The 130,204-nt window shown below is 37.5% G+C and overlaps 20 protein-coding genes, 5 non-coding genes and 1 pseudogene across 33 annotated transcripts; 18 read left to right on the plus strand and 8 right to left on the minus strand.

Annotated features, from left to right (window-relative positions):
* Positions 1-1,498: 1,498 nt before the first annotated feature.
* LOC126802883 (polygalacturonase-like) lies at positions 1,499-3,020 on the plus strand. The gene is made up of 4 exons (XM_050530591.1): positions 1,499-1,945; positions 2,067-2,356; positions 2,451-2,679; positions 2,796-3,020. Exons 1-4 carry the CDS (start codon positions 1,499-1,501, stop codon positions 3,018-3,020), a joined length of 1,191 nt encoding a protein of 396 aa, XP_050386548.1.
* A 9,821-nt stretch (positions 3,021-12,841) lies between these two features.
* On the plus strand, positions 12,842-16,107 carry LOC126802244 (uncharacterized). Its single transcript, XM_050529841.1, has 8 exons — positions 12,842-13,190; positions 13,424-13,563; positions 13,654-13,753; positions 13,869-13,967; positions 14,079-14,423; positions 14,920-15,012; positions 15,091-15,297; positions 15,611-16,107. The coding sequence occupies exons 1-8, from the start codon at positions 12,870-12,872 to the stop codon at positions 15,872-15,874; spliced, it is 1,569 nt and encodes a 522-aa protein (XP_050385798.1). The 5' UTR covers positions 12,842-12,869; the 3' UTR covers positions 15,875-16,107.
* A 52-nt stretch (positions 16,108-16,159) lies between these two features.
* On the plus strand, positions 16,160-19,573 carry LOC126802245 (ankyrin repeat-containing protein At2g01680-like). The gene is made up of 2 exons (XM_050529842.1): positions 16,160-17,020; positions 17,206-19,573. Exons 1-2 carry the CDS (start codon positions 16,427-16,429, stop codon positions 18,094-18,096), a joined length of 1,485 nt encoding a protein of 494 aa, XP_050385799.1. The 5' UTR covers positions 16,160-16,426; the 3' UTR covers positions 18,097-19,573.
* Positions 19,574-20,192: 619 nt separating this feature from the next.
* On the plus strand, positions 20,193-22,699 carry LOC126803167 (ankyrin repeat-containing protein BDA1-like). Its single transcript, XM_050530930.1, has 3 exons — positions 20,193-20,768; positions 21,600-21,797; positions 22,119-22,699. The coding sequence occupies exons 1-3, from the start codon at positions 20,193-20,195 to the stop codon at positions 22,668-22,670; spliced, it is 1,326 nt and encodes a 441-aa protein (XP_050386887.1). The 3' UTR covers positions 22,671-22,699.
* Positions 22,700-31,746: 9,047 nt separating this feature from the next.
* On the plus strand, positions 31,747-33,940 carry LOC126802842 (ankyrin repeat-containing protein BDA1-like). Its single transcript, XM_050530553.1, has 2 exons — positions 31,747-32,325; positions 32,861-33,940. The coding sequence occupies exons 1-2, from the start codon at positions 31,747-31,749 to the stop codon at positions 33,692-33,694; spliced, it is 1,413 nt and encodes a 470-aa protein (XP_050386510.1). The 3' UTR covers positions 33,695-33,940.
* Positions 33,941-34,199: 259 nt separating this feature from the next.
* On the plus strand, positions 34,200-35,753 carry LOC126803791 (ankyrin repeat-containing protein BDA1-like). Its single transcript, XM_050531529.1, has 2 exons — positions 34,200-34,855; positions 34,980-35,753. The coding sequence occupies exons 1-2, from the start codon at positions 34,283-34,285 to the stop codon at positions 35,751-35,753; spliced, it is 1,347 nt and encodes a 448-aa protein (XP_050387486.1). The 5' UTR covers positions 34,200-34,282.
* Positions 35,629-44,205, minus strand: LOC126802029 (ATP-dependent DNA helicase SRS2-like protein At4g25120). 5 transcript variants are annotated; one of them, XM_050529553.1, is made up of 29 exons: positions 44,033-44,205; positions 43,401-43,953; positions 43,144-43,307; positions 42,858-43,056; positions 42,572-42,628; positions 42,389-42,494; positions 42,179-42,312; positions 41,952-42,026; positions 41,665-41,790; positions 41,418-41,549; positions 41,245-41,328; positions 40,910-41,023; positions 40,695-40,795; positions 40,455-40,521; positions 39,798-39,848; positions 39,558-39,635; positions 39,074-39,283; positions 38,903-38,941; positions 38,621-38,692; positions 38,455-38,541; positions 38,308-38,364; positions 37,597-37,802; positions 37,418-37,511; positions 37,052-37,102; positions 36,708-36,770; positions 36,411-36,470; positions 36,222-36,284; positions 35,916-36,006; positions 35,629-35,744 (listed from the first exon to the last, which is right to left on the minus strand). In XM_050529553.1, the coding sequence occupies exons 1-28, from the start codon at positions 44,188-44,190 to the stop codon at positions 35,917-35,919; spliced, it is 3,291 nt and encodes a 1,096-aa protein (XP_050385510.1). In that variant the 5' UTR covers positions 44,191-44,205; the 3' UTR covers positions 35,629-35,744; position 35,916. The 5 variants fall into 5 exon arrangements, with proteins under 5 accessions (XP_050385510.1, XP_050385511.1, XP_050385513.1 ...); XM_050529554.1 differs by lacking the exon at positions 35,629-35,744 and having other exon boundaries at positions 35,822-36,006; positions 39,074-39,274; XM_050529556.1 differs by lacking the exon at positions 35,629-35,744 and having other exon boundaries at positions 35,822-36,006; positions 37,597-37,775.
* Positions 44,206-44,374: 169 nt separating this feature from the next.
* On the plus strand, positions 44,375-46,266 carry LOC126801605 (uncharacterized). Its single transcript, XM_050529018.1, has 6 exons — positions 44,375-44,525; positions 44,610-44,699; positions 44,780-45,029; positions 45,129-45,225; positions 45,823-45,888; positions 45,977-46,266. The coding sequence occupies exons 1-6, from the start codon at positions 44,375-44,377 to the stop codon at positions 46,172-46,174; spliced, it is 852 nt and encodes a 283-aa protein (XP_050384975.1). The 3' UTR covers positions 46,175-46,266.
* Positions 46,267-49,368, minus strand: LOC126801604 (protein ORANGE-GREEN, chloroplastic). Its single transcript, XM_050529017.1, has 8 exons — positions 48,899-49,368; positions 48,568-48,682; positions 48,338-48,454; positions 48,131-48,217; positions 47,884-47,960; positions 47,453-47,580; positions 46,793-46,929; positions 46,267-46,606 (listed from the first exon to the last, which is right to left on the minus strand). The coding sequence occupies exons 1-8, from the start codon at positions 49,093-49,095 to the stop codon at positions 46,529-46,531; spliced, it is 936 nt and encodes a 311-aa protein (XP_050384974.1). The 5' UTR covers positions 49,096-49,368; the 3' UTR covers positions 46,267-46,528.
* A 2,944-nt stretch (positions 49,369-52,312) lies between these two features.
* Positions 52,313-52,410, plus strand: LOC126804179 (small nucleolar RNA SNORD34). The gene has a single exon (XR_007673139.1). It is a non-coding gene; the product is annotated as a small nucleolar RNA SNORD34 (small nucleolar RNA).
* Positions 52,411-53,832: 1,422 nt separating this feature from the next.
* Positions 53,833-53,941, plus strand: LOC126804186 (small nucleolar RNA Z107/R87). Its single transcript, XR_007673146.1, has one exon. It is a non-coding gene; the product is annotated as a small nucleolar RNA Z107/R87 (small nucleolar RNA).
* Positions 53,942-54,018: 77 nt separating this feature from the next.
* On the plus strand, positions 54,019-54,116 carry LOC126804267 (small nucleolar RNA R30/Z108). The gene has a single exon (XR_007673222.1). It is a non-coding gene; the product is annotated as a small nucleolar RNA R30/Z108 (small nucleolar RNA).
* Positions 54,117-54,216: 100 nt separating this feature from the next.
* On the plus strand, positions 54,217-54,309 carry LOC126804190 (small nucleolar RNA snoR31). Its single transcript, XR_007673149.1, has one exon. It is a non-coding gene; the product is annotated as a small nucleolar RNA snoR31 (small nucleolar RNA).
* A 39-nt stretch (positions 54,310-54,348) lies between these two features.
* LOC126804185 (small nucleolar RNA snoR31/Z110/Z27) lies at positions 54,349-54,445 on the plus strand. The gene has a single exon (XR_007673145.1). It is a non-coding gene; the product is annotated as a small nucleolar RNA snoR31/Z110/Z27 (small nucleolar RNA).
* Positions 54,446-57,561: 3,116 nt separating this feature from the next.
* Positions 57,562-58,256, plus strand: LOC126803070 (putative glycine-rich cell wall structural protein 1). The gene has a single exon (XM_050530818.1). The coding sequence runs from the start codon at positions 57,591-57,593 to the stop codon at positions 57,999-58,001; it is 411 nt and encodes a 136-aa protein (XP_050386775.1). The 5' UTR covers positions 57,562-57,590; the 3' UTR covers positions 58,002-58,256.
* A 3,387-nt stretch (positions 58,257-61,643) lies between these two features.
* Positions 61,644-63,211, minus strand: LOC126802906 (cyclin-U4-1-like). The gene is made up of 2 exons (XM_050530621.1): positions 62,817-63,211; positions 61,644-62,022 (listed from the first exon to the last, which is right to left on the minus strand). Exons 1-2 carry the CDS (start codon positions 63,152-63,154, stop codon positions 61,746-61,748), a joined length of 615 nt encoding a protein of 204 aa, XP_050386578.1. The 5' UTR covers positions 63,155-63,211; the 3' UTR covers positions 61,644-61,745.
* A 2,891-nt stretch (positions 63,212-66,102) lies between these two features.
* On the minus strand, positions 66,103-68,360 carry LOC126802027 (peptide methionine sulfoxide reductase A1-like). Its single transcript, XM_050529550.1, has 2 exons — positions 67,753-68,360; positions 66,103-66,610 (listed from the first exon to the last, which is right to left on the minus strand). Exons 1-2 carry the CDS (start codon positions 68,287-68,289, stop codon positions 66,359-66,361), a joined length of 789 nt encoding a protein of 262 aa, XP_050385507.1. The 5' UTR covers positions 68,290-68,360; the 3' UTR covers positions 66,103-66,358.
* Positions 68,361-69,105: 745 nt separating this feature from the next.
* On the minus strand, positions 69,106-69,906 carry LOC126802028 (mavicyanin). The gene is made up of 2 exons (XM_050529551.1): positions 69,736-69,906; positions 69,106-69,616 (listed from the first exon to the last, which is right to left on the minus strand). Exons 1-2 carry the CDS (start codon positions 69,896-69,898, stop codon positions 69,225-69,227), a joined length of 555 nt encoding a protein of 184 aa, XP_050385508.1. The 5' UTR covers positions 69,899-69,906; the 3' UTR covers positions 69,106-69,224.
* A 3,513-nt stretch (positions 69,907-73,419) lies between these two features.
* Positions 73,420-75,279, plus strand: LOC126803792 (flavanone 3-dioxygenase 3). Its single transcript, XM_050531530.1, has 3 exons — positions 73,420-73,662; positions 73,792-74,039; positions 74,709-75,279. The coding sequence occupies exons 1-3, from the start codon at positions 73,420-73,422 to the stop codon at positions 75,277-75,279; spliced, it is 1,062 nt and encodes a 353-aa protein (XP_050387487.1).
* A 1,439-nt stretch (positions 75,280-76,718) lies between these two features.
* On the plus strand, positions 76,719-77,419 carry LOC126803793 (uncharacterized). The gene is made up of 2 exons (XM_050531531.1): positions 76,719-76,968; positions 77,253-77,419. Exons 1-2 carry the CDS (start codon positions 76,719-76,721, stop codon positions 77,417-77,419), a joined length of 417 nt encoding a protein of 138 aa, XP_050387488.1.
* A 6,120-nt stretch (positions 77,420-83,539) lies between these two features.
* LOC126803382 (GTP-binding protein YPTM2-like) lies at positions 83,540-86,136 on the plus strand. The gene is made up of 8 exons (XM_050531191.1): positions 83,540-83,703; positions 84,104-84,176; positions 84,510-84,557; positions 84,635-84,682; positions 84,975-85,046; positions 85,157-85,312; positions 85,420-85,523; positions 85,749-86,136. Exons 1-8 carry the CDS (start codon positions 83,690-83,692, stop codon positions 85,840-85,842), a joined length of 609 nt encoding a protein of 202 aa, XP_050387148.1. The 5' UTR covers positions 83,540-83,689; the 3' UTR covers positions 85,843-86,136.
* Positions 86,137-88,328: 2,192 nt separating this feature from the next.
* Positions 88,329-90,188, minus strand: LOC126803156 (probable transcription factor At5g61620). Its single transcript, XM_050530918.1, has 4 exons — positions 89,882-90,188; positions 89,129-89,343; positions 88,787-89,041; positions 88,329-88,625 (listed from the first exon to the last, which is right to left on the minus strand). The coding sequence occupies exons 1-4, from the start codon at positions 90,186-90,188 to the stop codon at positions 88,329-88,331; spliced, it is 1,074 nt and encodes a 357-aa protein (XP_050386875.1).
* Positions 90,189-103,894: 13,706 nt separating this feature from the next.
* Positions 103,895-104,626, plus strand: LOC126803794 (zinc finger CCCH domain-containing protein 54). Its single transcript, XM_050531532.1, has one exon. The coding sequence runs from the start codon at positions 103,895-103,897 to the stop codon at positions 104,624-104,626; it is 732 nt and encodes a 243-aa protein (XP_050387489.1).
* Positions 104,627-105,060: 434 nt separating this feature from the next.
* Positions 105,061-107,405, minus strand: LOC126802820 (uncharacterized). Of its 5 annotated transcripts, none has more exons than XR_007673012.1 (3): positions 106,825-107,405; positions 105,371-105,725; positions 105,061-105,281 (listed from the first exon to the last, which is right to left on the minus strand). XR_007673012.1 is itself a non-coding variant. In XM_050530528.1 (3 exons), the coding sequence occupies exons 1-3, from the start codon at positions 106,987-106,989 to the stop codon at positions 105,209-105,211; spliced, it is 306 nt and encodes a 101-aa protein (XP_050386485.1). In that variant the 5' UTR covers positions 106,990-107,405; the 3' UTR covers positions 105,061-105,208. The 5 variants fall into 5 exon arrangements, 3 of the variants coding, with proteins under 3 accessions (XP_050386485.1, XP_050386484.1, XP_050386486.1); XR_007673011.1 differs by having other exon boundaries at positions 105,371-105,734; XM_050530528.1 differs by having other exon boundaries at positions 105,658-105,725.
* Positions 107,406-110,871: 3,466 nt separating this feature from the next.
* LOC126803795 (cyclic nucleotide-gated ion channel 2-like) lies at positions 110,872-116,992 on the plus strand (annotated as a pseudogene).
* Positions 116,993-118,687: 1,695 nt separating this feature from the next.
* Positions 118,688-119,155, minus strand: LOC126803055 (oleosin 1-like). The gene has a single exon (XM_050530804.1). It carries the CDS (start codon positions 119,153-119,155, stop codon positions 118,688-118,690), a length of 468 nt encoding a protein of 155 aa, XP_050386761.1.
* Between the last annotated feature and the right edge of the window lie 11,049 nt (positions 119,156-130,204).

A 130,204-nucleotide genomic window follows, 5' to 3' on the forward strand; every position in this document is an offset into this window, starting at 1 on the left:
CTTATTATTTGGCAATACAAGTTACATGGTTTTGAACATTAACAATGGTAAATTTCATTGACACATGGCAATTTTTAATTAGGTAACTTGTTAACTAATCAAATAGGTTTCTATTTTATTAACTTATTAAAATAAAAAATAATAAAAAGTGAAGTACATGACACATCTCAGTACCATAGACGCCCCGACGTTATATTACAATCATATACATAGCATTAAATCTCTGAATCAATTTTTACGATCCAACAATTTAGCTCAGCTAGCTAGATGTTTCTTAATATTCACTGTTTTTCTCTACTAAAATTCCCTATGGTAAGGTAAGCCTGCAGTAACATGATGTCCTTGTTGATGTGAAATACAGCATTGTAGTTCCAGACCTCCAGATAGCTCGTTCAATCATTGGTTTTATCTTTAAAAAGATGGATCGGATCGAACCAACAAGTGGAGTCTTAATTATATAAGACTAACAAGAGGGATCGAATGTGTGAGATATTGGTTAATGGAGTAGATTAATGATGAAAGAGAACAGGCCTTACGTACGTACAGATCAAAATGTAGATGAATGGATGTATATGCTGTATAGACGTATAGTCATATAGTTCTGAACTCGGCTCAATGATTTGGATCGGTGATGGATCAGAGCAATGGAAATGTCAGTTAATTCTAGTTGGTCGGAGTTCATGCATGGCGGCCCTACTGTACATGTTGGTTCCGCGACTCCTCCGCCTGATACTCCTCCGGGGTTCCCTCCTCCACGTAGCACATGCATATGCGAATGGCACAAGAATGAATGGAATAATAATATTGGAGCATCGTATACGTACTAAACTACTACGCATTTGCTTGATCGATCAGGAAACCGTCAAGATTTCACTTGTTAATTAGGTCATTCCCTACGTAAGCTCCATCGATCATCTGCGTTTTCTATATCTTTAGTAGTGTACTTACCACCGATATAATCGATAATATATAGTTCCAACGGACACTAAGTACTGCACCCATCCTTATTTCTTCCTAACTAATTAACGATATAGAACATGCCCGCCGTCTTCCTCTCTCTGTATGAATTAACAATCTAGTGTGTACGTATATATGTAAATTAAGCTATCACATGCATTCAGATAATACGTCCGTACGTTACGGTACGTACATCTCAAAACGGAGAGAACATGTACTGAGCCAACGACGACGTGCGACGTTTAAAATAACACTATCTCACCGTATATTGACTTTGTCTCTTTCATATGATATAATGATAAGCAGCTCCTTTAAAAAAAATGATAAGCAGCTAGCCTTACATCGTTTTCAAATGTACTCTTAATTAAAAATTGGTGGAGAATATATATGTGTAATGTATTACTAGCTAGCCTGGAATAACATGCAAATATTGATCGAATGAAGCTCTATAAATTTCTCCAAAATGCCTCGTTGATTCATATCCAAATCCAGTTCATTCTTAATCTTACATCTACAATTGATCCATCGACCAGCTAGAAATATGGCTACCATCAATCACAGCTCATGGCTACTACTTATATCTCTCTTCTTGGTAATATCATTGTTTGGGTTATCGGATGCAACAGCAACTTATCATGTGGTGAAATATGGTGCAAAAGCAGATGGGAAAACAGACTCAACCCAAGCATTTCTGAAGACATGGGAAGCCGCATGCAGCTCTACTCAGACAGCCATCATATACGTCCCCAAAGGAAGGTTCTTGCTCAAAGCTGCAGAGTTCAGAGGCCCTTGCAAGAGTAGAATCATCGTTCAGATATACGGAACCCTCATTGCCCCTACTGACTATTGGGCTTTGGGAAACTCCGGCTACTGGATCTTATTCATTCAGGTCAATAATCTTGGAGTTTTCGGTGCCAGACTCGACGCCAAGGGAGCTGGCTTTTGGGCTTGCCGGAAATCCGGAAAGAGCTGCCCTGTTGGAGCTAGGGTATGATCGATATCGAATCACTAAGGACTTACATGCATGATTATATATATACAGATATACTTGCTTATAATTATTAATTAATAGCAGCAAACTAACTCTACATCTTATCATATATGTGCAGTCCATAACGTTCAACTGGGTAAACAATGTGGTGATAAGTGATACGTTGTCCATCAACAGTCAGTTAACTCATCTTGTGATCAACAGTTGCAAAAATGTGGTGGTCCGAAACGTTAAACTGTACGCTCCGGATGACAGCCCCAACACCGATGGGATTCATGTGCGGGGCTCAACTGGGGTTACTATCACCCGTGCGACGTTAATGACCGGAGACGATTGTGTATCAATTGGCCCCGGCACCAAGAACCTCAAAATGAATAACATCAACTGCGGCCCAGGACATGGCATAAGGTGCATTTTACAGTTATATATTAATATGACAATTAGTACTTTACTAGTGATCATTTTGACGGAGTGCTCTAACTAATGTTCATGATCGATGCAGCATCGGTAGTCTAGCTAGGAATGCGATCGAAGCTGGGGTGGAAGATGTGACGTTGACGAATGCAGTTTTCACTGGATCGGATAATGGACTACGAATAAAGACATGGGCGAGACCCAGCACTGGCTATGTGGCTAACATTCTCTTCCAGAACATCGTGATGAAGAATGTTAAGAACCCCATCATCATTGATCAGAACTACTGTCCACGTGATGAAAACTGCCCTAACCAGGTACTTCGTAGTGAATAGTTAATGACCTACGTACTCACTTACCATTAACTGGATGTTCTTATGAATAGAATGACATTAATCTTTAACTAATCTATGTAACATGCTTGAACGTACAGACTTCCGGTGTGAAGATTAGTCAAGTGAGATATAAGAATATACAAGGGACGTCGGCAACGGCTGAGGCAGTGACATTTGATTGCAGCCCAAGTAATCCCTGCAAGGGGATAGCATTGCAGGACATCAAGCTTACATACCTGGATAAGGTAGCTACATCTTCATGCAACAACATTGACGTAACCAGTACTGGAGTACTCATGCCCCAGAGTTGCGCGGCGACTTGATCGATCGATTACTTGTTCTTGATTCCGAGCTGTAATATTAATTAATCTTGTTTAATACATTGTTACGAGTAGGATATAGTGGCGATGGGTAGGAGTGCACACAAAATGGATATGCAGTTATTATCAAAGATTCCATGGTTGTGTGTTGCATGCAGTTAATCCCATATTAATTGCCTTTGGATGTATCGATATGTATGGATTAGTTTTATCAAGTTTGATGATGTTTTGGTAATTTTGTCACGTAGTGTTGTGAAAATTTAATTAAAACTCGCAAGCGCACGAATTGTCGTTAGTATAGTGCACAAGTACGAGGTCGTTCTAATTATAGATTGAAAATCGGTCTAAATTCTAACTTAATTAATCTAATCTAAAAACACAAAAACAATCAAGATATGATTTTAAGATTTTCATATAACAAATGATACGAGTGTTAAAGAAATAAATAAACAAGATAGAACCTATGGTATCAGAATCAACCATCAACAATCATATTTATGTATTAATGCAACTAATAGATTCTTTCGTCTCTCTAGATGACAATTCATGTATCGATGTCCTTCTCAGTTATGAGCATACCATAGTTTTCCTTAAGTGTATGATGTTCTCACTCTCGGGTAAAGATCGTATATTCTAGCTAAGCAGTTTATCATTCTCAAATATAAATTTAACATGCATGACTCATTATGTTCTAGAAAATAAGGAAATCAAGTAAATCATCATTCTCTCTCGAGTAACAATATAATTCACCACAATTAATCACAAGAAGCTTCATAAATTATATTGCATCTCTGCTTCAAATTTATCTTCGAATTACTATATGCAAAGCCTTAAGGTGATCAATCAGATAACTTAAACATAAAGCATACAATTCAAATAGTGATCAAGCATTCATCATAAAGAAATTATAAATCCATCAATAAAACATTAAACTACATAAACAATCATAAAATGACATCATCTTAATCCTAGAAAAAGGTTTAACAAACTATAACTAAGGAAAACGTAATAAAAACAATAAAAGAATGGAATGGTGAAGATTGATGGATGGTCTCATTTGACATCTACATTGTGCTCCAGAGACATCCTCTCATATGAAATTCGTGCTCCCTTATGTAGGGAACATTTTTACTCATCTTTGATTTTAGTTTCCTTATAAACTTAGGTTTCAGATTCCTAACTTGATATGGAATGAGAAAACCTTAAACTATCTCAAGTAAAAGTAGGAATCCATATACTCCTTGCATCTTCATCTAAGTCATTGACTTTGATGTATTGGAATTGAATGCACTTAGCAATGCAACTTGAGTTCTCCATGAATGTTTACAAACACAAGCAAATTTCAGCTCTAACATCTCGTCACTTAAATGATCATAACTTCCTCTCAGAGTATCAAAATCAAGATCTGTAAAATCCTACAGAAAATAGAGTTATGCTCTTTCCAATGATATAAGACTCATAATCTGAATCGATCTGTAATTCTCACAGTAACTTGGCAAATTCCTCTCAGAGTATCGAAATCAAGATATGTAAAATCCTACATAAAATAGACTTATGCTCTTTCCAATGATATAAGACTCATAATCTGAATCGATCTGCAACTCTCACAGTAACTTGGCAAAGTTGGATGTTCTGCACTAACAGATTCTGACAATGAAGAATATAATCGTCATTTAATCTTTGGTAACTCATTTTAACTTCTTCTCTTCTCTCTTTAACACAAACCTATAAACACACTAAAATAACATAAATTAGATAACTAAGCATATAAACTAAGAATATGATGTATTGAAATATAGGATAATACGAGCGCATCATGTAGCTTTGTTTTTCCAGGATTCTCTATTAGCATTGTGCTTTTAACATTAGCGTTTAGAGTTTTGGTAAACTTGTCATGTAGCTCTGTTTGATGGTGTTGTTTTCCCATTTGAATTTGCTTATGGTTCGATCCTCCAAAGGACATAGCTAATATGTTTTGGTGACAAAAGGGTGAGAAGTAGAATACGATAACATTCTCTGATTGGTAACAATCATTGACCTTTCAGCTAACGCTATATATGGAGAGATCCCGTAGGAACTGACAAGTCTCATCGGTTTGCAGAACCTAAAATTGCGGATGTCCGCTCTCGATCCTATATATATATATTAATCGTCTGACTGGTAGAATACCTACAAAGATTGGATATATGGGAGGACTAGAATCTCAAGACTTGTCAAAGAACAAACGTTCTGGTGAAATTTCAGCAAGCATGACAAGAATGACATTTCTGAGTCAATTGAACTTGTCCTACGTATACAACAATCTGACTGGACCGATTCCAGAAAGCACTCAGCTTCAGAGCCGCGATAAGTCTGGCTTTGTTGGCAATGAACTCTACGGATCTCCACTTGTCAAGAACTGTAGTGAAACCAAGGTGACACCCACAATACTTGTAATAACCATAGTTTTCAAAACAATATTAATTTGATTTGAAATTCTATAAAGTTGTGAAAATTTAATTAAAATGAAATTGATCGTTTGCAACTTTACGAAACGGAAATGGAAACGTTCCGAGAACGTTTAATAAGAAAAACGTTACGTTTCCGAACGAATTTATCGACTTTTATTCCGTCGCTCGGTTGCGAAAACTTTCTTCACGAAAGTCGTAGAGCTCGTCGATACGAGTACGTGGACATGTGACACGTCCGAAATGGACGTCGGAGGTGAAAGTTATGAACGTCGGAAGTTAGTTTCCGATTTTAGAAACGAGTATAAAAAGGACTTTTTTCTGATTAGGGTTTCCATTTGTGGAAATCCCTCTCTCTCTCCTCTCTCCGCCTCCCTCTCGTCTCTCACCCCGAGTTCGTTCTCTCCCTCCCCGAAAGACCCACGCCGGCGATCTGCACCTCCGCCCGGACGTGGTCCACACCGCCAGGCTCAAGACCATCGCGCGGCCCACCTCAGCTACCCTGGAGCTCGCTGCGCCGTGCCTCGCCGCCATGACGACACCCGAGCCTCGCGTGATCGCCTCCACAGTTCAAGCAGTGCCTCCGACGACGCAAGCACTCGGCTCTCACCTCTCTCTACCTTTCGACACCGCAGGTGAGCAATGACGAAGCTACACGAGCCGTGACAAACTCTCCTCGAAGGATCGAGCACCGCCGACGATCCATTCCATCCGACGAGGTTTCAACGGCTCCACCGTACGATCTAGGTAAGAGTTGAGGTGATTATTGTTGTGTGTGATTGTGTGATTGAGGATAGTTGAATTTGGGTTGATTTTTGGTGGAGATCGGAGGAAGAGGAGGAGGGTGGATCACCGCCGCCTTAGGCGGCGCGTGTGAGCGTATGGGGTGGCTTAAAGGCGGTGTGAGGCCGTGGGGAGGCCGGAGGAGGGAAGGGGGAGAGATTTGAGGTAGCGGTGGCGTGATACGCGCCGTGGTTAGCCTCGGCGCGTGTGGCACACGCGCCGCCACGTGCGGCGGTGTGAACGGTTTTGACAGAAGGGTATTTTGGTAATTTACTGTATACGGTAAATGTAAATGTAATTTTTACTTACTACGGTAAATGTAATTAAATTTTACCTTCGGTAAATGTAATTATAAATTACTTTCGGTAAATGTAAAAAGTAATTTGTAAAAGGTAATTAGTAATTTTTTTTTACTGAGATTGTATTTACATTTAAATAGTACGTATACGTACAAAAATACGTATTAATATTTATACGTACAGAAATACGTATATAATATTTATACGTACAAAAATACATATATAATATTTATACGTACAAAAATACGTATATAATATTTATACGTACAGAAATACGTATATGATATTTATACGTACAGAAATATGTATTAATATTTATACGTACAGGAATACGTATATAATATTTATACGTACAGAAATACGTATTAATCGTATATTTGTACAATAACCATGAATAGTAACAGTAAACAGTAACACTGAACAATAATTTCGTAAAACCGAAAATTGCTGAACAGTAACCGATTATTACTGTTTCGGTATTTAAAGGTTTACGAAACGATTCTAAAATTCTTTTCTTATCTTTTCAAGGTGATCGTTAAATCGAGGAAAGGAATTATCATCGGGAATTGTGGAATTACGCTCGAGTCGATAAGGTGAGTAAAATCTCACTTATTTACGAATCTACCCTTGCGGTGATTCCAAGATTTTTGCAAGAGTTTTTAATATTGAATTACGACACGTATACAATATAGTGGATTACGTATATATCGTATAAATGGTAATAAGTACATATATATATAGTTTGCTATATTATATACTGTTATGAATTCATTGGAATTGGTCATTTCGAATGACGAGAATTAAATGTTGAGCATGTGATGTGATTTTTTGTACAATATGAGGTGTGATTATTGTGCGTGGTTTTAACATGAGTTTGTTAAAATGTTTTGTCTTCGGACGAGTTTTTGTCTTCGGACGTGTTTATGAAATATGACATGTATACGATATAATGGATTATATATATATTGTATAAATGGTAAATATGTACATATATATATATATATATAGTTTGCTATATAATATACTGTTATGATTTTATCGTGATTTATGTCATTTCGATGACGAGATTTAAATATCGAGCATGTGATTTTGATTTGTACAATATGATGTGAGATTATTGTACGTGATTTTAACATTGAGTTTGTTAAAATGTTGATTTGTCTTCGGACATGATTTTTGGTACAATATGATGTGAGATTATTGTACGTGATTTTAACATTGAGATTGTTAAAATGTTGATTTGTCTTCGGACATGATTTTTGGTACAATATGATGTGAGATTATTGTACGTGATTTTTAACATTGAGATTGTTAAAATGTTGATTTGTCTTCGGACGTGATTGGTACAATATGATGTGAGATTATTGTACGTGTTTGGCAAGTCGGAACCTAGCCTTTGGCCGGGCGAAATTTACGATACAGTTAGAGCTCTAGTCTGTCTGCCGTAGTACTGCATGTGAGGTAACGGGTGGTTATCTGCTTATGGGTACTCAGATTTTTTTGGATGTTGGGTAGCGGGTGGCTATCCAATATCGGCGGTGTATTACGAGAGGGGTAACAGATGTGTACCAGCGTTCTTGGTACCCGTATTATAAATGCATTTGGGTAACCAGAAGGGTTACTTAATTTCTCATGAGCGCTTCTTTTTCTTTGGGACAACCAGATGGGCCGTCCACTGACTCATGAGTGCATTTATATTTGTTTGTTTTGTGGATTTTCGTATATATTGATATGCGAGTTATATGTTTTCATTTTACTCATACGAGCTGTAAAGCTTACCGGGTTTGTGTTTACAATCCCGGTGCACCAATTCGATGGTGTAGTGGATGACTCCGCAGGTGTAGATTAGCGGGAATTGACGGACCGCTCAGAGGACTTGAAGTGATTTACCTCCAGCTTGTGTGACTATTTTGTGAGAGATTGTGAGGATTATTACATTCCAACTTACGTAATGTAAATTATAAATTTGGGTTGTAATAATTGGTTTTCTGAGTTGTATTGATAACTCAGTGATGATCCGCTGTGCACTTAAATGATTTCGATTTTATTGAGATTATTTTGTGTTTAACGACTTTAGAATTTTGAGTTTTTAAGTTCGAAATTTTGGGGTCGTTACAATACTTGATCAACAAGAAAGAGGATATGATTTACTTAAGGACAAGTGGTTCTACGTGAGCTTGGGATTGGGATTCATGGTTGGTTTTTGGAGTATACTTGGTTCATTATTGGTGAACTTGCTTTGGAGCTTTGTTTTTCCAGGGTTCCTCAATGGCATTGTGCATAAACTTCTTGTTGTTATAAATTGTTGAATAGGTTTGGAACTGTGTTTCTGGTAAAATGAACTGGTGTATTTCTTAGTTACTTTCTTTCAAACTTCATCTGCAATGTACTCTTGCTAATTGTAACATTTCGTTCTATGATTTTGTTGCAAATGTAACTCTGTGTTTGTTGTACCTTTTGTTCTCAAACACTTGAAATCATTAGCCTTGTGTTGCAATCTTGAATCCACTTATAGGAGTACAAAGTGTGACGTTCTTAATGATTATATGCTCTGTTGTTACTCTTTGTTACTTCTTATTTAGTGTGTTTTAGTTCATTTTGTATGAATAAATGTTTAGGAAGAGCTTAACTCGAATATGTGTAATTTGAGGATGAAAACATGCTAAGTGTTTAAAATCCATATTGAGATTGGTTTCCTTACTCGACTAAGACTATACTTTCCTATCTTTTCTATTTCTAGCTTGTCGATTCTTTTCAGGAAAGACAAATCTTAGATGGACAAGGAGAGAAGAGACAGTGTGATCAAGTCCTAGATGGATTAGGAGAAGTTCTACATGTGTGCATTCAAGAGAAGGATTCCTATTCGAAGTTGGACTCTTGTATAGAGTTGGAGAAGTATTTCCAAGATGTAATTGAAGATAATTTCCTGCACAATAAATCAGAATTTGGAAGAGGAAGAATATATGCAATTATGTCAAATCCTTATCAGAATTAGAAATTTGTTAGTGCACATCATCCAACTTCTACGGGCTTATCAAGATAGCTAACAATGAATCTAAATACGTGCCATACATGGATAGAAAGATGTGTGAGTCTAGTTTTCGTAGGATTTGGAATCATATCGATATCTATTTTATAGAGGAAGTTATGACAAAATCATTGCATAAAGGTTAGTTTTGCCGATTTCAAAAATCCTAAATGAAAGAGTCTTTGTGTGCAATACAAGTTCCTTGAGATATTTTTTGGTTTATATCTTCGAAATATGCATAAAAAGGAAGGAAAATAAGGGGGAGAATGATCAGAATCGAATCCTAATAAAGAGGAGATGTTTGGAGATTGCAAAGAGGTCTAGGTGCATTCAGGGTTTTGAAAACTTGTTCTCCACACCAAGGGAAGCTTTCTCATTGGTTGGAGGTATTCTTGGACTTCCAAATCATACCCTATGCAGTCCAATTCATGCTCTATATATAGGAGAGATTTGTGCATTTAGAAAATCATCAATCTTTGCGCCACATATAGCCAAAGCTCTGCCATAAACACCATTCGACATCTTCAAGCCAAGCAAGCCATAGACACTATAAATCCTTCATTCCATTCAATCCAAAGCGCAAAGCCTAGGGTTGTCATTCAAGTAAAAGCCTTGCTACCTTGTCTTAATACCTCAGAGGAGATTGGCAAAGTGTAACTTGTCACTTCTATTGCTATGTTCATGGTTTGGTTGTTTTGTTTGTTTTTGTGTGTTTGTTTTTGGTTAGTTCCATATTAGTAAAAGATCATATGTATTTTACAAATTTCCAAGATGTTATGACGTGATTTTCGTTTTCTTATTCAATGATGCATTATGTTTATGCCGTGACTTTACCTTGTTATAGCTTAATGATTCTCAATTATGGATCAATGCTATGTGTGATTCAAGGCGCGAAGTGAATTTTGTATATAGAATTGGCCTAAGTGTTTGTTTAACGTGTTAAGGAGGTGACATACCTAATAGGTTGAGTAGTCACTAAAGCGACAAGCGTAATTGATTTGTTAAGTAGGTGACATACCTACTTGTTTAACGTGTTAAGGAGGTGACATACCTAATAAGTTGAGTAATCACTAAAGCGACAAGCGTAATTGATTTGTTAAGTATGTGACATGCTTAATAGATTGATAAGTGGTATGATTGAGAATGACATAGTAATTGTTGTTTCGATGCGTGAAGTAAGGAATTACATTTTCATGTTTTGGATTAGAGATGCGCAAAGTAATCTAATTCAATATTAAGTTATAACTTGTGAATTCTACTTGTCCACTAAGGCTCGACATATGCATGTGTTAAGAATAGAGATTTGTTGATTTGCTTTGTACGTTTAGTTGGTGATTGCTTGTGCGTGTGTTTGATTGATTATATGTATATATTAGTTTTGGTATTAAATCCGAAACTTATTAACCTTTTAAACTTTTTGTGAATTCGTTGTTTTGTAGTTATGTGATTCATCACTGGCTTTGGATCCCTGACTTGTAACGATACATTCTTGCTATATACTACTAACGATTGTATATAGGGTTAATATCGACGAGAAATTCCAACGCTTCCGTCAAATGGTGTCATTGCCGAGGATCCCCAATCATAGAATTTGGAACTTTATGCGGTAAACCATTTTTTGATATGTTAAACTAATTTAGTCTATTCTCACTTATAATTAGATCAAACCAAGAACTAAAATTTCGGCGAGAACAGAAATATTGAGGATCTGAAAATTAGAAATTTCGATTTTAAAAAATATTAAGTAAATTGATGGAAATTTATATAGAAACATGGAAATTTTGAATGAAACTTTGAAAAATGTTTATTTGATCAATTATCTACTATATGTCATAAGAAATTATTATATAACTATTAGTTTGTAATGAGTTATAGTAATTTGAGATGAAATAATCGTCGAACATTATATATAGATATACATGTATATTTACCCAAAAGGAGACTAGGTCATCACGCCTTATTTACATATATTACATCAAACATGAAATTACACGAGTGATTACATAAAAGATCTATAAGGTACAAAATTTTCACTATCTTCATTATGTTCTTGAGTAAAATCATGAGTATATTGTGAATAATAGTCATTAAATGATATATCCTCTTTATAATTTTGCATATATTAACTTATATGTCAACCATATGGGTATTGAGTGATTGACTGTAGGTTGTGGTACTGGTAGTTCCTGTTCAGATCAAGTATTTTTCGACTTTGACCATAACCATAGCTTTGTGAAGATTGTGTATCAGATTGTGTCCATATGTTTTCACTTGATTGCATCTCATTAGAGAATAAATATGGTGGATAAAGCATGTTGATCCCCCCATAAGGGTAAGGTCCATCATTTCTTCCTTCTAGACCAAAGAGGTTTGATTCCCCTCACAACTAGTTCAGTTTTATTTTAATTTTAGGTGAATGTTGAGACATGAAATGCAATATATAATAAAAAGAGTCATATATAACAATAAGTTGGTGTGGTAGAGTTGATTATAACTCTGTGCTTGCAAAATGATGGATCAGAGATTCGATTCTCCTAACCAGTGATTTTTTATTTTATTTGAAGTTGGTCTAACACGTGGCGATATTATGAAAATATCAGGAAATTTTAAAAGTTTCCGGATATAACGAGAAATTTTGAAAATTTCTATCGAAAAATGCTTGGTATGTAACAGATATATCCATATGCCGAAAAATGGACTTTCGCATAAATATCGAAAAAATTATGAATATTTTAGTCCATAAATCAAACAATTACCGAGTAGGGGATCATGTTTTGTCCTAGGAATCTACCATTTTGTGTCCCTAGAATAACTAAAACGTGACTCATGTTTAATTCAAATTTAACGAAATAACTTCCGTGTGAAACAAGTACTATATGTGAAACTATATATAGCCGATTAGCTGAATGCAAATGATGATAGGCGAAGTTTCAACTAAATTATGAGTCGGAACCAAACAAATTTCGGCAACTATAAAAATAAAAAAATAAAAAATAAAAAAGATAGAAATTTCACCATTTAGTTTTAGTGTTCTGAACATATATGAACTCCCTCACCCACTTGTGATAAGTGATTCAGTGGTGACACTATAAAATGAGACCAATGTCAGCACAGCACATCAAAATATCAAAGAGAGAGAGAGAGATTGACCAATAACAGCACCCGTCACATCCAAACAGATAAAACATAGCTTTCCTTTCCATCTTCTTCTTCCTCCCAAATTCCAATTCCCAATGGTGCTGTCATAATCACACCCCCCCCCCCCCCAAATTCCCGCTGCTCATGCCAAGCCCCAATGCCGTCGCCGTCGTCTCTCCCCAAACCCTCATCCTCCCCGACGCTTCTAGACCCCTCCGACCCTCTCCGCGAGGCCGAGGACCGCCTCCGCGATGCCATTGAGGAGCTCCAGCGCCGCCAGCGCTCCGCCGCCGCCGCCCGCCACCACCACCACCCTCCCTGCGACCACGCCAGCGACGAGTCCTGCGTCGCCCACGCCATCGGAAACCTCTGCCAGAGCTTCCTCCTCTCCTACGGCGTCCGCGTCGGGATTGGGATTCTGCTTCGCGCGTTTAAGCTCGCTCGCAGACAGTCCTACTCTTCCTTGCTTGATCTCAAGGTAGGAGACAGTGGCAGTTTACGTAATTATGCTCGCATTTCGTGCCTGATTTCGTTTTGTTAGTAGGATTTCGTATCAAAATTAAGTTTCGTATGATCACGCCTGTAAATTGCTAGAAGAATTGAACTTGTTTAGCTGAGAATCGAAATTAGTGGCGAAATGTTTATTTTGAGGACCTTTGAATCGAGCTATGAAGGAAGTGCGATGGTTCTGTTGTTGTTGTTGTTTTGCAGCAACTTGTTTCGGAGAAGGATTTGATTGTGAGGGAGGAAGCGTGCCGAATCGGCTTGTTTTTCGGTGGATTTAGTGGTTCTTACCATGCTCTTAGATGCTGTTTGAGGAAGTACAGAAAGAAAGAGACGCCATTGAATGCGTGAGTATTCGTCTCTGTGTCTTTGTTTGTATGTTTCGACTTATTTTGATGCTGTTATATATGACATTGTTTAAGGGGATGATGGAGCAGAATCTTAGCAGGTTCAATTGCCGGTTTGTCTATTTTAGCATTAGATGATTCAAGCCGAAGGCGGACACTGTCTCTGTACTTATTGGCAAGGGTAGCACAGGTAAATTGGTGCATATTGTATCTCTGGATCTCATAGTAGTTGCCAACCAGTAATATGATGGGATCTTTACTGGTATTTTTAATTTCTGAATTGAAGACCTCTCTTTTGCTTCCAGTCGGCTTATAATTCTGCGAAGTCGAAGAACAAGTTTCACTTTTGGGGAAGCCACTGGAGGCATGGGGATTCTCTGCTATTTTCTCTTGCATGTGCACAGGTATCACTTGTTTATTTGTTCAGCTTGCAATTTTTCATGTTTTCCTAACTCTCCTTTTGTTTTGCTCCCCCACTATTCCATCTTTTATGTAGTAAATACATTCTGTTGCAGGTTATGTACGCCTTTGTAATGCGTCCTGAGAGCTTGCCTAAATCTTATCTGGAATTCATCCAAAAGACTGGTCCTGTTGCTCAGCCTGTATATAAGGCCGTGAGGGAGTGTTGTAGAGGATACCCGGTGGATATGGCCTCACTAGCTGATTACTTGACTGACAAAGGGAGAAGCGATATAAAGTTGGAAGAGTTTCCATCCATTCTTCCTTGTTCTGTTATTCATCCCCACACAAATTCATGTTTAGTGCAGAATGCATTTGCAACATCAGCTACATTTAGAAAAACATTTCCCCTTTACTTCTCTTTGACGTTTGTACCATTTGTTGTTCTCCGCCTACAGAAGGTAATTTCCTTTAAAGTTGTTTTCTTTCTTTTACATTGATTCTGGTTCGTGAGTTTTTGCATTATTCAGTTCCGGTAAGCAGCATAGTGGATTGTAGCAATTTATTTTGGGGCCAACTTGCCCCGACCTTACTATTATATAACATATGTCCCTTATACCTAGGAAGTTTTGATTTCTAGGGTAGTCCTCCTATATCTTATTACTCATCTGCCTTTTACATAGAAAACTAGGCGTTTCTAGGGTGATGTTGTTACTATGGATGCAGATGTTACACCAATCTGACTTTCCAGTCTGTTTTAGCTACTTTTCATTTGCCACTTTAATACCCATTTCAAGTAATAGAATGAATTTGTTGTTTTTATTCTCAAGAGATGTTATAGTTGCTAGCAAATCTCAAGAGGATAGTTAAGGGGGGCTGAATGTATATTGTCTCGTTTGTCACTTCTTACACTTTTTTTGTTAATTGTGATGTTGATTTTAATTTAACGTCATCCAGTTCCTGTCGGCCCCTGCGCGCACCTTTTTGTTTGCTCTTAAAGATTCTGTTCGTTCAACAGCATTTTTGTCTGCTTTTGTCGGAATCTTTCAGGTAACTTTTTTTCCCTAGCTTTTTTGGTTTACGGTGATTTGAATGGTTATAGTCCTAAGGTTTCTTTGGTGGTGCTAGGGTGTGATATGTTTGCACAGAAAAGTTGCATCAAAAGACAACAAGCTTGTATATTGGATTGCTGGTGGCCTATCTGCTCTTTCAGTTTTACTGGAGAAAAAGGCAAGGCGTGGTGAACTTGCTCTATATGTTCTTCCGCGATCAGGAGAATCTTTGTGGTATATCTTAGTAAACCGTCACCTGCTTCCAGATATTAAGAATGCTGAGGTATGGCTTTATTACCTCGCCACTTAACCCTTTGACTTTGATCGTTATCACCATTGAGAAGGAAACATTGTGTTCAACCAATTTTGAATGAGAAATCTTTGCTATTCGAATATTGTCTTTTTGTTGATCTAGCACTCCGGTGACCATTTTGTTATTTAATTTTGAATTGAGAGAGTTGTTCTGACAATTTTCTGATCCGGGTCTTGTAACAACCGTGGGTCATGTGTTCTTAAGTTGAGTGATACAGTTAGTTTTTTCTGCAATAACGCCTCATATATTAGGTGGTATTGAATGCCCTTTTTTATTTTTACAGGTGTTTTTGTTCTGTTTGTGTATGGGAGGAATCATGTACTACTTGGAACATGAGCCAGACACTATGGCTCCATTCCTGAGGGGTCTGATTCGGCGCTTTCTTGCTAGTAGAATTAGTACTTCAATCAGTTCGTCTAATAGGAATGCTTCCTACTCATATTTGCAAACTCTTGATGCTATGAAGAAGCCGAAACTTTTAGAGAATGATGGTTCTGACCCACCTTCTGAGAAGAAGTACAATCTTGAATCAATACCAGGGCTGTGAGGGGTTGAGCTCTAAACTCCCCAACTCCCAAATTTTTGGAACATTTTCTTCGGATTTTGAATAAACATTGTATCGACTATCGAGGAATCAGTGACGGTTTAGGTTTATATTTTATAACGAACACGTTCAATATTTTGCATCCTTTTCAAATGATTTGTTGTATAAATATCAAACCTCTGCGATTTCACTTGATTTTGAAAGAAAATAATTATCAATGGAATGATTGATCCAACTCTTGACCTGTTGGTTGTTTCACATGGTTCATGCTCATTTATTTTATGCCAACTCTTGACCTGTCTGAAGTATTATAGTTAGAGCGTCAATATGTTAATAACTTTACGAGGATAGATTCTGATTTTAATTACGTGTTTTAGGACTTCTAAGAATAAAGATCGGCACATGGTGTCATTTGTTGTTATCTGGTGAAGACCTTTTTTTTATCACCTGGAATTTTCTGCTGCAAGAACTTGTATCTAGTGAAGAACTGATTCACCAGAACAGAAATATATAGCCCGATGTAGAAAATACAGATGAGATAGAATATATATCTGAATGGAGCTGTTTGACTCGGACCAATCACAAAGGCTGTTTGAGGCTTCTCAAACTGGAAATGTCCAGTTTCTGCATCAATTGCTGGCAGAAAATCAACTTCTTCTGCATAGTGTTTCACTGGTTTCCAGAGAAAGCCTCTTGCACGTTGCTTCGGTTGCTGGCCATGTTGATTTTGTCAAGGAAGTTGTAAGGTTGAAACCATCTTTTGCCAAGGAATTGAACCAGGATGGATTAAGCCCCATGCATATTGCAGCAGCTAATGGCTTTCTAGAAATTGTAAGGGAGCTGCTTACAGTTGACCCGAAACTCTCACAGCTTAAGGGAAGAGATCAATGGACTCCACTGCATTATGCTGCTGTGAAAGGGAGGGCAGATATTATCCGAGAAATGATTTTGGCTTGTCCAGAAAGTGTTGAACATGCGACCGTACAAGGGGAGACTATGTTTCACCTGGCTGTTAAGAACTGCCAATTTGAAGCTGTTGCAGTTCTTTTGAAATTAGTGCGAGAATTAGGCAGGCTGAAGGTCCTCAACATGAAAGATAATCTTGGAAATTCAGTTCTTCATCTTGCAACTTGGAAAAAGCAACATCAGGTATGTGTAATTTTATTACTCTCATTTCAATGCTAACTATATTCGGATGGGAAGGTATATAACTATATATATGTAACTCAGAATGAATTTATTGGAAAGTGATCAAGAAACATTGTAGTCAATCCTGATCGAGCACAAAAATTTATAATCTTGAAAGCTAATTATCCGAGTACACATGTTCACAGGTCGTGGATTGGTTAGCTCACAGTGAAACTGGTGCTTTAGAAGTAAACAATGTAAATCAGAGTGGACTCACAGCTCTGGATCTGCTACTAATTTTCCCTAGTGAAGCTGGTGATAGAGAAATGGAGGGAATCCTTCGTGGTGCTGGAGCTTTAAGGGCACGAGACATAGTCCATCCTAGTTCTGATGTTCCTTGCTCGAGTCAGAATCATAATCCGACGGCATTGGAGACCCATCAAGACCAGCCAAGTAAAGTAGCTTTGAGGGCAATGGATATAGTCCATTCTACTTCTGATCAATTTGTTCCAAATGGCTCTCCCGAGAACCATTCTCAAATGACATCAGAGACTCATCAAGAGCAGCCGGACAGTTTGCTGGAGTACTTCAAGTTCAGAATGGGAAGAGACTCTCCTAGTGATGCACGTACGGCACTATTAGTTGTAGCTGTGTTAGTTGCCATAGCAACCTTTCAGGTTCCACTCAACCCTCCAGGAGGTCTATGGCAGGACACAGACTTGAACAAGAATGGGACTGAGCCACCACACCTTGCAGGGACGTCCAATATGGCTTCTTATTATCCAGCTTACTCAATCCTTTTTGCAGTTTTCAACTCCATTGGATTTTCGCTTTCTCTTCACATGATCAATATCCTCACAACCAATTTCCCTTTGCGGTTGGAGCTTCAAGTTTGTGGCATTGCAATGTACTTTACCTACATCAATGGATTGATTACAATTTCTCCAGGCGAAACTGCAGGTTGGTACTCGCTGTTTGCACTTACGCCAGCTTTGCCTGCGGTGGTTCTATTTGCTGCCAGAAGGGTTCAGAAACTTATCATAAAGCTCAGACAACTTCTGCTAAACCAGATGCCGGTATTGAGTAGATTCATATAATTTGATAGGTTATGAGTCATGACAACCATCTCAGTGTTGAGGGCTGTATCAGTTCATAGAAAAAGTAGCATATTTCCTGGTTTCCATGATTTGATGTACACAATGTTTTAAAAAACTTAAGACTACTTATATAACGCCTCTAGACAAAAGCAGTGAGGCTTAAAAAACTTGCTCATCGCACATCTATAGCTACGTTTTTCATGTCTTTTACTACACATTTGAAAATAATTTTTTGGTATTTTTTTTTATATTTATATATATAATGTGTTTAAATGAATGAAAACTATCTAAAAAGTTTCGATTATAATTTTTGTTAGGAATGACAAAAATTATATTGAGCAAAAAGAGAAATACATGGAGCAATGCAAAAGCATCGAAATGAAAAAGTAACAAACAACAAAAAGCACAAGTGTTTTTGTAAAAGCAATAAAAGATAACAACATATGAATGCCTGAAACTAATTGTAATCAAAGGACTAAATGTCTCCTGACTACTGCATAAGTCAAAACAGTGAAAATATTGGGAAGTAACCAGAACCGTAACTGTAACCGTAGCAGAGCCGGTCTATATGATTTGAAATGCACACGAGAGGCGGCCCGAGAGACACGAAGGCGACCAAGGGCGTACTCCCCTCGAGATACGTACTTGTAACCGTACAACCTCAAGAAGTTCCCTCGTGACATTAGCAATCGAACTCTCTGAAACCATAACCAAAGGAAAGGGTGTTCAAACAATGACACCCCGAAGTGCCAGCCTCCAGGATCCCAAATCCGGACCAAACAATGGCTGGCCGCAACATCCATGCACCAAACAAGCCCAAGCAAGGAAGTCTCAAGTCTGAGGGTTCCCAAGAAGAGCAAGCCCACCTAAAGAAGGCCCAATGGGAAATGCTCTGGCCACCCAAACCAAAGCCCACACAAACACCTCCCTCCTCAGCCCTCCTACCTGTCGCTGGCGTCAGGTCGTTCTCCACCGATCGTCAGAATCCATTGAGGGAAATCGCCGCCGGAACAAAGCCCATTTGGCCACCGCCCGAAACCAACACGACTCGCCTCTTATAGATCTGAACCCACCTCGTCCCGGATCCCAAATCCATATTAGAGTACCCCAGCTCGGAAAACTGGCAACCCAAGACGGCAAAGACACCAACTCGAACCTGTCGCCAAACCAGATTTGATCGCCCAAATCTGCCATCACCAGACGTGTACCATTGCGCAGCCGTGCTTCATTGACCACCATCCTTCGCCAAAACCCCTCCGCCGCAGCACACTTCGACTCAGGTTCACCAGCAATACGATGCCATAATTGCCAACAAAGATGAAGCAAAAGAAACCCAATACTCTTTGGAGGAGTAGAGGGAGAGAACGACCTCGAGAGGCCGACTGATAGACATCACGATGAAGATCAGACGTCTGATGTCGCGTCAAGCACAACCCCGAGGTTAGAGTTAGTTGTCGCCTTACGAGAGAGAGAACCATTTTTTACATCTTCTAAGAATGATAAGTTAATATAAAAGCAATGTATTTTATTATATCTAAATGTAATATATTAATAAATTTTAATGTATATTTGTACTTTTTATATGTATAAAATTACACATTTACATATTTTATTATTAATTATTTATAACATAAGACTTGTGCGCCTTAAATTTTAATGCTTAAAACTTTTAAGATAACGTTTTTTAAAACATTGGACGTACACAATTGAACCAATGGAATTGCTGTAGCAAAGAACTATAAATCGAAGGGTTGTTTCTTAGTTTCTAACGTGACCCTGTTGGCTATTGCTCATGGTCCCGGTGAGATTATTTTATTGTCATAATTGAGGTAAATGTTTTGCTCTTGCCGTCTATGTGATCAGTGAAGAGTGTCGATGGTTTAATCGAGGTAAATGTTGTTAGTTATTTAATAAATTAATGACTACGAGAATGGATACTGATGATTACTATATGTAATTATGTATCTGATACAAGGATTTGTAATGGAATCTTGAGCCGGTTTTCTGTAATTTAGTGAAGGACCTTTTCACCTGACGAGTATATATAGTACTGCTCCTTCAGGGTACAGATGAAGTGCTCAACACAACCCATCTTAATGGATATGAAGCAGCTGCTTAAGGCTTCTCAAACTGGAGATGTCCCGCTTTTGCGTCAATTGCTGACAGATAATCAACAGCTTCTGGAATATGCTCCACTAGCTTCCGCTGAGAATCCCTTGTCTCTTGCTACAGCTGCTGGTCATGTGGACTTTGTCGAGGAGATTCTAAAGTCGAAACGATCTCTTGCGAAAGAATTGAACAAGGATGGCTTTAGCCCCATGCATGTGGCATCTGCTAATGGCTATCTGGAGATTGTAAGGGCTCTGCTGAGAGCTGAACCTGAATGCCTCCAGGTTAAAGGAAAAGATGAATGGACTCCACTGCATTGTGCTGCTAGGAGAGGCAGGGCAGATATAATCCAAGAAATAGTTTCGGCTTGTCCAGAGAGTGTGGAACATGTGACAATTCTAAGGGAGTCTGCATTACACCTTGCTGTTAAGAATAGCCAATTTGAAGCAATAAGAGTCCTGTTGGAATTGGTGCGAGAAATGGAGAAGCCGCATGTCCTGAATATGAAGGATAACCTTGGCAACTCAGTTCTTCATCTAGCAACTTGGAAAAAGCAACACCAGGCAAGTGCTTTTTGATCACTCCTGTTTAAATCCAAACTAAATTAGCAAATGCGAACATATAGTGTGTAGTAGGGTGTGCATTTCTTACCAAAAATGCGGTACCGCACCGTAATGCACCGGTTTAAACCGGATAACGGACAACACCGTTTTATATTGATTGAATTATGATTGTGAAAATACCAAACTGCTTATGAATAGATTGGATTAGGATTAGACATCTCAAATCGAATAAAACCAAACCGTATTGGTTTAAAATAAATAATTATTTTTATTATCTATTTAACAATAACATAATGATATAGTAATACACCAAATACCCTAATAGTAAAAAACTTTATCTCTAAGGTTTTAAGCCACAAGATTGCCAAGATCTATTTTAAATTGACTAAATTATATTTCTTTTTACCACTTGTCTTTCTTTCTCTCTTTGGTTTTTATCTTATAGTATATTTCAAAGAGACATTATTATGTAGTATTATTCAAAAATTTGTACCTTCAAAACGTGGTTAGTATTTAGTTTGTAATATTATTAAGAGACTTGATGACTTTATTTATTTCAATTTGATATGTGGAAATAAATGATTTATCCAAAACCACACCGAAACCGTATCGGAAATGTGGTTTGACAGATAAACAGTTTGACTAAACTGAATATTGGATCTAGTTTGTAAAATAATCAAACCGTTTAAAGTGGGTTGGATTAGATTTAACCTCCAACCCGCACCCCACGGTGCACACCCCTAATAGTGTGTACTTTTGCAGATAAGGATCAAGAAACTATGCAGTTGATAATGTTGAACTATTTAATTACTTGAGTACATATGTTCACAGGTGGTGGAATGGTTAGTTGGCATCGGAACTGCTCCAGCAGGTGTGTTGGAGGTAGACAGTGTAAATCAGAGAGGTCTCACTGCTCTTGATTTGCTACTAGCTTTCCAAAGTGAAGCCGGTGATAGGGAAATAGAGCAGATTCTTCGTGGTGCTGGAGCTGATTTGAGAGCACGAGAGGGAGTCCGGTCTCATTCTGATGTAACTTCATCGGGTCAAAACCATAACCAAATGGCATCAGAGACTCAGCAGCAGCAGCCAAATAATGTGGCTTCTACAGCACTAGATATAGTCCATCCTCTTTCTGATGTACCTTCACTTGGTCAGAATCATAACCAAACGGCACCACTGGCCAATCAAGAGCCTTCAACAGCTATAGATATAATCCCTCTTAGTTCTAATGCACCTTCACTTGGCCAGAATCATAACCAAATGGCAACACAGACCAATCAAGAGCAGCCAAATAATTTGACTTCGACAACACTAGCTCTTGTCCATCCTGTTTCTGCTGAAATAATTGAGAACCACACTCAAATGTCATCACAGACTCATCAAGAGGAGCTAGACGATATGGAGTACTTCAAGTTCCAAAAGGGCATAGACTCTGTTGATAATGCACGTACAGCGCTGTTAGTTGTAGCTGTATTAGTGGCTACAGCGAGCTATGAAATTGCACTCAACCCTCCTGGTGGTCTTTGGTCTGACACAAACTTGAACCCAAATGGAACTGAGCCACCACACCTTGCAGCCACTGCCAACATAGCTTCTTTTTTTCCTATTTACTCCATCTTTGGAGCCATTCTGAACTGCATTGGGTTTTCAGTTTCTCTTCACATGATCTATGTCCTCACAACCAATTTCCCTTTGCGGTTGGAGCTAATAGTCTGTGGCCTTGCAATGTACGTAACCTACATCAATGGATTGATTACTATTTCTCCAGGTGAAACAGCAGGTTGGTACTCACTGTTTGCTCTTACACCAGCTTTGCCTCCGGTGGTACTGTTTGCTGCCAGAAGGGTTAGGACACTTTTGAACAAGCTAAAAGCACTTCTGCGCAATCGGATGCCAACTTGAGTAGATTCATATGATTTAAACTAGCAAGGTGCCCGCGCTCCGCCGCGGGGTACTCATCAGGGGAGGATTTGGTCGAGATTTGTTTGTTCAGTTGAAGTAGCCAAAGTCATACATGGGACTATATCGGGTGAACATATAAAACTTTAAAAGATATAATAAACACGCAACCCGTTATATTGATTATATATACATTCACAAAAGCAATGCAAAAAGCCCTGCATCCTACTTACAGAAGAAGGGGATTCTACATCCCTATTACAATAACTGCTTTTAAGCAAAAATGCCGTTAATGTTGATGTATTTGATGTAAAGGGATTCACTTTCTTTGCTTGTTTGGGTTGTGCGGAAGCGTAACAAACAGCAGTATTGGAAATAATGGAACAACCAAGCAACGATAAGAAAAACAAACACACGAACACAAGATTTATAGTGGTTCACCCAATCAATGTGATTGAGCTATGTCCACTTTCGGAGCCGGCGAGAACTTCCACTATAATCAATCGGAGAGAATACAATAGAGGTTTATACTAAAACCCTCTAACTCAAAACCCAACTTGGCAGCTACTGCCTTTGCTCTTAGGTTGATTATAAATTCCCTCTCACACAAATATGTTGACGGCACAACATATATATATATATATACCCTAGCATATATATCCTAATTAACCTAGCTAGGCATGCATTCCCCACGTGATCAGAGTGGGCTAATCCACAAGTTGGGTTTTATCCAACATTCAATTAAAGCCAATTCCAATAATCTCCACCTTGGCTTTACTTGAAACAAATTCTCCAAAGTAGAACTTCAACACCAATCGCCGCTCCGACATCCCCTTAGGGATTTCAAATTCTGCCAACACCAATCAAGTCCAAGCAATGCTTGAACTTGCTCAATGGAACCGACTTTGTCAACATATCAGCAGGATTATCTTCAGTTCCAACTTTCAGGAGTTGTATGTCACCATCCTCCACCAATTGACGAATCTTGTGAAATCTGACATGAATATGCTTAGTACGATTATGAGTAACCTGGTTCTCTGCTAAATGAATAACACTCTGACTATCACAATAAACATCCACATAGTCTTGAATTACACCCAAGTCCTCAAGCAAACCACGAAGCCAAAGAGCTTCTTTTGCACCCTCTGTTACAGCCATATACTCAGCTTCTGTAGTCGACAAAGCAATAGTATGTTGCAAATTCGACTTCCAACTCACTGCTCCACTAGCAAGAGTAAATACATAAGCTGTAGTTGATCTGCACTTGTCCAAATCACCTGCGTAATCAGAGTCCACATATCCAACTGCACAATGATTCATCTTATCCTGTTGAAAAACTAATCCAACATCCACAGTACCAAGAATATACCGTAGAATCCACTTCATAGCTTGCCAATGGCCTTTACCTGGATTATGCATATATCTGCACACTACACTTAAGGCCTGTGAAATATCTGGTCTAGTACACACCATGCAATACATCAAGCTACCAACAGCACTAGCATATGGAACTTTAGCCATATATTTTCTCTCATCATCTGTACTAGGAGACATAGAAGATTTAAGCTTGAAATGAGAGGCAAGAGGTGTACTTACAGGTTTAGTTTTATTATCAATGCCAAACCGTTGTAGTACCTTCTTCAAATATTGTTTATGTGATAAACAAACCTTGCCTTTAGATCTGTCTCTTTCAATTTCCATGCCCAAAATCTTCTTTGCTTCTCCCAAATCCTTCATCTCAAATTCACAACTCAACTGTGACTTCAATTTATCTATCTCCACATTGCTCTTAGATGCAATCAACATATCATCAACATATAAGAGCAAATAAATGAAGGTTCCATCCTGTAGCTTGCGAAAATAAACACATGGATCATAAAGACTTCTTGTATACTTCTGACCAAACATAAACTTATCAAATCGTTTGTACCACTGCCTAGGAGATTGCTTCAACCCATATAGAGATTTATGCAGTTTACAAACCAATTTTTCCTTACCGACAACTTTGAAACCATCCGGCTGGGTCATATAAATCTCCTCTTTCAATTCACCATGTAAGAAAGCAGTTTTAACATCAAGCTGTGCTAACTCAAGATCAAACTGTGCAACCAAGGCTAAAAGAATACGAATAGATGAATGTTTCACAACTGGAGAAAATACCTCATTGTAGGCTACTCCTTCTTTCTGTGCATAGCCCTTTGCTACCAATCTAGCCTTGTACCTTGATCCTTCCTTTTTAGCAAATACCCACTTGCAGCCAATTGCTCTCTTCCCATGTGGTAACTGAACCAACTCCCAAGTCTTGTTCTTGTAAAGAGACTTCATCTCCTCACCCATAGCCTTTTCCCACTCCACCTGATCTGAATGTATCACAGCTTCTTCATAGGTAGTAGGAACTTCTTCTTCAGCCATTGGAAGTGCATAAGTCACCATATCATTAAGCCATGCAGGCTTTGGAGCATCTCTTTTTCCATTTCTAACTACAATAGGTTCATCCTTTTGTGGAGACTCCTGAGCTTGAGCCTCTACTTCAATACTACTATCCTCATTGGTTGATTCATCTGGAGCTTGATCATCTTTTTCCTTAGGCTCCACCTGCTCCAAACTCTCTACAACCACCTTCTGCTTCTGAGAAATATTCTGCTCACTCTGATTAAACATAACAGACTCATCAAATGTAACATCCCTGCTCACAATAGTTTTTCTCGTATCCGGACACCATAGCCTGAATCCCTTCACACCATCACTAAAACCCATAAAAATAGCTTTCTTTGCTCTTGGATCAAGCTTGCATTCCCTGACATGATAATAAGCAGGACAACCAAAAATATGTAAGTAATGATAATCAGTAGCAGGTTTTCCAGACCATACCTCCATAGGAGTTTTCCCATCATTTGCAACTGTAGGCAGCCTGTTAATAAGATGGCCTGCATATGTAACTGCCTCTGCCCAGAACTTTTTGTCTAATCCAGCATTAGACAACATACATCGAACCTTCTCTAACAAAGTTCGATTCATGCGTTCTGCTACCCCATTTTGCTGCGGTGTTCCACTAACTGTGAAGTGCCTCACAATGCTCTCATCTTGACATAATTTCAAGAACGGATCAGACTTGTACTCACCACCATTATATGATCTGAGCCTCTTAATTTTTCGACCGGTCTGAGTTTCAATCATCTTCTTCCACTTCACAAATATATCTAAGACTTCATCTCTATGCTTCATGGTGTACACCCATACTCTTCTAGAGAAGTCATCAACAAAAGTAACATAATACCGCTTACCTCCCATAGATGTAGTCTTTGTAGGTCCCCATACATTTGTGTGAACATAATCTAAAACTCCCTTAGTTTGGTGAATCGCTGTACCAAACTTCACTCTAGTCTGCTTTCCCAAAACACAATGTTCACAGAACTCCAATTTGCAAGTCTTTGCACCTTTCAACAAGCCTTGCTTCACCAATCCTTGCATTGCTTTCTCACCAGCATGTCCAAGACGCATGTGCCATAATCTGGTAGTGTCTGCATCATCTGTAGTCTCAGAAACTGCTGTTTCACTTGTAACTGCACCCCCTTGTAGAAAATACAAGTTTCTTTCTCTAGTACCCTTCATAATCACAAGTGAACCAGAAACAACTTTAGCAACACCATTTTCCAATATAATTTTGTGCCCCTTTGACTCCAAAGTTCCCAAAGAAATCAGATTTTTCTTCAAGTTCGGAACATACCGAACGTTTGTCAATTCTCTAACACTCCCATCATGCATCTTCAGACGAACTGTACCAAGCCCTTTAGTTCTGCAAGGACTATCATTACCCATGAGAACAAGTCCACCATCCAATTCCCTCAAAGTAGAGAACCATTCCCTGTTAGGACACATGTGGTGGGTACAACCAGAATCCATTATCCATCTGTCAGAATAATCAAGTGCCAATAAACTTGCCAAAGCAAAATCAATCTCAATGTCTTCAAAGTAATCTGCACTCAAAGCAAAATCAAAGTCATCATCATCTTCAATTTTTGCCACATTCACTTCTGAACCTTTCTTGTCTCTATTCTTCAACTTGGGACAATCTTTCTTCCAGTGCCCCTTTAGACGACAAAAGGCACACTCATCTTTTGCAGGAAATTTACTTCTTGACTTGGAACGAGATTTACCTCTATTTCCACCAGACTTTCTGTCATCAGATCTTCCTCTGACTACAAGTGCTTCACCTGACACCCTGCTTTGCAATTGTTTCTCCTTCTTTCGACACTCATTATTAATCAAAGAATTGCACACATCATCAAATTTCACTTCATTCTTTCCATGCAACAATGTTGTAATCAAATGTTCATAATCATCAGAAAGAGAATTTAGCAAACATAAAGTTTTATCCTCATCATCAATTTGGACATCCAAATTAACCAAATCTGCAATTATCTTATTGAAATCACTGATGTGCTCAGGCATAGAAATACCTTGTCTGTAGTCGAAACGGAAAAGTCTCCTCTTCAGGTGAAACCGATTTTCAGCACTCTTCACCATGTACTGGTCTTCTAATTTCTTCCACAGCTCCTTTGCCGAAGTCTCCTTCATAATAAAGAACTTCTGATCCTTAGCAAGGCACATTCTGATAGAACCACAAGCCCATTTATTAATCTGTTTCCATTCTGCATCGTCCATATCTTTCGGTTTGTCTTCAAGAGCAATATCCAATTCTTGTTGACCCAAGAGATCCATCATCTCACACTGCCACATGCCAAAATTATTTGTTCCATCGAACTTCTCAACTTCAAATTTGGCACTACCAATTGATGGTCTAGCTCGTGAAGAACCCTAAGACGACGAGCCATCTTTCTTCTTCTTATCATCACCGTCACCCATGATTTCCAATCAATAATCAACTCCCAGTTCAGAACAAGTGCTCTGATACCAGTTTGTTGTGCGGAAGCGTAACAAACAGCAGTATTGGAAATAATGGAACAACCAAGCAACGATAAGAAAAACAAACACACGAACACAAGATTTATAGTGGTTCACCCAATCAATGTGATTGAGCTACGTCCACTTTCGGAGCCGGCGAGAACTTCCACTATAATCAATTGGAGAGAATACAATAGAGGTTTATACTAAAACCCTCTAACTCAAAACCCAACTTGGCAGCTACTGCCTTTGCTCTTAGGTTGATTACAAATTCCCTCTCACACAAATATGTTGACGGCACAACATATATATATATATACCCTAGCATATATATCCTAATTAACCTAGCTAGGCATGCATTCCCCACGTGATCAGAGTGGGCTGGCTAATCCACAAGTTGGGTTTTATCCAACATTCAATTAAAGCCAATTCCAATAGTTTGAACCACTGAAAATATGAAACAGAGATAATATCAGAATTGAAGCTTCTATAGATAAAAAAGTTATATGAAATACATTGTACCTGTTTGTTTTGCTGGCAGTAATTCTTTGTTTGATTTCAGCTATTGGTTCCACTTTTGTTAGTACATCAGTAATCCTTCATATTTTATAATAAAAGGAGCAAGAGGTTAAGGTTTCTTTAACTCTAAAAGACAAACCATATAAAATTTGAAAATCAGATTAATAATTATATATACTTACATTGGTTTCCATTTTGTTATCACTATGATACACACATGAGTAAGATTGTCTGGTTACAACCTTAACTGTGCAGATGTGGCAATCATAATAGTGCTATGACTGATGAGTAACAATTTAACTCTATAAAAGAAGTTGGTGTCCTGCATAGAAATATAAGTGGTTATTTTGTTGATACAATGCATTATGTAAGCTATAATTGACCTCAACTGAAATTGACCTGTCTTTTGTATAACTGCAGTCATTCAAAGTTTCTAGTTGATCGATATCTTTCATTTGATGTTTGATTTGGCAGATAGAGCAGGTTGCATATATAACTGGAGCATATGTATGATGCATCCATGAAGCTGCATAGATAGAAATTTAAGTCGGTTTTGCTACCTTAAAAAAAATTGATAGTGAATGCATGATTGAATATTTATAAAATCTTATACCTTGCTCTAAATTCAGCTGTCTAAGGAGTTGATGGATCAACACATATAGAGGTACCCATCTAGAGTTTAAAATATTGAATCTACGTATAAGAAGTTAAGAACAAATAAAAACTAAATAAAAGTCAATTACTTGGTGAATATAAAAAATGACATTATATCATAGTTGAAGGCTTGAAGCTTCTATAAATAAATAGTTATAAGCAATGCATTTTACCTGTATGTTCTGCTGGCAGCAATTCTTTGTTTGATTTCAGCTATTGGTTCCACTTTTGCTAGTACATCAGTAATCCTTCATGATTTATAATAATAATAAAAAGACGAATTGGTTAAGGTTTATATAACCATGGAAAACAAACCATATAAGATTTGAAAATCAGATTAAAAATTACATTTACTTACCTTGGTTTCTATGACACTTGAAGAGTGATATTGTCTGGTTACAACCTTAATTGTTTCGTGCAGATGTGGCAAGCATAGTACCATGATTGCTAAGTAACAATGTTTGATATTTTAGCTCTACAAAAGAAGATGGTGTTCTGCATAGAAATAAAAATGGTTATTTTGTTAGCACAATGCATTACGTAAGGTATGATTAACCTCAATTGAAATTGACCTGCCTGTTGTATAGCTGCAGCCATTTAAAGTTTCTAAGTCGATCGATATCTTCTCTTTGATAATCAGACGGAGCAGATTGCATAACTGGAGCATTTGTAGGATGCATCAATGAAGCTACACAGATAGAATTTTAAGTCGGCTTCAATAACTAAATGAAAATTTGATAGTGAATGATTAAATATTTATGAATACTCATACCTTGCTCTAAACTCAACTATCCTAGAGTTGATGGATCAACAAATACAAAGGTACTCATCTAGAGTTCAGGATACTGTCATCTGCGTATAAGAATGAATAGAAACTATAAAAAAGTCAATCACTTGGGGAATACAAAAAATGATATAGGATGTCTCACTTTGATGCACTTTGATTTTTGTGGCAGCAAATGTAATCACAATTGGAGGGGGTAAATTGTTAACACCAACAACACCAAAATGGTTTGCAAATGATCCCCATAACGTGACTCTCAAGTTCTAACCTCATCAGGACATTAAATAACAACTCTTTATACAATTAAGTTAAAATAAAAGTGGAGGTAAAGGATAATTAACTGGATATTGTGGAGAGAAAGCGCTTTAGGTTTTGTATCTCTATGTTGTGCTTTATTGTATCCTTCCATCAATATTTACTTGTTCAGCTGGATAAAAGTCAGTGTCGCTGACGATATCTTTGTAAACAAATATAAACAGTCAGGAATCATGTCATATGTTGTAAACTGGCATATAGTTATTGATAAATAACGATTACCTATGACAACTGTATTATCATTCATAGGTATTCAAGATTAGCAAAATTGAAAGACTGAAACCGGTGAAAAGGTAAAAAAAAAAAACGGACTAAATTTCAAAAATATATGAACACATATGCACACATGATGTAAAGAACAGAAATTGAACACTATTTACACCGATTGTAAAATTTTTGCCAGTACATCTTTGTACACAATGTTTTTTGTTTGATCATTTGACATTGTTTCATTGTCAACTATTATCTTTATTCCTTCTCTCGATGTAACTCGAGATATGCCACATACAATTGACCATGAGTGAAAACATATTGTGGTAAATATAAACCAATTTGCGCAAAAGATTGTCCTTGACTTTTATTTTTTGTTATTCCATAACATGGTCTTAGTGGAAATTGATATCTTCTTAAAGTAAACGGCCAACGATGGTCTGACGATTACAAAACAATACGGGGTAAAAAGAACTTATGATTTATGTGGGAGCCAGTCAACACCCAAACTTCAATAATTTTATCAAAAACAATCTATAATTATTAGTCTAGTCCCATTGCAAAGACCATTTATAATAACCCGATTTTTCGGAAACGATGTTTGATTTGATTTAATTTCTATAAGTTGTGAAATTTATCTAAATGAAATTTGGTTGTTTGCGACATTACGAAATAAGAATGGAAACGTTCTCGAAACGTTTATTTAGAAAAACGTTACGTTTCCGCGACGTGAATGTCGACTATTATTCCGTCGCTCGTTTGCGAAAACTTCTTTCATGGAAGTTGTAGAGCTCATCGATACGAGTTTGAGGACACATCACGCGTTCGAATCAGACGTCGAATGTGAACAGTACTAAATCCCTATTGAAATTATATAAAAAAAATTAGGTTATGAGTCATGAAAATCATCTCAAGTTAATAAAGTAAAACTGTTACCGGTATCCATCCTTTCAGAACTTTGATTGCTACCAGTGATCTTGGTCGTTTGGTGTGACACAGAGCAGTTGATATTTCTTTTAGAAGATATCAAGATATAAACATTGTTTCTTATTGAAAAACGTTGACCCTGTTGCAGATGTTGCACAATACATGTCACGAAAGTGCTTATCATACGTAGGGTGGCAATGGTATAGAAAACCATTCCAACCTATTCGTATACCAACCGTATCAAATATGTTGGTATACCAAATACTTGGTACATGGTATATGGTACAGTATACCGTACCAATATTAAAAATACGGTAGGTAAGTGGTATAGATTTTCCATATACCATAGTATATCGTACCTACCAACTTATATTATATTAAATTATTTAATTAATATATATATATATATCTTTAAATTTCAATTGTAGATTTATTGAAAAATAAATCTAAACCATATATATTTACTAACCTTAATCTAAACTGTTGTAGCTAACTAAAAATAAATGATTCATACGCAACTATAAATTTTAACTGAGATTTATTCTCTGGTCAATCTGAACTGTTGTAGTTTTCTGGCCAGTTAATGATTTGTTATAGTTTGTCAGTAATATACTAATGATATTAATCATATTACGCTAGAGTTCTGACATTTGTACTGCTACGTGTTTAGACTTCTCTTTACATATATAATGAAGAACCCATTTCCCCGGAAAACACATATAATCAAAATCATTCTGAATAAGGAAGCTTAACAAAACCTGCAGAATGGATCAAAGGCTTTTTGAGGCTTCTCTAAGTGGAAACATCCAACTTCTGCACCAGAGATGCTTGCATAGAATCCACTCCTACTCCATATATACTCTTGCTCTAGATGCTACAGAGAACCCCCTACATGTTGCTTCACTTGCTGGCCATGTTGGCTTTGTTAAGGAGATTGTAAGGTTAAAACCAGCTTTGGCCAAAGAAATGAACCAGGATGGCTTTAGCTCTATGCATATCGCATCTGCCAACGGATATCTGGAGATTGTAGAGGAGCTTCTTAAAGTTGATCTAAGACTATGCCGGCTAAAGGGAAGAGATCAATGGACTCCTCTTCATCATGCTGCAAGGAGAGGAAGGCTAGATATTGTCAGAGAGATAGTCTTGACTTGTCCAGAAAGTATTGAAGATGTGACAGTACAAGGGGAAACTGCTTTGCATCTTGCTGTTAAGAACAGTCTGTTTGGAGCTGTTGAAGTTCTGATGGAACTGGTCACAAAAATGAGGAACGTGGACATCCTGAATGCCAAGGATAAGCATGGCAATACAGCTCTGCACTTAGCAACATGGATAAAACAACACCAGGTATTCTCAATCTGATAACCTAGTTTTTCATTTTGCTTTTCCATCAAGATCGACACTGAAGGTAAACGGATGTTGTGTTTCGTAGCCTTTGTCACCCTCAAGGTTAGTGTTGACTTCCTTGTTTTACTAATTTGACAGTCCAACTAACTGTCTTGTTGAATAAATCTGGTAATCTCATCCTTTATTTTTATTTGCTTTAAATTATCAGTTCTGCCACAAATTATCCTGTCAGTTCTTTTGTTTTTCTGATGATAAAATACCGATTTAACTGGACAACTGTCCTGTTCTTCAAGTAAACAATGTATAGTAAGTCTAGAAAATTTTGAAGCTAATTATCCTTCTACTCCTTTGATGGAGCAACTTTGAGGAACTCTACTTAAGTACAATGTTCAAAGGTGTTGGTCAAGAACTCCAGATATATTAAAGAGTTCTAGACTTTTTAAGGAAGTAAACAATATAGTTTGAATCATATATAGTTATTTGAAGGTCATAATGTTAAGATAATCTAATTAATGATGTACAAATATATTAACAGGTGGTGGAATGGTTAATTAGAACCGGAACTAGTACCACAAGTTCATTGGAAGTAAACATTGTAAACCAGACTGGTCTCACTGCTCTTGATTTGCTATTAATTTTCCCAAGTGAAGCTGGTGATCGAGAAATCAACGACACTCTTCGTAATGCTGGAGCTTTGAGAGCACAAAACCTAGTCCATTCTGCTATACCGTTAGTTGAGTCTGATAACCAAACCCTCTTGAATTGCCCTGTGGAAACGGGGACATGTCACTTGCAGCATCCAAATGACATCACTGAATACTTCAAGTTCAAAAAGGGTAGAGATTCTCCTAGTGATGCCCGCACCGCGCTGTTAGTTGTAGCTGTATTGGTGGCTACAGCGACATTTCAAGTAGGACTAAACCCTCCAACCGGTATATGGCAGGACACTGAGCTGAAAGGGAATGGGACTAGCAGTGAAACAGCACACATTGCAGGAACATCCATTTTGGGGTCTTATAGCGCACCTTCATTTGTGGCTATTGTGACTTTCAACTCCATTGGTTTTTCAGTTTCACTTTACATGATCAACCTCCTCACATCCAATTTCCCTATGCAGTTGGAGCTTCAGATCTGTATGGTTGCCATGTACTGTACATATAATACGGCTATGATTAACATTGCACCAAAGAACACAAGAAGCTTTGTTGTTGTATTTACTTCTGTTTTGCCTACTGCTGTATCACTTGCTGCCCCATCGCTTAGGCAACTTTTTATCAGGCTTGTACTACCTCTGGTGAATTCAGCACGGAGATTCATTCGTTCCAATTACCAAAACTTTTGCATTTCTGGACATTTGCCTCCGACATGAGTGCAACCTCATTGTAATACAAAATAAAACTTCAATAGCTTTTGGTAATGGCTTGTAATCTGATATTTATGTTCAATAGTGTTGTTATAGTACACACATACTGTTTTGCACAAAAACTTTCCATGTTGAGGATCAATTGTTCTTCTCCTGCATGACATGGGGAATGAAGAGTGCAGACCGGAAAACCTTTGTTTATAAATAAATGTCCTTTGTATTCTCAGATTGTAAACTGTTGAATTTCTGTTGGTGCCTACGTGTTATTCTATTTCCAGGGCAGTTGGGTGGCAAGCAGCTAGGTTGTTCTTGTTGATATCAATTTGCTGTAAGCCTGTAACGGCCGGAGTATCAATTTTCAGTATTTTCCAGAAGCAAATAAATAAATGACAACCAGAGGTTGTAGAAGCCTTTTGCATTAATGTACCTTGAAATTTCAGTCTAGGAAACCAAACAAATGAAAGCAAACAATCGCAGGATATTGTACGACTGAAATTAATAATTCAACATGGAAGACATCCACGCAATAAAAAGTTTCTCCCATCAACACATCCTTATCGAAAAATTAAACCAATCCAAATCAGGAGAGTTAGAATGGACGGAAGGCTTATTGAGGCTTCTCAAAGCGGAAATGTCCAACTTTTGCATCAGTTGCTGGCTGAGAATCCAGTCATACTCCATAATATTGCGCTGGCTTCAGACGAGAACCCTTTACACATTGCTTGCTTGGCTGGCCATGTTGAGTTTGTTAAGGAAATTCTAAGGCTGAAGCCAGGTTTTGCTAAAGATATCAACCAGGATCGGTTTAGCCCCATGCATATTGCGTCTGCCAACGGGTACCTAGAGATTGTGAAAGAGCTGCTTCAGATTGATCCGAGACTCTCCCAACTTAAAGGAAAAGACCAATGGACAGCTCTTCACTATGCAGCTAGCAAAGGGAGGATAGACATTATCAAAGAAATGGTTTCAGCTTGTTCGGAATGTATCGAAGATGTGACCGAGCAAGGGGAGACTGCTTTTCACCTTGCTGTTAAGAACAACCAGTTTGAAGCTCTTGAAGCTATAGTGGCATTGATCCGTGAAAGGAACAAACTTGACATCCTCAACATGAAAGATAATAATGGCAACTCGGTTCTTCACCTAGCAACCTGGAAGAAGCAACATCAGGCAAGTGCAATTTGATCCAGCATAATTTCATTATTACCTTTATAAGTTCTCATTATTTGTTCAGGTTTGTTGGTAGAGTAGTTAAACTTTTGCCTTCAACCATTTTCTTCCTTGATGCTCACAGGTGGTGCAATGTTTACTTGCCATTAACGGAACTAGTTCTCCGGCCACATTGGACGTAAACAATGTGAACCAGAGTGGTCTAACAGCTCTTGATCTGCTACTAATCTTCCCAAGTGGAGCTGGTGACCTGGAGATCGACGGCATCCTTCGTAGTGCAGGAGCTTTGAGAGCACGAGACATAGTCCACACCAATCACAACCATACCGTATTAAGTGTCACGACAGTATCAGAAAGCCACGATCGTTTGCATTTGGACCCCAAAAATTTGGTCGAGTACTTCAAGTTCAGGAGGGGCAGAGACTCTCCTGACGATGCACGAACTGCCCTGTTAGTCGTGGCGGTACTGGTGGCCACTGCAACCTATGAAGCAGCAATAAACCCTCCAGGTGGTCTTTGGCAGGACACAAACTTGAGCAAGAATGGCACTGAACCACCACACCTTGTAGGGACTGCAAATATTGCCTCATATAACACAGCTTACTATGTCGTTGGAGCAGTTTTCAACTCCATAGGGTTTTCTGTTTCTCTTCAAATGATCAATATCCTCACAACCAATTTCCCATTGCGATTGGAGCTTCAAGTGTGTGGTGTTGCAATGTACTTTACGTACGTGACTGCATTGATTACTATATCTCCTGGCTTGACCTCAGGGTGGTACACATTTTTTGTGCTAGTGCCATTTCTGCCTGTTGTGTTACTACCTGCCGTCAGGCTTATCATCAGGCTTACAGAACCTCTGCAAAATCGGCTGCGGACCTTGGGATTACTGTCCTAATTCGATATGTATATGCATGTCAGTAAAATTGATTGCAGGAAAGGCGATAACATAGTTGAGGTGTCTCTTTTTTATAAACGTAACTATCCAATAAAATGATATTTACAGTGATCACGAGTTTGTCAATTTCATAAGCCGTTAAAAGATCACACTTGTACATACATCAAAGTGACTTGTACTGCTCAATCAAATGAGAAGCGTGGAGACGCGACGTAGGAGCCACAGTACAGCCCAAACTTTGCAGATAAGAAATCTGATGATCAACACAAGAAAAGGATTAATTTGGTGTATTCATTGTCATGGAAATTAGCATTATATGGCACCAGATTTTAAGTCTTACAAATTTATTGATGCAACAGTGATGCAAAATCTCGAAAATAATGAATGAGCTTTTAAGTCTGTTATTCATTTATTCAACAGATCATTGTGTCCACATAAGGAAAATGTCAACAGCTGAATCTTAGCTACCTGTTTTGGTGTTGGTGCAGATGAACCCATTGAGTTCTCAATCCTTAACTTCTGGAAATGCTCCTGAAAATATATGAACATGAGAAGGAAAAGTTTATACACGCACAGTAGTCCATAGCAATCATTTAATTGAAAGCTATGCTGCCCATATGACAACACTTCATCACCTACGCTGAAACCGAAACTAACCTGCTTTTCCCGCATCATATGAGCGCGTTGATCAGCAGGAATTTTCTGCCATCTCAAAACCTATTGAGAAATTATCAATAATGACCAACTTTGGTTGCTCAAATAAAATAATATCAACTAAAATACACCATAAATCATTTCAACTAAAATAATCTTTGTTGCGTACTATGACATATGAACAGAGGTTAATGAAATAGCAATCTCCCTCAAAAAAAAAAGTTATATCATGGATTTCCTGTAATTTCTACGAGAGTAAGCTTCCACAAATTGTTAGAAAGACACAAATGTAATACTTACATATTCCGCATATTGAAATGCATCATCACCTTTCAAATAAGACTTCAGCAAGCGTAACACATCCTGAGTTCCACAGAAGTTAAGTTGTAGTTGTGAATAAAAGCCGTAGATGCATCACATGGGCATAAAATAAAAGCTGTTAAAGATGAGATGCTAAGTTCAAACAGGCATATGCACAACCAATTGGGAAATCATATCCATGCATTTAAAACCCGAACATAGGTTAAAAGAAACTCAGCCGTTTATTAGCAACTTGGAGATACATTAGAAAATATAACGACTGACATCAATTGTGAAACAGAAGTAGATAATAATTGCATTGAATGGAAGGGCTAAATTTAAACCTTGTGTTTGTAGTTCTTGACTCGCAGACGTTCATCTATTACAAAACCCACCTGTAAAAGGTAAAGTAGAAAACAATCATCAGAATTACCCTTTGCTTGGTCCAATTTAGTTTCAAATGTAACACAGGTAATATAGAAATTCTCATGTATTTCAAGAATTTCAAACTATTCCTAACTCGGTAATAATACACAAATTGCAAAATACTAAGCCCTATACCGTATTACCGTATGACGTGCATGATGAAACTGTAAATGCTTTATCTCAAGAGTATGTCACAACTAAACATCATCAAATGAATGAGTTTAACTGCCTGACATTTAGTATTCCATAGACTATGTGCAGTAGTATAAGTAAAACCAATTCACCTTGTCAAGCAACCTTTTTGGATGTTGAAATGCTTGCTTTTTAGCCCACTCATTAAATAAATGTGAGATAATTGATCTCTCGTCCACACAGAATCTATTTAACAGTGACAAAAGGATAAAGTTAGATAAAACAAAATTGAGAGCAATATTAGTTTACCCCTCACAATTGGAAACAGAACCTTTTTAAGAAACCAATTCCAAAGTTTGTATCCACATATTCTGTCAACTCTGTAGAAGCTTCATCATGTTTGCTAGGGTGAAAATCATTCTGCACCACATCTTCTTCCAAGGGTTGGATGTCTGGTTGTAGATCTGCCGCCAACTCAGTAGTTCCTTTTGAAATGGACTGATGCTTTGACTGTAGATTTTGTGTTTCTGTGTCAGCCTGGATACATAATCCCCATCCATCAGCAAAAGGACAAGACTTTATACATTTCAGCAATGACAGTTTGAACAGTTAGAAATGAAGAATCTTAAATGGGTGTATTAAAGTTAACTATAGGATTCTTCATCGTCATTCCAAAGTTAAAGCATGTTCAACTTTTACAACAGATCATGTGAAATAGTGAAAAACATGCATAGAGATCCTTGTGGAACTAAATCTACAAAATATCAATTTTATGGTTCATTCTCCAAAGTCAAAAGCAAAATGGTAACCCTATTAACTACCAGCACCAAGGGTGTACAATATTCCGCATGCAAAGGCATTACACCAGCATTACAACTGATACATCAGCCTTGTCAAATACATTGGCAACTAAACATCCATTTCAATTCTCACTCTGGGAAAGCAGCACACAACAGACGTAATTGCAAACATTTGAAACACTTAACTGTAGTTATTTATACTTGTAAACACAGCAGTTAAAACAATGAATTTGTATACGCACCTGTTCTTCCCGAAGATGATTTGGAATTTCTCTGAGAAAGCGTGAAGGTTGAAGCATCTGGACAAATGACTTTGTTAGTTGGAGAAATAATGAAAAAAAGAATATAAAGAAAATATAAGTACGATAAAGTTTAAAGCTAAAACAGACCTGCCAATTAGAATCCGCCAAAACATAAAGAATGAAGAGTTTTGTTCGAGCACGAGTCATTGCAACATAAAATAAGCGTCTTTCCTCCTACGAATTGAATGAGACAGGTTGAGCTACAAATATCATATGTGAAAATAAATGTTGAGGTTACTACATACGGACATACCTCAATGGACGTCCCATTCTCTTTGGTACTACCATTGAATTCATGCAGCAATGGTATTTCACACTCATTAACCTGTGTGATTGATACGAGCTTTAAACATGAGCTATAAAAAAACTTCAAAGGACAACTCAGTCAAAGCAAACAGATTTGTTTTAAAGAAAAAAAAAACATCAGTACCAGTAGCATGTCTAATTCAGAGTCTACAGAGAAAAAGGCGAATCAATTCTACAAATAAACACCAACAAAAAATATTGATTCCAGTCAATTATTTAAGGCAAGTACCTTAATAATGAAAACAATGTCCCATTCTAAACCTTTTGACTGCATGAAAAGGAAACAGAAAAAACAGTGAGTTGATACAAGAATGTTTGCAGAATCCAGAGGGAAACCAGAAAAAATTAACCAGCATATATTAAGAATTTAGGGAGTTTTGAGTGAAAGATTTAACAAAACCTGATGGATGGTAGTCAAGGTAACAGAAGTTTGGTTATCATGTCTTCGAGAGCGAAAGTTTTCACTCTCCCGCTCAGATATGTAGTCAATGAAAGCTTTGAGTAAATTAAGACAGCCTTTCTGTCCTTCTACAACTTCTCTCTCCCCTTCTGCCGCAGCAAAATGAGCAGACAAAAAATCAGATACGTCATCCAGTAGGTACTGAAGAACCTGCAATAGAAACCAAAAAATTACAGTTTTACCACTTGGTTGACCAAAGACTAATGGGAGAATCAAGGTTGACTCAACTTCACATATAATGAGCAATAGTCAACCTAATGAAGTAGTAAATTGCAGCAGTTGTAAAGTTCAAATAGCTAAGACATATCCAAGAGAACGATCACCAATCAAAACCAATGAGCGAGGAGAATAATAAATGCAAAATAAAATCACTGATATAGCAAATCTTTCAGACAATATCATCAACATGAGACTCCAAACTCACAGATCTCATGTCATCGTCTTCATTTAGCAACTTCCCACCATCAACATTGACGACAGCACGCTGCTCCAGAAGGTATTTCTGTAAATTGAAGTGGAAGGAGAGAAATGGTTGATGAAACATGGAATGAATGCAGGAAACAATGAAGATCATACCAATCCTCATAACCTCGTTCCTCAGAGTATAAAATACAGTTTAGAAAGAAAAAAAACCATGTCAATAGCGCATAACTGAGATTCGAACCTGTGGTACCATGCTCGCCACTGAGGTCAAGACAGCTGATATTGATTGTTCCTGTATGCACGAATAAGTGAAACTACTGACCAAACTCAGAACTGAAGTAAATGACACAATTATCTCAGCATGTGAAGACAGATAATGCAAATGACAAACTTCACCTGTTTAGAAAAATGTGGGTCTAATCTAATAGAAACTACTCATTATGGAACATATAGTGACAAAATAAAGAAAAATGCATTAAAGCAAAGAGGTTTCTTAAATCTTGATGACAAGGATGTATGGAATCTATACAGAGCCACTTTAGACAATTCAAACCCGATGGAAAACAACCTCTTAAATTTACCAGACCGACTTCACCTGTTTAGAAATATGTGGGTCTAGTCTAACAGATACTACTCATTACGGAATATATAGTGACAAAATAAAGAAAAATGCATGACAGCAAAGAGTTTTCTTATATCTTGATGGCAAGGATGCATGGAATCTATACAGAGCCACTTTAGACAATTCAAATATAAAGCAACTAGATAGTTCATCGTTCATTTATCAGACCGAGAAGATAAACTCTATGTCCTTATAATCCACTAGAATCAAAAGCTACTACCAATACCTCATGCCAAAAAGAACCCGGAGAGGCCACAATTTACTAAATATATTTACCCTGTGAACGAGATTTGAAATCATCTCTAGTGTCAACAGCACCTTGCGTCCTTGAGTAAGCTGAGGCCTGTTATAAAACCAGGACCCTTAATTAGTACAGAACAAATACTCTCAAGTCTCAACGCTTCTCAAAAAGAAAAGGTAGGAAAACTGAGTAGAGGTACAATAACTTTGCAGAAATATAATTAAAAATGAGTAGAGCTGGCCATAAAAAAGCTTTAAAATTCTTGTTATACAGACCTCTTCAAGTTCCCAGAAACTTTTGCGCTAAAAATCTCACCAGCAGCTGATATGAAGCTGAATTTTCTCGCAGTAGAAATTTTGTCAATGTAATCAATCACCTGAGAGGGAGAGAGACTCAGATACGTAAGCAGAAGCATAACACAAGAAAAATAGCAAATACAACTGTAGCACTGAAAGGAATTTTATAATGATATGGTTACATGAACATGTACCTTCTTCTTTTCTTCTTTCTCAAAAGGAAGTAAAGCCTTAAAAACTCGGCGATATGATCCATCATCACAACCAGACAAAGTTGTTCTAAGCATAGCAATAATGGCTCTAACTACCTACAATAAGACAAGTACTTAATCAACAACGAACAACTATTATCCACTGTATCCAGAGAGCATCAATGAATAAATTTTTTAAATCAATTGCATAATCCATAACACCAATATCTTACAAGTATATCAGGCTAACATGTTAGGTAACAACATTATACTTGCAGCCGCCTTAGCAGAATTTTACCGAAACACATACAGAAAACAGAGAACAAAATTCTGAATACCTTCTTCCGATAAACTGCTACTCCATGAACATTAAAAGGTATTTTTCTTTCACGAAAGGCTGTCTGAAAGACCTTTCCTGATACCTGTAGTATGATATACATATGAAAATTCTATCAACAAATACCAAATATTTTCCCCCATTCACGTTAAACCTAGGGATCGTAAACTTGACCTGCCTCCGGTAAAGAATTGCGATGTTTCCAAATGAGCACTTCACATTTGACTGATTAGATGTGGCCTCCAAGATCTTGTCAACAACAAAGGCACATTGTGCATCCTCATTGTGGCATTCCTTGATCACTATCTATATTTTGTCAGCAAAAACATTCAAAATTGTGAAACTACTGACTAGCAAAAAGAATGGAAAATGACATCAAACATTAATATAATACCTCCTACAGCATGGGAAAATGATATACCTTAGATCCAGAAGAGTTGTCGGTATCAACATTCTTTAGCTGACATCTCTTCTTATTGTTTTTTATGACACACAATGCAGCTTCCACAATGTAGCGTGTAGAACGATAGTTTTTATTGAGTCTAATCTGAATTTTAAAGATGCCAAATTCCAGATAATGCTTAGTAGGTGAAGATTCTTTCTAGAAAGTGTACAAGATATGAATATGATCGATATAGAATAGTACTTTTATATAAAATAAAGAAGAAATTGGGAATGTTACTGAATTACTAAATTGCAAAAACAAACCTCTTTGTAATTGGGGAAATCCGTACGGAAGGAATGAAATCCAGAAATGTCTGCTCCATTGAAACTGAAAATGGACTGCAGCAGGAGATGTGAAACAGAATTTACAACCTCTAAAGAGCTTGATGAGAATGAACTGTGTGTGTGTTTGTGAGAGAGAGAGAGAGAGAGAGAGAGAGCAATAGCTTTGCCTTGCTTGATGTAAAAAAAATCAATAATAAACAGCATACTTGATCATCATCTCCAACGATGGTTATGTGGTTATGAGATGCAAGAATCCGCAGAAGATTATATTGCATAGCACTTGTGTCTTGAAACTCGTCTATGACAATGGCTTTCCATGAATCCTGGCTTTCCTTTAGCACTTAGTAATGGAGCAAACAATAGTCAGGATATAAGAAACTACAACATGCAAGTTAATTTATCCAGATATTACTGACCTTCAGGAAAATCTGTTAGCAGCTTCACTGAGCAGCTAATCAAGTCATGGTAGTCCAAAGCATTGCAAGATTTTAAGATATCATTATAGTTTCCAAGAATCTCTGCCTGATTCAAACGCATAGGAAAGAATCAAGAGCAGTAGTACTGGAAAACATGTCGGAAACATCTAGTAATCAGCTTACCCCTATCTCATTGCCCATTTTACTGTATTCTTCAGGAGTCTTTCCAGAAGCTTTTGCCTGAAGTAAAACAAAAGTCATTGATGTCCTTGATGATACCAAAGATGAAGTCAAAAATTTAATACACACATACTAAGAACTCCAGGACTCTGACAGACAAGCAGTTGCTCATACTGTAAATAAAAAGACAATTGATATTCCATCATTCCTATTATACATTGACATTTCAGCATGGTTTTTATTCATCTCAATCCATTACAGAAGAGAATAATTGATATTCAACACTAACCTGAGTGACAAACTTCAGCCATTTCTTTGACGCATCCTTAAAATGATGAGGAGAGGTTACACTACTAGACTCTTCACTGGCTACACTGACACCATGTTTTGGTCTACTCTTTCCATTTTCTGATAACCGAACAGCTTCAATAATTGCTCTTCTCTGTTGCCCATGTCCATATATTAAGAATTCCGGTGTGCGCTCAATTCTAGAACACAAGCAACCAAACATATCAGATCAAAATTCACTAAAATATGCATCTTATACTAAAACGAAGTATAGAAATACAGCATACTTCTCTGCATGTAACCGACAAAGCTGCAACGAAAACGAATGAAAGGTGCTGATTGTGAGTTCCTTTGCCGCTTCTTTCCCAGCCACCTTCGCAATGCGCTCTCTCATCTCGGAAGCTGCTGCTATAGTGAAAGTCATTGCTAAAATGTTGGATGCACTAATCCCCTGTATACACAAACAAAACCAAAAGAGTATAATATCATAAACCTGCACAAACACTACGAAATGACTCATAATTAGATGTAAAATCGGCAGTACCTCATTAAGCAGCATTAGCACACGCCCCACCATAGTTGAGGTCTTTCCACTTCCAGGTCCTGCAGCAATCATCAATGGTGTTGCAATGTCACTACAAGCCGCCTCGCGTTGTCGGTCATTGAGAGACTTCAGATACTTAGAGTACTCCTCCGGCATGCTAGGTAATCCATGGTCAGCAGAATCAGCTTCACCACCACTAATCACAGGCGGCGCCACCGCTGAGCCTTTCACATCAGGATGAACTTGTCGCGATTTCTGCTCGATCAAAGCGTCAATCTCCTGCAGAACGCTCTCATCGAAATCGCTGTCGTCGTCCAGAATTCCGGTCGCCGCCGAGAGAGAAACAACCGGAGTAGAAAATTGCGGTTGCCTGATCGGAGTAGTGAGCGAATCGTCGATTCTAGTAACGACTGAGCTTGAGCTCTCACAATACGAACCGGAGCTGAACTCAGAAACCGCCGAGTTGCAGCGGTCCACGGAAAACGGAGACGGAGTATTCAACGGCAGCTCAGCAAACGGAGTTCGCCGATTGAGCTGCGGCGGAGTTCGGAATCTGAAATGAAACCGCCGATTTAATCAATCACTATAACAAAACAAACTCAGGAGCTTAACGGCGAGAGTGGAGGACTTACTTGCAGTGAGGAAAGTGTGAATCAGGCGAAACGGCGTCGTTGCGGGAGCGCTTCCGGTCGATTAGAGCCTTGGCGGCTCTGAAATTCCGAGAAATCCGGTTGCTTTTCTCCTCCGTGATTCCACCTCCGCCGTGGAATCGACTGTTTTCTTTGGACATTGCGACGGTGGTGAAGACCAGTCAGCCCTAAAATGAGTACCAAATGTCTGATCTCATTTCGGTTTTCCCTCCTATATGCGGTGGTTCGAAATAAATGGGCCTATTGGTCCTTTCGACCCGGCCCAATTAGCTGCACAGGTGAACCTGAGTATAAATACCGTGTCTTTGATTTTCGGAGCCAAATATGGAGGCACTGATATCGTCCTATGGAGAAGCCTCGTCGGACTCGGATTCCGAGTCGCCGGCGCCACCGCCGGAGAAGAAAATATGTCGAGAATCAAGCCTTGTTCTTCCTCCGCCGCCTCTGTCGCTTCTCGACTCCCCGAATTCATTAGGTAAGCCTCTAATTTCGATCAATCTCTTCTCTTTTTCTTTCGGGATTAGCTGCAGACCAACTGTTCGACGTTTTGTCTGTGAAGGATTTCTGGACTACTCGGCGAGCCAGCCGAGCAGAGTCAGGAACTTTCCTCATGTAGAAGGCAACTATGCTCTACATGTGTACATTCCAGGTACTCTACTTCTCTATTTGTCAATTGCATTGGTAATTTGGGATTAGGATTAGGCTTAGGCATTTTGTGTGTGGTCTCAGTTTGTATACCGACAGCGCCGAGGAAGGAGATGGCCGTGTTTATGAGGAGGCTGACATCTTCTGTGCCTGGGCTCCATGCTGTGGAGGTTGATGTGCCTCTTGAGGCTTTGTGTAAAGAAGGACAGAAGTTTGAGCAGGTTGCGTTAGGGAGGGAGTTTCATATCAGTCTAGGGAGGACTGTGCCAATTCGGGTGCACCAGATTGACTCATTGGTGGCAATGCTGAAGCAGAAGCTTCAGACTCAGAGGCGGTATGGTTGCGTTTGCCTGATTTTATATGGTGTTATGGATTTTACATATTCTAAATCTGATTGTTGGATTTTAACGCTTTGATGTTTTCTGTTAAACAGGTATTGGATTGATTTTAGCAAGTGGGAGGTGTTTGTTAATGATGATCGCACGCGCACCTTTGTGTCAGTTGAAGTCATCACTGCTGGGTTAGCTGAGGTATGCTTGAGAGCTCTCCCTCTCTTTATAACAATCGTTAATGTCTCGAGTTTGATGTACATGTTAAAGTTACCAAGCAAACTGCTGATAATGATTACATTGGAACTCTGACCCATTGACTTCATACCTGCATATGTGTTTGTGTGTGTAATGTAAACTTGATGATACTTTTACTTCCGAGATAATGATGAAACAGAAGAATGAAAATATAATGTAACTGGGGTTTAATGCTTGCTCATGCTTGAATATTATACACAACTGTGCTGCAGAGATAGAAATATATGGAGACATATCGAAAATCTAGAAGGAGGCTTAGATGAGTTAAATCAAGCAGATATAGACATATATGAAACATATTGGAAATCTGAGAAGCTAGGATTAAATCATGCTCCTATTGTGCAAGATTCATCGTATGCTATAGACCTCTGAAACATACTAATGTTTAAACCAATGACATTTTAAGGATTCTGGTTCCACTTTGTAGATTCTATAGGGAGTAGACACATGCTTGTTTTGTGTATCCGGATGCATGCTAGACTGCTAGAGTTAGCTTACATTACTACAACTCTGATTTAATTCTGCTTCATTTGATTTCAGATAACTAAGCAGATTCAAGCTGCCAATGAAGTGTATAAGCTTCATAATCTCCCCGAGTTTTACAAGGTTAATTTTAATACCTCCATAAAAGCTTATGAATGATTGAGCATGATTACATGAACATTACTCATTGCTTTTTCGGTGTTGATAACAGGATCCGCGCCCTCATATATCAGTGGCTTGGGCATTAGGCGACACCAAGGAATCCCTAAAGAAAGTAGTCGAAGATGAAAGAAGAAAATCTACAGTTGGGGGTTCATTACAGAAATGTATTTTTACCAGCAGATTCAGTGGCATCGAGTGTAAGATTGGCAACAAAACATATAAAATATGTAAATATTCTGACGAATAATGTGTAATCAAATTCTTTGTCTTGTATTTCACTGAGATTCACTCAGGTTGTGTACTGGGTAAGTTTGATAATAGATGTAAAGTTAATGATCATCAGGGAACTAATTGACCATATAACTCACAGTACTTGTTGCCTTGCTAGCTCAGGAGTAGGTGAAATATGATACAAATTTTACCACCATAAATAAGTTTCTCAAATGAACCCTTCACTTGCATGGTCATATTACTGAACCGTTTGTGTATACAACTATACATGTCCATTGCAGGTTTCTAGCACAAGGGCATAGGATTGACACCGAGAGAAAGGCTGTAACTTGCAACTTGTAAAAGGGACAATAGATGCGGCGGTATAATCTTAATCAAAGGGATCGATTCTTGGGTCATGCTCGCTAGCCATGGCCATCCCTGTGCAAAGGCATGTAGGGCACATAACCTGCCAAATTACAGACATGGAAATCATATAAACTTATTATTTGCATTATCATGTTGCTCAACATAACAAATCAAATCAGAAGCGGCTATCCTCAATCCATATGATGAGCCAAATGCATTGATATGGCAAGCAGGAAGAGTTGATAAACAAGCAATAACCAGTAATGAACATTTTTAAATATTCAACCTTTCCGGCTCCTGAGCAGTTTGAACATCTTTCAGTTTTAGGAAGGGATAAAGGCTGATCCGCACCATCAACGGTTGATACTGCTTCAGCAAGCACAAGGGTTCCTGTGCTTGAACACCGAGCACAAGCAAGATATCCTGCATAGATATATAGTACGTTAGCATCACCTATGCAAAATTATATACATACCCAGTAAATACCAAGAAGGGTGTGGACAACGTACTGAACTGAATAAGTGCATGCATGCGAGTGTGGGGTTACGGTTTAGGTGTGTGTAGGTATGAATGAATATTGAAGTATTGAACTGAATCCTAGACCAACTAATTGAAACCAACTATCCATAGGCAACTAGCCCTAAAGCATTTCAAGGAAAGATTCAAGTCCTGTAAGAATCTGATCATACATACATACTTCTGGCACTTGAAAGGTACTATGGCATACAGAAGGGGAGAAAATTTGAATTCATAGGTGATGCCTTCTAAGACAATCTCATCAAAATGTTTGTAAAAAAGCTTCTAATGGAGCACACAGGACAACTGGGACTCTACCTTAAGATGCTGCTATAGATTAAGCTAGAGATATGCGAAGTAATATAAACATCTCACTTATAGACATCAAAAAGCTACAGAAAAACCTCCAACAAGAACTTAAAGGTCATACCAGTTCCAAGACAATATTTGCATCTCTTATGTTCCTGCAGTTTTACGTTGTTTATTTCTACTACCATCAGCGCGGAGATCACTCCAACTGCTCCTCCCGAGAAAGATGCTACTATGGGATCAACCTCGCTGCAATCCAATGAAAAAATGTAAGTGAATGAAACTGGGGAAGAAAAATCAAAACATTTGCAATAGAGCATCATTAGCTTCATGTCCTCATATATTACCATAGTAAGTTTCAAATGTGTGAATCCTAAGGAACTCATCAGTTTAGATAAATTGGTTCCCTAAGTAACAATTGGTACCCTTTCCTGCCAGATTTAGTCTAAAAATGAAACATTGATATGTATATCATTGAAGATTCATATCAAGAAAGGTAATCTGAATTTCTCGATCCCAAAATAAATCGATTGTATATCAGGCTACACATACCTCAACTGCATAGGCAGATGCATACTCCTTATGAAGTCTTCATATGATGTGCCTCCTATTCCTAGCCTTAACTCTAACTGATATATGCAAGGACATGTGAGAAAGGAAGTTTAGACACATTCAATCCTCGTTATCAAACTTCCAAAAAGAACACTCATTTTTTTTCACATATTTGTCAGAAAATGTAAAATTTATAAATCACTTTTAGAATCTGTGTACGATATAAGTCAATGAATAAATAACTTACAGCTGGTGCTAGGAGACCCCCGAAAAGGATGATTCCTGTGATAAGAGAAAAACATACAGCATAATACTGCTTAAGGTTTGCTGAAGTCTGCAACACATGAATTTACTATGTAATTAGCACTTTGCAGAAAACTTTTCATCCTTAACTAGCAAGTTACCCGAACCTTTAGAACTCATAGTAACACTACTGTTCAGAGAGGACACTTACCAAGGGAGGCAAGAATGGAATGAATGATGGAAAATTTGGAAGTTCATTTTCTGGCTCTTCACTTGACATTCCGAGCTCTGCATTTTTAATCCTCTGCTGTATCCTCAGCCTGCGAACCTACACATAATGAAGTTCATTTAGTCGAAAACCAAAACTGAAATGGAGCCTAACGGTAAATGTACACATAGTGATGATATGTTAAAACTCAGATTGTGGTACAACTTGCCCACCTCTTCCATGTGCAAGAAGATTTTGTTGCGACGACTCCGAATATTATCCTGAATCTCTTGCAGTTCCATTTTGGCAAAGTCTTGCACTGTTTCAGGGCCTTCTATAATACAGAATCTGCATATATTCATATAAAATATTCCAACTATAAGACGCAAATTTACACCAACAACCAACCATTCATCCATTAACAACAAAGTAATCACAAAACAAATGGCAAGAAACATTGTACTGAACAAAGATTGGAAAATTTTGATATCACAAGTCAAACAAGCACAAAACTTCAACTGATAACTAATCAAAGGACATAAATTTAAGTGAAAGAGGGGGTACCCAGAGGGATTGGTTTCCGCTGAATCAGAGTCGACGGATTGAGCAAAAGAAGAAGGGTCAGCGTCAGAGGCCAAGGATCGCAACCTGAAGCTTGATTTATGGTTGAATCTGGAAGTCGGACTCTGAAAGCTATACGATCCATATCTATTTATAGTGGGTGAAACCGCAACCAATCGACCCAAAGAGAGCGAGAGCATGACTCTAGCTCTATATGAAGAACACCCAAAACAGCATAATCCACTTTGTCTCTGTTTCTAGAAAGAACAGCAGAGTAGCTAACTCAGCAATAGCTCACTGAGTTGAGTTGAGTTGAGTTGAGTTGAGGTTTGGTAATGAAATAGTGACAGAATAAAATAGAAGACCCACTGAATGTGAGGAGGACTTGTCAGCTAGCTAAACAGAAGCTTCAGTATCTCTGAAACTGAGTTGGTGAATGATGCTCAGAAAATTGAATTCACATAATAATTTATATTTATATAAAAAAAATCTGGATGGTAATGAATGGAGGGGAAAATTGGGAATTTTGCAGACCATGATATGGGAAAATCGTTTTCATTTCTAAGAAGGAAAAAACAGAGTTTTGAGTGGTCCGGAAATTGGGTCTGTCCCTCTCTGTTTGGTGTGTGTGTGTTAGACTTTGAACCAGAAAACAATGATCAATCTGTTTCATTATCCAATTCTATTGGTGTCTTTTTTACTTGTGCTTATTGATTTTTATCTGGTTTTTGGTGCTTTTTGTGTTTACTGGCTAAAATAAAAATGGGTTAAAAAATTATGGTGAATATTTTGTGTGAATGTGATTGTTGGTTTGTATGATTCATGCCAATGAAAATGATAAGGTTATTTTTTTTATGCGTGACGTACGATTGCACCATGTAATTTTAAGCATTTATGTGTTGGGAACATTGTGTCCGTATTCAGATTCTAGATCTTAATCAACAACATGGATACGTATTTAAACCATAATTCACAAATTCTTAAACTTTTTCATGAAGATTGTGCATGTTGAAACTCCAACAAGGCCTCAAATAGGGTTGCCTACTTACACTAGGACTTGGTGCTTTTACTTGTAACAAAAAAGCAATTCTTAGACTTTGTCATGAAGATTGTACATGTTGAAAGATCCAACAAGCTAGGCCTCAAATAGGGTTGTCTACTTACACTAGGACTTGGTGCTTTTACTTGTAACAAAGAAGCAATTCTTAGACTTTGTCATGAAGATTGTACATGGTGAAAGATCCAACAAGGCCTCAAATAGGGCTGCCTACTTGCACTAGACATCCTTAGACTTTGTCATGAAGACAATGCATGTTGACAAAGCTTCCAAGGCCTCAAATAGGTTTGCCTATTTACACTAGGACTTGGTGCTTTGTAACAGAGAAGCAAACTGTTGTTGCTTTATGATGGAGGGTTCGATCATATTATCAATTGTGAATTAGTTTCGAAAGTATAGATAAGTAGGAGATTTACGATTGACTATGAGTACTAGATTTGTATATGTATATAGCATGTGATAGTATGTTACAGTAAACTGCATATACATGTTAGGCAATGATACAATTTTGTAAAGATGAGAATGAAACTCTCACCTAGGGTGGTACTTATAGAGTTCGTTGTTGGTGAGAAGGGCATGATATTTGTAAAATTTGTAATATTTCTTTAAACATGTCATAGATTAATATGTTACTTGGGTTATATTTAGGGTTATGATATTAAAAATTTACCTCTAAAATAAGCTTTATGATTGGCACTTATCCTAGGAAGCATGAAAGCGCTCACTCACTCACGATTCGTGCTTCCGAAGCGGAAGCGAAGCAAAATCGTTATAGAATCGCCAAGAAGCATGCAGAATCGCATTCCCGTGAAAATGAGTTTTCGAATCGCAGTGAAAGCGCTCGATTCCAAATCAAAAGCTTGACGACGGCGGTTATGGAGGAAGCGTGGGCATATTTGCCTTAAAAAAAGCACAACCACTAAATCATCTTGATCACGAATCCACTCTTGATTACTAATCCTTGATTGCGATTCCAATTATTCTTAACTCTCCATGACATCAAAACATATGTTATTACCTTCTTACTCTCCATGCAGCCTAGCTATTATCATGGAGGGGGTGTATGAATATCAATTTGCGGTGTGTTAATAGCATAACCCTATATTTATAATGTCATGTCCTAAACCCAATCTCATTGGCACAAAACAAAAACGGAGGTTTTAGGATTTAAGTTTTTTTCTAATTAAAAATTAATTAAATTGAATAAGAACGCATTAAGCCATCTTTTATTTAATCAGAAATATGTCAGTTATTTACCCAGGTCACGCACCCCTAACTTTGTACCATATGTCAAATGTCTGATAACGAGCCTACACATGCCCAGAAAAATATATATGATAATGCATTTATTAAAAAAATGTCGAGTTATTTTTTTACCTTTTCTACTAAAAGTTCAAAATGAGGAAAACTCTCTTTGAGCTTTCTAATTAAATAAACCATGCCCACTGATTTACTTTTTTTCTATTTTATAAATAGTTAAATTGAATTATAATGACACCCGATGACATAGCTGCTTATAACCGGGGTGATATATGTCTTTATCATTTGTGTTTCTAGTGTCACTTTTCTAAGATTATTAGAGATTAGGCAATAATGCAACTCGTTTTAGGGCTTGAAATTTCTATTTAGGTAGTGAATTCAATCATTTCAATGTGTTAAGGTAGAAAAGGAAATCTTCGCTATCTTATTGAAGAATTGAAAAAAAAAATTGTGTCTATTCAATTATATTTGTCGTATCTTCTAACTTCATAATCGCAATTGTCTAATTCATAATCTTACATCTTATGCAATGAAATATACAATGTGAATCGAATAGAGTTGTTAATGATCTCATATTTCTTCATTGTTTGGCCTCTCGTACACTCATAACATCCTTGATTCCTTAATATTTCACAATGGAATTCTCTTCTACTTGCTTCTAAAACCAGACTACATGAAAGAATTTCATATTCAAAACTCATAACTCATAAGATAATAATATTTAACCCATAATAATGCTCATTTTATGTACTGGGCTCAAAGGCAGATCTGAACAATCTGAATTGGAGTGGGCTTTAGTTAATTGAAGCTAAAGCCTGGCTTAAACCCTAGCAAAGTTCCCTTATAAAACGAACGCCTCACTACTCGGTTGTGTCATCAGTATCACAGTCGCCAAGAGCTCTTCAATTCAAGCAGTTTATCAGCTCTGTATTTCCTCCTCCCATCCCAGATTATCAGTTGATAATTCACTGAGATTCAAAGCTCCCCAGACTCGATTTCATACTCTGCTTCAAAATTCTCTTCTTTGTCTTTCTTATTTCAGACAACAAATAGTATTTTCATGCCGTTTCTTGTTTGTTTGAAGCTTTCGGATTCTTAGTTGAGGCCAGTGATGATTGAAACATTTTGTATTGCCTACATTGCTTGATTATCTGGATCACCCAGATAGTGATAAATGAAGATATAATCTGAGGCCTCGCTAGGAATCCATTTCAATTTATCAACTGAAAGATGCTTTGTATAAATATAGATCTTGAGTTATGTTAAATTAATTTCTAATGAACTTCAAAACAAGAATCTCCTACCTACAAGAGGATTAAAGACAAGGGACAGACACTGTTCAGTCAGTTTAAGAATTAAGATGGAGAAAACGAAAGATGATTGGACCGGCCTAAAAGACCAGGCAATATAATTGAAGAACAATGAATTTCTTAGATAATATTCTCCCCAATTCGTGACATATTGTAAACAATATAGTTTAGTGATTAGTGGAATTGTGGCATGCACAATTCTTAAGAAATCTATGCCTCAGCATAAATTGACACTTCGGAAAGTGCTACATGCCAATCTCATATTTACACTTCTTTGCTGCTGAAGACTGAAGTACGTGCCTAGACTAATCATGCCTTTCATATATATCCACACTACAGTTGAGAATAACAACTTTGAGATGAAGTCAATCAGAAACAGATACTACACTCAAAATAGGGATGAACAAGTTCTTTGACCAAAGGAAGAGAGAACCGAATTAGCCAAGAGTATTTAGGCTAACAAAGTAAGAAAGACATAGAATGCTATTATATAGTCCAAATATTCGATCACTGATTCACATTTGAACAACACACACATAATACATTTTTTTTCTCAACATTATGAATTAGGGATCATACCTGGAATCATCAAACTTGTTAAAGCCCATAACCACTGGAGCTAAACACCACCTAAAAACTAGAATCATAGTATCATACAATGATAAAATGACATATCTTCCAAGATTATGAAGCTTTGATCAATATCGTGCATTAATCAACAACAACTTAGAAAACACAGAGAACGTGAGAACGTTCTCCTCAAAGAAACCGAACACTGATCCATATAAGGGCAAACCCGTAACTTCACAACAGGTTGTTTTTTCGAAAAGTCAGAATTTTGCAGTTATTGAAGCATATTCAAGATAATAAACAGTTTATAAACTTTAATACTACTCGGATACGCCCGGAAACGCACCGTCAATTCTAAAATATGAACTGCAAACGTCACAAAACGTCAGTTGAAGTTACGAAAAGACATTTGTACTCTTATTTAGATGTGGTTGGGTCTTGGGTCGAGTCGATTGCTATTAATACATTCAAAGCCCAATGAATTCACAAGCCATAAGCCCCAGCTACAAACCCGGCGGCCCATTTCAAAACCCTAGCGCTCTCTTCCTCCTATATAAACCACACCCAAAAACACAATCTTCCGCAGTCACATTCTCATCTCCTCTTCTCAGGTTGCAGAACCAAACTAGGACTTCTGGGTTGCTCTGCTTTGTTTATTGAAGGTCTTTCATTCTTGTTTTATCGTTGTTCATTTGTGTTTCTTGTTTTGCAAAATCTTTTGTGAATGGAAATAGAGAATAGATGGCGGTGATGACCCAATAAATTCAAGCTCAACAGACCGGATTGTAGGCTTCTCTAATATTTCTTAGAGATGTTTGCATGTCGACAACCCCGCTGAACTGAGCCATCTCTATCAATTTTCCCTACTTCATTTTTTTTAAATTTTCTTGAATGATTTTGTGGTTTTTTGAGAATGTGGGAAAGGTAGGGTTTGCTATGAGGATAACAAGCTCCCTCTTCTGAGTATGGTTGAGGAAAATAGTTGGCAGAATCGAACCAATATACAATCGCCACCACTGAGTCAATCTACCCATTCCCTGTTTTTTCTTTTCTTAAAGATTTGTTCTTTTTTATTTGTGCTGTGTTTGTTCTGTGCTTCTGAATCTGATTTGGGGTGTTTTGGTTGGATTGGGATGAAGCAAATATCAAATAATCCAACACTTGATCTGAGATATTCGTTATCGAGTGAAGCTAACTGATATCACTTCTGAATCTAATCTCGTTCTTGTGTTTTTTTTTGCAATTATTAATGTTTTTACATCAAGTGATGAAAATGGAATAATCTTAGGACACCTTCCTACACAGTAATAATGTCTGCTGTGGATGAGAACAACTTTCCATTCTGATGATGATTATCAAATAGTTATTATCTCAAGTTATGTTCTTTACCACTTTAAATTATGAGTTTTCAACAGAAATGCATGGGGCTACTTTTAGATCGTTAGCTAGAATACATCTTTGATTGTTTGAATTTTGCAGCCTCTGATTTGGACGATTTGGTTCCTTGATATGGAAGTTCTTGGAGGCAACAAAGTCCTACGGTCACGGGCCTACTACTTTTTGATATCTCCTATCTTGACCTCGGACTTCTTAGACTTGGATCTGCACCATACGCATACATTGTATTACCTGGGATCCTTTTGAAGAAAAGTGATGCCGGTTGTTTGATTCAATTGAACTAATTAATTTGAATACAAATGATTGAAAACAATTTGAAGCACAACTGTAATTACGCACAACTTGTAGGGAACTGAAAGGCTTGTCTAACCCGGAATTAGTTGCTTATTTCAATGGAGTTGTATGACTAGAATTTTAATGGACATCTAATTTCAGTACATGAAATTCTGCTGTTGATTGTTAAGACTGCAAAAACTGTGGTCTGGTCAAAAGGAAAGCCGGGAATGAAAATCTAGACATAAGAGAAATTGATGCTTAATTGCTTATGTACCTGGTATTGTGCGTTTTACTTTACAAGAACTTTCTTTGGTTGTAAGAGGTGGGAGTGTTGTGGGCAAGAAACAAAAGTAAACGGCATCTGTTTTCTTCCTGTCTTTCTCTGATGCACTCAGTCACTCAGGATTAGATACTTTTCTGTTATCACTGTCCATAATGGATCATGTAGTGGATCCCATTGCGGATGGAAAAATTCGAGCCCCATTCTTGAACCAGTTGCCTTTGCCGTGTGTATGATGTGAAACCATTTTTCTTTAGATTCCAGACAATTCATTAGACTAATGTAACTATCCCATTCCTGCGACTCCCTCTAAACTCTATACCCCCAGCTCAACATTCCCCAAATTTCCAGGACGTGGAAATGTGGTCCATTTCTACATGTAAAATGTTGAACTGATAACCCATAACCTCAGTTTGGCACCATGCCAGCTCTAACGTAATAATTCGAAATAGAGTCCAGTCACCAGGATGCCTAGCCTCTGTTTTCTATTTATGCTTGTGCACTCGGATTGAATTCTCTGTTAACAAAACTGAAACAACATTGAGCTTTGTTTACTTCTCATGGTATCCAATACATTCAAATGATCATGTAGTGGATCACAGTAAGATGCACCACAGTAACTGACCCCATATAACATGCGAAAATTCAAGCCCCATATTTGAACCAATTGCCATTTCCATGTGCAGTATGTTATGCTTCACACTAGTATTGCTCTCTTGATTCCAGACAAATACCAGACTAATCAAACTTTCCATTTCTGCAGCGCCCCCTAAACCCCAGCTCAACATTCCTCAAATTTCCAGGAAGTGAAAGTGTGGTCCATTTCTACCTGCGCATGTTGAAGTAGATATTTTCCCATGAACTGATAACCCCAGTTGCCCACCCGCACTAAGGTCTCACAGGTCACACTGTGTCAAACTATCGAGACTCTACGTGCACTCTCACATTCCTATCCAGATTTCCCAAGTTTCATATAAAATTGATCCGACGCACACGCGTTGGATCGTAGTCGCTTCCTTGAAGGATTAGGATTTAAAGAAAGAATGTGGTAGTCACAGTTGAAGGAGTCACTACCGCATGGTGGCACAATTTGCTTTTACCTCCACAATAGCACAACATGGTTAAAAAGGAAATTGCAGAGCAACTAGAGCTGCTTACTCTGGTTGCTTACGTCTGCCTTGCTACTTCTCCTAGGTGGGAACCAACTCTCTTATGCACCATGCTTCTGTTTCTCCCGATTTAGGGCTTCCATCATATCTCTAGCTTTAGCTCTAATTCGTATTTAATATTAGAATAAAATATTAGTAGATAATTGACATCCATTTTAGATAAAATGACAAAAAAAATGAAATATAGGGAATGATCAGTTGAAATTGAAAACGAAGAGAGTAAATTGTCGTTATCCTCAAATTATAAAAATTGACCGGTATTTTCTTCTTAATATTAAGAGCTCCTATCATTCATTTTGTGAAGGCAGTTGTGGTGCAATTAATGATTGCAAATTGACTTTCTTTTCATTCAAAAATGTCAATCGCATTCTTATGACTATGATTATGAGTCTATAAGTGTATGTATTCACGTCGGTTATGCCGTTAAAGCTAAGAACAGAATCAGAGAACGGGGATTGACTCTAGCTAATGGATTTATGTATGTAGAATAGTATGAACAGGATAACTACTTTGGTTCTCGACCTCTCAAGTTCTCATAAGCAATTACGCAAGTGGATCTCACATCAAAAGGAATACATTTTCACCAAAATGGTTTGTGTTGACACTAGTTACATTTCATCATCGTACAATTTCTATAACCTTATGCTGGAATCACGGAAAATAATCCGACATGTTCATCGCATAAATTATGTTTCAATTTGATCCAAATTATTGTGGACATGTTTAATTATTTCAGATCAGTTATTTTCAAGTGAAAATAATAATAACATAATAACTTCTTTGGTTATGATTTAATATTGGACGCTATCTCATGCTCATTATTCACCTCTTGTTTCCTCACTTTCGATTATTCATGTGTAATCTTATGATATTTACATTGTAACTCTAAACTTTAGTTAATCAAAATTGTAAATATGATCTCATGCTCATAACTTCTTTGGTTATGATTTAATATTGGACGCTATCTCATGCTCATTATTCACCTCTTGTTTCCTCACTTTCGATTATTCATGTGTAATCTTATGATATTTACATTGTAACTCTAAACTTTAGTTAATCAAAATTGTAAATATGATCTCATGCTCATAATTAAGTCGCCTCTTGTTTACTCATTTTAGTTTTTTCATACGTACTCTTGTGATATTTATCATAATGCTCCAAAATACAAATGACAATGACCCTAGTTGTAATCAGGTCGGTTTGGTGCGAATTATTCTATAACGTGTGCGCTATTTAGGTTCTTACATTATTAATTATAAGGTCTCGGCCGGTTGTGGATATCCACATCAAACCGCATTATAAATACAGCACTACCAAGCATGCACAACTTACAAACTCACATGCAAAGCTTCCCAGCACAACCTGAGAATTGAAAATGCAGCTCAATACATTTCAGTTCTCCTTCTTCCTCTTCCTCTTCATCACCTCCGCTTGGGGTTCGAGTGGCGGTAACGGTGGTGCTGCGAGCAGAAAGGTCGGGTCCCGAGAAGTGTGGGAGACAGGGCAGCCAATAAGTAGTGGCAGTGGCTCTGGCCACGGACCCAACTGGCAGTATAGTTGGGGGTGGTGGAGTACTAGCCCCGGTGGTGGTTGGGGTTCTGGTTCTGGATCACCTGGAAGCAGGTATGCTAATGGGTGGGGTAGGGGTTCGGGTTATGGATATGGCTCCGGGTCTGGTGGGGGAGGTGGAGGCGGTGGTGGCGGCGGCGGTGGTGGAGTACATGGTGGCGCAGGTGGAGGCGGTGGTAGTGGTGGGGGAGGAGGAGGGAAAAACAACCATGGCTGAAGTACTGGATGCAAGTTCATGATCGAGTGATATGGTTGTATAAGCCTTCTATATATATTTCTGTGTTGCAGTGTGTAGCATATATAATACTAATAATAGCTTTCTCAATTCTTATCATAAAGAAAAGCTCAAGTCTTTGTCTAATTAAGAAGATAACAGTGTCGATGTAAGTGTGGTGTTTAACCCTTTTCTCTTACTAGTCTTACATGAAAATTGTAGCTTGATATATTATATATACCTCTCCCTTGCTCATTATCTTACACGTACTGTGCTTAACTCCGACAATGGTACAGGCAAATACTGAAACGTTTCAAAAGAATATATAGGACCATATATGTGTAGACATATTAGAAATAATAATGGAAATCTGTCACACAAAAAATAAAACAGAGCAGGAAATTGTTATTATCCAACATGCATGGTTTGGTTAAAAGAGAACAATTAATACACCTATGTGATATAGTTTTTCTTACTGTTGGTACTATATGCACCAGTCGGTAAGTTTACTTCGAAATTCACTAGAAAGACCAAGTTGCATTCTAAATGAGTTACAAGTTGGAAAGGGTCTAATACAACTACTAAATTGTTTGCTTTACTCTACTGGTGATGTAATGCATGGGATAAAACAAGGCCTGGAGTCTGGTCTGCTTGTTGAGAAATGTGTTGAGTGGCAATCTGAATTTGCAGGCGTGGTTTTGGGTAGGAAGAGATAGACTGGTAGTGCCGCCCGGGCAGTTACTTATATAAGTGAAGAAGGGGGAGGCAGATTTGTAGAAGAGACACTACATCATCATCGAAGAAAGATGAAGACATTGTAACCAAAAACGAAAGAAAGAAGAAGATATGACGGTTTACTTCAATTGGCTCACACTATGACATTTGCCTCATCATCAAAGAAAGGAGGGGATATAGCCAAAGAGATCTGCCTAACACTATAAGCATGTTTTTGACGATCAATTCTTTTTGTTTGTTACATGTCTTCTATCATGCAGTTATTGACAGATCCAATAATCGTGCAGAAGGGGATGAGAATCGAAACTATCAAACTAATATGGCTAACACTAATGGGGCTAAGAATTTCTGAGGTGATATTTCGAGGATCAGGACTTCGCTGAAGCACCAATCTCCCTGTAATGTTCCGTTTCCTGGAATTAAAGTAGAGTCTCGGTAAAACCTTCCATTGCTCTTCTTTTCCGTCTTTGTGTGCGAAGATAAAGTATGACGCAAGTGTGCTTTGGATCATTTCTCTTACAATGACAGTATTTATGTAGGAAGATAGTAGAAGCTTAGTACCTCTCCCTTCTTAAGTGCTTATAAATAGGAATATAATAGAAGCCTAACACCTCCCCCCTGCATCTTATAAACAAGAACTTGACACAATGCTCAGACAATAATACACAATTTCAGAAGTACTAACATATAACCATTCATGTGTAGAATAGAACGATGTAAAGATGAAAACTTGCATCATGAAAATCTGTTCAAATAAACAGAGCAGGAAATTGAATTTAACCAACTTGTATGTTCATAAATCACAAGAGAGGAAGACTGAGCAACAAACCCCTAGCATACTGTTGTTCATACTATATAACCTCCGCTTGATACTAGCTATGCTACTAGCTTTAAACATTCATCCTCGTCTATAAGTTAGTCCTCCACTTCAAAATTCACTAAAAAGAGACGACTTGGATTCTAAATAAGCTATCACAACAACTTGTGCGCGTACTACTTCTACTAACTAAGGTAAAACATCCCCGCTACACATTATCTGAAACAACAATCAGTTCTCGTCTTGGCATCACCATCTCAACTGTTACAAAGTGTGAGTTTTGGTTGATCTGGAATCCTCCTCAATGAAAATTCAAACACAAGTTTACCAAATTCCCCTCTTTTTCGCCAATACTCATCCACAGTGTACAGACCAACAAAGAAATAACCTGTTTCCTCGCGGAATTTGTAGCTCCTGATCACCCTCACAGGAGTTCTCGCTGACTTTCTATGCATTAGGGCAAGATTTCCACCAGTGGCCTTTTGGTCTTTCGGTTTCCCTTTCATAACTGTTGGATTTCCTCCTTGACCTGTGTAGATCAAGACATCAAGAGATTCTTGCTTGTTTGCATAACGGCCAGAATCAACAATACTTGTGGCAATCATCTTCCCATCCTTTGTCATATAATCAATACCACATTGAAAGGGACTATGAAGGCCAACAATCGATAATTCAGGTCTATATCGAAACTTGTCACCAACATGAACGCCTGGAATGAGTCCTATTCGTTTCTCCTTGTTTACCCTTTTCTGTTTCAGATACACGCTGCTTCAGTGTACAATTTCCAACCCTTTAGTTTCTCCTAATTAGCATCACATTCCTCACCCATCTCAGTCAATGCCACTTGATAAGCAGCCAAAGCTCGCTTCACCTTGTTACGTGCTCTATCAACCACGGCAATTGCAGCACTTAACTTGTGACTAACAACACAATGCTCGCCTTCTTTACCCTTGATGAATGGAACAAAACTCTTCTCTCCAGCATCTTTCAATGATTGAACTACCATTGTTCCGCATCCTTTAGGAAAATCTCGAACAACATCCACTAGGGTCTTTCTTGGTAATGTCTTCACATTCTTCACATCAACGTAACAATCTCTACTTTCACTTGGCCGCACTTGACCACAACCATCAGGGAAATCTCGAACTGCAAAAACCCCTAGGCCTCTTATTGGGACGAATGCCATTTTCTTTTCCAGGAGGTCTCATAATCACCATAATGTCTTCCAGCAATTTCTTCTTGAATTACAGAAACACATGTGCAATAAAGAGTTGGTCATTTTGCTAGAATACTAATTATATCAAGTAAATCACTAAAAAAAAAACTGGTAGCATGCAAACATATTTTCACAATCATCAGTATCAAATATAGGAGATGAGTAGATCAAAAGAATATGATATGATAATAACATACCCTAAACTCTTTACTGATTGATGAGCCTAAAATAACAGCGGAAAGATTAAAACGAACAGTTCTGCAACCAAAGCATCAATCAATAAACATAAAACGAAGTTGGCGCAATACAATGGAGAACGGAGTAAGAGGATTTCGTGAACGGTGAACCCACATTTGGTGTTGCCTGATGATTTTCCCGTGTTCCCCAGTTTTGGGTGTGTCTCTCTTATATGCTAGTTGACATCAAGAAACGTGGGAAAACCATTTTGCCCTGGTCGTCACGATGTCCGAACTTCTAGGCTTCTTGGCAGTTCATGGCGGCTCGTGTCTCCGGCAGTAAGTTTGTGGGCGACTGTTAGTTACTCGTTTGCCCTTTGCTTATCGTATTTAGTTGTTGCGCACATATATAAATCATGGGCAATACGGGGACTTCAAAATTTAAACCAAAGGCAGTTCCTTAAGACTAATCTGCTTAAATCCATGTTTAGAATCACGATTTATAATTCTAAGTCCATATGGCAGATGGAGTTATGGACAAACTATATAAACCAAAAAATCAAAATTTCCCGAGAATTATAAACACGATCAAAATTAGAAGAGGAAGTGTACATGAGCATATAGCCAATTGAGAGAGCCTTTGATCGACTTCTTGTTTTGGTACCCTACAATGGAAGTTCATATAACCATACCCCAATAGCCTACTGAAAGTAAGAACTAACAACAAAGAACAATAGTCAACACAAACCCACATTTACATCTTCAAACCTTTTCTAGTTTCTAATTTCCACCAAAATTGATGCCTAAACTGCAGCAAGATGCTTTTGATGGGTGGATTCGTCTTCATTGAAGGAACAGTGGAGCTTCAGACGGCTCGCCAAATTCAGAGTAGATTCTGCTACATGTAGAGGTGGAGATTGCAGCAACATTTTTCTTTGTAGGTACGAACAGTAGGCGAAAAAGTTTTCTGGTGTCACGTTTAATTCGAAGCCTAATCCGAACAGGAAATCCATCTCGAGAAGGTTCATCTCTTTCGTGCTGATTCCTCCCACTCTTGCAAAGTAGGCATTGTTGTAAGAACTGAAAGTTGAGAACCAATATCAGAAAAAATGATCAAACAAAAGAAAACAGGCAAACCATTTATACATCAAAGGTAGTCATTTTTACTTTCATTATTAATAGACCACCATATTAGGACAAAAAATTCCATATAGTTCAAACTATTTCCATGATTGAGGATCTGAGGATTATGCGCAATTCCAACCAAATTATTAGACAAAATCATTTGCACATGGGATTGGTTAAAATGTCATATACCGTTCATTAAGGAAATTCCTTCTGTCATTGTTGGAATTTTGTCAAAAATTGTCATAAAAATTCAGAAAGAATAACACGATATTAGGTAAGGTGTCTACTACTTCATCACATGGCAAATCCCTCGTTTTAGCGGTGGTTGCTCCCAAATAGGGGATGAACTGGAATTTCTCTATTTTTTCCCGAACTCCACTAGAAATATCAAGTTGGGTTTTGATCTATATGCATTTCCTATAACCAAATTAGTTATCAAGAATTGGTTTAATATACAACACTCCAATTTTCAAAGTAAAAATTATAAAAGTTTGATATAAGAATGTGGACATGATCAAAAGGTCAATGTCCCACTAAACCCAATGTGATGATCAGAGTCATCAGACAATACGAATACTAAATCGAAAATGTCTGTATAGATTGGCACCCAATTCTAGAATCATTGATACATCCAAGTTTAAAACCTTAAACTAGACCAAACCCAGAGAAAGTCACCAACATATCAAACATTCTAGACTGTAAGAGCACAAAACCCAAAATCCAAAGAGAAATGAATCAATGCTTACATGTCATCCATGAACTTTGCAGAGACCATGACACTGGTGATGAGCAATCGATGAACATTGTACGAGTTGATAGGCAAAGCCTTCTGTCTCTGTGTAAACCGGTCCAGATAAACATAGGCCACCACAAAACAAGAGGGGCTACAATCCGCGTACTTGAAAATCCTCTCCAAATAGCTCTGGACTGAGATGGTGGGTTTTGTGAGGGAGTGAAATACCGAGAGCTTTTGTGAGTCTTGCCGCCGGTTCAGGTCGTTGGACTGGGCCACCTGGTCCAGCACGGCGGAGAGGAAGGCTATCACTCTCGGCATCGTTTCTGGGATCTCCAGCTCATCAGACATTGTTGAAATGAAGACTGAAAAGGCTGTGAACTCTGTTGAGGCTTTTCTCTGTGTTGGCAAGGCTCAGGCTTGGCTAGTTGTTATTTGTTAATAACTTAATATATATATATATATATATATATATATAGGAGAGGAATGCGCGTAGTGTTTAATATGATGGATTAGTTACTAAAGTGAGAATAATTAACTAGCTATCATTGCGTTTTTGTTTTGCTTTGATGGATACTAATTATGATTGGTAAGTATCAAAGTTACTACTAGGTTGTTGGTATTCTTCGTAAGTTGGCAAACTTGATCAATTGGTGATCACAGCTACTAACTTGGATATCAAGTAAATAATTTTGGTGATTTAGTAGATTTTTTCGTTTGCTCTATTTTTGCTGTAACGAAGCATGTCACATAACCCGACTGTGTAGATATAAGCCGCCGAGAGTGTAGATGATTGAATCTTGTGTTTTTATTGTAGTTGATACACAATATTTTGTTACTCACTACGTACATCTTCTACATTTACGAGTTCTTATTGCGTTAGATTGCGTTAGATGATTGAGTTAAGTATTTTTATTATAAATTGATAGATTATACATGGTTTTTACTTGCTATGATTTCTATGAGTGGGTATATTTTACATTTACAAGTGCCCATACTCTTATGATTTTGCATTAAGTGCATTACTAGTGTCCTTCAAGAAATAATTTTACATTTACAAGTGTTCAAACTCTTTTGGTTTTGCATTAAGCGCATTACTACTTTCAGTACTTTCCTAGCTAGTTTCATTTAAGAAATAAATCACACAGTGAGGGTAGGTTTTCCCATCCCAATTCCATTTAAGTCAATAACTTTTCATGATTTATGGTTCATGATTAGTTCAATTTTAGGCAAGAAACTGTCATAAGAGTTAAATATCCCCTAAAGTAATGTGCGTCCAGGCTAGGCAGTCTAGCTGTGAATTGGGGCATATTAGTAAAGCAGGCTAATGACTTGACCTGATAAAGAGTAGATGTGACTGCTCATATGAAATAATACGGTGAAGTTTGCATGCAAGCTGGCAAAATCACGCACAAAAGCTAAATGTACTGCATATATATACGCACAGTATCACATGATTTGATGCAATTTGGATCTACTGCCGGCCCTGGGGGCAAGGCAGAGTAGGTACCAGTCGGGAGCCTCAATTTTTAGGAGGGCCTCAACATTTTTTTTTGTATGCATCCATTTAAAAAATAATAATTAAGAAGAAAATTAAGAAGTATAAGTTATGCAATAGTCATTAATTTTGTATGTAGTCATTAATTCTAACTATTTCTTATTGCAATTTTTTTCTTTAATCATTTTGAGACATAAAAATATTTTCAATTCATGGTTTTTTTTTTATCAATCCAAGAAATAAAATGTAAGATTTTTGAAGTTCTTTATTTTGTGTTTTCTAGATTTTTTATATTTTTTTATATTTTAGTTGAGACAATATTTCATTATCGTAATTAGTTGAAAATGTAGGACTTCAGAGCCATTTATATGCGTAGAATAATGAATTTGTTTTGCCGTTGTTGTTTGTATGAATTTTACAATTATTCATGTTTCAACTTTCAATAATGAAACTATGAACAATTAAGATTTTTTTTTCGAGTATTTATTTTGAGGCCTCAAGTTTTTTCGTCTTGAGCCTCTATGCATACAGGGCCGGCCCTGTTTGGATCTGGATCTGTTGGATATTACATTAAATCACTGTACATATACAAAATCCAGATTTGTAGAGAAGCAAATACGGTGAAGATTATGGCCTGGCTATATATGCCAATTTGCAAGGAATTCCCAGCTGCAATAACCTTGGAATATGACTACTGCCTACTGGCAACGGCTCTTCTACTACATTGCCAGCTTTCCTTGCCAAGCAAACCAGAATTAAGAATTATATAACCTAGGAAGCTTTTGGTTTGTATAATCTGATATGTCCCCCATTATATGAAGTGTGATTGCAGTAATTCGTAATTTCGTATGTGCCTTCATCTTTCAGCTACGCAACAGCACACTATGGGTCGTCTTGCTCCCTTCCCTTTTTCCATGCCAGGATTGCCAGCTGGTTTCTTGCAAGACTTGCTTATCTTTCTTCTTTTGAGTTCAAGAACTAAAACTAGTAGCTAAGCATTCGTTGGCAAAATGCACAATGTTGGCAACTTGGATCGTTCTTTGTTACGTTGGAGGGGATCAAGAAAAGGTCATTTGTAATAGCCATATTGAGCTGATTAGCTAATTAAGGGATGACAAAGGTTGTTTTAATTAAGTACTAGGATTATCGATTCGATTGGCTGACGACAACGACGATCCATCAAAGTTAACAGATCAGTGTTGGCTTTGTTGTGGACGCACGGCCAACTATGGAATGGGTACATGACCAACACACGATCGATCATGATGGTAATAATACGATATCAAATTGCTAGTGTTTTGGAATTAAATTAATGAGGGTTAGATAAACTGATAAAGGATATCTTACAGTTACAGCAAAAGGTCGAGCTGTTCGTGCTGGCATCACAATAATCTCTGCAATGACAGTGCCGTCACGTTTGATTATTGAAAACAAATTATAGAGTAGGATCCATATCTATTCTTATTAGTCATAGTTATGAACTTATGATTAAAAAAACATATCCAGATAAGCTGGATCGATCCATATCTTTTCTTATTAGTTATAGTTAGGATGAATGAATCACTTAATTCTGGACTCTTGCATCAGGGAGTGAACACAATAGTGTGGAAAATTGAAAGGATACCTAAACATATGAGCCATCCAATTCCAGACATAGAAGTTTCTTAACGTCGTACCTTTCACCATGTGTTCAGTGCTTACCGAGCTCTCAGAAAGTCAGACTCGTGAGGAAAGCACCTAATTGCGTAGCTAATTAGCAATGGATCAGAACAACCAAACATGGTTCGTAACTTTGCATGGGTTATAAGAAAGATCGTGGCTTCAAATTGTGTACAAACAAATCAGAAGTTGCAAATTTCTGATAGTAGATTATAAGAGCTAGGAGACTCCAGTCTTGGCTTATTAATCCACGCTCACACCATGGATACAATCCACAAGCACACTTACTACACACAGTAAGTAAACGCTAGTTACATGCAAAATATATGGGGCGAGCACAAAATCTATGAACAATCTCAAGGGACGATCTGCCTTTCTAGGTGGTGATGGCATATAGATTAGCCGTAACATCGGATTGGATCATTGCATCCTTTCTCAGTAGATTGCCCAAAACCAAAGCGGCCTCCTTTGGCAAGGTACTGCTGGTGGTACTCCTCTGCCCTGTAGAACTTCTTAGCAGGAAGTATTTCTGTCACGATTGGCCGGTTCACGGTTTTCTGGTGTTTCTCCAGAGATTCCTTTGCCGCCTGCTCTTGCTCAGGTGTGTAGAAGTAGATTCCAGATCTGTATTGTGTTCCCACATCACCACCCTGCACATTACAGATGAGGAACAACTTTAAATCACTCTCTAATTAAGTCAATCAAATATTTTCTCCGAACGATGTCTGAAAAATATGAATATATAACATCAATCTCAAATTCTTGAGTATCACCAAGAAGCCAAATATACTGTTCTGAGAGCCATATGGCTGAAAAAGTTGGAACATGTCCATCCAATCCCAGAGGCCAGAGGTTATGCAAATCTTTCTTCTCAAGAAAAAGAAAAAAAAAAAGGAGGTTATGCAAATATTTGACTAATAGTCTGATAACGTCTGAAGGTAGAACCCTAAAGAGATGTTTAGCAAACAATTGGGCTATGTAGAAACCCCATTATGCACTCTCTCGTATAGTGCCTCTCATTTCCTTAAAAACATATGCATGCCTTGATATATATGGGAGCTCAGCTTAGAAAAGCTTAACAATCCAAAAATATCTACATTTATCTTTGGTTTGAGATGTACCTATTGAAACCTACTTTTATTTTCTAGGTTTCAACCTCAAACATAGGCTGCACAATTAACACCAGACTATACATGAATCCTAAGCAAAACCCCAGCAACTAAACAGAAAAACAAACTATACCAAAAACCAATCAAAGCGATTTATTCTTCATTTTAAAGCATACACTTCATTTGCTATCACACAAAACATTCTCATGGTGATTCTCACTCCTAGTTCACAAAGGAAAAGCCTCAAATATAGAGTTATACTAAGAGCGTATATCTACACATGGCTTGTCAAACATGAATGGCAGGACAAGATACACAAAACCAATAGCTTTCCCAAATCCCAACATACAAGAAGCAAACTGTTCCCGTACAAGTAGTCATTTGCTCATTTTACAATCTCCTTTTGTTTGTGTCAGTGCATATACCTACATCCTATACTCATGTAAAGTACAAAGCCAAGGAAACCCCATATATCACTAAACACTATATCCACAGAGGCAAAATGCTGAACTGAACTGAAACAAACAACAACAACTTCACTTAACACATCACTTTCCTTACAATCCAAGCAAAACCCACAATCCATCAACCAAAACCCAACATACATCACCAACCAAAAAACCCAAAAAAGCAAATAAATTTCATCAAAACTAACCAAAAACAACAAATCAAACCCAACTCACCTGACGATTGAGCGTGGTGGGATCATGCCTTGACCAAAACACATCAAGCAGGCCCTCAAAGCTACAGTCTTTAGGGTCATACTGAACCCTCACGACCTCATTGTGGCTCGTCGTCCCAGTACACACGTCCTCATAGCTCGGACTATGCAGCAACCCCTGAGAGTACCCAACTTCCGTTTTGGTGACCCCGGGAACTCTCTGAAATGCCAATTCTACCCCCCAGAAGCACCCGGCTCCGAACTGGGCGAACTGCTGGCCCGGCGCCGGGACGTCGTCGTCGGGGCCCTGCGCGATGGCGGCGGACTCGGAGTTCGGGTCGGGGGTCTTGGGGCCGAAGCCGAGGCGGTTGAGGATGTTCATGGTGGGGCGGAAGAGGGAGATGGGGCGGAGGGTTTGGGGGAAAGGGGAGGTGGGTTTGGGGTGGAATTTGAGGAGGAAGGGGGAGGAGAGAGAGAGGTGCTTTGCGGTGGCGGTGGCGGTGGCGGTGGAGAGGAGTGGTGGTGAAGTGGTGGAGATGGTGGCTAAGGTTTTGAGCATTTTGGGTGGTGACGTGGCCACTATTTGGGCCCTTTTTTTATTGTGTTTTGGGTGAACTACTATTTTGGGTGGTGCTTCGTGTCGAGAAGTAGCTACGTCCTTCGACTCCTTCCCCATTTATTATTTCTTCATTTTCTATTAAATCCTAGAAATTACTAGATTCGTTCAAAATAGATATTATTCAGTAGAAAACTAGAGACGTTTCATACTTTTACATTCAAGTTCTTGAGGAAAATGTTTCTCTCGGGGGCTCGGTGACGGCTTCTTTTGATTAAGTGAATCAGATTTGTAAGTCTACGGTGTTTGAACTGTTAACATATACGTAATGTGGACGGTTTAATTTGATAAATAGATGTAAAAATAGTATAAAATACGCATTATTAATTTATTTTCATGAAATTAACGCTATGTCCTTAAAACGAACAAGAGATTTTCTTCATTTACGTTTGTTTTATCTTTAGGCTATATGTTAAAAAAAAATCTCTAGTCTTTTATTTGTAATGTAAGCTAGTGAAATTGGTAGTAGTATTCCAAGCAATAGAGTCGGGCAGGTCTTCTTTTCTTAGTTTCCAAGTAATATTCTTAATCTTTCGATTATTTAGGAGACGAAGAACAAAAGTCAAGAGCTTTTATCTGCTTAGCAAGTCGTTTACGCAAAATTACGTGTTGGCGGTGGTAATTAATCTTGTTATAGATTTATAGGCACACATTAGACGAGTGTGTATTCAACTGCATGTTCTGTAAAAATATCCCGTTTCTTCGGTCCAAATGAAAGTTGATATATTCACATTGACATACATTCAGCGAATCAGCGACTTAGAAAAATTTGGTGACAAACTTTATTTACCTTGATTTTAAAGAAGAGTAATGAAGCTGCTCCCGAATAATCATTAATCATGATTCATATTCATTGATACAAACCCTCAAACTGAACTTCACATCCATAGCATGGCAGCTAAAGTACCTAAAACAGCTAAGACAGGAACATTATCAAAGCCAACATGGAGACTCAGCCCAGCTGAAGTGGGGATGTTGCTCTTAGAAGAAGGGTTCGGAAGAGAGTTAGGCCCTTGGTCTGAACCGGTTGACGACTGCGGAGCACTGGCCGGCGCATAAGATAGTCGGTTACCTACGACGGGTACTTGAAGCTTCATCCCTCCTAAGCAATAGAGCTTGTTCCCACTCACAAAATACCAGTCACCAGGTCTTGTCAATGTGACCGTCGCGTTCCCTCCTGTATATGACTTCACTACGTTGGTTGTGTTGCAGCCCTCAAAGTTTTCTCTGGTCACTTGATTGACACTGTTTGATGATGAAAACTGGAACCCTGCATAAACGAAGATAAAGGTATATTATTGAACCTGTGTATATCTTGTTAAAACTATGGAGTTCCAAAATACTCATTGTAGCAAATTACTGGCTAACAAGCTAGCTAAGTTCACGTACATAAAGCATCGCCCACGGCGAACTTCTTATCGGAGGCCCATGCAGGGAGATCAGTGCTTATGTCCCAGCCGGAATTACCACCCACCACGTAGGTTGTCGCCGCATAGCATGTAAATACAAATCCAAGAGCCACAAGACCAGACACCAGAAGAAGCTTAGCCATGATCTCGATCTATGCCGATACAGATGAGAGTTAATTAGAGGGAGCTATGATTTCATGCATATATATGCGAGTGGACTGCTTATGATTATTAGATCACCAACTTCACCGGTAAAGAATGACTTGTAGTTGTTTCTATCAGTAGTATAGCTAAATAAGCTATTTACTTCAGAAAGCAACTAGACATATATGTTTAAGAAGTTGGTGGGCAGTTAAACTCCCTCCCAACCCTAAAACCACTTTTTCCTCGTGATTTTTTCTTAGCTACTCAGCATGTTCATTTTTTACTTAAATAAGAAAGACATATAGGAGCTCGCTGTTTGCATGTAGATCTGAACACTCAAACAAGTATGGCAGATTTCTTATCATGTTGATAACAAGTTTTTTTCCTCATTGATCCTTAAAATGAGGGAAATGCAACTTTCAATTTTTTTCCTCATATAGTAGCTCGTTGTTTGCATGTAGATCTGAACCGTTCGTGTAAATCTTATTTTTGAAAGCTCAAATCATTGTCAAATTGGATAAAATTTTGTAGAGATGATCTTGAATAACTTACTTAAATATCGAATCGCTTATGGTGAAAACATTTGACCGAAAAAGTGTACTAAAATTGAAACTTCACTCTGTAATTTCATATTGAAGCTTCACTCTGGATAGAGACTGTATATACATATATGAATATACAAAGTATGGATCTCAGTATTAATAACTATAGATCATATGGAATAATCCAGAAAAGTGAGAAAACAAATTGTTGACTCAAATTTTATCTTTTAAAAAGAAATGGAGAACTTATCAGCGCGCTCCATTGGTTCACTTTCTTAATCCCAATTTCTCAAGAATCTGGCGTCGACAAGATTGAATATGGATCTTCAAAAGTGGGAGTGTCTTTTATCAGTTTCCCCCGATCAATAATTGTAATACCATACTCAAAGCTCTACAAAAGCAAATTATTGTTTCTAGTGGAAAATGTATCATATCCATGCCAAGACTAGGATCGCATTCATGATTACTGTTTGAGCAACATTTTTGGTTAGTTAGATTTGTTCCGGTTTTAAAGAATTAATGAGATTTTTGATGAATACGAATGTTTCACAAACTAAGAATAGCGAGCTATCCAGGGTGGTGGGGCGGTCGGGGTGTGGCAATCAAAGTAGGTCAGGGACGAGAGTATAGCGGAGCCGTGGTGGTCGCTTGGTGGTCTGGAGGTGGCAGCTTGGTTTGGGCCATGCATGGACGTATGGGCTTGAGTGGGCTGGTCTTTTTGGGCTAATTGGATCTGGATTATTACCCTAGGACTCATCTCTTAGTGGTACTTAGTGTTGCTAGCTTTTGTGCAATCTGTTATTTGTAAGTTTTAGCTGATCATTTTATATTTGTAATCAATTGTAGGATTGGGAATAGCTCAGTTCCACCGATATAATTATCATTGTCTAATCTCTATCTCTATGTTTATGCCTATATCGTGAGTTTATATTGGTATGTCGTATGACATATCTTATAGACTCACTTAGGAGATAAGCTTCAGTACGTAGAATGAATAGACTTATACTAAGTGTCATTGTGAGTATGCTCACAACTTTTTAACTATCTAGTGATGGTAGCGAAATGATATATAATGATTATTCTTGCATTAATCATCTTTTTAATTTATAAAGCAAGTGGTTTCATTAAAAAAGAATAGCGCGCTATTAAGTTGGTAACACACTTGTGATGGATTAAACGTGTTTGAAAAATGAAATTGACATGTTTGACAGACCACCTCAAAGAATCAAACAGAAGTGTCACTAGATCTAAGGGATGATCTAGATGATGAATTGTTGTATTATACCAGGTAGGTATCTGGAATCTCACTAATTGCACTTGCAACAAATGAGATAAACTGACAAAATCACAAAATGATTGATTCTTTTTTAGATTACTGCAACTATATATTACATTATAAAAAAAAAACATGAGCAATGAGCACAAATGAATTGTGGCTCAAGTGCTTGAATATCATTAGCAAACTCCCAAAATCTCACAAAACCTCATAAATGTGTTTTTTTTTATATATTTGTGCTCATTGCTCATGTATTTTGTAGTGTTAGTTCATTTCCAAATCTCAAGTTCCCAGGAATGCGGCAAGCTTGCTTGAATATCATTAGAGAACAACTGTCTTATATTTGCTGCCATCAAAAATTAAAAATTGTGGAAGCATAACCCTGTCTAGCAAAAAGCACATTCTTGTCTCTTATGAGAACATAAAAAGAACTAAAATATGGGACTACTACATTCATGATGAAGTGCAGTGCAGCATTTCTAATTAGAAAATGCTTTGGTATAAACCAGCGATATAAGCTAGCTCGATCGATCAGATGGAGCAGGGAATAAAATGTGATTCACTTATACCATTGGTAATAATGACTCATTTGGCTGTTTGGTTGTTAGCTCCCAATGCCCCAAATATGATAAAACTCACAATTTTGTGCATTATCGGTATTACTGAAATGACTCTTAAATCAGAAATTATATGTACATAACATGAACAGATGAACTTGTTACTTGTAAGTTGTATATATTACCTGTAAGCGATTAATAGCTCTAACAAAAACACCTTAATTTTCGATGGATAGTATGTTGGAAAATCGAGGATCGATATACATGATCAAAATAAGCCATTTGTTCTATGCTAAGGACAAATCAATAATATGTAATTTTTAAATAATTGACAAAAAGAAATACAATTTAACAAGATTTATACATCAAATTCCACTTTCACTGTTTTTATTTTTAATTAATTATTTATATTTAATTAATTAATTTATCACTACTACGTGCATATTTAACACACTATAGAGTAATATAATTGGCTGTGTTCCGGGTACACAAAATAATTTTTCCACAAAATAATTACCTTGTCATCTACTCAAATAGCTAGTAAAATCTACATAACAGAATTTAATGAGGAAAAACAGCTTATAGAAAAATCAAAACCATGCATCTATCTTGCGATACCAAGTGCCTGAATATCTGGACAAAGTTGCTTAATTTGAATCCTAAATATCTGGACAAAGTTGCAAAAATCTGTTGTGCTAACAACATAGACCTGATTCATTTCCGTATCAATCCAAATTTACACTTTATGACATTCGTCATCGGTATATACCGACACACGTACTCTTCTTCAAAAATGACAAAAATGATCACAGTTTCATGCCCCAAGTGGTATTTCTCTATTTCCTTCTGTTGAACTTGTAGAAGTGTTTTTGGTCCTGGTTTTAATCTTCTCAGTCAACACCATTATGAGCAATTGCTTTGTTTATATTTTAAGTAGTAGGGTACTAGTTTATTATATAAATTCCAAGTTGGGATGTATAGACTGTACTTATTAGATAATATTAAACTTTTATTGACGGCACTGAATATTTGCTATATAAATCCCTAGTTACAGTACGTTTCTGTCAAATTCATTGCATACAGTTGCTACGTACTTTCTACTCATCTCTTCCTTCTGTGTTTTGTTTTGGCTGAATTTCTCGAAGATGGGGGATCAAGACGAGAGCCGTTCGAGCTCATTTCCGATGGGAAAGACGGCACAAGAGAGGGGCTTGCCCTACGTGCCCGAGCGTTATGTGATTCCAATTTCACACCGTGCTAGCTTAACTCCAGAAGTTGCCACTGTACCCACCATCGATTTTGGTAAGCTCAAGCAGGGTTCTGATGAAGAACGAACCACTGTTATCCAGGAAATTAGAACGGCTTGTCGTCAACTTGGATACTTTCAAGTAAGCTAAGCTTTCTTTGTTATCATTATTATGATCTTTGATTTGATGCATAGCGCAGTACATGCATAGATATTAATTCATGTTGTACGTACGTACTAATTATCATGCATGAATTAATATCAATTCCAGGTTATCAACCATGGAATCCACCAATCGGTGCTCGATGGTGCGCTAGCTGTGGCTTCGGAGTTTTTCGAATTGCCTGGTTCCGAAAAGGCAAAGCTCATGTGTAACGATGTTCACAAACCAGTGAGATATGGAACAAGCTTCAAAGATGGAGTTGATAATATTCAATTCTGGAGGGTCTTCCTCAAACATTATGCTCACCCCTTGGAAAATTGGATCGATGCTTGGCCAAACAATCCACCAAGCTACAGGCACGTACGTCCTCGAACAAAATAAGGGATTTATCATTTATATATCATCAGCTAGCCACTTGTCACATCTCTCATCTCTCATTTTAGGCCATAAATTTCAGCTGAAAGGGTTCAGAATCATTGTCTTATTTTGTCTTGCATTCTGGTGAAGTTAATTTGTGCTTCTTTTGGTACACTTGCGTAAACATTATGTTTACTGCATGTCAGTGTGAATACGTGCACCATATATACATAAAATACGTGAAGAAAACATATCTGATATTTTGCCGGCCATATGCATGCAGTGATCTTGGTCCTTGAACAGATGGATAAACTCTGCCCTAGGATAAACTTTATCTTAGGGCTTGTTCTTTTCCCAGACTCATTGCATCACCCTCATGACCTCAGTAGTTCAATATTAACTCTCTGTCTGACTTGTTGATCAAACATATTCGATAATGGCTCTCTAATTTGTCATAGATCGAGAATTATATATTTGGTACGTGTATCATCGCTCACTGTTTCTAAATTGTAAAGAGTTAATTATGAGAATATTTATAATATCAGATCGAGTGAGGAAAATGTAATTTCTTTTTGTTACATGTATTCATACTTTATGCGCGTGATTAATAACTACCTTATGTAATTACATCATTTACATGCTAACATGTATGTGATCTTGTTTCACAGGGAAACCATGGGAGAGTACTGCAGAGAAGTAATGAAACTGAGCTTGGAAATAACAAGCGTCATCACTGAGAGCCTAGGCATAGGTCCAGCTTACTTAACTAAGAAAATGGAAAACGGAATGCAAGTGATCACAGTCATTGGCTACCCACCGTGCCCCAGGCCAGAAATGGCGCTAGGGTTGCCGCCTCATTCAGACTACAGCTGCTTCACCATTGTGCTTCAGAGCTTCCATGGACTGGAGGTCATGGACGTTGAGGACGGAAAATGGAAGCTAATTCCGCAACTTGAGACTGCTCTTCAAGTCCATATGGGTGATCACTTTGAGGTACTGAGCAATGGATTTTATAAGAGTGTTGTACACAGGGCGACACTGAACAGTGAGAGGACTAGAATCTCCATTGCCAGCTTACACAGTTTGGGAATTGATGAGAAGATGAAACCCGCCGATGAGCTTGTGAGTGAAGAACAGCCTTGCAAGTACAGAGTAAGTAGCTTCAGAGATTTTCTGAATTTTCTCGAGAGAAATGATATAGCAGAGGGAAACAGCTTCCTCAACTCACTCAAACGCTAACAAATAAAGGAAATTATACTCTAGCTATATAGACATATATATAATTATATATAGCTCTTGTGTTGTAAGCTACTGTAAGTTTGATTTCTGTTTCTAGTTTCTGATTCTACTATACGAGTTTGATGGGCACATGTAATTTGGGAATTTTCTGTTCCTTTTTTTGTTACAAACTCCAATGCTACTGCATGTGCAAGTGATGCAAGGGGGTGAATACACGCTCGTACTCTAGAGCCACAAGCCTTAGCTAATCTATATGTATTTTGTGTTATAGTGTTACATTTTTTTTCGTGTATGGCCTTATAAGGCGAGGACGTGCTACTGTTTTACGGAGAGGCTTCTGCTCACCTCCGATCGAGCTCCAAGAGCAGTTAGAAATGCTAGGCAACCTCCTCAAATTGAGGTCGCTGATCCAAGTAGAGCATTTAATCAAAATTACAAACGGTTGCTAGGTCCATCCCACTTATTCCCACATTCCCACCTACATATATATATATATATAAAGAGTAATAGCTCCTTTTGTGGAAGTCAAGCGGAATCAGGTACATATCTTCTTTTACATTGTTATGAAATTGTGGCTTTATGGAAATGAGTTTGCCTTCTATCTTCTCATTCATTCTCGCCTTGGGGTCCATTGATGAAATGTTTAATGGTGTTGGTGTTTCAGCGTTCCCAAAACCTAAACGTCAACTTTGGTTTCTAGTCTCATGTAATCTAATTTGGTTTATTTGGATCACTAGGAATCTCGTGCGTTTCGAAAGTAAAATTTTTAATGTATTGGAAGCCCAACGTCATCTTTTGGAATTGTTCAGAGAGTCTGTTATGCATTATTTTCATCCATACAAGAAGCAACACGATCTGTCTATTTTCTCTATTCTTCGTATCTCACAACTGTCTACCAATGCTACCAGCTTCATCCCGTCCTTTAATTAAGGGTTTCTTAGCTGATGATTTGCTATTTGCTATGAGCTTTATATATATGTGGTTTTGCATGTGTGGATGTACATATGCCGAATTGAGCTTTTGTTTATCCTCTTTGTTGGAGTTTATCAGACATATGAGGTCAGATTATTTTGTCACGCTCCTTTGCTAGTTTCATTTCAATAAATTAAAGGCAGGCTGCTCTATTAAAAAACAATAAAAAAACGTGGAAGAAATTAAATCAGGAAATGAACTGCAGTCAAATACGGATCCACCAAACTAGTAATGTGATCCCAAATCGTAGCCGCGGCCGTTTTCCTGGACCGTTAAGACACTACTTGAATGAATGACACCCACAAACATAACTACTACATCGACAAGCACAAACCCCTTCAAGTTTACCCTCGCTAGCTCTATTAACTTTTCTTGCTTGCTTAGTTTCCCTCATAAATTCAGTCACATCAATCTTACCATATTTCTCACACTCGCTTCAAAACTCAAGTGATCGACTAGCTGGAAAGATGCATAGATCGGCAAGCTGGAGTAGAGCCGACGAGTACTATGCGTCGGCAGCAAAGGGTCCGTCGGGGCTGCGAATGTCGGTATCATTTTTCCAAGGGAGTGATAATCAGCTGCCGGTGTATGATCCGCCCGTAGCCGAGTTGGCCAAGAAGGAAAAGGCTCGCGTTAAGTTTGCTGAGAATGCGGTCCATATTATCCCATTTGTGCTTCTTCTATGTGCTTTCATTCTTTGGTTTTTCTCTAATCCAGGTAAGCTAATATATTTAGAATACTGTGTTGAGTTGTTCACGTACATAGGGTATGTTGTCACTGTGTTGAGATATTTTTTAACGAATACGTGTGATCTCATATATACATAAGAAATACGATCGTTTCATTGCTTACGTACGTAGAGAAAATGGGATAGTTGCCTACCCTCACCCTCGAATTCCGTACTGGTTAAATCTCCGGTGATCGATATATATAGGTCGACAAAATAGAAAACTGAACTTACTAATTGCTTGCATATTTGTTTTGCTGGTATTTTGGTGCAGATGTAGATTTGAGGATGAAGGACCCAATAGCAGCAAAAACTATTGAAGGACTGACATTAGAGGGGGAGATTGAGAACGATAGCGATGGCACCCAAACAGGAGCTCTACCCATTGTTGATTTGGGATTAGACGCCGACCCAACAAAGCAAACCAAATATAAAAGATAGAGCAATTATTGCACAAGAGAGAATTCCAGAACAATATACACACACACACGCGTAGTCTGATACATACAGAGAAGCAACTTTGATGATCACTGATGTGATTTTTTGGAAGTTAATTGACTGCATTGAAATAACGAATTTGGTCTTATATCTCCATTTGAGAGCCAAAATTACAGATCGATGATTTTTTGGTTTGTACAAATGGATGTGGAGAAACATGTACTTCCAATTTAGCAACTCTGGGTATATCTAAATCCAAAAAACTTACTTGCACATTGTTCATTGTCTGAATTCTGAAAGTTGCTGATGCCTTATCTACATATGGCTACGATGCAAGATCAGTAAATCAGCACAAATATGCTAGTTTAAGTTAGGGCTTTAAACGGTTCAAAAATGACCAAAAAAACATAGAACCGTAAACCGAATCGTAATAGTTAAACAGTTCGGCTCTTTCATTTATGAAAATAGGAACCGTTAGGAACCGAACCGTTTGAAACCGTTACAGTTCCGGTTCCTAAGCGGTCCCGTTGGTTCCGTTTGTTTCCTTCCGGTGGTTCATGACTTCATGTAGCTAAAACTTTGTATAAACAATAATTCTTCATGATTATGGTAATATGTAAATGTACTAATATAGAACATACAACTGATACAAGTGCTTGATCAAATAGTGAAAGCATCAAACTGAAACTGAAGTACATATTACAAACCAAAGCAAATAGCAAAATTAACAAACTGTCCCAAGCAACAAATAACATAAAAATAAACTTGTAATTAAGTCTCTGATCCACTCTCCATCTTCCATGATTGCAGCCACCAAATCACTCATTCAATGCATAGCAAGTTACTGAAATTATCAATAGAGCATTATGTTTACATATATAATGCAACGAAACCAGAAGATGAGGCTGAAGCTTAAGACATGAGGAACTGAGTTAAAAACATGAACTTAAGGCAATTGTTCAGTAAAAGCTTACTAATTTACAGAGTTCAAACATGGCAGAAATAAATCCAACTAGGAATCCATTATAGTCAATATAAGAGAATGATAAATCTATAATCTATTAAGATACATGTAATCTTCATTCTCAATACATATAATCAGCTTTGCTTATCAGTAATATCAACAACTCAAGCACACAACATTACCTAGATACGAATTGGACTATTTTCATCTCAAACGGTTCGGTTCTAGGGATAACTGCATTTTTTCCTCATATGAACCGAACCGAACTGCCCTTAAGTGGTTCGGTTTCAACGGTTCCGTCAGGAACTGGAACCGATTAATAGCCCTAGTTTAAGTACGTACGAAACAACCCAAAAAGAGGAAGTACATTAATATTACACGAAGATTGTTCTACCATCTAGTTAAAACTAGGATGTGAAAAGTAATGGTAAATGTCATGATATCCATTTTGTGTTTCAAGTGTGCTGTTTATAACCCTAAACAAACAAATTGGACAAAAGGCACACATCACGTGTGGCTTTTACTTTAGTGGCCATTATAAAAAAATGTTATAAATTTCATGCAAATGTGACAATTTAATTATTATAATAATTAAATTGCTACATTTGTATTCAAATGTTAGATCTTTTCATAATTGTCACAGCATTAAAAACCACAAATCCATTTGTGGCATATATATATGTTTTTTTATTGACAGTCTCATAATAAACTTCGAACCACATCTTAATCAGGACAAACAGATGCCATAAACAAAAAGTGTTGTCATATTCGAAAACCACAAACGACCAGTCCATACTGGGTTCATTGCCAGCAGACACATTTTATTACATTCAACTTCTTCATTAGCTTCTGCATCTTCATCTGAATTATCTGGGAGGATTGCATCTTCTGAAGGACAATCGTGTATATATATAAAACACATACACACATATAATACTGCCAACACCTTTAAGACTTGGCTTGCAGTAAGTGACAATGTCGATCAAAACCCTAAAGTCAGTACTACATGAATAAGACTGAAGAATCTCTTAAGGAACATGAAGCTTTGACCAGACATGAACAATTGCAATTAGTGGCGGATGTAGGACCGAATATAGGGTGGGTTTGTAGTTTGGCCAAAGGCAAAAAAAATTTTTGTTGTACAAATATACAACTATGCAAACTATAGATGTTAATAGTCTTTTAAAATTAAAGTATGTGTAAATGAATGTATAAGAGTATTCTGAAATTCAATGATAAATTTATAAATAAAATTTTTCTCAAATTGATAAGATTGAAACTCAATAATTCATAGTTGCAGTTTGAAGATTAGAAGAATTATACTTGAGGAATTTTGATTATTTAAGAAGAACAATACATTCAATTAGGAGAAATACATACTAAATATCCAATTTTGTACATATGTATATATATATATATATATATATATATATATATTTGTTAACACTAATATAAGAAATATTTCGTGGTCAAAAATCTCGCAAGGGTTCCCGTCCAGGTTAGTCTTGGGCTGGATCCGTCATTGATTGCAATGAATAATCAACCATAACATACTACTACAATTAGACTTGCATTCTGCACCAAGACACAGATGAACTTTGGATAGAAAAGTAGTCGATCTCTAACTAGATCACATTAATCAAAAAGTCTGCCCCAGAATCATCTTTGATCACATAATATAAAACTTGACTCGTAGACTCGGTAGAGGATTACGTACCGAGGATAACTTGGTGTCTATATATCACCACTTCTGTAATAACCCTAAATTTCAAACAATATATGAGTTTGATTTGAACTCTATAAAATTGTGAAATTTCATTTAGTATGAATGTGTTTGGTTACGACGTTATGTAACAAGTAACGGTTACGTTCTCGGAACGTTTAATTCGAAAAACGTTACGTTTCCGAACGAATATATCGACTTTTATTCTGTCGCTCGGTTGTGAAAACTTTCTTCACGAAAGTTGTAGAGCTCGTCGATACGAGTTCGTGGGTATGTGACGCGTTCTAATCGGACGACGTACGTAAAAGTTATTAACGTCGGAAGTTAGTTTCCGATTTGGAAACGAGTATAAATAGAGGGTTTTGTGATTAGGGTTTTCCATATTTGGAAACTCTCCCTCTCTCCTTTCGCCGCCTCCCTCTTTTCTCTCTCTCTCTCTCTCTCTCTCTCTCTCGGTTCCCTCTTCCTCTCCCTTCCTCCCGAGTCACTCCCTCCTTCAGCAAATTTCCAGCCACGATCCGAGGGGCTCCGACCTCCGTGCTTCTCACCGCCTGTCGCCACTCCACCACGAGCTTGACTGCGTCCTCTCCGAAGCAAGACGCGCCTTCCTTCATCGTTGTGGATCGACACCGAGCTTCTCCATTCTCTGCAACACACCGCCGCCGAACAAGCCTTCCTTTGACGAAGCTAGGGTGCAACACAGGTGCACCTCCATCAACCCCAAGACACGACGACTCACCTCCGCAAGAAATCGAGACGATCGGCGACGAATCCGACGGTTCAACGTTGATTGAGGTGAGGGATTAGTATAGCTTGATTGTTGTGTTGTTTGTGTGAATTTTTGGATGATCTGGAGTAGAGATGTTGGAGATCGGTGGTGGATTGAAGGAGAGGGGTTACCGCCGCTCTAGGCGGCGCGTGGGAGTGCGTGGAGAGAGTAGGAGGCGGCGTGAGGCCGCGGGGAGGAAGAGGAAGAAGAAAAGGAGAGAAATGGGGCGGCGGTGGCATGCAACGCGCCGTCCCTAGGCTCGGCGCGTGTGCCCCACGCGCGGCCTGCCGGCGGGTGGCGCGTGTACCCCACGCGCCGCCACGTGCGGCGGTGTGAACAGTTTTGACAGAAGGGTATTTTGGTAATTTACTGTGTGCGGTAAATGTAAATGTAAATTTTATTTACGCATGGTAAATGTAATTAAGTTTTACCTACGATAAATGTAATTATAAATTACTTTCAGTAAATGTAAAAAGTAATTTGTAAAAGGGTAATTTAGTAAATTTTATTTACTGAGATTGTATTTACCTTTTAAACAGTACGTATATGTATATAAATACGTATATAGTATGTATACGTACAGAAATATGTATATAGTACTTATACGCACAGAAATACGCATATAGTATTTATACGTACAGAGATACGTATATAATTTTTATACGTACAAAATACGTATATAATATTTATACGTACAGAGATACGTATATAATATTTATACGTACAGAAATACGTATTATTGTGTATTTGTACAGTAACCGTGAACATTAACAGTGAACAGTAACTTCGTAAAATCGAAAATTGCCGAACAGTAACCGATTATTACTGTTTCGGCATTTAAAGGTTTACGAAACGATTCTAAATTCTTTTCTTATTCTTTTAAGGTGATCGTTAAATCGAGGAAAACAATTATCATCGGGAATTGTGGAATTACGCTCAAGTCAATAAGGTGAGTAAAATCTCACTGAATTACGAATCTACCCTCGTGGTGATTCAACATTTTTGCAAGTGTGTTTATTAAATGAATTACAACATGTATATAATTTAGTGGACTACATATATACAGTATAATAGTAATAAGTACACATATATATATAGTTCATTAAATTACATACTGTTATTAATTCATTAAAAATAGTCATTTCAGTGACGGAAAATTGTGCATGTGTATGTGATTTAAATGGTACAATATGATGTGAGATTATTGTACGTAATTTTTCAGGTGTTTATGAAATATGACATGTATAGGATATAGTGGACTATGTATTTATTGTATAAATGGTAAATAAATACGAATATATATAGTTTGCTATATAACATACTGTTATGATTTTATTGTGGTTATATCGTGAAAGTTTTAAAACGTACAATATGATGTGTGATTATTGTACATGATTTTATCACGGAGAATGTAAAATATTGTGATTTGTCTTCGGACGTGATGTGTGGTACAATATGATGTGAGATTATTGTACATGTTCGGCAAGTCGGAACCTAGCCTTTGGCCGGGCGAAGGTTACGATACAGTTAGAGCTCTAGTCTGTCTGCCATAGTACCACATGTGAGGTAACGGGTGGTTATCTGCTCATGAGTACTCAGTTATTTTTGGATGTTGGGTGGCGGGTGGTTACCCAACATCAGCGGTATACTAAGTGAGGGGTAACAGATGTGTACCAGCGCTCATTAGTTACCATGTTGCGAAAGTATTAGAGTAACCAGATGGGTTGCTCGTTTTCTCATGAGTTTCATTTATACTGTGTTGAAGTGGAGTTGTGTCTTTTTATGAGACTGGAGTTATATTAATATTTTACTCATACGAGCTGTAAAGCTTACCGGGTTTGTGTTGCAATCCCGGTGCACCAATTTCAATGGTGTAGGGGATACTTCCGCAGGTGCTGAGTAGTGGTGATTGAGTGACGACTCCGAAGACTCGAAGTCGTTCGCATCCAGTAGTGTTGAGGTTCTAGCATGGATTGTGTGTGAGATTTGGTGTAATTTTATTTTTGAGGTTGTTGTGAGGATTATACAATTCCATTTGTTATATGTTGAATTATCATTTGGGTTTGTAATAATCGGCTTGACTGAGTTATATTTTAAACTCAGAGGTGATACGCTGTGACATTAAAATGATTTCGATTTCATTGAAATTGTTTAGTGGATAACGGCTTTGAAATTTTGAGTTTTTCAAGCTTGAAATTTTGGGGTCGTTACAACTTCCGCTGGGGGCGATTGCAGAGTCATCCTTCTCCTGCCGGATCGGCGCCTTTCACGTAGGGAGACACTCAGACACGCTGTTTGATCTTGCTAGCTACCACCAAAGAGTTCCAGTAGTTTAGATGGAGTCATGAGTCATCATCTGAAATTAAGCGTGGGAACTCTTGGCTCCTCGACCTTGCTACGTTTTGGAATTTTCTTTCCTCGACTTGCTTTCTTGATATTAACGAACCCTGGCCGAATGAAAAAGGAAAGATTAAAAAACAATTCAACAAAAAACAAATTAAAAAACAAAAAACCAATTACGGGCTGGGCCAAGGCGGGTAAAAGTCACCGTCTCCGAAAATATTACGGGCTTTTGACAACACACAGCCCTCTCTTGTGTATATAAATATCCGAACTTTTCGGTTTCGTCATCACTTTGTCATTTGTGTGTATTCCACGAACTTTCTTCTTCTTCGTCGAGAGAGAGAGAGAGAGAGAGAGAGAGAGAGAGAGAGAGAGAGAATCTCACCTGGTCTTTTCTACCTTCTCCTCTCTTCCCGCCGGACCGGTCCTATCCCGGTCGAGCTCCTTCCAGATCATCAAACCGCTCCCCCAGCCATGAATCCTGAATAGTATGTCTCCGATCTCATACGCCTCTCTCTCTCTCTCTCTCTCTCTCTCTCTCTTTATTATCGAGAATCTTAATCTAGATCCGTTGTAATTTCTGTATTTTTCCGTTTAATTTTATTAATTTTAATCGTTATAATATCGATTGTGCTATCGATCTTAGTCTCCAGTTGTGATTAGTAGTATCGGATGGATCGTTTTATTTTGTTTGAGCTATTCTATTTTGATGCTGATTTTTAGGTTATGGCTCAATTAAGCGTTGTGTATTATGATGTTTATGTGCTGTTAGCTATTTTGAAAGTGTTGAATTGTTAATTTGTGTCTAAAACTGTGGAGTTGCGTGTGTGTTTCGGCATTTTGAGTGTTGTGGATTGTTGATTGTGTTGAGATGTTCTCTGTCTGCAGTGATTACTTGTTTAAGCTTTTGCTGATCGGAGACTCCGGGGTTGGGAAGTCGTGTCTGCTTCTGAGGTTTGCTGTAAGTTGTCGACACTCTTGCCGTATCGTCTCTATTTTGTTTATGTATACCGATGCTGATATGTGTATGTCAGATTTCTAATGGGAGAGTTTAAAAAAAAAAGCATCATTGTTGTTACTTGCTGAAATCAAAATGAAATCGCTAGTCTGTTTAGTATTTAGTAGTTGAAATGAAGCTGAAACATATTGTTTGTGATGGCGAGTTCTTAGATATAAGCAAGTTGACTTGTCCGTCTATATGCTTCTATCAAGTACAATGTAGCCGATCATTTCTTATTGCTGGAGCTGATTTGTGAAGATTATTGCTGACTGTATTCTTTATCTGATGATACAGGATGATTCATATCTGGACAGCTATATTAGCACAATTGGAGTTGATTTTGTAAGCTCTAGTCCTGGTCTGAATATCTGTTAATGTAGAAATGACTTTCTAATCATTTTATTTTCCCCTTTCTGTAGAAAATTCGCACTGTGGAGCAAGACAGTAAAACCATCAAACTTCAAATTGTGAGTCTTGCTTAACCAAATTTGAGTTGATGATCTGAAATCCTGTTGCTGGTTTGCTTTTTTATGTTCTCTTTTAAGTACTGGTGGGTGCTTGTTCCGTTTTGTGGTTGTCATTTGTTCCAACATTTAGCAATTTTATCCAGTAGGATCTCTTCCATGAGTTTTAGTTCAGTTGACCTCTCTTTTGAAGAAATCTGTAGTCTCTGTTTAAAATGTTTGCTCCGGATCTTATGAATTATTAGTCTTTCTAGCTTATTAGATTTATTTATTTTGTTCTCTGCTGGACTTGTAGTGGGACACTGCTGGACAAGAACGTTTTAGGACAATCACTAGTAGCTACTACCGTGGGGCACATGGCATCATAGTAAGTTTCTTCCTTCTTTCCAATCTGTTTCTGTCATTACGGTGCTCACAATTTCGTCTCAAATTCTGGTACAGTGGTTTTTTGCTTAACTCTTTTGGTGCATGTTGCAGATAGTCTATGATGTGACAGACCAAGAAAGCTTCAACAATGTTAAACAATGGCTGAGTGAAATTGACCGTTACGCCAGTGAGAATGTAAACAAGCTTCTTGTTGGCAACAAGTCTGACCTCACTGCCAACAAAGTTGTGTCTTATGAAACAGCTAAGGTGACATATTGTCTACTATTATTCCTCTGTTTCCATATTGTTGTCTTAACAAATTCAAAATTCGAGTCACGCTTTCCTGACCCCATTGGTATGTTAAAACTTGAAAGGCATTTGCTGATGAGATTGGGATCCCTTTCATGGAGACTAGTGCGAAAAATGCTACTAATGTGGAGCAGGCTTTTATGGCAATGTCTGCTGACATCAAGAATAGGTAACGTTTTTAGATCCTTAGTTTTTTTTTTGTAATTTCCTCATTTCTGCTGTTTAAGAGAAGGGTAATTTTCAAATGGGAACTGTGACATATTCTTTGCGCAACACGGTCTAGTGTATCTTTGAATTAAATGAACAAGAAAGGATTGATCGACTGTTGCTTTTATCACAAAGTGGTCTAGAAGCTGTCTTCAGATAAATGATTGGATTTCATAACATACTGCAGGATGGCATCTCAACCAATGAACAATGCAAGGCCACCAACGGTGCAAATTCGAGGACAACCTGTCAACCAGAATTCTGGTTGCTGCTCATCTTAATTGGATTCAATGCCTATCTTCTGTGGCATGCGCACATGTAGGAGAAGGCTCCTCATTCTTCTCTAAACTGTAGATGACTACTTGTGCCTTCTGAAACTATATATAATGACTTGCCTGTCAGTATGTTTTATAAGTTACTCTTGAATTTCATTCTTTTTAGTCCTTAACTGGTATGTACAAAATGATATTTGATGCTCAGCTACTTCTTTACATTCTGTTTCAAATGACTCATTAAATCGGAGTTAGTGTTTCGTGTGGATGTTATATAAAATTCTGGTTCTGGTGTTAGATGGATATCTGCTATGTAATGAGTGTTGATTTGTTTTCCCAACTAAAAGAGTGCTGACTTGTTATTATGCTTCTCTATTCTCTGTTCACTGGTTTTGTTCTTATATTGACTTTCCAGTTTGTCATCTATGACCTCTTGGATCATTACTATCTGGAATCCAAACATTGGCGGTTTAGTTATACTCGCTTTATTCTCAGTAAGATTGAAAGATGTGGAATAAAAATGTCCATCATCAATTTAAACAATATTGTATTTGCTCATGTTGAGTATTTGACCTAATTGAATTTTAGATGGTGACTACCTCATGCGATTAATTCATGTCTCGCACGGAGTGCATCACCCGGAGGCTAATCCTTGGTCACAAAGTCATCTGGTTTCTTCAAAACAAGGAACAATTTTCCTCCAGAATAGGGAGGTTTTAGGTCATTTGGAGCACTGAACAAATAAACTCAGCATAGAAGTTCGGTAGCCACAGTTGAGAATGTTGTGTTCGAGTCAAAAGCTACCTATAGCTTCTTCATGGACTCAATGTGTACAGTGGTATACAACAGATCAATGGAGCTCAGCCGAGCGACAATTGCCCCAAAATCTTGGACAACCTCTACCTGCAAGCAAATAATTTCATGCCAATTTTTAATGAGAATAGCAGACTATTTGGACCAGAAAACAAAAGTGTGAGCCCCCTTACATTGTGGTTCAGCAGTGCATCTTGCTGCTTCAGATATAGCTTCTTTCCAACTCATTCCATTCCAAACATGAAGTACACTTTAGATGCCTGCAATTTCCAAAAGCCAGAATTATAAATTTCTATCGACCCAGACTGGCTAACTAACTGAAGTGGCTTCAGAGTGGTGTTTTTTCAGGGAAAAAAATATCGATAACAGACTGATTCATAAGTACCTTCCATCACTGCTTTCACTCATATTTTCCAAAGAACGAACCATTTAAAAAAAACGAGTCGGGAGCAAGATCTCAGGAACAAGAGGCTTCAAGAATCACAAACAGTAAGAGAAATCGAGAATGGAGTACAATACGATGAAACTAGACAAAGATTGAATGAGGAGAGGATGCAGTAATGCCTAGCCAGAGCTCTGGTTATATAGAGAAACTTTCAGTCCTGGTGGGCAGTTTAGTGTTTGAATTCTAAAAATGATTTTTGACCAAAGAAATAAAACAGAGAAATCTGGCACGGTCCAACTTTCAAACGATTCTCTGTGCTCAGTCACATACTTTCCCCATTGTAGTAGATATCAAGGACCACCAAAATATCTCTGCTGGGAAGTCTTCTTTACCTGTTCATACGATCTGCAAATTTTAACTGATTTTCTGCATTCAAAATTATACAGAAGCTCAGTCTCTGCCTATTGAGGTGGTTTGATTGTGTCTGAGACTATTTGTAATACAACTCAATACCTCATGTATGGCACGGAATCGAACTAAATCACTAATTAAGTACCTGTTATCGTCAAGAACAGTGTTGATTCTTCATTTCCGCTTGTCATTCCTGGCCTACTGAGGAAATACTTCCGTGCATGACTAGGAAACTATGCTTGGGATTCTAGTTAAAGACAATAATATGGAATTTAGTCTTCGTGTTATCGTGTAGATGCTAAATGAATTATGCATTTCTATGTAATGACATTACATTCATATTTAGGGTGCTAATCCCTTTTCATGCTTCTGAACTATGGTTCACTGTTCTAGTGTCACAATTAGACCTTCATCTCTGACCTGTTCTTATGGTGGTTCCAGTAGATTGAATCCCTGTTTTATCTCAATAATCTTGAAAGATAAGTGTGTTGGGAGTTGCTCGTCATCAATTTTTGAAGTGTTTATAAAGAGAGCAATGAATTCGGGCCAGCCATATATGATTAATTGACAATTTTGCAGCATTACAAGCCTACAACAATCTATTCGATCATAAATTACTTTGGTGAGAAGTTGAATGTAAAACTTACTATTCGATCACAAATTATCATCTATCCAGTCATTGCAAGGGGCACTAATTGGATCCCTAGTTGTATATAACTCACCGTATCATTATCAAGATAACAGTATTCATACTTCCAAAATTTGCCGCATTGTACAACTCAAACACCTCTTCAAACAAATATGTAGATTATTCTTATAATACTTCTAAATATATATCTTCAAAATCAAAATTTCAAAGAAAAAAGGGGATGTAACAGGCCATTTTCTATGTCACTCTGATTGCCCCAGAAGAAGAGGATGACAAATTGGCTCCTTGAGATGGTTGAGGCTGCCCAATTTTAAGCTCTAAAGCATCCTTCTTAGTGATCGGTGAGTTCATAGGGTGAACTCCCACAGATGGACTAGTTGGGAGAGACCTCGGTGATGATGGAATCCCTGAAGGGTGAGCAATAACCGGTTGACATGTAGCGAAATTACCACCCTGCGTCTTAAACATGTAGTGAAAAGTTGGGCTGCCATAGTGCACTGCTGGTGTATAAGGTACAGTCCCAGGCATTCCTACCTGCTGATGGAAAGATAATTACTAAACTACTTAGAAATGTAGATCGAGGTAACAAATAAAATTAGTGCAGAAGATATGATACAGATCAATGCTCATGCAAAATAGAGTGACCATTGCTTATATTGTAACAGTACTGCACAAGGATGGAAGTGATAAAGTACCATGTATGGGACAACCGGGGCATAACTACGAACACTGCAAGATAGTGCACGCATTTGAGCAACAGATGGGGGGCTATCCAAGCACAGATGCGGAAATCGGTTAAGGACCTGAGATGGCATGCTCTCTTGTGGCGAGTTCGTAGCGATATGTGGCAGAACTTTAGAGGTGCTCCCTAGTGATGAAGAAGAAGAGGAAGAGGCTTCGGCAGTTTTGGCTGTCGGCGAGAGTGAAGAATCTTGCAGAGCACATTGTTCCTACAAGTTGATCAATAGCCAATCACTCATTTACATCATTGAGGATTGCACATAAAGTAAGTTACTAATTGAAAGATAGGGGCATACTGATAGTTCTTTGAAGTGCATATCAAAAAGACTTGTTCTTCGTTTACGCTTGTCATTGGTAGCCTGCCTGAGAAAGTACTTCTGTGCATGACTAGCAACTTGTGTTGGGGTCCTAGTTGTCACAAAATTTCTTGCAATACCTCTCCAATCGCCTTTCCCAAGCTTCTTCAATCCGGCTAAGAATACTCGGTGCTCTTCCTCAGTCCAAGGTCTCCCTGGAGATACATTGAAAAGATAAGAATTTAGTATCTTAACAATTAATTTAAATCCAATATCACAATTGCAGTCAATCTTAAACAAACAGGTTGAGCTCTAATTTAACACAGGTTCAGAACATTTCAACACGGAAGACAGTTGGAGAAGCCAACTTATATGGATTAGTATCAAATTTGAAGACGCATATCACAATAACAACAATATGAAGACACTCTCCCATCAAAAACATAAAAATCAAACACTCAAAGAGGTCAGAAATAGACCTATGAAAAAAAGGCAACCAATTCGAATCCAGAGGACTCGTATACATAACTAGTAGGACAGAACTTCCATCAAGAACAAACATCGTAACCACAGAGAATATCACATTTAAATAGTGGCAAACCTAGGTTATGCAGGAACAAACATAAAGACCAATGCATTTTCACACACACAAAAAACATAAAGAGCATTGAAACATTTTTAGGAGCCTCAAACACAACAAGGGAAACAGGGAAAGCCATCAAAAACTACTTAAAATCTAGGATAAGTGAGTACCTTTTTTCCTATCATGGGCGGCCTTTCGTTTCTTGTTATGGATGAGGCCGTCGGAGAGGTAGCCAGCATCGTCAGCTCCGACGTTGATATTGTTGTTTTGGTCTGCGTTCCCGGCAGCCTGGAGATTTCCCATGCTATAACTCTTCTTTATAGAATCATCATGTCTTTCCATTATGTTCACCCCAAAAAGCTTCAAACAAACCCCTTTGTTGTTATTGTTAACCCCATGCCCTATGTGGTTGCAAGTCCTAGAATTGTGCCCGTTGTGACCGCAATGCGAACACTTCCTTGCCGATTCCTTCACCATTATGATCGGCAAAAGGAACCCCAAAGATTGAAGAAGATGATGATAAATAATGACAGAAGTAGTATTTGGGTTTTGGTCAATCAGATATTTGGATTACAGCTTTTGTGTTTGTGTTTATTCGTGAATCGTGTTTAAGTATCTGAGGTCCAGTATTTATGGGCTCTTTTTCCTTCCTTTACTATAAATAAACTTTCACGACGTAGTGTGATAACGAAGCAATAACGAGATGACGCTGCTGCCCTTACCTACATTGCCTTGGAGAACAATCAAGGAAAGTAGTAAATCTAAGGGCTGTTGTTCCTTCTATTAGCAGGTCAGCACAGATCTTAGCCTTTCAGTGACTGAAAAAACGTAGGTTAATATCTTGTTAATTGCAAAGGGTAAATGCCTTGTGGTACTATCGCGTGAAAGCAGTACTGTTTTCACGCGATGATTTTCGCCCCTCTGGAAACTCGGTCTTCACCAAGTAATGCTACTAATTTTAACATTTTACCACAAAAAGTAAAAAAAAAAAAACAGTGGAAAAAAAGAAAGAAAAAAGAGAGGACGATTTCACCTTTTTCCAGCCTTTTTGTTGATGCCGGTCAAAATCCAAATTTAGACATCTAAGTTGGGGTATATACAAAATATAATCAATACAGCTAATATTCAGTTTCATTAATCAATCGCGATATGATTTATAAGTTGGAGATTTGTGGATGTATGAGGATAGGAGACAATATCTACTACGCACAATATGAACTATCTAGAGACAGTTCATTACTCGGTCATTGTGATCTGTTAGGATAAATGAGTAAATTACGTTTGTTTCCTAGACAGACTCAATAACAATATTTGGTCTGTTGATTAGGGATAAGCTTTGAGATTCATATAATTAATATGTGGGAACCAAATCGATAGAGGATGAAGACTAAATCATCATGGCACAACTAAGGAGAATGGAAGAAGAGCTAAGTTATATGGGCACGTTTACTTACTTAGAATGAAATTTATCCAGAATAGAATACAAAATGAATGAGAGACGGAATGAAATTGTGTATGGAGATTTTAATTCCATTGAGACATTTTTAGTTATGATTGATGTTGTTTACTTACCGTAAGGAATTAGAATAAAAACTATTACAATTACTAAAAACTCAGAATCATTTTAACATAAGTATAACAATCTATACTTTCAAGTAAATTATTGGATTATTTCTTTGAATTTAAGAATACGTTTCTTTTCTTATGTTATACTATTTATTTAGAGGACATTATAACTAAAGATATACACCATTTAAATTTAACTATCTATATTTTGGGCATAAAAGTATTATATGGTTTGCTAATTTTGGGTTATTGAAATTATGTGAGGATATTTTAGACATAAAAAGTTAATTCATGATGTTTCAATCCCAAACTCATCTCCCCCTTTGGATTTTCAAATCCGGCGGGTTGTTAAGGATTCAATTCATGATGAGGAGGTAAGACCCACACCTATTATAATTCCATCATATGTAAGTAAATGTTAGAATTCCCTAAACCCGTAATCATTCCCTCATTTTTCCATTTCATTCCCTTTATGTATGCGTTCCCTATATTTATCAATAAAAATTATAATTATCCAAGCCTCCCTTCATCATTCATAGAGATACCTATTAAAGAGCTAGTCCAACTACTCACTTATTGCTAATACATCATTCTAGAATCTCACTTCCCAATCACACATTACTCTAAGTTTAGTTTCCCAACTCTAGTAAATAGGAATATAAATCAATGAATATCAACTCTTTAAACCCCCAAATTATTAAATAGAGTTAACCCCCCTTACACTACTACATCAATCTCACTGGGTGAGAAAGAACTTGTCCACAAGTTCGCATGATTGAAGTTGAATTCATCCAAAAGATCGTAATGTTGTCATCCTAACTTTTTTCTTCACTTTGTTTACTTTGTCATGTTGACAAGTAACATATTGTTATAAGAGACACATAACTCAAACCTTTCATGAAACTTTTGTAATGCGTTTGTATCTTCCGAGAATAAATCAAGCTCCAAAATTTCCAATAATCTCTTTTTTGCACTCGACTTGTTGTTGATTAAAGCTTGTATAAAATCATCCCAAAATGGATCATGATATTGAAATTCAAACGTGTCGGAGCATGATAATGCTTGTGAAATCTAATTTTACTTCCAAAATCCACAACATCATCCTCGTAAACCAAGCATGCATTATGATTCATACCTTGTTCATTGGACAAAACTTCCACACCCAAATCACTTGGTGTAGACAATTTCTTAGAAAATAATAGAACTTCTTTTGAAAATCCGAACTCTTACTTTCCATTTTGGCATGAATCATCGAAATAATTGTCATGAAGAGCTTCACCAATAATCTCATTAGTTACTTCAAAAACTTCAACATCAAAATATTCATCGTAGATGAGTGGAGAATTTCAATCAACTTTAATATCATCTTCATGCTCAAATGACATACCTTCACATTTGAATCCAAATGATTTTCAATATTTTCATTGACCTCTAAATCAAGCTTTTCAACAATCTCAAAACTCAGTTTCCTTTGTGCAAGTTTCTATTGCAACTTCAAGCCACTTTTGAAATCTCGGTGACCCAATCTTCCACCAACGATTCTTGACCCTATGAGATGGGTGACATTGACTCCTCGATTGCCTTTCCCCCTTGGCCTTATGATAGGAATACCCGCTTCTTGATCCAGTATGCTTCCTCAACTTGTTTTCGAAGTGCATGAAGTTCTTCATCTCTTGATTCCTCATCTTTTAAATGGTTTCCATGCTTTCCCCTACCTCTTATTGTCGCCATATGATTTATGGAAGCAACCAAAAGAGTGTAGCTAAGCTCCAATACCAAATGATGTGAGAACCGAATCGATAGAGGATGAAGACTAAATCATCATGACAAAACTAATGAAAGGAGAATGAAATAAGAGAAAAACTCTATATATCTCAATAGAAATTATAATTATCCAAGCCTACATTCATCATACATAGGGGTTCTTATTTAAAGAGCTAGTCCAACCACCCACTTAATGCTAATACATCATTATAGAATCTCACTTCCCAATCCCACATTATTCTAAGGTTCTGTTTGGTTGACATAAAATCATGTTATAGAAAATGAATTCACTTCAGTTTCCATGTCTAGATGTTGTTTGGTTGTAATATGATATGTAATGGAAATAAAAAATGTTATTTGACTGAAAATTGACTCCCTCATAAAGTTTGAAATGAATTACCTACCAAGAGGTGGTATTCTATTTCCATTCCTATGGACAAAGACTAATTTTTTTTAGAAAAAATTGTATCTTCTTTCCTTATAAATGACTTTTAATGAAAATTTTGATTGAATATTTCATTCTAATGACTTACTAAAATAATTCCAAATTTTAGATTTTAATATCTTCCAAACACCCACATGGAAATACAAAAACATATTCCATTCCAAATTAGGTTGGAAAGGAAACTAATTTATTTACATGTCTTTACATTCATGTCAACCAAACGGGGCCTAAATTTGGTTTTCCAACTTTAGTTTATAGGAATATAAATCAAAGATTAAATTCAAATATCAACTTCTTGAACCCCAAATTATTAAATGAAGTTAACCCCCTTACACATCAATTAGTTTCTTACTTGTATGGCAAGAAACTAAGTAACTATATCACAAATATTTTATATTTCACTAAATCATACTTTGAGTAACACAATAGTCATTATCATAAAATCAAAATCAATAAGCACACTCGAGTGCCGTACGTGATTCTTGAAAATGGTTATTATAGGCCACTGGAGTCCTATTGAGATGGAAACAGATTTATGATTAAAGTATAATATTAGTTATGGGTGACAATTTTGTGCCACGACAAATCATACAACCGATTACCAACCGAGCCAAATACAATTGGTAACTAAATATGGGAAGAAACTCTGCTGTCTCCAATTTCCTGTCTCCTTCCCTGTCCCTCCATTCATTTGTTGACAAGTGTGTTTTTGGTCCAGCTCATCTCTGTTAACTAAACAAAAATGGAAAGGGGAATACTGAATGAAAATAAAAAAGAGATGAAAGTTTTTAGTTTTACAGACTTTTGTCAGGGAGAAAATATTTCATGAAGCTAATATAGGGTTGGGAAGTTTTGAGCTAGGTTGGTCAAGATGTTTGAGAAGATTTTCCCCATGTGAGGTTAATTTGATTTTGCTGAATTTAGAATGTTAAAATCTGGGTTCATCAACCTTCTCTCCAAAGACATATATAATCATGATTAATTAATTCTTTTGCTAAACCAATCGTCGTTGATCCTCGCCGGAACGCTCCGTGGTGTTACCATCCCCATCAAGTGAAGTGCCGCATCGGCCACTTTATCGAGGCCGTTGGAGTTCCTTATCGGTGCCGACGATGAACCACATCGAACTCATGAATTGAGATCATACCCATAAAGAAGGAGATTTTTAGATCAGAAAAACAATTTAACTCATGACCCCAGATCTTCTTACTCATAAACACATATCAGATCAATCATAGCCATGAATCCAATCACAATAAGATCAAAATAATAATCGCACTTATGAAACCAATCCTAATATGATCTAATGACATCACTCATACACTCTAACAATAAGATCAAAAAGTGAAAATGTATGGGACGTGGGCATGACTCAGAAAATATCATTCTGGACATGGAGAACAAGGATGTGCTTGTATTGCCACAAAGTTACATTTATTTTTATCATCTTTTTGATTTTTTTTTCGGAATCATAGATTAACATAGTTGAATGTCTGTTAAATGAGTTGGAATTGGTAACCGAGACTTTGGGAATGTAGTACTGTACCGATTGTTACATTTAATGGTTTGTATTTTCTGAAAAATATGATGTACCGTACCATACCAATATTTTTGTAATTACTTATATTTATTTAAAATATATAATTTAATATATGCTAAATACTTTTTGAACCATTGGATGTAGAAATTAAATTTGTTTTTAATAGTAACCATTGGATAATGACTATAAACCCTAGTGTGTTATAGTGATCTCAAACACTCAATAGACTATTTATCTCTTCTAGTCTTCTAGTCTTCCCGAGGAGACGCCACGCCGACCCGACCTCTCTTTTTCTCATCCTCACATACTTGAGAGTTCATATTCTCATCATCACATACTTGTGGTTTCATAACATTTGAGTTTTAGAAAAATAACTATTGTTTTTACTTGTTTGATTATAATATTTTTAGTTTATGTATTTGATTATAGCTAATGTGTTACTGTTTTTACTTGTTTTGTTGCAAAAAAATATTATTAATCAAGGAATGGAGGTTGCCATGAACGACACCAGCTTTGGCCAAACTAATGCCTAGCCTCCCAGCATGCCCATTTGATCTTACTTCATGCATTAATCAAGTTTTAGTTTTTTAAATCAAGTTTTCATTCATTTGGACGATTTGGATTTGGACTTGTGTTCTCAATTTTCATCCCAGACTTTGTCATTATGTATGAGACATTTAAAGTTTTGAACTATTGATCAAAATGATCGCAAGTTTTATTTTTAGGCATTAAACTATTAATTCAACTGGATGACATATTTTGTTCTTTTGTATTGATTACTTAAACTATTGATAATATATACATTATACATAATTTGATATATGCCTTGAATAAGTTTGGGCTAGAATCCAAACTTGGTTGGAAAGCCCATACCAACCGTGTCAACTAAGTACCAAGATATATCGAGAAGTTGGTATACCGATTTTGCTGATCGGCAATGGTTGTCAATTTTGAATACCAATCATAGTTAGTATGGTATATGGTTTTGAGAAAAAAATTCTGGTACTGTACCATACCCAACCCTAATATTAGTGTTAGAATTTTCAGTCAAGCGTGTTGAGACACCATATTTGAAAACATCTAACAAATACCGTATCTGTATTGACAATAATTTGTTGACAAAATATTTACGAACTTAACTAGGAAGTAACTAACATAATCCATATGAAACTAAACTAAATCGCAAATAGAGTACGAAGGTAACAGAATAATATTGAGCTTGGTGCTCGAATCATGGGAATTTTATTAGGTACCTACATGTCTTCTTTTAGTAACTTTCAATCCTTCAAAAATACATATCTCCTTAATAATATTAAACTTTTTTAAAGCTAATACCATTTTTGGCATCTGGATATCTTGTCCTTAATTAATTCTAAGTAAATGTCGTTAAACTTTCAAATCTCCTAAGCATCTCGGGTATATATATTTAGATATCTTATATATCCTTAATTTTAGGCAGCTATGAACAACAGTCTGTTGGAACCTTGACTCCTTGAGCTAGTATCGCTAACAATCGAATATTCATTCACCGTTTCTAGCTACTATTTTGAATCCTCGAATCCAGTCCACCATCTGGACGTAGCTGATTAAAAGATTAATTCCAAACTCAATTATCAGGATTCATGAAAGATTGGCGTCGATCGGATTACATATCATCGATCATAAACCTAGCTAGATTTTGCTAAACAAAACACAACGAACTAATTAGCTAGTTAATTAAGCCTGGTTTGAGTGCATGCGCTATCTCTACGTCGTCGAATCGTCGATACGCTTCTCGTTTCTAAATTTCTTTTTCTTCAATTTTCTGTTTTTTCTGGGGCAAACACGAAGAGAAGGACCGTTGATCTGGGCTACGTTAAATGAGATAGTTTCGGAGCTTTGTCGTCTGGGCATAAAACCATGAAGAAAACGCATACTGATTTGTAGGGGTGGGCATAAAACCAATTTAATAAGAAAAACCGACCGAATCGAATCGAAAATATGATTTAGATAACCGAATCGAAGTAATATAGTTTGGAGAATGACGAAAACCGAACCAAAACCGGTTAAAACGATTATGATATGGTTTAGGTGGTTGAACCGATCGCTTAAAAACCGAACCAACCGAATTTAATTAATTATTAAAAATACTAGATATATACTATTAGCAAGGTTCTAAAAAGCGCTAGGCGGTATGCAGGCGGACATCCACCTCCTAGCGCCTAGACGGTTAGGCGGTGCCTAGGCGGTTTCGAATTATTAAATATTTATTTATTTATATACATATATTTAAATTATTTTAATGATTAAAATATATAATGATGTTTAATATTAATTTTAAAAATACTTAAAATAATCTAAATTCACAATAACTTAAGTAGAAAGTCCATAAAAATATTTGAAGAAAATATAAATAATGAAACAAATGCAATAATATTAAATTTCAATTTATTTCTCTTCAAATTATTTCCTAACTCATTCAGTATCGGACTCAAACTTAATATTCATATTTTTTTTCCTCTTTTTCTGTTGATGAGATCCAGTTTTCAGAAAATAGAAAAATAGTGAGAGTTGCGGTCTCTTTTAGGTTTTTTTAATGTTAAATGATGGTTGACCGCCTAGAACTGAATAGGGCCGCCTAGACCACTTAGGAGTGAATAAGGCTGCCTAGGACCGCCTAGAACCGCTTAGACCACTTTTTAGAACACTGATTATTAGTAAACAATTTGAAAATGTCTTCTAGCGCAGTGGGAAGGCGTAAGGTTGATATATATTTGGTTATGGGTTCGAATCTTAGTTTTGGCATTCTAATAATTTATTTCATGTATTTGTTTGATCTAAATATATACACACTATGCATAAATATTTACAAAATATATGTTTGCTATAGTGGTTTGGGTGTTACAGCACACCTAAGAGGTTGGGAGATTGAATCCTATCTCTTGTAAATTGCAAAAACATTTTGCATTCTGGTGTGGATTGAAACCGAACTGACCCGAATCGAAAATTCAGTTAAACCAAAATATTCGGCCCGACTCATTCAAATTCGGTGATCGATTTGGAAAATTAGGAAACCGTTTGAAATGGTTTGGATTCGGTTTGGGCCTAAAACCGACCCAAACTGATATATGTACAACCCTACTGCTACTGATTTGAGAAAGGAGACAAATAAAAAAGTGGCTTTCAGGGTTTCCAGGAAATTGTTTGGCATTTTATAAGCCCATTTGTTTATCAGCCCACCGCGTGTTGATATGCATGTGCCTTAGTTCCACAGAAAAAAACTAGGGGTATTTAGTTTTACACCCATTTCTTACATATGTTTTTAAAATAAACCCACATATTATTTAATTCTAATTTTCTCTCAAATATTGTCAATTAAGCTTATAAAATTTCTTTCGTTTTAACAAGAATTACATAGGTTGCCACTATTTAAATATAATTAGTCAACTATAGTGAATTAAATTATCTTTTAAATACCTAATTGTAGATTGCTTATGACTCATTATCATTGCTAAATTATAGAAATTTTGTTTGCAATTTTAATTTAAATTAAGGTAGATAATGAATGTAATACTTATGTTTTGGTAATTTAAATTATCTATCTTAAAGGTAAATTTTTAAAGAGGAAACTTGAAAATTGGTATGTTGTTATTTTCGACACAATTTGTCTATATTCATTCATCTCTTTATAACCTAACATAAAGGTAGAAGTTAACATTGTTAACCTGCTTAATAGGTACGAGACAACCTAGTTAATAGGTATCTTTTTTAATTTCAACCTAAAGATTATGATCATTTTCTTGACATGACATAGGGAATTTTATATTGTACCTCTTATCGAGGAAAACATGCATATATATAATTTTAATATACATATGCTTCACGTCCCAAAAAAATAATATTATACCTCTTACAATGGATTTATGTTATAATATATCTAAAATGAAGAAAAGAAAATGTCATTCAAGAACAAAGATGTGTACGTACCTCACGATAAGAATTTCTCATATAATCTTCATTTTACTAGCTCATATTGTTTAAAATAATAATTGTGTAAAACTTTACAAAATTAGATAGATTGATGGAAAAAGAACAACAAATAGATACGAAAAACTTGCAAAACTATATAGCTCAATGATGAATATATATATAGATTGAACTCGTTGAAGTTAGTAATATGAATTTAAAACAAAGAAACAATTATGGACGAAATTCATTAATTTCATATTCAAATGGATGTAAAAACCTAAAAATAAGGAAATAATTTAATATAACTTTTTATGTATCAGAAGGGTAGATCAAACATTTATAAAATGAATAAATATTGATAATAAAAGATTTTGGGTATAGATAGAAAGAAAAATTGGGTATGGATGTATTTTAAAGAGGGGGCTTCAATATTAGGCTTATATCTAATTTTCTAAAAAAAATACTGTTTTTCTTGTGAATATTCTATGATTTTCGATCGGTGCACAAGAACAAGACGATGCCCTTCTCTGTTCTTTGTGGAAAGTTTAACTGATGCCGGCATCCAAACCCCCTCAGCTGGGGCTTACCGTCAACGCCACCGTCATTACTACTGGATGTCAGGGCTCAAGATAGTCTCACTACAAGAAAAATGATATATGACAACATCACAATAACAACATCCGTGTTTAGAGCGTTGTTGATTAATATTTTTGACAACATGCTTATTTTGTGAGTTGTGAAAAGTTATATTCAACCACATGCGTCACTGACATGTTGTTAATCTAGTTTTTGACTACGCATTCTGCATGTTGTTATTTGGAAGTTGTCGATTCAACATATTAACAACTAGCAAAAAGACATATTGTAAAATGTTTTTAAATAATAACATGTTGCATGTTGTTATATGTTTCACATATAACAACACGCAGCGCGTTGTGATATGTGTCTCTTCAAAATTTGAAAGATTTCCGAGAAAAATAGCAAACTTTCGAGCTTAAATTATTAAATTAACCAGGATACCCTTTTACCCAAAGAGTTTAAAAATACATCTCATAAAATCAAAATATTTATTTTCTCTCAATTTCTCAAAACCCCAAAACACTTCTCACTCAAAAACCAAAACAGTTCGTCTGCCTCTCTCTCTAAAATGGAGCTCATCAGCTCCATCTAATCTCTGTCTCTCTCTCTACAATGAAACCCTAGCTTCATCTAATTTATGTTTATGTGATTTCAGAGAAATCGTAGTATATTCTCTAGTAAGCTTGTTTTTAAGCTTCAATTCTTTAATAGAATCCTAGATCTATGCTTCGATTCTCAGTTCTAGTACTAAAATCCTATATCTATGCTTTGATTGATGAGATATTGCAAATTAAAAGCTCAGGTTGTTCAACCTTTGTTGATTTCTGATAATAGTTTTGTTCGGAGTTTTGATTAGTTGGAATGCCAAAAAGAAGAATGAATAGTATATATAGTTTTTGAGCATGTTTGATTATATATATAGTTACGGGGAGGAGAAAACAAAATTTTAGGGAGACTGGTGAGAGAGAAGAGGAGAGATTACAGGTTGTAAGCAAACTCCACCTTCAGGGTGTGGAACTTTCCCATTTGCAATAGCTGTTTGCATACGTTTAAGTTGGAGTTTTGCGATTTCAATTATTTAGATTGTTTTTCTGTTGAAATGATGATTTAAGTTGGAGTGCATATGTTTATGTGATCCTACATGTACAATTGGTGCTACCATGCACTGCAGAGCAATTTTTTAGGGAGAGTTTGGAAAGCGCATTTCTGTGGGTGCGGTTCTGGTTCTGCAGAAGGAACTTTTGCAACTCGTGTGTCTGGATCTGTTTACCTTTACAAAGTAAGCAAGGGTATTTCATTAACGAATTTTGAATAGTATCTTTATCTTTGATTTCAAATCTTGTTTTATGACTGTCAAACAAATTTGGCGAGCCTTTATTCCACCCAGATACTTTGTCCAGATATAAAAAAAGCTTGGCAACACTGGAGGTGGGATCATCAAGGGAATTAAGTAGGGCTGATAGTTCTAATGGTGGCCTGATGTTGGATAAAGAGATGCCCAAGTTCCTTAAGTCACAATAAAAAAGAATAAATGCCTAACATTCATGTACTATAGTTGTACATCTTTCTGTTCCACAGATTATCCTTGAGTTAAAGTCCAAAAAATCAGATATCCTTTTGTACCATCATGCCCATGCTTAACAATATTGAATGTGTGTAGTTTTCTTTTCTAATTTCTTTAGGACCCCTGAATATGATGTTTAAAATTTTTGTTGTTCATCCATAGTTAGTATCTGTTACCTAATTTCTACTAGATATAAATGCATATATAAATCATTTTGACATCTTCTCTTTGTCTGTTTATACTTGGGTTTAACACACTTGTTTATTAATCTCCGAATCGCCAACTTCTCCTGTGATACTGATGAACATTAGGCTTGATCTTTCCTTTGTCACATTGTTTCATCATTCATTGTTGTCGCGACTTATTAGGCAAAAGACTTGAATTGTAAATGTGTTGGTAGACTAGTTAGTTATCCAGGTATTTGAACGAGCTCTGGTTAGGTTTTGTGGGATCTGGGTGTCCCACGGCTGGTTTAGACTTCATAGGCTACTTGAAATTGCTTTGACTGGGAAGTTGGGCTAGAGATGTGCCTTTGCTTCAACTCTTGCCAAGGTCTGCTTAGGTGATATCGTAAACTATGAAATGGTTCAAAAACTCTAAAAATGGTTCAAAAGCTTCCGAAAGATGAAAGGGATTTGATTATATCAGCTTCATGGATTCCCGCTAATCTTTACATTTCTGTTAGGCCAGTTCAGATTGTCGAGTACTTTTGTACTTGTATGTAGACATTTCATATCATCTTAGGTCTCTGACTCTTGTCTCCTGATATACTCCCATACTCCTATTAAGTTACCCGGCAGCAAAAAGTTCAATTTTTTCAGGGTTCTGAAAATGCTACTAGACTACTAGCTACCTACTCTATTAAGTTTATTGTGTAGTAATAGTTAGTATGTCTAGAATGCTGTTTTTGCTGAGGATGAATTAAAGTGGCATGGTATGGGTGTTTTAAAGGATGATGTATGATGAGATATTTATATATTGGAATGTTTAAAGTGTGTACTCACATTTGATGCAATTGTGATTAAGTTGTAGTGAATGTATGTAGATTTAGTTGTAGAAAATTTGAGCATAGCAAATCGGATGTAAACTGTGTAAATTAAAATGCAATGACAACACATTCTGTAATATAACAATATGCATAACATGTTATCAAAAAGTTACAACAACATGTAGGGCTTGTAGTTAAAAACTAATAACAACATGCATAACTTGTTGTTAAAAAGTACAACTCGCAAGATGCATGTTGTTGAAAACTTACAACAACATGCAATGTGTATTGTTAGAAAGCACAACGTGCATCCTGTATGTTGTTAAAAAACTACGACAACAAACAATGTATGTTGTCAAGAGAATGCAACAACGTGCATCATATATTTTTACAACGTGCTTAATAGTATTGCGTTGTTGAAAGTTTTAGACTTTTAACGATTTCGACATCTACAACATGCGCCGAGTGTTGTCAAAAGTAATTGACAACATGTAATGCACGTTGTTATATCTGTTTTGTGGTGTAGTGTCTAAGGCTCTTAAATTTGGTGTTATGGGTCATCCCAATGGGAATGACGTCTGAGTTTGTTTGGTTAATTTGTCTCAACCACTATAGTATTAAAGTTCCACTTTGAAGAAGATATAGAAAAAGGGTCTACATCTAAACAGAACAAAGATCATGTACTAAACCAATAAGTTAATGAGACAGCAGAGATACTAATTAATATGAGAAAACGATCAAATATATTGTTCAAAAGTTTACAGGTACATAATTGATCGAAAAAGTTCGTGGAAAATCTTATGCGATGTTGGAACTGACTCACTGACTCACATGAGTTTGCTTCTTGTAGTGTTTTAATTTCTCTCCAATGGAGAATAATATTGAAACAATTTGGGTGTAAACCTGAATGATACATATATATATATATATATATATATATATTTGTGAACAAGTTGAGAAAAGGAATCGAAAGTGATAAAATGTCAATGACATTATAGCTTCTGCCTCCCATCATTTCTTTCCTCACAGAGTCACATCCTTTCCTTTTGTTTTGATTTCTGGGAAATACTTTCATCAATGTGCTTGAGCTTTCTTTTTCATGATGAACTCAATTTTCCTATTTCAAAAAACATTATGGGTTTGACTTGATAAGGGACTTTTGAGTAGTGAATCAAAGAGGATTTACTTTCATAGATTTGTCAATTAATTACAAAACCTCTAAAATTAAGAGACTCGAAAACGTTTGCAACACATCTCAAACAAGCTTAAGGACCACCGAAGTCCTCAAACCCCAATACCCCATTACACTTGTCCCACAGAATCCATGTCCATGTTTCAGCTGCCCAGTCCACTTATCACCTCCACCTAGACTCACCCATGCACTTTTGCCACTTCCCCGCCAAAACGCCGCCGTTTCAACCTCCGTTTAGGGTCCGTCACTTAGATCCATCTCTGACCTTATAACTTATAAGCTCGACATGTCCGGCAACACCTGGCGATGGCTTCTCCTCTTGGCTTAACAACTGGCTCCAAAGCACACTAAGAAGCAAAATGCATGCATGTCTCAAGTCCCGGATTATCCGCCATGTCGTCTCCGTCGTTTAACCTTCGTAACCGCCGTTAGACCATGCAGACAGTACTTTTAACTCAACCGAGTTCAGCTCTGCTATAAAACAACCTCCTTTCTCCAGTCTCCTCCTCGCCCAGAGCCATCGGTTGAGCTCGATCAACTGGTGGCATTTTAAGAAAGGAAACACATTAGTATTGTAATTACATTCCGGTACCAGAAATGTTTAACGGGTACCAATTCTACGAGTTCGTCCCTGTTTCCGTTCCGGTTGAGCAGCACTACCACCATGACCACGACAACGGCTTGTTCAGCTCTGACGAGTTCCGGATGTACTCGTACAAAATCAAGCGGTGTCCGAGAATGCGCAGCCATGACTGGACCGACTGCCCCTACGCCCATCGCGGCGAGAAGGCTCAGCGCCGCGACCCGCTTAGGTATTCCTACGCGGCCACAGTCTGCGCGGCATTCCGCAACGGCGTCTGCTACAAGGGTGACGTGTGCGAGCACGCGCACGGGGTGTTCGAGTACTGGCTCCACCCTGCGCGTTACCGCACGCGCGTCTGCAATGCTGGACTGTTGTGCACCCGCAAGGTCTGTTTCTTTGCTCACTCCCCGGACCAGCTGCGGACCCCGCCACCGGAGTCGACCAAGTCGTTCAAGTGTAGGCAGCATCACCACAACAATGTCTATCGCCCCGTAGGAGATCAGTTGCTGATGAACGGTGCCAGTGGAGCCACCTCAGTGCGGTCGCCAGAACGGTTGGCGATAAATAACAATGTTAATGTCGCCGAAAGGTTCTCGGATTTTTTGAGCAGTTTGAGGGCACTAAAGCTAAGTGAGCAGGAAGGCAATGGTGGTAGTGGTGAGATGGATTTGAGGGTCGACGAATATGGGCTGCCGGAGACTTTGGATGTGAGAGAGGTTGATTGGGTTTCTGAGTTGTTGCAGTAAATGTCTTGAGGGATTATTTTGATGAGGAGAGAGTGAAGTCACTTGTTAAATATAATATGTCATATGAGGTTTGGGGTGTAATTCTAGTAGTTGGTAATGGTGATCAAGTACTTATGGGAAGGTTGTAAGAACATGCAGTCTAGAGCTGAAATCTAAGCGCAATATAAATGTATTGGTTATGGATTGACGATTGCATATGTTTCATGAGTTCATGGTTATATGTCTGTGTTATGAATTTCCTAGCGTACGGTTTTTTTTTTCTTAAGCTCATGTATTACAATGACAATATATACGTACAACATACGTGTACCGCCTCAAACTGCCTTGATTTATATTTAAAAAAAAACGCAAGGCATTTTTATATAAAATATTTTAGAGTAACACAACAGAAGCTTTATAATAATTTTTCGGTGAAAATAATTATTTAAAAAAAAAACATTGTTCGTCCAGAATTTGATACAATTGATATTTCACATATCTGAAAGAAATGAATATCAACAAAGCTACACAATAATCTAGCTTTAACTAACTTGTGAAGACTATGACTAAGGAAATCGACTTTCAAACGAAACTGTGAAACAATTAACAAACTTGAACCACACACCCTACCTCATCCTCCACTATCTTGTACCAGTGCACACTACCTGCAGACAGACTGATGTAGAACGTCTCGATTAGCTTTGAAAACATATATTTGGCATGCCAATGTAAAACCAATCATATAGACCAACTACATGGCATTACCTAAGATATATTGTAACAAGTAAGCATAGCAAGAGCATCTGCTACCAAACTACACAACGTTTCGAGTCCGTTCTTAAGATCAAAACCCACATGACCAGTGTAGCTAAACCCTCCGGAGATTTAAGGGATCAAACCTAACGAAGTCAGTGTCACCCCTAGCTCTTAAGTCATCACATCTCTCACGGTTTGGTCAATACATTTGTATATAAAACAACTAAACCACAACATGCATCATTTTGTAAATAAATTGCGGATAGCTCTAATCAAAATAAATAATGTATTTATACTTGGATTCCAATGCTCTTCCTCGCGTATTCTGCGAGTTACAAGCTTTCCACTTCCATTCACCGGGTAACTGGAGTCCCTAGTCAGACATAATAGTCATTAATGACTTAACCATATAGTCATATATAATTATGACTAATAAATCGTCTAATCCAACAGCTGACCATCATTGACCAAATCAAGCGGAAACATGCTTTCAACGAATACAAATCGATAATGCAATATTGATAAATACTCATATTTATTTTATCTTTCAAAATTGGCCGCATAGTAATTAAACAAAATCACTATGCACACCCATATTTATATTTACCAACATATGCACATGGCATAATTGTATGATTACTCAATCCAGAATATGAGAACTCAATGAGTTCAAAGCAATATTAAGAACTTGATTTACATAACTGTATATTCCTTCCTTAATGCACATTTTACAATTTAACAAGGAATATACATATGCCACACCGTGACCTTACATTCATTTACTTTGTCCTTCTACACCCGGATAATGAAATTGATCACCCCTCAATCACATTCTGAAGATCAGTAAACCAAAAAGTGAAGCTATAGTAATCCAACTATTCAACTAGTTAGCTTGATTTACTTCTCCATAATTAAACACATAATCAATTTCATATACAAATAGTTGGACATGAACAACAACTAAACTCCCCTTTTACAGTTCACCTATAATCCAACTAACTTGAAACCTCAAGAACATTTTATCAGAAGTTCCTTCTTCATCAGGCCAAGACCAGAAACTACATTGTGCAACTGTAATTAAATTCCAAACTTCTCATAACCTAAACAACTTCCAACATATCCTATTCACTGTAATTTAATTAAACTGGACAGAAGTATGCTCAACTTCCATCTCCTCTTCTTCTGAAATTTTATCCAGAAAACGTAAATACCTCTCAACCTTAACAAAGCCATTTTCACATGAGAGTCCAAAAATCTTCACCAATTCCTATAATTTCACTTGCATGGAATCAACCAAACTTACACAATATAACCAGGGAGTTTTCAATTCAAACTACCACAATTTGGAAGCAATCCAAATTAACAATTTCAACCAAGACTTAAATTCAAAAATTCACCCGAGGCCAAAAATAAGAATTTCAGTACAGGAGCATTACAACATGAATCCAAAGCTGTAATTCTACCTTTGAATTATCCAAGCAGAGGCCTTGGATGAACACTTGAGGGCTTGCTCTCCTCTGTGATTCATCCTCCTCAACCAAAATGATTCCTTCACACAAGCAGTCCTCTGCCAACTTCAACGAACTCAAACCCAACTTCAAAATTCTGAAAACCACTTCAAATTGCATCTCCAATCGACATGGAATTAAACGACATAACCATCAAATCAAATAAATGCCAAAACCAGTCCCAATGTCGAAGAACATCAAAACCCAGAAATTGGAATTTGTCAAAACTTGACCAAATCGCAAAAATAATTATGCAAACTTGTAGAACACGAAGAGGAGGTGAATATTGATACCAGACACGATCCGAACGGCGGCCGGAGACGCCGTAAAACGCTGTGATTTCGCCGGAAGGAAACCCGGAACAGTCGGCTTCTCTTCTTCGATTCTCTCTTCTACGGCGGCGATAGGAAGAAACAAGGACGGAGACGAGTAGGCGGTCACGATGGGACCAGTGCGCCTGCTCGATCTGGCCTGACGGCGGCGGAATGACGCCGAGTCAGCGCGCGGTGTTTTGGGGTCGGGAGGAGCAGCGTCTGCTTCTCTGTTTTTTTCTATCTTTTTCTTTTCCACTTCTCCTCTATATCACAACCCACTTAAATCCAATGGCTGAGATTTAATCAATCAGAATCAATGGCTATAATGCACCGTAAACATTTTCAGATTTCTCAAATAATTCCTTTATATTTCCAAACTTCGAAAAATCATATAAAATAACTCGAAAATCCAGACATATTCTGAATATTCTCAAGTACTCGTCGTAACGAATACGACTTTTAACCCAAAATATTCACTTATATGAAAATTCACTAAGATCGTAACATAGTTATTAACGATCTCAACTTAGCTCGTTGATATTTTCTGGCTCACTGGTTTTTACATTTGTTAACCAAATAAGTGTGAAAATACGACTTAATTCCGACACCATAAATTATGTTGAAATAGATATAAGTAATCAAATAACAAATTAGTAATAAAAAAAATAATGTAAAAATAAATTCAAATTTTGTCAAAGAATCTTTCTATAACTTCCACTTTTTCCACCATATTTATCCACGTTTTTCTCCGGTAAGTTTTTTTTAATTAATTGCACACAGAGTGCACTTTGTTGCTAGTATTTTTGATGTAAACTTGTTTTGTTTTCACATACTTAAGGGTTAATTAAATTGTTATTTGTCGGCCTAACCGTTCTGCCGGACGCACCGACGTGACTGTCATCGACAATGACATAGCAAGTACCACAAACTAAAACAGCAACAAGTTTAACCCCAAAGAGTTCCCAGTTATCCATAATCTCCTTCTACAATACCTGTCAGTAAAATGGTAAAAGGAAAAAAGAAAAGGATTAAAAAAACAAATAAGGATGAAAATAGAGGAAAAAAATTTGTATAGGGGTTCACAGGTTTGCGAAAAAAAAATTGGTTTGTCAAACATATGGAGCTAATTGTTAAAAAAATGTTAGTAGACCAAACGGTATTGGATCTGAAAAAATAATTATATGGAAAATTAATTATTTGATTGAATAAGAAGATAAAGAGATGTGCTATATTGGGTTTGGAATTTGGTTAGAAGTTGATTATCTCAAAATTTAAGTTCTCTTCATATCTAGTGAAGCTAAGTCATAAGATTTTGATTATAGAAATTATCACAATATAAATGAAAGTACAGAAATCACCATGCTACATCGACAATGAAACACCGTACATAAACTATTATTTTTGGAATTAAGGAAATGAAAAACTCACCTCGTTTACATCAATATATAGCTAACGAGCTCGAGAGAAATTTTTCTTTTTCTCCGGCACACATAAGCACCACATCCATGCATATTAGAAGGGGTAGGTTAAATCGAATATCTAGATAATAATCGTTTTTTTTTTTTGCATATATAGATACATGGATCTAGATATTTGTCAAGAAACGGATCTATCTTAGAGCCAATTAATGGAAATTAAAAATCACACGTCTCTCTTTAATTTTGTTATTTTCTTAAAGTTGGCCATAAATCGTGATGTATAAGATTTTTATTTATTTATCTTTTTCTATAAAAACTACGTACTGACTAAAAAGAAAATTATTCATCGTTTTTCTTATAACAACAGATAACTCGTGACTAAGAAGTCTAACGTCTATCTTTTTTTCATCGTTGTCCTCATAAGTATAGGGAGCATGTGACTAACAAGTCTAAACTCTAAGATTCTCATTGATTTCCTCATAACAGTAGGTAATCTGTGGACAGAGTGAGCTAAATGCTTATTTAATTTGTAGTTCAATTGTGTATGACTACTCAATCCCACTCTCAATTCCCACAAGTAGTGAAAGGAGGGTCGGAGTTAGAGGGATTAACATGTTCTTTAGTTGAAAAACCATTAGAAAATTGAGTCACTAGAATATTATTAGTTACGACAAACTTAGAGATACAAAACCAACTCATGGACATGATCACTGACTTTTAGTTGTTCCTAACTGATCAATTAATAAGTTTTTATCCCAAAGACGTGTCTACTAGCTAGTGTGTATATATATTTCTAGTTCATTTTAGGAATAGACTTGAGAATAATTTACAACTCATTTGTTCCGGTTGACAAAAACGCACCCAGAACTCCTGGTTGAAATTTGCCAAGGTTTTCAAACCCATGGCTGTTATATATATATATATATATATATATATATATCATAATTATTAAAAAATTAACAAAAAAAGACAATGAATCAAATAAAAAAATACGACGCCGGCCTCATCAACTTATATATCTTACCATTTCTGTTCATATAGACATGAATGAAAAATCTGGATAAATAACTTTACTTTCCTTATGAGTACGTTAATGTTCCAGTAATCGATCTTATCAAAATATAAACAAAGAGATAGAGACAGAGAAGAAAAAAGTAGTAGTCACATCTTAATCTACAGATTCTTGCATATCCCTGTAAACCTGAGAATTAAGCTTGACACCTGCATAATGACTTTGGATTAAAGCGAGACGCAGAGAAAACAACTGTAGACCATGCACCATATTATTAAAGCGGTTAAGAGTGGCTATACCCTGCTTTAAATAAGTGTGCCTCTCTAGCCCCTTTCTTTAATTCAATCTCATGGAATTGGATTCCAAGATCAGCAAACAGCAGTGCAGATGAAGCTGCAAAGTTTGCAAATTGGAGGAAGTGCTCTTTGGAGGGGAGGGAGCTACATTAGGCCTGAAGGGGCCATGGCACCCCAAGAATTTGTCTTGAATTGTATTAGTACTTCTATCTCTTTGATTAATGGGATAGAAACACAGGTATGTGTATATGTTGGCACCACTTTCACTTTCTCTCGAGCAAATAAAATATGAGAGGATCAATAAATATGGCAATGCTTCAGGCCATTAATACACTTAATTGAGTGTATTAAGTAAAAATTGACGTTGTTAACCTTGAGTTCTTCCCTATATTGGCCCCCTTACTATAAATTTCTAGCTCCGCCCATGCTGAGTGGACCAGCCGGCCCCCTTCCTCTATTGTTGATATTTTGAAGAACGATGGACTTCCTGGACCTCCATACTAGTCCTTGAATTGTCTTTCTCCTTTCGGTGTTGTTGTAATTTGTTTGTTTCCTTGTTGTTTGCTTTGTTTTTCTCTGTCTGCTGTTGTTTTTCGGTTTCCCCTGTCGTTCTTGTTTGTTTGCCTGTGGGCTAAATGAAAGTTTATTCAGACAATCAGACCCAAAAAAGACCATGCACCATAGGCGTTATAGACTCTTCATGTTTTTCTTCTCCTGGGTTTTTATCAGTATCTGCGTTGCTGACATGGTCTTGAGCTAGAAGATTTAACACCTTGATTGCGGTGGGACCCAACTTGAGGTCTGTCAGAAACTCCCCGACAACCACCCACTTCGCCACTGCCACCTCCGTCAGCTACGTGCTTCGCTCTTCACATCCCTTCCGACTCATCGTCCTTATCGCCATTAAATCTCCCTTCAAATATAAAACGCACTCCCTCCATCGCTCACAACAACCATGAACCATGTCGTCACCATCTCACTCGAGGTCACTCATTTTCAGCTAAACCCTTTTTCCGGTTCCGACATACGTACATTGTATGAATGAAATTCATTGTGGTTCTTGCCTACGTATGTTAGTAATGTTACTGTTTTCCAGGCGGAATAGCGGCAACAGAGACGACTCCTTTGAGTTTGATTCTCCGGAATACTATGCTTGTACTCAGTCGGGTCTTCCGGTATTTCACTCCATCCGCTGCAGAGACCCTGTGCACCATACCGCTGGTTCTTCATTAACTTCGGTCGAAACCCCGACTGACTGCAAATGCAACCCCACAGGCCGGGCCCGGGTAATCGACCCGCATAACAGCTACCTGAAAAGGTGGAACCGTCTCATCCTCATGGCACGCGGCGCAGCCCTTGCCGACGATCCGCTCTTCCTCTACGTCATTGAGCTGAGAAAGAGTGGGCCCGTCTTCTACCTGGACGTCGCTCTGGCTTTCTACGTTACCATCGTTCGAACTTGTCTGGACGCCTTGCACCTGGCCCACATTTTCCTTCAGTTCAAGCTTGCCTACGTGTCAAGTGAGTCTGTGGTGATTGGCTGTGGGAAGCTCGTATGGGACCCGCGAGCAATTGCTTGGCACTACTTGGAGGCATTCAAGTGGTTCTGGCTTGACGCCTTTGTCATTCTACCTATTTCTCAGGTACCTGAAAATTGCACATGAATTCCGGTCAGATTTTCTAGTATTGGTGTAGTTCGGAATTAGTAGTCGTTCCATTATCCTAATGGAGATGTGGTATCATATGCATTTTGAATTTGGCGATTATCAACTCATGAAATTATGTTTTTAAAAAAAAGGAAATATAAAGATATTTTAAATACACGTCTCAAATCTCTTAATACATTCTCATATTTAATACACCACCTATTTCAATTCTCATTCTAATATTTTTACTAAATACACCACATAAAAAACCTAAAATACCCTTGAATTAAAAAAATCACAAAATACGTCATTATTTAGATATACAATGTTACTTTTTACCGTGATTAGTATATTAATATATATATATATATATTAACATCTTATAGATGTTCATATCAATTCTTATTTGTTCTTACGAATCATTATAGATTGTAATTGTTTTTTTTTCAAATTCTTTAACCATAAAAATGATAAACAACATGAAAAAAAATATATATATATATATATATACATATAGTCTTTATCCAGAGTGAAGCTTCACTCTGAAATTACAGAGTGAAGTTCCAATTTTGGCACACTTTTCGGTCAAATTTTTTCACCATAAGCGATTCAATATTTAGGTATGCTATTCAATATCATCTCTACAAAATTTCATCTAATTCGGACATCGTTAAGGTATTGAAATTAGATTAAATCAATGAATGAATTAAAACTGTTCAACGTGAACCGTTCGTGTAAATCTCAATTTTGAAAGCTCAAACCATTGTCAAATTGGATGAAACTTTGTAGAGATGATCTTGAATAACATACTTAATTATTGAATCACTTATGGTGAAAAAATTTGACCGAAAAGTGTGCCAAAATTGGAACTTCACTCTGTAATTTCAGAGTGAAGCTTCACTCTGGATAGAGACTGTATATATATATATATATATAAGAGAAAGGGATGAATTGGTTGTTTGAAGAAGATGAACATTTCTTCGTTAAGAATGTATGAAGATGAAATTTAATGAAGAATGAAAAATTATAATTCTTTTTCATGAATTACCTTGTTTGAGACTCTAAAAATAGAAATAATCGTTTTCGGTAAAAATTAAGGAATGAATTGATTGTTTGAATCTCTCGCTTAATTTTTCATCAAAATATATACTAATATAAATTTCCCTGTAAATTTTCTTATTTTAATTGTTTCTAAAAATAAATTCTTAGTTTTGATAATTTAATTTGTTTTTAATTTTTTGAATTATTATATGTACCTATTTTGGTCATTCAACATACATGCAAAATATTATTTGAATTATTGAATAATAGGGGTGTGTATCAAGAGTTTATGGGTGTGTATTTAGAACTTCTCAGAAATATATATACATCAAAATAAGATTACAATAAGAAACACTCGGTGGTGGAACAAGTTCCCACACTTTGTCCGACCAATAAAGCTAGTAAGGACTATCGCAATAGCAATAGACATGAACCAAGAATGCTCAATCCCGAACTAATGAAAAATGATTCAAGAAGTAGTCGATAACCTACTCGTCGTCAATCTCAAGAAGAAAACTACTCCAATAGCATCACATACCCAAACCTCCGGCATATTTACAGAAACAACCTCCTCATTACATTGATACCCAGAAAGAACAGACATTTAGATAATCCTTGGAAATGATATGCATTATAAACATGTGCACTCAACGACATGATCAAACCCTACCTATCGATATCCTAAACCCTCGCTCAAAGAGAAGGGACGACAAAACCCTTAATAAAACTAAAAAAAACAGACCTAGGTCAAAAGACCCAACTCCAATAAACCTATAGGACCCATCCTAGGCCCAACCGAGCCTAGGCCCACCTTCATAACCGCAAGTTTTGACGGCCGCCAAGTCCAACCAACATGTACCTCTATCTGATCTTACCACTGTCGTCCCACCAAAAATGCTAGCCACCGCCCAGAGGCCACCACCTAAGCCCGAAATTGCGAGACAAACCCCTCCATCTCGAGTTCAACCCAACGGCAGAGAACTAGATCCAACCTGGATAACACCCAAGAGAGCCAATGTCGCATGTGCTTCCCCATCGTAGAGAACCACAACAACGTCGTCTCCATACTACCAACGAGACTCGGCCAACAACGCTAGAGCGACACCAAACATAACCTCTGAACAACTCAGCTACAAACCATCCAGAGCCACATCTCTGACCGAACCAAAATGCCACCAACCGCTCACGATCCACCCCCATGCTACGCCATTGTCTGACCTACTATAACTCTTGTGACAGCAGCGTCAATTGATGCGCAGTCGGAGAGAACCATATTTTTTTTCCAAAAACCCTAGGATCCGGTAAAAACGGAGCACCCGAGTAAAGATGTTCACCTCGGTACCAGATGAACCATGAAATTATGTTCTTACACTCCATAGAATTTCAGAAACTTTATGAGATATAATATTTAACGAGAGTCATATTCATCTGCTCTTTTTAAAGATTATGTTTAAAAAAAAGGATTCTAAATATGCATGACACCAAGTAAACCCGACGTAAGATTCTCAAATGTCAAGCCGGGTCCGGGACCAATTGTTTAAACTAGTCCTCAAAAAACAAAAAATATAAAGAGTGATCAATAATATAAATTATAAAAGAGCTTTAAATGTATTATGTTGTTCAAGTGCGTTATCTAATTTGCAGATTGTAATTTTTGCTATTTGAGCCAAAGTTGCTTAGAGGAGAACGGCCGACACAGATAATGGCCACCGTTTTGCTAACCTTCTTGTTCCAATTCATCCCCAAGATCTACCATATTATTCACTTGGCCAAAAGACTAAAAGAAGTCACAGGTTACATCTTCTCATATGGCAACATTTGGTGGCGTTTCAAACTTAATGTCATCGCCTACTTAATTGCTTGTCACGTAAGTAACTAATCATCTTAATTACTACTCAGTTAACCACTACTATGTTATCATATTACAGAAAACTTCTTGTGAAGATTGTTGGAGCAATTTGGTATGTTCTTGCAACACAACGTGTAATGTCATGCATCCAACAACAGTGTGAGAGTAACATAAAGTGCGATATCTCTCTCTATTGCTCGAGGGAGATAGTTTCCCATGAAAATTTTCATGAAGGTGACAAATTCCCAAAGATAAAGGCATGGTGCTTAGACGAAGACACTGGATTTCGCTACGGAATTTACCAGCTGCTTCTTCCTGTCTATAATGGCAATACACGCGCCGTCAGGATCCTTTATCCCATTTACTGGGGCTTAAATAACCTGGAGTAATCAACAAATTAAGCTAATTAAGGCATCTAGCTAGAATGAAATTTTGGTCGCTCTTAATTGTGAATGTCTTATTATTGTTCATGCTGATGTTGCAGCTCCTTTGGCAATAATCTTGCTCCAACGAGTAACTGGCTGGAACTGATGTTCTCTTGCTGTATGTGTCTGGCGGGAATGAGTCTCTTTATTACCTTACTTGGAAATATCCAGGTCACTCAAATTTCTAATTGTTTATGGTTAATCAAGCTTTTAATCACAGAATGGTTTTTGCCAGATAGATCTGCAGAATAAAATCTGATGTCTGTAGTCTACAGATTTAGAGCCTTAAATAAGTTTTGACAGCATAATGTTTTCACTTTAGTCGATCAGCACTAATATCTTGAATGTGAATGTACCTGTAATTGTACAGATATTTCTGCATTCAGTCATGGCAAACAAGAAGAAATGCAATTGAAATATCGAGACATGGAATTGTGGATGCATCGTAGCCAGTTGCCGCATCATTTGAGAAAGAGAGTTCGACATTTTCAACGCTGCAGCTGGGCAGCAAAGCAAGGACTGGAAGAGATTGAATTAATCCAAAACTTTCCTCATGGACTTCGCAAGGATATCAAGCGCCATCTTTGCCTGGATATTGTTCTTAAGGTAACTATCTAACTTAGAGGTAGCAATTACGTATACAGTTCTATCATATATTATTGTTTTCTCACTATCATGCTGGCTATAATACCAAAGTTCTCCACTCTCTGTTGCAGGTACCTCTTTTCCACCAGTTGGATGATGTTATTCTTAACAGTATATGTGATCTAGTCCGTCCATTAGTCTACTCCAAGGGTGAAAAGGTGCGACAGTACAGTTTTATCTTTTTACCTATATGTTTTCGATGTAAGTACATGATCTTCGATGAGTGTTTAGTAGATGTTTGATCTAGAATTGTAATCTATGGAGGGTTTGAAATTTGGCCGAATGACAAAAATTTTTTTTTGACAATGTACATAAAAGATGAGATTCAACCAATGTACACAAAATACTATGTGATTCACACTTTTGAACTGATTGTTTTACATTATCTGCATCAAATTACCTCCAAGCATATGTAACCGAAGGTGGATGGAAAGCAAACGCAGAAAGTCAGAAATTTCAAATGGAAAAATCCTCAATTCGATCATGACATCTCGTATTCGCTATAAGAGTGGAGGCCACGCATAACTTCTTGGTGGAATGGTGGAGTGAGCCCAATCCAAAGTGTAATATATCACTCTAATTTAAGAATTAGGCTTTAGTTTTTAGGGTTAGAGATTTAATTTTATGGAAAAAAAAAAGACAGAGAAAGAAAAAGACGAAGAAAAGAAAAAAATTGGTGGTCCGTGTGAGGTTGATGTGGGAGGAGATTGAGTGTGGGTGAGTGTATGTGTAAGTACAAGTGTTGGTGGGAAGATTGAGTGTGTGAGATAGAGTAGGCCAGTAGGGGATACTAGCTCTAATTTAAAAAAATTAATACCGATTTTTTTTTTCTAATTGACTTGGGGATGCTCAAGCATCGCTAATCTTGTGAAAAGATCCGCCAATGCGTACATGTTTCAAATTCGACTTCTTAATTACATTTTTACTCTGATTCCCAAGATAATTAGAGAAGGAGACCCTGTCCAAAGGATGGTGTTCTTAGTTTGTGGACGCATAAAACGTAGTGAAAGCCTGAGCAAAGATTCTTAGCCACGAGTGTGCTAGAAGTTGGTGCCTTCTTCGGAGACGAGCTTCTCTCATGGTGCCTCCGCCGTCCATTTTCACACCGCCTTCCTTCTTCATCCGCTACATTCACTACCATGGGACCTGTTGAAGCATTTGGCCTCGACGCAGAGTTTCTTCACTACATCACCGATCATTTTCGGTACAAATTCTCAAGCAAAACCTCAAACGGACGGCAAGGTATTACTCCTCGAATTGGGGGGCTGTCATCATTAAACTTGCTTGGCGTCGTCACAAGGAGATGACTAAGGGTAGTCCGAGACCAATGCATAACCGGGATATTGAGAACCGTCTTAAATTTTATGTTGCCATGTTCTCGTCACTAAAGCCTCAGGACCATACAGACTATCTGCTAGTGAATGTAGTGCTATCATATCACTATTTTGATTTGGTCCGACCGGAACTGAAAGTCTAATAAAATTGTGAATGGAACTAATTTTGTTTAGCTTGGTGTAGAACGATAATTTGAAAATAAATAAGAGTGCAGACACGTGTACAAATAAAGTGTAATTTATTGATAATCAAGCGCGAGGTTACAATCTTTGTGAACTCCTCTGATTCTATCTCCGTATGTAACTTGGCTCAAGGGTGACATGCACTTGATCTTGAGAATTTGAGTTTGAATTTGAACTTGATGAAGAACGAGCGATTTGGTAGCTTAATGATTCTTCGTGGACTTGAGTTTGAATTTGGATTTGATGAAGAACGAGCGATTTGATAGCTTGATGATTCTTCGTGGACTTATGAGACTTTGGGATTTCTCGAAAGTGATCTTGCTCAAGTGATTTTCTCTCTTCTTCTCCAAAGAAAATTATTTTTTCTCTTTATGTTGGAAGGGGTATTTATAGTGTCAAAGCTTCTTTTTTTAATAGAATATTTTAATGACACTAAAATAATAAATTTCTTTAATTGTATAATTAAATCAATATGTATTTTCTGATTAATTTAAAATTAGTTATTCTCATAACTAAATTAAACAGATTCAAATAATTGATTTAATTATAATCGTTAAAGAATTTATTAATTTAATCAAATGTCCAATTACCATTTCGAATCGTCAATGACATTTAATTTTCGATTTAAGTCGGAATCACGTAGCTTCGATTATGATCATCAATTTATGTGATGACGCGAATTTTATTTGAATCCGTACTGACTTTATTGACTTTTGGGCCGCGTGTGTAATTTCGTCGGGTTCTTAGTTGATTTAATCAATTAATGAAGATGATTTACTTTATTAAATTAGATACATGGCTTTTCTTAAGTTTGATCTTTACATATCACATCGCTCTCTAGTCCATTTTAGATGATGCATCACGTTCGAAAAGAAGTTCCGATCCAAAAGCTCATTCCACATAGTTCATTATCCTCCTAACTATTTATTTTCGATTCGCTTGCTGTCTGCAAATTATGCGAACCATCTTATAATCAGTAGTACGTCGACAGCATGTACTTTATTCAAACAAAGTTCTCTCCATAAAATTTTGAAACCTTTGTTGCCAAGAATGTGAAATTATTTACCGTGTATTAAAAAAAATTATTGCCAAGAATGTGTAGTTACTTAAAATAACTTTTGTTGCCATAGGCGTGTTTGTTATCAGTGAATGTTAATATTGCCTCTCCGGGTATGTTTCGACATTTCGTGCCACATGGTTCACAACCTGTATATGAGATAGTCATGCATGGAGACATGTATCTTCAACATAGACAACATAAGTTTCTTCAACTCTTTTTTCTCTGTTATGAAAAAGATTCATTTTGTTCACTTGAATTCGATCTCATGCAGAATACAAGAGATTTGAGATGCAGAGACAATCTTTCCAACAACAAAAATGCCACATTAATTTGAATTTTATTTCTTTCCCCTTCAAAATAAGCCAAGGTTTGAGACTCACAGTTCACAGCTCATTACAGAAAGTAAAATACACGAGATAAACCCAGAGAACAACAAGTTTTTTTTTTAACATAGAAAACAACTACTAAATACGTACGACGAGACAAAGCAACCGATCTAATACACAAAACAAATGCCCGGCCCTAGTCTCATCTATGAGCTTCCACCGCACCATCTCTACACCGCACTCCCTCCACCGTTCAGCAACGGTGGAGATTAAGAAGTCTGATGTTGACCGCGTTCTGAGCCCATATGCTGTTGCCCAAACTGCTCGGCTCTGTCCTTCATGTCCCTCGCCTTCCCTGCCAGCTTGTGCCTCGCGGAGTCGATCTTGTCCGCCCCAGGCGGGTGGCTTCCAGTCACGTACTTGTAGATCCACGACAACACACTGATAGCCGCCACGCCAAACCCACCGGATGCCAAGAAGCCAGTCATTATTAGAGCCACTGTGATCACAGCCGGGACGAGGACCGGACTGAAGATCACGAGGAGAGGAGTAGCTATGGTCAAGCATATGACCGTGCCAGCAAGGACCAAACCGGAAAGAACGAGGAGTGAACCCCCGGCGGTGACTGCGGTGGCGGCCTTTGCGACCTGGTAGGACTTGCCGTGTTGTTGCTGCTGCATGCCTGTTTGGCCCGGGAACTGATGGGACTGCTGGTATTGCGCGTGGTGCTCTGCCATTTGTGACGAATGCAAAGAAAATGAATAAACAGAAGATGTGTTTGAGGAAATGGATTTTGCAACTGAGGGAGAAGAATCGGTGTGGAGGTTTGTTATATAGAGAGGATGAGATGAGAGGTGGGGAGGCAGCTGTTGAGGAGAGAGGCACGTGTAGCGAGCTTCTCATGCAGGGGCTGCATGTAATGAGAGGGTGTTTTCGTTGTGCAACACGTCGTTCTTGTCCACACATGAATTTGACGAGTAAAAAGATCGTCGTGGAGGTTCGAGGTGATAGAGATAAGAATTATGGGATGTCAATATTGCATTTGGGTAGTAGTGTTCTCATTAACACAGAATTCTAATACCAAGATGGTTGCTCGATTTTCACACGAGGGAAACAAATTATTTCTTGGCCAATACATAAATGAGACTAAGAAAACGTCCTAATTTGATACATGCCACACTAGAGGAAGAGATTCCAAATTGATGAGAAAACTCAACTCCCAACCTAGCTAGGACTAAATTCAACGAATTCAGCGAGTGCACGACAAATTGTTAACACTTAACTAGCTAGTACTATCCAAGGTTCAAAATCCAAATGTACTCGTCCTAATTGCTTTGGGATCGATAAGCTTAAGCAGCTAGAAAAAAAATGTATAACAAACTACAGACAGTCATGCAAAATTTTAGTTTTTCAGAAAATTATCATAATTTCCCAAATTCGTGATGGACCTATATATGTGATGAAATCAACAAGTACAAAAACTGTTCCCTTTCAACTTGGGAAGTTTCAGACCCAAACCTATAAACTCCAGACTTTGGCTTCAGGAACTGACGGACGCATGCATGATTACCATTAGGCAGATTTGTTATTTTTTACTTTTCATATTAAGGAAACATGGAGTAAGAAACAATGAGAAAGTAGTAGGAAATTACCCTAGGGAGCAAAAGTATGCAATCCATATATTCTTGTCCTACAGAAATTTTAAAACCCCCAACACAAGGTTCATTCTGGAATAGATTCACAACTCATAAGTATATAGCGTGGGAGCTCACCATTTCTCCCGATCCCAGAAATCAAGTAGAATGATTTCTACATATTTTCAGGGTAATAAACTCCAATACCACATTCGCGGCGTAACAAATATTTATAATACCAACTATCATCACTAATAGAGCTCCTTCCCGTATAATCTCACCGTCTGCCAAAAAGAGAAACAATTCATTCAAAATTTCAGATTATTTCATGGCTTAGAACTTGGACTTACGTACCCAACAATGTAGATCTTAAGTACTTCTTCAACTCAATATTGCCAAGATTTCCAACTCTTCCACATACGCGAGGATTAAGTAGAAATTGAGTTCTCGGAAAGCTCGAAGGTCCATTTTTTAAAGGATATTTTTAATTTTATTTTTTGAACTAAAAGAAAAAAAGGATCTTGTATTTATCATTCGAAAGAGAATTTAGTCCATTCCTCTTGCTATGATTTGAGTTGTAAAATTACCTCATTGAATCTTTTTATATAATCCTCGCATTTATCTGCTGGAAACTTGATGTTACTAAATATCCTCGGGTTCTGCCCTTGGATTTGGACGACGAATAATCTTTGACCCAGGATATTTTTTCACAAGTTCATCCTGACGTTGACTAGGAGTATCTGATAAATGAAACAAACTAAGTTTACATTATACAGCACTGACGTTATAGGACCAAGGCATGCAATAAGCTGATAACAGACAAACCATTGAGACTCGTTTATCATACATTGTTCTTTCGTAGAAAAAAATATATTCAAAAAGACATGTTATAGCACCTCTGCGTGAAGAAGAAAACCAAAAAAAAACAACCTCGTCATGAGGATGACAAAGATCAAGCCACATATGAAACATTCAAACACAAACGAATACGTGAAAATTTACAAATTACATAAGGAATGAGAAACTTACTCCTTCGTTTAGGTTCTGGTGGTGGTTTTGGTTTTTCGGCAAATAAATCAGTATATATGGAGAATAAACCGGATTCTGCAAAAGAAGAGCAAAAGTCACAATGAATTTGGTGAATCATTTATCCTCAATTAATAACAAAATTCAAAAGCCCTTACATTAAAAACAAAAAAACAAAATTCTAGGGTTATTATTTCTTCTTGACCGTAGGAGGCTGCTAACCTTCCCGTTCTGATTGAGCCATGAAGCAAGTAAAGAAAATAACAGAGCCACAGGCCCACAGCTAATCCGCCTAATCGAATAGAGCGTATAATGAATGTAACCCAACGATACCTCTTCAAAGTATGTTTTAAAAACTGTTCTTGGTTCAAGATATGAGGCCCAGATGAATAATATGGGCCATCAAGGGCCACGAAATAGTATTGGGCAACATCAGGTCTGGTTACTAAAATAGTGTACGACTGATAACTCGAATTTTATTTCTCCAGCTTACAAATAGATTCTCCATACCCAAGTAAACTAAAGATGATGATGAAGATTACTCTCGGCCTCGTTTTGTTTCACAGATTTGAGAGTTCCGGAAATAAAACTTATATCGGAACATGTATAGGATAATAGGAAAAAAAATCAAAGAGATATTATCGAGCAATGTTGTACTGGTTGTCAGCATGAGTCATAGAATGTAATGTAGGGTTCTATATCGTGTAGTTAGTACTTACATATTTTGTATATGGTAGTACGTAGTACATAGAGTTGTAGTACAATGTATTCTCTATATATAGCCTCCAGTGTGAGATGAATAGATATCAGAAAATTCATTCTTCAAATCATGTTATATTTGACTTGGTATCAGAGTAAAGATCCGAAAATATTTTATCTTTTTGTTTTTCTGTTGCAATTTAGTTGTGAATTGAATCCCATTGTTAGGGTTTTTTTACATCGTCTCAGTTTCATCAACGTAAGAAGATTGATTTGGCACCCAATCTAATTCTTCAGTTTTCTTCAAGGTCTGACATCAGTTTCTGCCCTGTCCACAGGCATCGTTCGTCCGACGCCTTCATCTCCTCCAGCATCGTCTTTGCCTTTGTAGATTCGTTCAACCCGCTCTAGAAAACCCAACACCGGTGTTGTTTCTCAGTTCGCTGCACCTGTAGATCGGTTCCTACACCTGCATCGTCAGTCCGGCGTCGGTAGTCCAATTCCAACTCGGCTTCGGCATCGACCCATAGATTTGTTCGAAGCTCACCGATGTCAGTCTCAATTCCGATCGTGAGTCCTCAGGTTTACCCAATTTCGCGTCGGCTTCTTCCTACCCGGTGCTGTTGGCAGATTTATGCCCGACCCAATTTTCAGGGATCCGAATCGGTGCTTCAATTCGACCCGGTTTGGCCTGACCAGGTTTGGCCTGACCCAGTTTTAGTCTGACCCAGTCCATTTTTCTCCTCTAGCGTCGTCTTTGCCTTTGTAGATTCGTTCGACCCGCTCTAGAAAACCCAACACCGGTGTTGTTTCTCAGTCTGCCGCACCTGCAGATCAATTCCTCCACCTGCATCCTCATTCCGGCGTCGACAGTCCAGTTCCAACTCGGCTTCGGCATCAACCCATAGATTTGTTCGAAGCTCACCGATGTCAGTCTCAATTCCGATCGTGAGTCCTCAGGTTTACCCAATTTCGCGTCGGCTTCTTCCTACCCGGTGTTGTTGGCATATTTATGCCCGACCCGGTTTTCAGCGATCTGAATCGGTGCTTCAATTTGACCCGGTTTGGCCTGACCCGGTTTTAGTCTGACCCAGTCCATTTTTCTCCTCTGCCACTAGAGGTATACTTGCCTCAAATTTGATCAGTACACTCAATATTTAAAAAAAAAAAAGTCTCGTGTGTATGTTGACAATCTTGATTCTCGGGTTTCAGCGGAAGAGCATGAAATTGAGTTCTATAACTTCGGAATGATCAACATAATATGGGTTGCAAGAAGACCACCTGGTTATGCTTTCATTGATTTTGTCCACATGAGAAATGTTGAGAGTGTTATTCGACAGTTGGATGGCAAGAATGGTTGGAGAGTTGAGTTCTCGCACAACTCTAGACATGCTTTGGGCCAATACTGCACAAATGGTAACATTTCCACCACTACAAAATCTCGGGCTGGTGGTAAGATCTGTATGGTTTTGAAAGTTTCTAACTTTGTTGGTTCTGATACTTGGATTATTGATTCTGGTGCCTCTGATCATATAACTTATAATAAATCTTACTATATTATTGAGTTATCTCCTCCCCCAGTGTCTTATGTTACTAATGCTAATGGTGAGGCTTTTCCAGTGTGAAGGAGAGGGTTAGTTTGTATCACTCATACTTTAAAACTTCATAATGTTCTATATGTACCTGATTTATCACATCACTTATTACTAGTTTCCTAGTTGAACACTGAGTCTCAATGCTCTATGACCTTTTTTTCCCATGTATGTGATTTTTCAGGATCTTCTCACCAGGGAGATACTCGGTCGGGGGATTTGAGGGGCAGATTGTTGCACCTGGATCAGATATATGCAGGACATAAACCTGGAGCACAACCACCCATCGCTCTGCCAGCAAGTTCTAATCAGCTAAGTGAAATTTGGTTGTGGCATCGGCGATTGGGACATTCATATTTCCATGTTTTGAAAAAAAACATGTCTTCTTTGTTTATTGGTGTGCATGAGTCATCTTTGCGTTATGAAAACATGTGTCTTTGCTAAGTGTCATCGTTCTACCTATTCTCCGAGTTTGTCTAAAAGTCATACTCATTTTGAATTAATTCATTTGATGTTTGAGGACCTTTCAAAGAGCCTACGGTCACGGGTATGCGGTATTATGTGTCTTTTATTGATGATTTCACTAGGTCGTCATGGGTTTTGTGTTATGAAAACATGTGTCTTTGCTAAGTGTCATCGTTCTACCTATACTCCGAGTTTGTCTAAAAGTCATACTCATTTTGAATTAATTCATTTGATGTTTGAGGACCTTCCAAAGAGTCTACGGTCACGGGTATGCGGTATTATGTGTCTTTTATTGATGATTTCACTAGGTCGTCATGGGTTGTTCCTCTTCAGACCAGAGATGAGATTTTTCCTGCTTTTCAAGCTTTTCACACCATGTCCAAACACAGTATAATAGTACCATTAGGATTTTTCGTTCTGATAATGGGAGGGACTATGTCAGTCATATTTTTCAACAGTTTTTGAAAGATCATGGGATTATTCACCAAACCACATGTTTACGAACACCGAAGCAAAATGAGGTGTCCAAAAAGAAAAACTAGCATCTCCTTGATATGGCTCATTCCATTCTTTTTAGTGCTCATATGCCTAAATATATGTGGGGTGATGTTGTAGCAGCTTCAACTCATCTTATCAATCGTCTTCCATCTAGTGTCCTTCAGGGAAAAGTTCATGTTCAGGTTCTTGCATCTTATGTGTACATTCCCTCTTTTCACAATATACATGCCCGTGTTTTTGGTTGTGTGACTTTTGATCATGTCCCAAAATCCAGACAAAGTCGAAGTTAGATCCTCGGGCGATCAAGTGTGTGTTTGTTAGATATGGGAGCAATCAGAAAGGATACATGTGTTATCACTCACCCACTAGAAAGTAGTATGTCACTATGGATGTTACTTTCTTTGAGGACAAGACTTACTTTACCTCTTATGATCCAGCCCTTTAGGGGGAGAATTCATGTTTCGAAAAGCTGTAGCATGGCGAGGAGGAGGAATCAGAAAAAGTCATTATTGGAGATACTTTTACTCCAGTAGTAGAAGCTCATTATGAGGTGGAAACTTCAGATAATCAGGTACTAGCAGTAACAAAAGCTCATTCTGAGGTGGAAACTTATCAGGTACCAACAGTGGCATAAGCTCTACCAGAGGTAGAAACATTAGACACCCAGGTTCCAGAATAAGAACCAATAGTTGAGAGAACAACTGCCCCTCCCGCCTTCACACATACCCTCGACCAATGACTTACTGGTGCAGAAGGTGAAGCAGTCAGTATTTCTTTAAAAAGTCTAAAAGTTAGATTAAATGTGTTTTCTTGACCTGTGTTAGTCATTATTTTCTTGTGTTTTGTGTGTGTTTAGCTTGAAGGTTTAGTAGTTAGTAGCATTTATTGTGAGTAGTTGAGTCTAGGTTATTTAAGGAGTTGTAGCTTATGTTGGTTTCTCAGTTTTTGAAGTTCAATTGTGTGTGTTTAGCTCGAAGGTTTAGTAGTTAGTAGCATTTATTGTAAGTAGTTGAGTCTAGGTTATTTAAGGAGTTGTAGCTTATGTTGGTTCTCATTTTTTTAAGTTCAATAGAATCAGTTTATTCAAATCTTTTAGCTTAAGGGTTTTAGTTTCTTTCCATTTTAGCTATTTTCTACCCAACTCTAGTTCAGATCCTATTAGGGCCAGCATCAATTGGTATCAGAGCCCATGGCTGGGCGAGGGTGAGGTAGGCAGCCAACTTCTGAAGTTGAGCAACTCAGGAGACAAGTGGAGTTTCTAACTCAAAGAATAACTGAGTTAGAAGCTGCAAGATCTGCTGAACAAAGTGATGGCTCATAAGCAAGTTCTGAGAACCCGTTTCATGGGCGCGCTCCGCATCGGGAGCCACCTATTCGAGATGATCGAAGGTGGGAGATGAACATCAAGCTTCATATACCATAATTTTATGGTAGCTTACAAGCTGAAGAGTTCGTTGATTGGTTGAATACTGTTGAGAGGATATTCAACCTCAAGGGAGTTCCAGATGCCAAGAAGGTGAAATTGGTAGCAGTTAAATTAATGGGACGAGCATCTGCCTGGTGGGAGCAACTAAAGATGAAGCGAGAAAGACATGGAAAAGAGAGAATTATGAATTGGGAGAAGTTGAAGAAAAAGCTCAAGGAGAATTTCCTTCCATTTAATTATGCTCGTACCATTTATCAACGTTTACAAAACCTTAGACAATGTGATCGCCGGTGGATGAATACACTTAAGAGTTTTATATGTTGGTGGCCAGAAACGACCTAAATGAGGATGAAGAACAGCTGGTTTCAAGGTATATTGGACGTTTGAGGGAAGATTTGCAAGATGCTCTTAATTTTCATACTTTTTGGTCCGTCTCTGAGGCCCATCAACGAGCTGTAATCATTGTGAAACGGCAAAACAAGCCTATCGCTCGACCATATTTCAGAGCTGGTACCAACCCAGCAATCCACCAAGCAGCAAACAGTGGACAAAGACCTGCAAAAGCTGGAAAATTTGGGGCTCAAAGTTCACCCGCAACAGCTGGAAATTGTACAAATCCTTCAGGACCAGTCAAACATGGACATAAAAATACATCCAAACTTCATTGTTTCAAGTGTGGAGAGCCAAATCACAAGTCCTCTGACTGTAGGCGAGTTTCCAGCAGCCGTTTGGACAAGAATAAACAGCTCATGATTGAAGGATAAGAATTTCATGATGAAATGGGAGATCTCATCTATGATGAAGGAGTTGATGATGAATGCAATGAGGAATTGGTCTATGGAGACATCGGTGAGGCCTTAGTTATCCATAAAAGCTTGATAATGCCTAAGGAGGAGATAGAAGAAGATTGGCTGCGTCGGAATATATTTCATACCATATGCACCATTGGCGGCAAGGTATGTAACTTGATTATTGATGGAGCTAGCTGCAAAAATGTAGTGTCAACAGAAGCAGTGCAGAAACTGAAATTGAAGCAAGAGAAGCATCTAAAACCTTACAAGCTCTCTTGGTTCAAGAAAGGGAATGAGGTAGTCGTTGATACTCGCTGCCTTGTATCATTGTCTATTAAAAATAGATATATGGATGAAGTGTGGTGTGATGTGGCTACAATGGATGTTTGTCATGTTCTTCTGTGAAGACCAAGGCAATATGATAGAAGTGTTATTCATAATGGTAGAAATAATACATATACATTTTGGAAGAATAAGGTGATAATAGTACTTGCACCAATGAAGGATGACAATGTTCAAAATTAAATGGCAGCAACGAAGGGAGGTAATTTCCTGTCTATCACCAACTTCTTGCAAAAAGCTAGAGAAGCTAGAATATGCTATGCTTTGGTAGCAAAAGAGGGCAGTCCATTTTAGCTATTCGAGGAGAAATAAAGCTTTTACTTGAAGAATTTGCAGATGTATTACCAGAAGATCATCCTCCAGGGTTGCCACCACTAAGGAGTATCCAACATCAAATTGATCTTGTGCCTGGTTCTAGCCTTCCAAATAAAGCAGCGTATAGAATGAGTCCAAAATAGAACGAGGAGTTGCAAAGGTATGTGACTGAAGCAATGGAGAATAGCTTGATAAGAGAAATTTTAAGCCCTTGTGCAGTTCCAGCCTTATAAACTCCAAAGAAGGATGGAACATGGCGAATGTGCATGGATAGTCGAGCAACCAATCAAATCATTGTTTGGTATCGCTATTTGATTCCTTGCCTTGATGATATGCTAGATCAGTTGTGAGGTGCCAAAATGTTATCCAAGATTGACCTATGGAGTGGCTACCATCAGATGTGAATTCATCCAAGCGATGAGTGGAAGATGGCTTTCAAAACTCGGGAATGGCTGTATGAGTGGATGGTGATGCCATTCGGCTTATGCAATGCGCCTAGCATATTTATGCAGGTAATGCACGAGGTATTGAAACATTTTATTGGAAATTTTGTGGTGGTTTACTTTGATGATATACTTTTCTATAGCCCATCTCGCATTGCTCATGAACAACATCTAAGAGAGGTTCTTGGAACACTACGGAAGGAGCAGCTATATGCTAACCTAAAAAAGTGCATGTTCATGGCTGAATAAGGAATTTATATGGATCCTTCAAAGGTGAAAGCTATACTTGATTGGCCTACACCTTAGATATACATGAAGTCATGAGCTTCCATGGGCTTGTTTCATTTTATAGACGATTTATTCCTAATTTCAGCAGCTTGGTTGCCCCATTACCGACTGTTTGAAGACAAATCAGAATTTTAGTTGGACGTCGGACGTCGGACGTCGGAAGCTACTGAAAGTTTTGAGCTATTAAAGAGAAAGATATGTGAAGCACTAGTCCTTGCTCTACCTAATTTTGAAAAGGTGTTTCAAGTTGATTGTGATGCATCAAAAGTGGGGATTTGAGCGGCGTTGAGTCAAGAAGGGAGACTAATTGCATTTTTCAGTGAGAAACTCACCGGTGCAAGGTTTCGATATAGTACCTATGACATTGAACTCTATGCAGCAGTTAGAGCCATACGACATTGGAGTGCATATTTGGCTCATAGAGAGTTCATTCTCTACTTTGATCATAAAGCTTTAAAGTACATCAAAGGGCAGTCTAAATTGACCAGGAAGCATGCAAGCTGGGTAAACTTCTTGGAGAAATTCAATTATACAATAAAGCATAAGGCTGGAGTTCATAACAATGTGGATGATGCACTGAGTCATAAAGCTTCTCTTTTGTCTACTGTTCGTATTGAGGGAAAGGGGTTTGAAGCTTTCAAAGAGCAATACAAGGAAGATCCATATTTGACACCTATTATGGAGCAAACATTGGCTGGTCAGCAAACTGGTTTCAATGTTTATGATGGCTATCTTTTCAAGGGTGACTAGAGTTATGCATTCCAGAAGGTTCTTTAAGAGAGAAAATTCTCAAGGAACTTCATCAAGAAGGTCATTTTGGACGTGACAAGACTCTATCTTTGATCACTTCGACTTATTGGTGGCCAAAGTTGAAGCGGGGTGTCACAAGGTTTGTAGAGCGATGTCATGTGTGACAAAGAAGTAAGGGTGGTTTAACAAATGCTGGGTTATATACTCCTCTACCTATTCCCAAGTCAGCATGGACAGATGTGAGCATGGATTTTGTCCTTGGCCTGCCTAGAACTCAAAGGAGGATGAATTATATTTTGGTGGTGGTGGACAGATTCTCAAAGATGGCTCATTTTGTTCCATGTCGTAAAATAATGGATGCAAAACCAATGTAGGCAACTTATTCTTTAAAGAAGTGGTTCGTCTGCATAGTATATCCAGCACCATCACTTTAGATCGTGATCCGAAGTTTATTAATCATATTTGGAGGACCTTGTGGAGGATTATTGGAACTAAATTGTGTTTCAACAGTGCTTACCATCCATAAACTGATGGTCAAACTAAAGTTATCCATCGGAGTTTGGGAAATATGCTCAGATGTCTAGTTGGTGATAAGACTAAGGAATGGGACTTGGTGTTACCCCATGCTGAATTTGCATTCAACGGGTCGCAAAACCGGACCACGAAGTGAAGTCCTTTCCAAGTAGTGTATGGCCAGAATTCAAACAGTGTTCTAGACTTGACTTGACTTCCAAATCCAATCAAAGTCAGTAAGAGGGCAGAAGAAATGGCAAACTATATCAAGTCCATCCATGAAGAGGTGCGGAAGAGAATAAAAGAGAGCAATTTGAAGTATAAAGTTGCAGCAGATCAACACCGTAGGACCGTTGTGTTTGAGGAAGGTGATTTGGCGTGGGCAGTTCTAACAAAGGACAGGTTTCCTACTGGAGCTTAAAATAAGCTCAAAGATCAAAAAATCGGCCCCTGCAAAGTTCTCAAGAAGATAAACGAAAATGCCTATCAACTACAGCTTTCGAGTCAATTAAAGACTTCATATGTTTTCAATGTCAAACATCTCAGTCTGTACAAACTCGAGGATGAGTTTTCTGCAACCCGGGGAGAATGAAGCAGTCAATATTTTTTAGAAAGTCTAAAAGTTAGATTAAATATGTTTTCTTGACTTCTAAAAAAGTATCCTAGAGTCTACCTACATTAAATGTGTTTTCTTGACTTGTGTTAGTCATTATTTTCTTGTGTTTTGGGTGTGTTTAACTGGAATGTTTAGTAGTTAGTAGCATTTATTGTGAGTAGTTGAGTCTAGGTTATTTAAGGAGTTGTAGCTTATGTTGGTTTCTCAGTTTTTGAAGTTCAATAGAATAAGTATATTAGCTTAAGGGTTTCAAATTCTTTCCCTTTTAGCTATTTTCTACCCAACCCCAGTTCAGATCATATTAGGGTCTGCATCAGAAGGTCACTCATTTGAGGTATGTCCATCCACTGGTACTAGTAGTGAGTCTAATAGTGGGCAATATGTATTA

The sequence above is a fragment of the Argentina anserina genome, chromosome 7 (genome assembly GCF_933775445.1).
Source record: "Argentina anserina chromosome 7, drPotAnse1.1, whole genome shotgun sequence".
Lineage (NCBI taxonomy): Eukaryota > Viridiplantae > Streptophyta > Magnoliopsida > Rosales > Rosaceae > Argentina > Argentina anserina.

Coding starts and splice junctions, on each gene's coding strand:
- LOC126802883 (XM_050530591.1), top strand. CDS start 1,499: ATGGCTACCATCAATCACAGCTCATGGCTACTACTTATATCTCTCTTC. Junction 1,946..2,066: donor GCTGCCCTGTTGGAGCTAGG/GTATGATCGATA, acceptor ATATATGTGCAG/TCCATAACGTTCAACTGGGT. Junction 2,357..2,450: donor GGCCCAGGACATGGCATAAG/GTGCATTTTACA, acceptor TGATCGATGCAG/CATCGGTAGTCTAGCTAGGA.
- LOC126802244 (XM_050529841.1), top strand. CDS start 12,870: ATGCCGTCGCCGTCGTCTCTCCCCAAACCCTCATCCTCCCCGACGCTT. Junction 13,564..13,653: donor AAAGAGACGCCATTGAATGC/GTGAGTATTCGT, acceptor ATGATGGAGCAG/AATCTTAGCAGGTTCAATTG. Junction 13,754..13,868: donor TATTGGCAAGGGTAGCACAG/GTAAATTGGTGC, acceptor TTTTGCTTCCAG/TCGGCTTATAATTCTGCGAA.
- LOC126802245 (XM_050529842.1), top strand. CDS start 16,427: ATGGAGCTGTTTGACTCGGACCAATCACAAAGGCTGTTTGAGGCTTCT. Junction 17,021..17,205: donor CTTGGAAAAAGCAACATCAG/GTATGTGTAATT, acceptor ACATGTTCACAG/GTCGTGGATTGGTTAGCTCA.
- LOC126803167 (XM_050530930.1), top strand. CDS start 20,193: ATGGATATGAAGCAGCTGCTTAAGGCTTCTCAAACTGGAGATGTCCCG. Junction 20,769..21,599: donor CTTGGAAAAAGCAACACCAG/GCAAGTGCTTTT, acceptor ATATGTTCACAG/GTGGTGGAATGGTTAGTTGG. Junction 21,798..22,118: donor GAGTCCGGTCTCATTCTGAT/GTAACTTCATCG, acceptor GAAATAATTGAG/AACCACACTCAAATGTCATC.
- LOC126802842 (XM_050530553.1), top strand. CDS start 31,747: ATGGATCAAAGGCTTTTTGAGGCTTCTCTAAGTGGAAACATCCAACTT. Junction 32,326..32,860: donor CATGGATAAAACAACACCAG/GTATTCTCAATC, acceptor ATATATTAACAG/GTGGTGGAATGGTTAATTAG.
- LOC126803791 (XM_050531529.1), top strand. CDS start 34,283: ATGGACGGAAGGCTTATTGAGGCTTCTCAAAGCGGAAATGTCCAACTT. Junction 34,856..34,979: donor CCTGGAAGAAGCAACATCAG/GCAAGTGCAATT, acceptor TGATGCTCACAG/GTGGTGCAATGTTTACTTGC.
- LOC126802029 (XM_050529553.1), bottom strand. CDS start 44,190: ATGTCCAAAGAAAACAGTCGATTCCACGGCGGAGGTGGAATCACGGAG. Junction 43,057..43,143: donor TGTCGGTTACATGCAGAGAA/GTATGCTGTATT, acceptor CTTGTGTTCTAG/AATTGAGCGCACACCGGAAT. Junction 40,796..40,909: donor AGAAAGAAGAAAAGAAGAAG/GTACATGTTCAT, acceptor TCTCCCTCTCAG/GTGATTGATTACATTGACAA.
- LOC126801605 (XM_050529018.1), top strand. CDS start 44,375: ATGGAGGCACTGATATCGTCCTATGGAGAAGCCTCGTCGGACTCGGAT. Junction 44,700..44,779: donor TCTACATGTGTACATTCCAG/GTACTCTACTTC, acceptor GTGTGGTCTCAG/TTTGTATACCGACAGCGCCG. Junction 45,226..45,822: donor TCACTGCTGGGTTAGCTGAG/GTATGCTTGAGA, acceptor ATTTGATTTCAG/ATAACTAAGCAGATTCAAGC.
- LOC126801604 (XM_050529017.1), bottom strand. CDS start 49,095: ATGCTCTCGCTCTCTTTGGGTCGATTGGTTGCGGTTTCACCCACTATA. Junction 48,455..48,567: donor TCTTCTTGCACATGGAAGAG/GTGGGCAAGTTG, acceptor CATTATGTGTAG/GTTCGCAGGCTGAGGATACA. Junction 46,607..46,792: donor ACTGCTCAGGAGCCGGAAAG/GTTGAATATTTA, acceptor GTAATTTGGCAG/GTTATGTGCCCTACATGCCT.
- LOC126803070 (XM_050530818.1), top strand. CDS start 57,591: ATGCAGCTCAATACATTTCAGTTCTCCTTCTTCCTCTTCCTCTTCATC.
- LOC126802906 (XM_050530621.1), bottom strand. CDS start 63,154: ATGTCTGATGAGCTGGAGATCCCAGAAACGATGCCGAGAGTGATAGCC. Junction 62,023..62,816: donor GCAAAGTTCATGGATGACAT/GTAAGCATTGAT, acceptor CTCAACTTTCAG/TTCTTACAACAATGCCTACT.
- LOC126802027 (XM_050529550.1), bottom strand. CDS start 68,289: ATGCTCAAAACCTTAGCCACCATCTCCACCACTTCACCACCACTCCTC. Junction 66,611..67,752: donor CCACCACGCTCAATCGTCAG/GTGAGTTGGGTT, acceptor TGTAATGTGCAG/GGTGGTGATGTGGGAACACA.
- LOC126802028 (XM_050529551.1), bottom strand. CDS start 69,898: ATGGCTAAGCTTCTTCTGGTGTCTGGTCTTGTGGCTCTTGGATTTGTA. Junction 69,617..69,735: donor CGCCGTGGGCGATGCTTTAT/GTACGTGAACTT, acceptor TCGTTTATGCAG/GGTTCCAGTTTTCATCATCA.
- LOC126803792 (XM_050531530.1), top strand. CDS start 73,420: ATGGGGGATCAAGACGAGAGCCGTTCGAGCTCATTTCCGATGGGAAAG. Junction 73,663..73,791: donor GTCAACTTGGATACTTTCAA/GTAAGCTAAGCT, acceptor TATCAATTCCAG/GTTATCAACCATGGAATCCA. Junction 74,040..74,708: donor AACAATCCACCAAGCTACAG/GCACGTACGTCC, acceptor CTTGTTTCACAG/GGAAACCATGGGAGAGTACT.
- LOC126803793 (XM_050531531.1), top strand. CDS start 76,719: ATGCATAGATCGGCAAGCTGGAGTAGAGCCGACGAGTACTATGCGTCG. Junction 76,969..77,252: donor TTGGTTTTTCTCTAATCCAG/GTAAGCTAATAT, acceptor ATTTTGGTGCAG/ATGTAGATTTGAGGATGAAG.
- LOC126803382 (XM_050531191.1), top strand. Junction 84,558..84,634: donor GCACAATTGGAGTTGATTTT/GTAAGCTCTAGT, acceptor CCCTTTCTGTAG/AAAATTCGCACTGTGGAGCA. Junction 85,524..85,748: donor TCTGCTGACATCAAGAATAG/GTAACGTTTTTA, acceptor AACATACTGCAG/GATGGCATCTCAACCAATGA.
- LOC126803156 (XM_050530918.1), bottom strand. CDS start 90,188: ATGGTGAAGGAATCGGCAAGGAAGTGTTCGCATTGCGGTCACAACGGG. Junction 89,344..89,881: donor CGCCCATGATAGGAAAAAAG/GTACTCACTTAT, acceptor ATGTATCTCCAG/GGAGACCTTGGACTGAGGAA. Junction 88,626..88,786: donor CCCCGGTTGTCCCATACATG/GTACTTTATCAC, acceptor TTCCATCAGCAG/GTAGGAATGCCTGGGACTGT.
- LOC126803794 (XM_050531532.1), top strand. CDS start 103,895: ATGTTTAACGGGTACCAATTCTACGAGTTCGTCCCTGTTTCCGTTCCG.
- LOC126802820 (XM_050530527.1), bottom strand. CDS start 106,989: ATGCAATTTGAAGTGGTTTTCAGAATTTTGAAGTTGGGTTTGAGTTCG. Junction 105,735..106,824: donor TCTGCTTGGATAATTCAAAG/GTAGAATTACAG, acceptor ATGTCTGACTAG/GGACTCCAGTTACCCGGTGA. Junction 105,282..105,657: donor GGAAGAGCATTGGAATCCAA/GTATAAATACAT, acceptor GTTCTACATCAG/TCTGTCTGCAGGTAGTGTGC.
- LOC126803055 (XM_050530804.1), bottom strand. CDS start 119,155: ATGGCAGAGCACCACGCGCAATACCAGCAGTCCCATCAGTTCCCGGGC.